The 134,688-nt window shown below is 52.8% G+C and overlaps 8 protein-coding genes and 1 long non-coding RNA gene across 15 annotated transcripts in view; 6 read left to right on the top strand and 3 right to left on the bottom strand.

Moving 5' to 3' along the window:
• Positions 1–497: 497 nt before the first annotated feature.
• Positions 498–38,626, top strand: LOC309529362 (uncharacterized protein). 4 transcript variants are annotated; one of them, XM_082217390.1, is made up of 6 exons: positions 498–595; positions 1,870–2,374; positions 2,570–2,651; positions 30,770–30,852; positions 31,590–31,716; positions 32,304–38,626. In XM_082217390.1, exons 2-6 carry the CDS (start codon positions 1,949–1,951, stop codon positions 34,637–34,639), a joined length of 3,054 nt encoding a protein of 1,017 aa, XP_082073516.1. In that variant the 5' UTR covers positions 498–595; positions 1,870–1,948; the 3' UTR covers positions 34,640–38,626. The 4 variants fall into 4 exon arrangements, with proteins under 4 accessions (XP_082073516.1, XP_082073517.1, XP_082073518.1 ...); XM_082217391.1 differs by lacking the exon at positions 498–595 and adding an exon at positions 664–1,344; XM_082217392.1 differs by lacking the exons at positions 498–595; positions 1,870–2,374; positions 2,570–2,651 and adding exons at positions 23,774–23,947; positions 30,424–30,499.
• Positions 19,189–21,274, top strand: LOC309529819. Its single transcript, XR_014218490.1, has 2 exons — positions 19,189–19,809; positions 20,372–21,274. It is a non-coding gene; the product is annotated as an uncharacterized lncRNA (long non-coding RNA).
• Positions 38,627–42,476: 3,850 nt separating the features above from the next.
• SLC5A6 (solute carrier family 5 member 6) lies at positions 42,477–71,096 on the top strand. 2 transcript variants are annotated; one of them, XM_082217611.1, is made up of 17 exons: positions 42,477–42,605; positions 46,671–46,779; positions 48,814–49,367; positions 50,317–50,382; positions 51,667–51,718; positions 51,961–52,028; positions 52,700–52,854; positions 54,197–54,337; positions 54,701–54,830; positions 56,496–56,584; positions 57,454–57,566; positions 57,689–57,756; positions 57,987–58,073; positions 58,942–59,114; positions 67,256–67,359; positions 68,459–68,580; positions 70,285–71,096. In XM_082217611.1, exons 3-17 carry the CDS (start codon positions 49,029–49,031, stop codon positions 70,462–70,464), a joined length of 1,887 nt encoding a protein of 628 aa, XP_082073737.1. In that variant the 5' UTR covers positions 42,477–42,605; positions 46,671–46,779; positions 48,814–49,028; the 3' UTR covers positions 70,465–71,096. The 2 variants fall into 2 exon arrangements, with proteins under 2 accessions (XP_082073737.1, XP_082073736.1); XM_082217610.1 differs by lacking the exon at positions 46,671–46,779.
• A 4,188-nt stretch (positions 71,097–75,284) lies between these two features.
• On the bottom strand, positions 75,285–78,327 carry TCF23 (transcription factor 23). The gene is made up of 3 exons (XM_082217989.1): positions 77,939–78,327; positions 76,489–76,719; positions 75,285–75,925 (listed from the first exon to the last, which is right to left on the bottom strand). The coding sequence occupies exons 1-3, from the start codon at positions 78,176–78,178 to the stop codon at positions 75,788–75,790; spliced, it is 609 nt and encodes a 202-aa protein (XP_082074115.1). The 5' UTR covers positions 78,179–78,327; the 3' UTR covers positions 75,285–75,787.
• A 2,293-nt stretch (positions 78,328–80,620) lies between these two features.
• PREB (prolactin regulatory element binding) lies at positions 80,621–87,070 on the top strand. The gene is made up of 9 exons (XM_082217789.1): positions 80,621–80,810; positions 81,855–82,071; positions 82,441–82,661; positions 82,761–82,841; positions 83,825–83,949; positions 84,031–84,204; positions 85,532–85,604; positions 86,387–86,537; positions 86,625–87,070. The coding sequence occupies exons 1-9, from the start codon at positions 80,676–80,678 to the stop codon at positions 86,717–86,719; spliced, it is 1,272 nt and encodes a 423-aa protein (XP_082073915.1). The 5' UTR covers positions 80,621–80,675; the 3' UTR covers positions 86,720–87,070.
• An 868-nt stretch (positions 87,071–87,938) lies between these two features.
• Positions 87,939–134,688, bottom strand: part of ABHD1 (abhydrolase domain containing 1) — a 128,826-nt gene continuing 82,076 nt past the window's right edge. The window contains exons 2-10 of the mRNA XM_082217805.1: positions 96,107–96,203; positions 94,223–94,383; positions 93,901–94,080; positions 92,971–93,016; positions 92,741–92,853; positions 89,428–89,601; positions 89,239–89,287; positions 88,964–89,129; positions 87,939–88,870 (exon numbers count right to left, since the gene is read on the bottom strand). Coding sequence (XP_082073931.1) covers positions 88,620–88,870; positions 88,964–89,129; positions 89,239–89,287; positions 89,428–89,601; positions 92,741–92,853; positions 92,971–93,016; positions 93,901–94,080; positions 94,223–94,383; positions 96,107–96,178 — 1,212 coding nt within the window. The 5' untranslated portion in view covers positions 96,179–96,203 and the 3' untranslated portion in view covers positions 87,939–88,619. The remainder of the gene's footprint in view (positions 88,871–88,963; positions 89,130–89,238; positions 89,288–89,427; positions 89,602–92,740; positions 92,854–92,970; positions 93,017–93,900; positions 94,081–94,222; positions 94,384–96,106; positions 96,204–134,688) is intronic.
• Positions 98,339–105,536, top strand: CGREF1 (cell growth regulator with EF-hand domain 1). Its single transcript, XM_082217958.1, has 5 exons — positions 98,339–98,995; positions 99,111–99,182; positions 100,449–100,519; positions 103,236–103,354; positions 105,045–105,536. Exons 1-5 carry the CDS (start codon positions 98,919–98,921, stop codon positions 105,420–105,422), a joined length of 717 nt encoding a protein of 238 aa, XP_082074084.1. The 5' UTR covers positions 98,339–98,918; the 3' UTR covers positions 105,423–105,536.
• On the bottom strand, positions 107,187–124,283 carry KHK (ketohexokinase). Of its 3 annotated transcripts, none has more exons than XM_082217895.1 (8): positions 124,122–124,283; positions 123,613–123,729; positions 119,479–119,613; positions 114,461–114,533; positions 112,969–113,115; positions 110,726–110,814; positions 109,350–109,507; positions 107,187–107,530 (listed from the first exon to the last, which is right to left on the bottom strand). In XM_082217895.1, the coding sequence occupies exons 1-8, from the start codon at positions 124,211–124,213 to the stop codon at positions 107,445–107,447; spliced, it is 897 nt and encodes a 298-aa protein (XP_082074021.1). In that variant the 5' UTR covers positions 124,214–124,283; the 3' UTR covers positions 107,187–107,444. The 3 variants fall into 3 exon arrangements, with proteins under 3 accessions (XP_082074021.1, XP_082074022.1, XP_082074023.1); XM_082217896.1 differs by lacking the exon at positions 119,479–119,613 and adding an exon at positions 119,690–119,824; XM_082217897.1 differs by lacking the exon at positions 119,479–119,613.
• LOC309529408 (cGMP-dependent protein kinase 1-like) overlaps positions 132,706–134,688 on the top strand; it is a 36,925-nt gene continuing 34,942 nt past the window's right edge. Inside the window, exon 1 of the mRNA XM_082217526.1 lies at positions 132,706–132,809. The gene's annotated coding sequence lies outside the window, so the exon portion shown is untranslated. The remainder of the gene's footprint in view (positions 132,810–134,688) is intronic.

Consider the following 134,688-nt stretch of genomic DNA (forward strand, 5'->3'; position numbering starts at 1 on the left):
GCCAGAGCCAGTCTACCTTAGAGTGGCAAAAGGCGCTCTCCTCCTGGGTGTCACTGTGGGCGCAGGATCCTGGGCCGGATGGGTCCCCTTTGGTGCAATGCACCTGCCTCGGGGCTCTTCCTGGTTTCTGAGGAGTCCTGCACGGACCCTCCATGGACAGAGCCAGTCTACCTTAGAGGGCAAAAGGCGCTCTCCTCCTGGGTGTCACTGTGGGCGCAGGATCCATAGCTGTCAACCTTCCCTTTTTTTTGGGGGGGGGGGGAATTCCCTTATTCCAGCGCCATGTCCCGCTGGTATCCCAGATTCTTAGACCTCCCCTAGACTGTCCCTGGGACCGGGGAGGCTGCTGCTCCCTTGTCCGCTCTGGCCCTCCTGACTGGAGCCCTGGCCCCCGAGGCCGGACACTGCACCCCCTCCAGGCCCCCCCGCCCTTTCTTCCGCCCCGCCCATCCCGGGGGGGGAAGGGGCTCCTCTTTCTCCTTCTCGCCAGGCCAGGCAAGGGTTAAGAGCAGCTGAGCCGCACGCCTAGAGAGGACAGGAAGTGACGGAGGCGGGTCTTCCGTATCCCCTCCCCGGCCCCCTCTTGTCTCCTCCGGTGAGTCTCCTCTCTGGTCTCGGGGTCCCGGGGTGCAGGGGGTCCTATGGGGGGGGGCTCCTGCAGGGAGGGGCAGGCAGGGCTTGGCAAAGGGGGGGGCGAGGGGGTTTCTCCAGCTGGGGGTCCCCAGACTACAACTCCCACCATCCCTGAGCCCTGGCCTGGCTAGCGGGGGGTGATGGGAGTTGTAGTCCAGCCACATCTGGGGCCCCAGCAGGAGAAAGGCAGGTCCAGAGGCTGGACTGAGGACCCCGCGGGGCCCTTCCAGCTCCGCCAGGAAACGGAAAACTGCAGCCCAGACCTCAAGGCTCAGATCTGCCTCCCCCAGACCGAGGAGGAAGCCTTGGGGACTCGGAGGGGACCCAGAGGACATCTAGTCCTGCTCTTGAGTCCTTTAGTCGTGCCCGCCTCTTGGTGACCCCCTGGACCAGAGCAGGCCAGGCCCTCCTGTCTTCCACTGCCTCCCTCATGCTGGTACCTTCGAGAACACTGTCCCACCATCTCGTCCTCTGTTGTCCCCTTCTCCTTGTGCCCTCCATCTTTCCCAACATCAGGGTCTCTTCCAGGGAGTCTTCTCTTCTCATGAGGTGGCCAAAGTCTTGGAGCCTCAGCTTCAGGATCTGTCCTTCCAGTGAGCACTCTGCAATGAAATGGAAAACTGCAGCCCAGACATAAATCGCAGGTCTTTCCCCAAATGCTCAGATCTGCATCCCCCAGACTGAAGAGGAAGCCTCTCACTTTTCTTTCCTGTTGGCACTGCCTGCATTTGGGCCTTCAATATTTCACCTTTGAGAAGCTCCCATTTCTTTCAGTATTTCAGAACATAGGATCTCACCCAGTATCTCCTTAAGCCTTCTTAAATTGCCCGCCTTAAAGTGAATTCCTGACTACACTCAGCTTGCCTTTCCCTCTGTCTCAGGGGAGGACATGATCACTTCCTCCCAGGTTTCCCAGTACTTCCACTTGGTTGATCAGTTCCCATCTGTTGTTGAGGACTAGGTCCAAGACAGATGATCCCCTTCTTGTTTCTTCCACCTTCTGGGTCATGAAATTGTCAGTGAGGCAATTCTCCATGGTCGCTTTCCTTAGACCAGGGCTAGACGCTTCCTTCTCTTTCCTCTTCCTTTTTTCCTGTTAATGAAGGTTCAGAGTCAGGGCAGTGGTGCAGTCCAGCCCTGGTTCCTAGCAAGACTCATCCACGCTTCCTCAGGAAACATTTCTCTTCTCCTGACCATGTATCAGTCTGATAACAGACCAATATGTTTGCTTTGTAGGATTTGCTAGCACCTCTAAATCGGACCATCAGAACTTGGCAGAAGACGAAAGGATTCCTTCCGATCTCTTGGAGGCTTCATGAGAGCCCAGATGGATGAGCAAGACTCAGCTGGCCCTGAAGCAGGAGGAGGCCCTGCCCTCCAAACTGGGAGCAGTGGGGGATTATGGGAAAACTCAGTGCAGAAGATCCCGGGTGAGGAGGACACCCTCTGCTCAGAGGTGGAGAGCCAGCAGTTGAGGCAGTCCGGCTCTCAGGAGGCCAAAGGACCCCGAGAGGCTTGCGGCCGACTCCACCACCTTGACTGTCGGTGGCTGAAGCCAGAAAGTCATACGAAAGCTCAGATGTTGGACCTGGTGATCTTGGAGCAGTTCCTGGCTGTCCTTCCGCTGGAGATGGAGAGCTGGGTGAGGGAATGTGGAGCAGAGACCAGTTCCCAGGCTGTAGCCCTGGCCGAAGGTTTCCTCCTGAGTCAGGCAGAGGAGAGGAAGCAGGCAGAGCAGCAGGTGAGAGAGACTTTCCTCTGGAAACTCCCAAGGGGCTCCAAGCAAGACAGGGAGCCTTCCAAGATGCTCTCCTAACGGCTCGCCCTCTTTGGAGAAGCAAGGCATGAGATCTGCTCCCCTAAAGTGTTTGCGCCGATCATTCCTTTTCTAACCCTTCTCCCCATTCTCTGTTTTGAACCCTTGTTACTCTTTCAGGGAAAGGATCTCTTTGCGGAAATGGGCCTGGATTCCTGTGAGGCAGAGAAGACTCCGTTGGACGCCAGAGGGAGGCCACTGGGTAAGGAGGAACTTGTCTTTCTTCTCCTTCTGTGGATCTTGAAACTAATCTTTGGGTTCTGTTCATCTTTAGGGGGGGAGGCACTTGGGGCCAAGAGCCCAAAGGAGGGCAGATGTATTTTGAAGAACACAAATTTGAAATGGGTACAATGTCAAAATGCACTCAACAAGCAAGACCTTTTCCATGACACATCTATGGCCCTTATCTCTAAGTGCTGGACCTCTAGTTACAGGTAGGTAGCCGTGTTGGTCAGCTGTAGTTGAAACAATATAAAAAAAATCATTCTAGTAGCACCTCATAGACTAATTAAGTTTGTTATTGGTATGAGCTTTCGTGTGCATGCAAACTACTTCAGATACACTGAAACAGAAGTCTCTTTCAGCCGCCTGTTTCAGTGTGTCTGAAGAAGTGAGAGACGCAGGAGCTGATGGCTTCCCTTTGACTTTTGTCTCTCGCAGGTGACCGAAGGATGCCCCCCAGACCTCCTCATCCATCTTTTCATGAGAACGGAGGAGAAGCAGCAGCTGTGGAAACAGATCTGGTATGGGGAAAGAGCTTTGTGGGGAAAGAGTCAGAGGAGTGGGGCAGCCAGGGAGCCTCTGGGCCGGAAAGAATTTCTCCTCCTCTTGGCTTCTGTCATAGCCTCTGTCCTGAACAAAGATGGACAATGCCATTCAGGAAGGTTTATGTGCTGACAGGAATGAACAGCCATCTCTCCTTAACTGGGCTTCGGAATGTCACTTTTATTACTATGATTTATCAGTAGCTGCAGTTATATTTCTATATTGAACTAATCAGGCTTCTAAGCAGCTGAGAAGCCATAGCAAACAGTGGCCGGGATTCACCTCAGCAGCCCCATCAGCTGAAGAAGGGGAATCCCCTCCTCCCCCACTCTGTGCCCCCATGAGCCCCTTGAAGTTGGCTGTAGGGCAGAGGGAGGGTCCCATCGCCCCCCCAAGCATCGCACAGCGGGAGTAGAGAAGGGAGCGTTCTGTCTGCCAAACAGGAATACTTCCACAGACAGAATAATTTGAAGAACAGCATGCGGAGTTCCACCCATTCACACAAAGATTGATACCCATCATTAGAATGCACAGTAAAATAAATCATTGAAATGCTAGAATAGGCATCCAGACCTAAAACGTGCAGCCAAATAATCCCATTGTAACAACACAACAATTAGCGCACAAAAAACAACTGAGCAATGTATAGTGGATAATCTTTGTGCTGTCTCAGAAGAGGACCTTTTTCCTTTTCCTTCAGGGTCCTCTGTGCTTTGAAGATGTCGCTGTGTATTTCACAGAGGAGGAGTGGGCGTTGCTGGATCCTGACCAGAGAGCTCTGCATAAGGAAGTCATGGAGGAGAATCGTAGGATTGTGGACTCTCTCAGTAAGGATTCCTGCTGGACTATATGTTTTGAAATACACCCACCCACCCAAACCCACCCACCCCTACCTCCACCTGTGAGAATCCCGCAATATTTTGAGGGCGCTTGACAGCATCTGGGATTCTCCTTCCCCCATCTCACCTTGAATCTACTGTTCTGTCTGCAAATATTCTTGCCCCACATATGCCTTTTTAAAGCATGACCAGGCTGCTCTGAGCTGTCCAGACCTTCTTGAATGTAACCTTCCATGTGTTGGCAGAAGAATTAGCAGCTTCTGTGAGGTTTTCTGTTTTTGCTTCGGTGGCTTTCTGGTTCACCAAAGAGACAACTGACCTTGCAGATGGGGCAGATTCCACGATTAGGTCAAACAAAATCCACCCTGGAAGATCCCAGGCTGTTTGAATCTCAGGTTCCCATCAATCTGTGCGTCAAGGAGAGTCAACAAAGGCAGTGAACCTTGTAGTAAGGCCTTAGATCTAACTCCCTTCCGTTCTTCATCTATCACAAACTTTAATTAGCAGTCTTCCATAATTTGGGGCTCTATTTCTTCCTGAGGCTCTAATCGGTTTCTCTCTTTGATGCAGGTGGTGATGGATTGGAAATTATGAACAAGGGGAACCGTGACAACATTCACACAGTGGGGAAGTTGTATAAATATTTGGAGTGTGGAGAGAGTTATAGTCTGAGCTCCCATTCTACTTCCCATAAAATATATCCTGTTGGGAAAAATCATCGGAACTTGGAAGATAGTAAGACATTTCGTCAGAAGACATTTCGCACTTTCCATAAACAAATTCATACAGGGGAGAAACTCCATCAATGTTTGGAATGTGGGAAGAGCTTCAGTTACAGGCATGTGCTCAAGGACCATCAAAGAATTCATACAGGGGAGAAACCCCATCAGTGCTTAGAATGTGGGAAGAGGTTCAGTTGCAAAAATAGTCTCACTTCCCATCAAAGAATTCATACAGGAGAGAAACCATATCAGTGCTTGGAATGTGGAAAGAATTTTAGTCGGAAGGATTACCTTACTTCACATGAAATAATTCACAAAGGGGAGAAACCCCACCAGTGTTTGGAATGTGGGAAGAGCTTCAAACTGAAGAGACATCTCACTTATCATCAAACAATTCACAGCCGGGAGAGACCATATCAGTGCTTGGAGTGTGGTAAGAGCTTCAGTTGGAAGGACCATCTCATATCCCATCAAAGTATTCATACAGGGGAGAAACCATATCAGTGCTTGGAATGTGGAAAGAGCTTCAGGCAGAAAGCTAAGCTCACAGATCATCAAAGAATTCATACAGGGGAGAAACCATACAAGTGCTTGGAATGTGGAAAGAGCTTCAGGCAGAAAGTTCAGCTCACAGATCATCAAAGAAATCATACAGGGGAGAAACCATATCAGTGCTTGGAATGTGGAAAGAATTTTAGTCGGAAGGGTACCCTTACTTCACATGAAAGAATTCACCGAGTGGAGAAACCATATAAATGCTTTGAATGTGGAAGGGGCTTCATTAAGGGCTGCCAGCTCACTTCCCATCAAAGAATTCATACAGGGGAGGAACTATATCAGTGCTTGGAATGTGAAAAGAGCTTCACTTGTAAGAATAGTCTCACTTCCCATCAAAGAATTCATACAGGGGGGAGACCATATCAGTGCTTGGAATGTGGAAAGAGCTTTAGGCACAAAAATAGTCTCACTTCCCATCAAAGAATTCATACAGGGGAGAAGCCATATCAATGCTTGGAATGTGGAAAGAGCTTCAGTCAGAAGGTTACCCTTACTTCCCATCAAACAATTCACTGTGAGAAGAGACCATATCAGTGCTTGGAATGTGGAAAGAGCTTCAAATGGAAGACAAGTCTCACTTACCATCAAGGAACTCACAGCAAGGAGAATCATGGTATTTGAAGATGGGTCTCCTATCCCCTCTCAATCTCCTCTTTTGCAGACTAAGCCTACCCAGCTCCTTCTATCGTTCCTTAAAAGGCTTGGTTTCCAAATGCTTGATTATATTGGTCACCCTTCTCTGCACAGATTCCAACTTCTCAATATCCTCCTTTGATTGTGACATCCAGAATTGAGCACAGGACTCCAGGTGTGGTCTGACCAAGGCAGAAGGGAACATAGTCTTACTTCCCATGACCTGGACATTAGACGCCTGTTGAGATAGCCTAAAATAGCATTAGCTTATTTTGCTACGGACTCACCTTGTTGACTCATGTTAAGCTTTTGGTGTCCTAAGACCCTTAGATCCTTTTCACATGTGCTGCCGGCAAGTGTGATGTTTCCCATAGAATCATATTTTATTTTATTTTTAAATAAATTTTATTAACCGGCCAATCACTTCAAATCAAACCACATCACATAAATTCCAAATTACAGAGCCGAATTTTTTAAATTTTGTTGGGGGGTCCCATACTTCCAGATCCGAGGAAGAATTCTGATCTAATCATTCCTTCTGCATTAATGTCCAAATCAGTCCAAATCAGTCCAAATAGATGTTCAAACAGTCCAAACATATATTCATATCTTGCTGTTTCCACATCACTCTTAATCAAATATTTTCTCTTTGTCCTTTATGGTCTCTTCTCATGGTCTCCTTAAGCCGATAAACACCAATAATACTCCTGCGTAGGTTTCCCGTCGTAAATCCTCAATTCCAGTTAGTTCCCATAAATCGTCACCTTCGGAGATAAGATCACTTTTTCCCTCGTAAATTTATAGCTCTGTCGTACCTAAAGCCTCTTTGAGGGGTCTCTCCCACGATGTAAACACACTCTCTTCCACCTCCCAGGCTGATTCCTCCGACAGAGCTTCCTAAGATGGCGTCGACGACATTTTTAACTGCATCAGAAGCAAAGCTCTTATACATTCCACAGTCTTCTAAAACATGCTTTGGTTCGAAAGTTTATCTCCACACAGCCTTAGATTCACAGCTTAAGTCCTTAAAACCTCATTTCTGGCTTTTGACTCCTGAAGGGAGGGGATTCTTGGGGTATCACTTAGTAAAAGAAAATGTTTTCCCCCCTCCCCCATCAGTCATTTGCCATACCGTATCTTGACGTATCTTCTCATAATTTAAAACTTGCTTTTCCAGAGACCTCTTCTGTTGCAGTCTTCACTCACTCCTCCTCATTTCATGAAGTATGTGCATTCCTTCGTGCCAAATTGTTTCCTTTGAAGTTCTTGCAGCTAGTGGCGCAGGTCAGAGACAGCGTCCAGGAGTGCCGAGATCCCACAGGAGGGTTTTTGTGCCTAATGCCCCCATCCCCCTTCCCCCTCAAATATTTGGGGGTGGTATCGGGCACAGCAGGCATATGGCCCCACTCACCGACCTGAGTGGGTAGGGAGGCTAATTACTCCCAACATAGCCTCCAAATTACCTCCTGTGGGTCGGAGAGATAATAATAATAATAATAATAATAATAATAATAATAATAATAATAATAATAATAATTTATTATTTGTACCCCGCCCATCTGGCTGGGTTTCCCCAGCCACTCTGGGCGGCTTCCATAGAAACCAAAAATACAGTAAAATATCACAGATTTAAAACTTCCCTGATCAGGGCTCCCTTAAGATGTCTTCTGAATGTCAGGTAGTTATTTATCGCTTTGACATCTGATGGGAGGGCTTTCCACAGGGCGGGCGCCACTACCGAGAAGGCCCTCTGCCTGGTTCCCTGTAGCTTTGCTTCTCGCAGTGAGGGAACCGCCAGAAGGCCCTCGGCGCTGGACCTCAATGTTATTGTCAGCCATCTTCCTATGCGCCCCCTAGTGGCCCCCCGTTTCCCATAGAATTGTAGAGGTCTAATGGCCTTAGTGGACCTCAAGCTGAACATGAGTCAACCGTCTGATGGCATCCAGCATGGAATGTGTGCCTCCGTTTTTCAGCATTTTTAGTAGTCTAGCAGTCTCTGCTCTTTTTGCCTTCCCTGGGAGGAAGGTGGAGTGGATGTCTGAAACTCAATGTCAAACTGAAACTCACTTCCGGTCAGCGCCGGTGATCTAATGGCGGATTCCCTCTGAGCTCCGGAGGGAATCGGCTTCGCGGAGCTGGGTCCTGCCGCTGCAGTGAACCGGAGATCCGAAGAAATCACAGGCGGTGAAGCCTGTGAACGTGGAGGCTCGGCGGGCTCCATTTGCGCCCCCCCCACTGCGAAGGAGCCTTTTTAAAGGCTTTGGAACGGAACGGGGGAGAGCGGCGTGGGGCTGAGAGCTGTTTACCAACTCCGCGGAGTGAAGCCGCACGACCAGGGTCGGAGAGCGCTGATTTCTTCTCTGGGCAATTGGACTTCAAAGTAACTACCCGTGAGTAGGTGTAAATGCACCATTTGGAAGAAAATTTATTGTCAATTTGGCCGAAACGGGAAAGGTAAAAACAGGAAGTCTGCCTTTCCGGACTGCAAATAGATCAAAGCAAAGAGACTGCAAAGCTGTAACTTTGAAAGAAGTCTTTTTAAAAGCTTCAAATCCAACACCAAAATGGAGATTCCCCCTCTGTTTGCAGGCACAGAGGGGGGAAATTTGAGAAATACTTGTTCTGCAAGAAAGGAGGGAAGGAAAGGTATTTCTGCTGCCTTTGAGACCTGGGAACGGACTGCTTATGTTAGGGAAGCCGAACAGTGGGATGAATTGTTACCACTTTAAGGGGCAAGAACTGTGATTCAATTCTGCAAAAGATACAGTGTTCCAAAACTGTTTTAAGAAAGAAGGTAACTTTTAACGACTTTGTTTGTGGCTTTTAAGGGATTCTGGGGGCATATTTAAGACTTTATCAGTTTTAAAAGTTGCAAAGCGAAGCTGGAACTGTGTCGCCCAAGAGGAGACTATGTTGCAATAACAACTAAGCCACCAAGCAATTGAACAGTGGAAAATTCCTCTTCAAAATAAATTCTTCCAGGCGTGAGAGTGACCTTGGGCTGCATGTGAGAGTGTTATGGCAGATGACAAAGGAAAGATAGAGCTGCCACAGGAAAAAACTACCAGGTCTGGTAGACAATACAAGATTGACACTGCACATCAGAGAAGGGCCTCAACATCCGGAACAGCAGGTACAGTAGGGGCTGCAGCTGCACAAGTAAAATCAAAGACTATGTCATCTGAAGAGCTATTGGCTCAAGCATTTGGCAAGATTGACGCATCTTTGGAAAAATTAGCTAAACAGGTTGCAGAGACAAATAAACAAGTAGCTGAAGCCTCAGCAAAAAATTGATTTGAATACCACAAGTATAAATGAATTGGGAAATAAGGTGAATTCTAATACACAGTCTATCGAGAAATTATTGGAGGAATCGGCCTCAACTCGAAAGTTAGCAGAGGAAGCTAAGGAAATTGCCACCGCTGTTCAAGAGAAGATACCACCGGTATATAAGAAATTAGAAGAGCATGACCTGACACTGTCTATGATAGAATTACAAAGAAAGGAGAGGAATTTAAGAATTAGGGGAGTCCCAGAAAGTGAGAAAGACAATCTGGTAGACTTCCTTACAAAGGAACTAACTGACTTTTGGCAACAGGACCTGGGGAATGAAGAACTTAAGATAGTGAGTGTATTTAGGCTTGGTAAAAGACAAGGAAAGAACAAAGCAAGAGATTGTTTGATCACTTTAAGAACAAAAGAAGAAAGAGATAAAATTTTAAATTTGCACTATCAAAGAACACTGGAAATTCAAGATTCATTTGTGGAGATTTTCAAGGATATACCCAAACATATCTTGGACATAAGGGCCTACTACAGAGATTTGGTTGTTCTACTGAGAATAAATAAAATACTCTTCAGGTGGGAATTTCCCCAAGGTCTGTCTTTCAAATATAGAGGAAAGAAAATAAGAATAAGGACAGTAACTGATGAAGACAAGTTTTTGAAGGACCACGAGGAGGATCTACAGAAGGAAGTGGAGTCTGGTGAGGAGCCATCAGCACCAGGAAAAGGAATCTTAGACATAGCAAACTTAACATTTGGACTCCTCGGCCCAGGGAAAGATAAACCACTGACAGAAGAACAACAACAACTTGGTGCAGTAGGAGGAAAAACTAAGTAATTCATTATGGCGTTGCAACTTTTAAGCTGGAATTGTAATGGACTGAATTCCTCTCGAAAGAGAAAAGGTGTTTTTCATATTTTAAGAAAAGAACAATTGGACTTGATATGTCTACAGGAAACACACGTAATGAGACTGCACAGGAAATTACTTATTAATAAGAGATTGGGACAAGAGTTTATTTCATCTGATAAGGTTAAAAAGAGAGGAGTGGTGATATATGCAAAGGAGAAACTTTTACCGAAATTAATTTTTAAAGATGAACAAGGAAGATATTTGGCAATTGAAATTCAACTTCAAGGAGAGAAATTTTTGATTGTAGGGGTGTATGCACCGAACGAGGGGAAATCTGAATTTTTTTAAGAAGCTGCACGAGACTCTTATGGACTTTAATATAATCCTGATGGGAGATTTGAATGGAGTTGTATCTACAAACATGGACAAGGCACAAAAACAGGTAGTCACCAAAGATGGTAGACTACCAAAAACGTTCTTTGAAATGACTGACAATATGGACTTGATTGACATCTGGAGAACTAAGAACCCCCTGGGGAGAGAGGGAACTTTTTTCTCTGAAGCCAAGATGACGTGGACTAGAATTGATCAAATTTGGATTACTAGAGGAATGGCACCAAAGAGAAAAAAAAGTGGAAATCTGCCCAAAAACTTGCTCTGACCATAATGCTGTTAAGATGGAGATGAAGCAAACAACAACCAGCACCTTTAGATGGAGGATGAATGACACCCTATTTAGAGATGAAGAAGTATACAAGAAGGCCCAAAAAACTTTGAGAGACTATTTTGAAATAAATATGCCAACAAATGTTGAAAAAAGAGTGATCTGGGACGCAAGTAAAGCTGTAATGAGAGGATTTCTGATACAACAGAATGCAATAAAGAAGAGAAGTCGAAATGAGAAAAGATAAAATTTTAGAGAAAATTAAAGAAGGTGAGAAAAAATTGAGAGTAAAGCCAAATTAGCAGGAGATTTTGAGAGAAATAAAACTTTGCCAAGTACAATATATGGAGCTGATGAATCAGGAAATAGAATGGAAAATAAAACAAATGAGGCAGAAGACATTTGAATCAGCGAACAAATGTGGGAAGTTATTGGCTTGGCAATTGAAAAAAAGACAGAAATTAAATACCATTACAAATTTGGAAGTAGAAGGAAAAGACATACATAATCCAAATGAAATAAGAAATTGCTTCCAGAAGTACTTTAGACAATTATACGCACAAGGGCCACAGAGTGAAACAGACATTGACTGTTTTTTGAAGACAAATGGATTACAAAAAATTTCACAAGAAAGTAAATTATTGTTGAACTGTAAAATTTCAGACCAGGAGATTGAAGGTGCCATTCAAAATATGCAATTAGGCAAGTCTCCAGGACCGGATGGACTGACCTCCAGATATTACAGATCTTTGAAGGACTGGTTAATACAACCCTTGAAGGAAGTCTGCAATGAAATTTTGGAGGGGAAAAGGGCACCTGAAACGTGGAAAGAGGCTTATATTACACTTATACCCAAAACAGAGACTGAAAAGACTCAACTTAAGAACTACCGTCCCATATCCTTATTAAATGTGGATTACAAAATCTTTGCTGATATTTTAGCTAAGAGGTTGAAAAAAGTACTGATTGAAGAGATTCATAAGGACCAAGCGGGCTTTCTACCGGGAAGACATCTGTCGGATAATCTGAGGAATGTAATTGACATTTTGGAAAAGCTAGAAGTGAATATAAACACTAAAGCAGTTTTGATATTTGTGGATGCGGAGAAAGCCTTTGACAATATTTCTTGGAGTTTTATGAAAAAGAACCTACAGGGGATGGGGGTAGGCCAAGGTTTTGAGAACGGTATAGATGCAATATATTCTGAACAAAAGGCTAAGTTAATTGTAAATAATGTGGTTACGGAACAATTTAAGATAGAAAAAGGGACACGACAGGGGTGCCCAATTTCCCCACTGCTTTTTATATCGGTTCTGGAGGTCCTGCTGAATATGATTAGAAGGGACCGGTTGGTTAAAGGTATACAGGTCGGAGCTAAACTGTACAAATTGAGAGCATTTGCAGATGACCTAGTTTTGACGCTACAAGAACCAGAATCTAGTACTAAAAGAGTATTAGAATTAATTCAAGAATTTGGTCAGGTGGCAGGATTTAAATTGAACAAATCAAAAACTAAGGTTCTAGAGAAAAACTTAACATTGACTGAAAGAGAGAAGTTTCAGAATGAAACAGGCTTAACTGTTGTGATGAAAGTGAAATACCTGGGGATTAACATGAGAGCCAAAAATGGGAATTTGTTTAAAGATAACTATGAAAAATGTTGGTTGGAAGTGAAAAAGGACTTAGAAATATGGTCAAATCTGAAGCTTTCCTTGTTGGGTCGAATTGCAGCTATAAAGATGAATGTATTGCCTAGAATGTTGTTTTTGTTTCAAACACTGCAAATTGTGGACAAGATGGACTGTTTCAGGAAGTGGCAGAAAGACATTTCTAAATTTGTCTGGCAGGGCAAGAAGCCCAGGATAAAATTTAAGATATTAACTGATGCAAAAGAAAGGGGTGGATTTGCCCTGCCAGATTTCAAACTTTATTATGAATCAGCAGCGTTTTGCTGGCTGAAAGATTGGCTGCTTCTTGAGAACACAGACATTTTGGATTTAGAAGGCTTTAATAATGTTTTTGGATGGCATGCATATTTGTGGTATGACAAGGTTAAAGCACACAAAGCATTTAAAAATCATATTGTCAGGAGAGCTTTGTTTAATGTTTGGATTAGATATAAGGATTTATTGGAAAATAAAACCCCAAGGTGGTTGTTGCCAATGGAAGCGAAAGCACAGAAAAAGCTTAATATGGAGGCCAAATGGCTGAAATATTGGGAGATTTTGGAACAAGAAGGAGATAGATTGAAACTGCAGAGTTTTGAGAAACTAAAAAATAAGGTGCAAGATTGGTTACACTATTTTCAGATAACGGAGGCTTATAATTTGGATAAGAAAATTGGCTTCCAGGTGGAAAATGTGCAATTTGTTTGATCTGGCGCGACCCCCGCTAATTGATTTACGATCCTCAATTAGCTCTTTACTGCCCGGCACACTTCTCCTGCGGCACGCTCTGCTCCGATCTCTCAGTCACGCCGTAGCAGAGATTACACAGCGGTGTAAAACTGTCATGTAGCTTGGCTTCCAGACAAACACACACAGTCCAGGTTTGTCTATTTACAGCTTTTATTCCAACATTTCTCAGGAATTTCCAGGACTATTTGCAGCCATGACAAAACTGCATCCTTTCCCCACAAAGTACCGAGTGGGACTGGCATACTCTTCCCAAGCTCCTCCCAAGCTTCCAAATTTGACGTCAGAATGGTGTGGCATCATGGGAAGAACTTAACCCGTTAAGTTCCAACCTCAACACCCCCCCTTGCTGCACCTTCTGACAAGACCCTTTTGAGTTCAACACCTTACCCTTTGCCTTGTGCTCCTTCCCAGCATCTTTCCCAGGCACCTGTTGAACCCTTTCAACACTCCCAGAATCACACTGTGCGAATCTCGCCCACGCACATGTTGCCTGGTATCTTTCAGGTGGAATGCCCTTTGTTGTGCGACTAGACCTTCTGGGCATAAACTCAGATGTTACCTCTGACTCACTGCCACCAGGAAATGTGTCCTCAGCATCACGGGATTCCCCCTCTGACTTAAAACGTTTTCGAATCCTCTCCATTACACTCACAGGGGAACTGGGCTCGCTTTTGGGTGTTCTCCTTACATCTTGTGGAGAAACTACCGATACCTCCTCCTGTTCCTGACTTTGGTCAGTTACCTGATCGTCATCATCAGACTCAGCCTCTCCTTCCTCCCCCTCATAATCTTCCTGTTCTGAATCAGAGAGACACTCTGAAAGAACATCACGCTTGACAGCAGCTTGTGTCTTTTTATCCTGCTCATAGAACTCAGCGTGTTTACTGATCAGCAACTTACTCTGATCACCTGATGGAAATGCAAACCTCCATGCACTCGCTGTTGGCTCATACCCACAGAAGATCATTTTTCGGAACTTGGATCCGTCTGGCCCCTGCAAAGCAGCAGGTACCGGCACAGACGCACGTGACCCGAACATACGCAAAAAATGAATCTGGGGTTTCCTGCCATGCAACAAACCAAACGGTGTGTCCCCTACCATGGAATTGTAGGTGCGATTCCAGGTGAAGCTTACATACTTGATTGCCTCCAGCCAAAACCTTGGAGGTAACCCAGAGTCTTCCAGCAACACCTGTGCAGTTTTAACCAGAGCCTGACACTTCCGTTCTGCCACCCCCCCCTGATTGGGTGAAGTCACTGTGTGACGTATCCCTTTCTTGCGAAAGTACTTCTGCAAAGCAGAACCTGTAAACTCAGCTCCTCTGTCACTTGTGACAGCTTGCACTTTGGTGGAAAACCTTTGTTCCACCCCCTCAATCCACCCTTTGATCAGCTGTGCTGCATCATCCTTGGATTTGAGGCCATGTATCCAGGAATTCTGAGTAAAATCCTCCTGCATCGAGAGCAGAAACCTTGACCCTCCCAGACTTGGTTCCTTTACAGGACCCCACAAATCTATGTGAATCAGTTCAAAAGGCCTTGTTGTTATCCTTTCAACCTTTGGATAACTGCATCCTTTTACCTTTGCCAGTCTGCAAGTTTCACAACTTACAGCATGTCCACATTCTGAGATATTACAACCATTGGAAACTTCTGGCAGCACCTGTAGTTCTTCAAGAGAACTATGAGCTGTACGTGTATGCCAAGCATGTACGCATGAATCATGATTGGGAATTGTAGCACGCAGTGCTTGTGCTTTCTCAACCTTCCCACCACCCTCCAGAGACGTTTTAAGAATGAAGAGATCATTCTGCCCCTTTTTAACCTTGGCAAGCATCCTCCCTCCTTTGGAGATTGTGCACACATCACCCTGAAAACAAACCGTAAATCCCTTTTTCAGTAAATACGGCACAGATAAAAGACAGTGTTGCATCCCAGGAACAGTACAACACTCCAACGTTTCCTGTAAAATACAAAAATGCAAATTTACAGCATTAGTCATATTTCTTTTCTGTCCATTTGCAAACAGTACAGTTTTCCCGGCAGGAATTGCCGTGCAGTCCCACCTCTCGACAGCAGGTGTCTCTGGAATCAAATTGCGATTAGCTGCAGAGTCAATAACAAAACTTAGCTCTTGGCTTGTCCCACGGCTGTCTTCAGCCAACGCCAGACTAGCCGTGATTTGATAAGTCTCCTGACGTTGTTTTCCTCGTCCTTCTCTTGCGTTCCCACGCTGACCTCCCCTTCCAGACTGGTTCCCATGGAAACCCGACTGATTTCCATGGAAGGTGTCCTTGAAGCCTTCCTGTGCAGCTGCTCTCTGTGGGCAGTCTCTTTTGAAATGACCGTGGGATCCACACACGTAGCACCGACGAACTCCAGTGGAAAAACACTGCCTGGGGTTCCTCCCAGCTGGCCTCCTTCTCCTTCTTCCGGAGAAGCACTCCTTGCCAGATCCGCCCCCCCTGAACTGCCGCTCCATTCCAGCAGATTCAGTGGAAAACTTTTCAAACTTGCCTTTGGAACTTTCCGCCCCCCCGACTTGCTCACTAGCACTCCTTGAGGCTAAATCATCAGGAACAGGGGCTCCAGCCATCTCTAGGCTTTCAGCTTCCATCTGCTCTTGGCCTCCTGCTGAGCCTTCACACAGACGTTTCAGCACACTCCAGGCCTCACACGCAGATTCAACGCCATCCAGGTGATGTTGCAAATTTGCATGAACACCTGCTCTCAACATGCAGACCTCAGCTCTCATAGCTTTCTCCCTCTGCATTTTCTCCTCCAGAGAAACAGACTTCAGCTTTCCTGCATCTCTGTCCACCAGTTGCACTGGTTCCCTCTGGGAAATGTCCCAAACTTCCGTGGCTATGAACCACGCTCTCACCCATCTTGCCCAGGTATTCCACGCTTGGGCGGTGAGTTCCTCAAGCTGTTCAAACGGAGCTTGAACCACCTCCTGGCCATCTGCCATGTTCTCCTGTTCTCCCCAGGGGCCCCAAGCTGTACTTACAAAAGCACCAGCTCTTCTGGCGAGGAGAAACGTTTCCTTGCTGCTCTCAGCTCACAGCTCCACAGCATTCAGCAACAGCGTCTTTCAGCTTGCTTGCTTGCTTACTTCCGTGCTCCTCTGCTAGACACCGCAGATTTCTCAGCTCCCGGCAGCTCTTCCGTGACAGTTTTACGATAGGTGATTTAGGGTATCCATAACCTGTGCAATTTGTTTGATCTGGCGCGACCCCCGCTAATTGATTTACGATCCTCAATTAGCTCTTTACTGCCCGGCACACTTCTCCTGCGGCACGCTCTGCTCCGATCTCTCAGTCACGCCGTAGCAGAGATTACACAGCGGTGTAAAACTGTCATGTAGCTTGGCTTCCAGACAAACACACACAGTCCAGGTTTGTCTATTTACAGCTTTTATTCCAACATTTCTCAGGAATTTCCAGGACTATTTGCAGCCATGACAAAACTGCATCCTTTCCCCACAAAGTACCGAGTGGGACTGGCATACTCTTCCCAAGCTCCTCCCAAGCTTCCAAATTTGACGTCAGAATGGTGTGGCATCATGGGAAGAACTTAACCCGTTAAGTTCCAACCTCAACAGAAAAATCTAAATTGGAAACAGAATTGCTTGAACCCAAAAATGTATAACTTGCTGTTGAAATGGAACACTCAGGATGAGACGGTTAAATCTGCTATGATTAAATGGGCTCAAGATGTTAGACATAACATTATGTTTGCTGACTGGGAACAGTTGTGGACCACAGGGATGAAATTTACGGCATGTAATGCCTTAAGAGAAAATATTATGAAAATGATATATAGGTGGTACATGGCCCCAGTCAAGCTTGCAAAAATCTACCATTTGCCCGATAATAAATGTTGGAAATGTAAAGAAAATGAAGGTACATTTTTTCACCTTTGGTGGACGTGCCCTAAGATTAAGGCTTTCTGGGAAATGATTTATAATGAATTGAAAAAGGTATTTAAATATACCTTTGAAAAGAAACCAGAGGCCTTTCTCTTGGGCATGGTCAGCCAATTGGTGTTAAAAAAAGATAGAACTTTTTTATGTACGCTACAACAGCAGCAAGAATACTCATTGCAAAGTATTGGAAGACGCAAGATTTACCCACTCTGGAAGAATGGCAGATGAAGCTGATTGACTGTATGGGATTGGCAGAATTGACCGGCAGAATCCGTGACCAGGGAGAAAAGTCGGCAGAAGAAGACTGGAAGAAATTTAAGGACTATTTACATAAATATTGCAATATTAAAAGTTAAAGGTACCCCTGCCCGAACGGGCCAGTCTTGCCAGACTCTGGGGTTTGTGCGCCCATCTCACATCTATTGGCCGGGGGCCAGCGCTGTCCGGGGACACTTCCGGGTCACGTGGCCAGCGTGACAACGCTGCTCTGGCGAGCCAGAGCCGCACACGGAACGCCGTTTACCTTCCCGCTGGTAAGCGGTCCCCCTATTTATCTACTTGCCCCCGAGGGTGCTTTTGAACTGCTAGGTGGGCAGGCGCTGGGACCGAGCAGCGGGAGCGCACCCCGCCGCGGGGATTCGAACCGCCGACCTTTCGATCGGCAAGCCCTAGGCGCTGAGGCTTTAGCCCACAGCGCCACCCGCGTCCCATTGCAATATTAAGGAAGGTTAAATGATGTTGGATTGAAATTAAGTGGTTCCTAGCTGTAATGGTATAAAATGTTATGGAAAAATGGTTATTTTAAGGCAAAAGTTTAAGTTTCAAGAAGTTGGATAGAAAACAAGGTGTTAATTAGTGGTAATCTTATGAGATAAGTATTTTCTGAACAAATAATTTGAACTAGAAAACAAGGAGGAGAGATATGAGGAGGTCAGGGAAACATGTTATTGAAAAATAAGTTGTGAACTGTATGTGTTTTTAATATTTTTTCTATTTTTGTTTTTGCATTTTTTTCTTTGCTTGTATAAAATTGAAAATCTTAATAAATATCTTATATAAAAAAAACAATGTCAAACTGAAACTCAGTCCAGATAAGACTGAGGCAGTTAGTGGGTGGTGCCCTAGACCAGATGGGTGGGAGATGGCCTGCTCTTAAAAAAAATTAAATTGGTTTTATATAAAGTTATACATAATAACTCTAACCTTTCCAAAACATACAAAATATCAAGGTTCTTTCACACCTTCAGACCTTCCCCCACATGGGTTCCAGTTCTAAAGATGTTATCTTTTCCCTTTTCCCTGCATCTTTTACCATTATCCATCTCTTATGTCACCATAGTAACCAAAGTTCAGTTCACATTGCAAGTGTCATTGCATCCCTGCCCGTGATTTTAACTGTCTACAGTGGTCTTTCAAGTGTACAGTAAAATTATTCCAGTCTTTTAAAAATACTTGTTCTTCCTGGTTTCTGATCTTTCCGCTTAGTCTCGCCATTTCTGCGCATTCCATCAGTTTGGTCTGCCGCTCTTCTTTAGTCGGTACTTCACCTTCTTTCCATCTCTGGGCCAAAAACATTCCTGCTGCCGTCATTCCGTACATAAACAGTCTCTTATTTCCTTTGGGAATTCATCACATATATGATATTATAAGAGAGAAGCCTCTGGTTTTCTGACAAAGGGTGAGGGGAGAGACTCCATCAGGCAAGGCCTCCTTCCACCTGCCTTGCCCACCCTCTGCTTCTCAATGTGCCTTGTATTGTTTTGTCTACTGTGGCTTGCCGTTGTTTTATTGATTATACTTTAGATATTATTGTAACTGTTAGGTGGATTTCTGTTTAACTTTTATATGTTATTATTATGTTATACTATTCTAATTAATGGTTGAATGTTGCTATTTTGATGTACGCTGCCCATTTTAAAGTTATGTTTTGTATTGCATTAGATTGTTAGAAGATGTACGTTTTCTGTTTCTTCAGCTTGTAAACCACCTTGAGTATTGTAAGATAGAAAGTCGGTATACAAATTAAAATTGATGATGTTGATGATGACAAAAGTTTTATTAAACGCTTTCTTTAATTCATAGAATCATAGAATCATAGAGTTGGAAGAGACCAGAAGGGCCATCGAGTCCAACCCCCTGCCAAGCAGGAAACACCATCAGAGCACTCCTGACATATGGTTGTCAAGCCTCTGCTTAAAGACCTCCAAAGTAGGAGACTCCACCACACTCCTTGGCAGCAAATTCCACTGTCAAACAGCTCTTACTGTCAGGAAGTTCTTCCTAATGTTTAGGTGGAATCTTCTTTCTTGTAGTTTGGATCCATTGCTCCGTGTCCGCTTCTCTGGAGCAGCAGAAAACAACCTTTCTCCCTCCTCTATGTGACATCCTTTAATATATTTGAACATGGCTATCATATCACCCCTTAACCTCCTCTTCTCCAGGCTAAACATGCCCAGCTCCCTTAGCCGTTCCTCATAAGGCATCGTTTCCAGGCCTTTGACCATTTTGGTTGCCCTCCTCTGGACACGTTCCAGTTTGTCAGTGTCCTTCTTGAATTGTGGTGCCCAGAACTGGACACAGTACTCCAGGTGAGGTCTGACCAGAGCAGAATACAGTGGCACTATTACTTCCCTTGATCTAGATGCTATACTCCTATTGATGCAGCCCAGAATTGCATTGGCTTTTTTAGCTGCCGCGTCACACTGTTGGCTCATGTCAAGTTTGTGGTCAACCAAGACTCCTAGATCCTTTTCACATGTACTGCTCTCAAGCCAGGTGTCACCCATCTTGTATTTGTGCCTCTCATTTTTTTTGCCCAAGTGCAATACTTTACATTTCTCCCTGTTAAAATTCATCTTGTTTGTTTTGGCCCAGTTCTCTAATCTGTCAAGGTCGTTTTGAAGTGTGATCCTGTCCTCTGGGGTGTTAGCCACCCCTCCCAGTTTGGTGTCATCTGCAAATTTGATCAGGATGCCCTTGAGTCCATCATTCAAGTCGTTGATAAAGATGTTGAATAAGACCGGGCCCAAGATTCAGTATATATCATTTCCCAGAACGCTTTTACAGGACCACCACATATGATAAAAGGTACCTTCTTTCCTTTTACATTTCCAGCACAAATTTGAGCTGGTTCTATACATTTTTGCAATTTTACTCAGTGTTAGGTACCAACAGTACATCATTTTCATATAGGTTTCTTTCAACGGAACAGCAAGCCGTAAACTTCAAATCCTCTTTCCATGACTTTTCCCATGATAGAAATTGTATATTATAACCAAAGTCTCTTGCCCATCACTGATTTAACTTCATCATTTTTAGTATACCATTCTAGGGAGATGGCCTGCTCTTGATGGGGTGACCCTTCCTCTGAAGGAGCAGCTTCATAGCTTGGGGTCCTCCTGGATCCTTTCCTGTCACTCCAGGCTCAGGTGGCCTCCGTGGCCCAGAGTGCCTTCCATCAGCTTCGGCTGGTGGCCCAACTACGCCCCAGTCTGGACAGGGATCACCCAACTACTGTTGTCTATGCTCTGGCAACCTCAAGGTTAGATTACTGCAATGCGTTCTACATAGGGCTGCCTCTGAAGACGGTTTGGAAACTTCAGCTGGTTCAGAATTCAGCGGCCAGGTTGCTCACCGGAGCAAGTCGGTTTGAACATATTATACCAATCCTGGTCCGACTGCACTGGGTGCCCATTCAGTGTGCTGGTTTGACCTATAAAGCCTTAAACAGCTCAGGACCGCAATTCCTCAAGGACCGCCTCTCTCCCTATGAACCTCCCCGGACCCTGAGATCATCTTCTGAGGCCCCTCTTCGTGTCCCTCCTCCTTGAGAGGCCCAGAGGGTGGCAGCACAGGAACGGGGCCTTCTCTGCAGTGGCTCCCCATGTGAAGAATGCTCTCCCCAGGGAAGTTCCCCCAAGCGCCTTCGATATACACGTTTAGGCACCGGGCAAAAATGTTCCTTTTTAACCAGGCCTTTGGTTGATTTGATTGACATCCTATGGCCTTTTAAAATGTGTTTGGGGGGGGAGGGTTTATCGGGTGGTTGTTGTTTTTATTTTGATTATTCTGCGGTTTTATATTCTGGTTTTATTTTGTGAATTGCCCTGAAAGCCTGCAGGCATAGGGCGGTATATAAATTTAATAAAGAAGTAAAATGTCTCCTCCCAGGCTTGTTTCCCCCTCTGGATAAACAGCCCCTGCTGAAGTTGCAGGGGGGCAGCGAGAGCGGCAGTCGCAGACCCAGCACCCCCCTCTTGCGCCCCAGAGGCGCTTGCTCTGAAGGGGAAGGGGAGGCCAAGGCAGCCCCCCTTTTCCTGCTCAGTCCAACAGGTGGACCTTCCCTTCCTCTGTTGGGTGAGGAAGGGCCGCTGGACGGTCAAGTCCCGCCAAAGGCGACTGGGGCGCAGAGCTCATCTCGCTTCAGGCTGAGGGAGCCCATGTTGGTCCACAGACAGGTTTCCGGGTCCTATGGGCAGCAGGACTGAACCGCTTCTGGTGCAACGGGACACTGTGAGAAGTGCCAGAGCGCACAGAAACACCACAGTGGTACCTATTTCTCTACTTGCGCTGGTGTGCTTTTGAACTGCTAGGTTGGCAGGAGTTGGGGCAGAGCAAGGGGAGCTCAGTCATGGGGACTGGAACCACAGACCTTCCGCTGGGCAGCCCAAGTCTCAGTGGCTTATAGACCACAGAAACCCCTGCCTGTGTGGTGTAGTGGTTAAGAGTGGTAGTCTCGTAATCTGGGGAACTGGGTTCGCGTCTCCGCTCCTCCACCTGCAGCTGCTGGGTGACCTTGGGCCAGTCACACTTCTGTGAAGTCTCTCAGCCCCACTCACCTCACAGAGTGTTTGTTGGGGGGGAGGAAGGGAAAGGAGAATGTTAGCCGCTTTGAGACTCCCTAGGGTAGTGATAAAGCGGAATATCAAATCCAAACTCTTCTTCTTCTCTTCTGCCTGGGTGCCACTGTGGGCGCAGGATCCATAGCTGTCAACGTTCACTTTTTTTTGGGGGGGGGGAATTCCCTTATTCCAGCGCCGTTTCCCGCTGCTATCCCAGATTGTTAGATCTCCCATAGACTGTCCCCGGGACAGGGGAGGCTGCTGATCCCTTATTTTCAAATCTGAAAGTGGACAGCTAGGGCAGGATCCTGGGCCGGATGGCTCCCCTTTGGCACGAGGCACCTGCCTCAGGGTCTTCCTACATGGAGCCTCCATGGACACACCCAGTCTACCTTAGAATGGGAGAGCACAAGGCAGGGAGGAAGATGCTCTCTTCCTGCTTGGGGGCGCAGGATCCTGGGCCGGATGGGTCCCCTTTGGCGCGATGCCCCTGCCTCAGGGCTCTTCCTGCTTTCTGAGGAGTCCTGCATGGAGCCTCCAGGGCCAGAGCCAGTCTACCTTAGAGGGCACAAGGCGCTCTCCTCCTGCTTGGGGCGCCTGGGTGCCACTATGGGCGCAGGATCCTGGGCCGGATGGGTCCCCTTTGGCGCGATGCCCCTGCCTCAGGGCTCTTCCTGCTTTCTGAGGAGTCCTGCATGGAGCCTCCAGGGCCAGAGCCAGTCTACCTTAGAGGGCACAAGGCGCTCTCCTCCTGCATGGAGCCTCCCACTGCTATCCCGGATTCTTAGCCCTCCCCTAGCCTGTCCCCGGGTCCGGGGAGGCTGCTGCTCCCTTGTCCGCTCTGGCCCTCCTGCCTTGAGCCCTGGCCCCCGAGGCCGGACACTGCATCCCCTCCAGGCCCCCCCCGCCCCTTCTTCCGCCCCGCCCATTCCGGGGGGGGGAGAAGGGGGCTCCTCTTTCTCCTTCTCGGCTCCTTTTCCCCCCAAAGGAGACCAGCTGGGCGCGCCAGGCTAGGCAAGGGTTAAGAGCAGCTGCGCCGCATGCCTAGAGAGGACAGGAAATGGTGGGGCGGGTCTTCCGGAGCCCCTCCCCGGCCCCCTCTTGTCTCCTCCGGTGAGTCTCCCCCTCTTTCCTGGCTCGGCCTTGGGGGTCCGGGGGGGCTGCAGGGGTTGGGGGTTGGGGTCCTGCGAGGGGCTGCTCAGTTGGGGGCCTCTGCCCCCCTTGGCCCAGGCGGGGAGGGGGCTGGGGGTCAGGGGGAGCCCGGGATGCAGGGGGGCGGGGAGGGGGCTGGGGGTCAGGGGGAGCCCGGGATGCAGGGGGGCGGGGAGGGGGCTGGGGGTCAGGGGGAGCCCGGGATGCAGGGGGGCGGGGAGGGGGCTGGGGGTCAGGGGGAGCCCGGGATGCAGGGGGGGCGGGGAGGGGGCTGGGGGTCAGGGGGAGCCCGGGATGCAGGGGGGCGGGGAGGGGGCTGGGGGTCAGGGGGAGCCCGGGATGCAGGGGGGCGGGGAGGGGGCTGGGGGTCACGGGGATCCCGGGATGCAGGGGGGCGGGGAGGGGGCTGGGGGTCACGGGGAACCCGGGATGCAGGGGGGCGGGGAGGGGGCTGGGGGTCACGGGGAGCCCGGGATTTGGGGGGGCGGGGAGGGGGCTGTGGGTCAGGGGGAGCCCGGGATGCAGGGGGGCGGGGAGGGGGCTGGGGGTCAGGGGGAGCCCGGGATGCAGGGGGGCGGGGAGGGGGCTGGGGGTCAGGGGGAGCCCAGCCCTGCCTTGGGGATCCCCTGGGATCCCTCCCTGAGACGGGGGGGGGCAGGAGGACCCCCAAGCATCCATGGCTCTGGGGATTATGCAATGGGACATCACCATTGCGGTTATTATTACTATTATTATTATTATTATTATTAACCTTCTCTTCCCCCAGAGTTCCCAGGGCAGATTACAACATTAAAACTATACTTGAAACAGATTTTTAAAAGCTTGCTGTCACAGACAGAAGGTGAGTCTTCCTTGCTTTTTAAGCAGTGTTCTTTTGCCCCATCCAATCATCATCATCATCATCATCATCGTAGATTTATATGCCCCCCCCCCGCCTGACCACATTTCCCAGGCATTCTGGGCGGCTTCCAACAAATTAAAACACCGAAAGGCTCCCTGAAGACGTACTTTGGAGGGGCCCAGTTGGCCCTTGGGGGGGTTGAGCAGAGAAGCACCCGGCCCTCAGAAAAAAGAGAAAGGACCCCTTGAGGACGTTGGGGATTCCAGGTGCTGGAAAAGAAGAGAGAAGCAGGAAGGAAATGGGCCCTGAAGCGGGGGTGGGAGAGGAAGAGGGTCCCTAGCTTAAGACCCCAACTGTGGGCCAGTGACCACTTCCCAGGCCCTGGCCCTGGCTGAAGGTTTCCTCGTGAGTCAGGCGGAGGAGAGAAGGCAGGCAGAGCCGCAGGTGAGAGAGACTTCCCTCTGGAAACTCCCAAGGGGCTCAGAACTGTCAGTGTTCGTAAAAAGCAAAAGCAAAAAGGGTTCTGACCTCCCTTTGTCTCCTCAGCCTGGTCCTCGGACCCTTGTCTGCATAAAAGAGTCCACAAGAATATCCTTGCAGAGTTTTATTCTTAAAAGTCCTTGTGCAAAACACGACTGAATAAGAATACACACCAGCACCAACCAACCCAAACACCAGCCTCAGCACCAAACTCACAATTCTCACTATATATATATATATCCTGCTGCAGGCCGCTGAGTCATGCTGACCCAGCTTTATTCGCATTGAAGAAACAGCGGCCATTTTAGCCGTGACACCCCTTCTGTTTTTTAAATGCGAAAAACCCCAACAGAAACGATACATACATGCATTATATACATAAACCCAGTTTTGTCATCAATTCATTATGGCATGTTGCTGGCAAAGGCTTGGTAAACAAATCAGCGATACAGTGGTGCCCCGCAAGACGAATGCCTCGCAAGACGAAAGGGTTTTGCGGTTTTTGAGCTGCTGCTTTGCAAGACGAATTTCCCTATGGGCTTGCTTTGCAAGACGGAAATGTCTTGCAAGTTTGTTTCCTTTTTTGTAAAACCGTTAAAACCCAAGGTGCATTGCTTGAAGAGGTGCAGGTGCGACTTGACTTTGCAATCTAGATCTTTTAGTATCTGTATAAACCACATGATTTCATTGCATGCTGGTGACAGGCTCCCGTATTCTGCCTCACAGGATGAGGTCGCAACAAATCCTTGTTTCGTTGACCTCCATCCAATTATGGAATTGGCAAACATCATAACCATTCCACTCATAGATTTTCTAGTAGCTACACAGCTTCCCCAGTCCGCATCAACAAATACTTCTAGTTTTTCATCTTGTGTACTAGATATCTTCAAACATACATTTAATGTCCCCTTTAGATATCTGAGAAGCCTTTTCAAAGCACACCAATCGGCAGTACTGGCTTTAGATACACGTTGACTCAGAACATTTGTAGCCCATGCAATGTCTGGCCTTGACCACTGGCTTAAATACAATAGTGATCCTATTTTTGAGTGATACAACTCAGGCTGATCAAATTCATCATCACACACTGTCTTTGGGAAATCTGGTGTCATGGGAGTCTGAACTGGCTTGCAGTTTTCAGTGCCAAACTGCTCTATTAAATGAAGAATTTTCTCGTTCTGGCTCAATAGGAAGCTTCCATCAGCTTCCTGCCTTACTTCTACTCCCAAGTAATTGCTTACCGGCCCCAAGGCTTTAAGCTTAAACCTCTTTTCCAGTGGACTTGTGAGCTTCTGGATCTCATCTGTGGAACTCCCTGCCACAAGCAAATCATCAACAAAGACTAAGAGCATTAGATATTTGTTGCCTGTCCCCTTGGTGTACAGGCATGGATCAGCCACACTCCTTTTAAACCCAAGTTTTACAAGGGCTTCATTTAAACACTGGTTCCAACACCTTCCACTTTGTTTGAGACCGTAAACAGCCTTTCTCAAACGCCAGACTGCACCATTCTCCTCTTCAAACCCAGGGGGTTGTCTCATTAACACTTCATGGTCTAAATTTGCATGCAGATATGCAGCATCAACATCAAAATGGTGCACTGCTAGTTGTCTTACAGCAGCAATGGAAAGCATTAAACGAAAAGTTTCACTCTTTACAGTGGGAGAAAACACTTCATCATAACTCTCCCCTTTAATCTGAGTGAACCCTCTGGCTACTAATCTGGCTCGAAAACGTGGTTCCCCAGATGCAAGGGTTTTCCTTTTGTAAACCCACTTGCATGACACCACTCTGCCACCCGGGGGCAGCATTATGACCTCAAACACTTTGTTACGTTTAAAAGAACCCTTTCCTCCTTTTTTCCGCTTTTTACAAACACTGACAGGTTATGGGCCCAGTGTTTCTGAGCATGTGCAGAGTGCAAAATGACTGACAGCATCTGAGCAGGGAGCTGGTGAGTCCTGGTGGTGTATGGAGCCAGTGGCTGTGGGTTGGAGCAGTTGGTGGCAAGCTGTAACTGTCTGCAGCGACGCTGGAGCAGCTAGGATCTGAGAATCAGGAAAGCACTCAGTGTGGCTATTGGAACAATTTGAACTGCTAGAGGACCACAGTAGGCGACTCACAGAGCGGCTACACCAGTTGCAGAGCCAGGCGGGACCTGAGGGTCAACAGAGGCAGCAGCTAGAAGCCAGTGAGTGCCAGCCAGGACCACCCAGTCGGACTCTAAAGAGAGAGTCAGGAGAGATTGCTGGAGGCCCCACAGAAGGGGCTCAGCAAGCACCAGCAGAGATGGCAGATTTCCAGTCTTCCCAAGTTGTAAATATTGGGGGAGGCATCCCTTTTGAACTTCTCTCAGAAAGCAACTGGCTGAGTTGGTCAATTAAAATGCAGCTGTTGTTAAGGAGAGATGGACTATGGGACTGTGTTGAAACTGAGGTTTTGAGACGGGACTCTGCTGAGAAAAAACGGCTGGATGAAAGGGCCCGTGCCCCAATTATGCTGTGTTTGAGCAACTCTCAGTTATTGCATGTAGCAAATGCCAGCACAGCGTTTGAGTGCTGGAATTTATTAAGGGCAATGCATGTCAGAGAAACTACCGATTGCTACTGTGGAGGGGCAAGGGAGGTATGGCGGTGGGGGCAGATGTAATAGGCGAAGGGGATCGAGATATGGATATGCTCGTACCCCTTCCAATCTGTGCCCCATCCCGAGGGACGAGGGTAGGGTGAGCAAGGATTACTCACCTCCGTCACTGGTGCTGTGCAATGCCAGGTCTATAGGCAACAAAACCGCCACCCTGCGAGATTTCTTTATCTCGCAGGGGGTCAACCTGGCTTGTGTGACGGAGACCTGGGTGCGCGAAGGGGCAACAGTTACCTTACGACAATAATGACAATAAAGATATTATTATTATTATTATTATTACGAGAGATGGCGTCCCCGGGCTTCTCCGTCCTCCACCAGTCGCGGACTGTGGGCCGGGGGGGAAGGGTGGCATTATTAATCCGGGAAGATTGTCCTTTCAGGGCTCTACCATCGCCATCGATCCCCGGCATTGAATGTGTTGGCCTAGTGTGGGGCTCCGAGGAGAGCTTGGCTGTCTGGCTGGTGTACCGGCCACCAAGCGCACCAGCAGCCACCCTGTCAGGCCTACTGGAGGCGGTGGCTGGCTGGGCCTTGGAGTTCCCTAACCTATTGGTATTGGGGGACTTCAACATCCATGCTGATGCCACTCCCTCCTCACAGGCTCTGGACCTGGTGTCTTCCATGTCGACACTAGGGCTCTCCCAGTTTGTTTCGGGCCCCACACATCAAGCAGGCCACATGCTGGATTTGATCTTTGGCGTCGGTATAGATGTGATCATGTCTCCTTCGATGAAGGTGCCATGGTCTGATCACTACGCTCTGAAAGCCAGGATTGACTTTCCACCCCCACCCTGCTTAGGTGGTAAGCCGATTTGGGCTCGCCCGCAGAGGCTGATGGACCCTGATAGATTCCGCCAAGCCTTGCGGGACCTTGCTCCCCCTGGCGACTCATTGACTGAGCATGTTGAGGGCTGGAATACCCAGCTCCTGGCAGCCATCGATGAGATTGCACCTAAGCGCCCTCTGTGACCCCGCAGAAACCGGGCTCCCTGGTTTACCGAGGAGCTTCGGAAAATGAAGCGGGACCTCAGACGGCTAGAGCGAGTATGGCGGGGTGCCCGTGACGGAGCCTCAAGAACATCTTAAAGGGCTTTTATGAAAACCTATGAGATGGCGGTGAAGGCTGCTAAGAAGTCTTACTTCTTGGCCTCCATTGCATCCGCTAGCTCTCGCCCGGCGCAATTATTTAGTATAATCAGGTCTTTAACGGCCCTTGAGGGACAGCCAAATTTAAATAACAATTTGGCACACAGCTGTGAGGCATTTGCGAGCTTTTTTGCGGAGAAGGTCTTGTTGCTCCGCCGTGACCTCCCTGCCAATTTGGATACAATAAAGGAACTGGAGGCCCCTCGACTGTCCTCGGGTCCAGTATTGGACCACTTTGACCGGATATCTCCAGCTGATGTGGACAGATTCCTCCAAGCTGGAAAGCCCACTACTTGTCCTCTTGACCCGTGCCCGTCATGGCTGATTAGAGCGTGTCCAGACGAGGTGCGGGGCCCCCTGGGGGATATCATCAATTTGTCCCTTGGCACCGGGATATTCCCAGGGGAACTGAAGGAGGCAGTGGTGCGCCCGCTCTTAAAGAAAACATCATTAGATCCTTTAGATCTATCCAATTACCGCCCAGTTTCGAATCTTCCATTCCTGGGCAAGGTGATTGAGAGAGCGGTTGCTGAACAGCTTGGTAGGTTTCTGGATGAAACATTGGCTCTGGATCCATTCCAGTCCGGCTTCCGCGCTGGTCATGGGACCGAGACGGCTCTGGTCGCCCTAACAGATGATCTTCGTAGACAGCTGGATCGAGGCGGGTCGGGGCTGCTGATTCTTCTAGACCTGTCAGCAGCCTTTGACATGGTCGATCAAGAACTCCTGGACCACCGCCTTGCCGACGTGGGGATCTAGGGCACAGTCCTTCAATGGCTGCACTCGTTTTTCTCTGTTCGGGGACAGAGGGTGGTGCTTGGGGGGGAATTGTCATCGTGCCACTCCTTGGTGTGTGGAGTACCTCAGGGTGCGATACTCTCCCCGATGCTTTTCAACATCTTTATGCGCCCCCTCACCCAGCTTGTCCGGAATTTTGGGCTGGGTTGCCATCAGTATGCCGATGACACCTAACTCTATCTGTTGATGGATGGCCATCCTTACTCGGCCCCAGACACACTGACCAGATGTTTGGAAGCTGTGGCTGGATGGTTATGTGGGAGCCGGTTGAAGCTAAATCCTTCGAAGACAGAGGTCCTGTGGCTGGGACGGGGTGATATGGGATTGGGGGGGGCAACTCCCATCTCTTGCGGGGGCGCAATTAGTGCCAGCACCGTCCGTTAAGAGTTTGTGTGTAATCTTCGACACCTCCTTTTCCATGGAGGCGCAGATTGCAGCTATAACAAAGGCGGCATTTTTCCATCTCCAGCAAGCTAAGCAGTTGGCTCCTTACCTCTCTCACCCTGACCTAGCCACTGTGATCCACGCGACGGTCACCTCCAGACTGGATTATTGTAACTCGTTCTACGTGGGGCTGCCCTTGAGACTGAGCCAGAAACTCCAGCAGGTGCAGAATGCTGCAGCAAGACTCCTTACAGGGTCTTCGCTGCGAGACCACTTTCACCCGGTGCTATACCAGCTGCACTGGCTCCCAGTGGAGTACAGGATCAGGTTTAAGGTAACCTTTAAAGCTCTATAAGGCCTAGGACCCTCGTACCTACAGGACTGCCTCTCCTGGTATGTCCCACAGAGGAACTTATGGTCTTCAAATAAAAACATCTTGAAGGTCCCAGGCCACAGGGAGGTTAGGCTGGCCTCAACTAGAGCCAGGGCTTTTTCGGCTGTGGCTCCGATCTGGTGGAACACTCTGTCACAAGAGACGAGGGCCCTGTGGGACTTGACATCTTTCCGCAGGGCCTGCAAGACAGAGCTGTTCCACCAAGCCTTTGGCCAGGGCACAGCCTGACTCCCTCGGCAATCTTCGCGGAGCTCTGGCCCAATGGTTGCCAGTGGCTTGATTTGAATTAATTTTATAATGAATGATTTTAGAGTGTTGTTTGGGCTGTACTTTTGTACTGTTTTATTCTTGTTAGCTGCCCTGAGCCCGGCTTCGGCTGGGGAGGGCGGGATATAAATAAAATTTATTATTATTATTATTATTATTATTATTATTATTATTATTATTATTATTAAACTGCTGGAACTATAATGAGAGATAATCTCCCAAACTGCTCTTCTAATGGCTCACCGTCTTTTGGGAAGCAAGGGATGAGATCTGCTCCCCTAAAGTGCTTTATTCGGTCATTCCTGTTCTAATCCTTCTCCCTATTCTCTGCTTTGAATCCTTGTTCCTCTTTCCGGGAAAGGATCTGTTTGCAGAAATGGACCCAGATTCCTCTGAAACACAGAGGTCTCCGTTGGACACCAGAGGGAGACCACTGGGTAAGGAGAAGCGAGTTTTTCTTCTCATTCTGTGGATCTTGAAACTATCTGTGGGTTCTGTTCATCTTTGGGGGGGAGCACTTGGGGCCAAGAGCCCAAAGGAGGGCAGATGTATTTTGTACCCAAAGTAAGTTTGAAATGAGTACAAATGTCTAAATGCACTTTGCAAGAAAGACTTTCTCTAAGGCCCATCTGTCACCTGAAATGCGCTGCTGAAGCTCTGAGAGACGCAGGAGCTGATGGCTTCCCTTTGACTTTGGTCTCTCGCAGGTGACCAAAGGATGCCCCCCAGACCTCCTCATCCATCTTTTCATGAGAACGGAGGAGAAGCAGCAGCTGTGGAAACAGATCTGGTATGGGGAAAGAGCTTTGTCGGGAAAGAGTCAGAGGAGTGGGGCAGCCAGGGAGCCTCTGGGCCAGAAAGAATTTCTCCTCCTCTTGGCTTCTGTCAAAGCCTCTGTCCTGAACAAAGATGGACAGTGCCATTCAGGAAGGTTTATGTGCTGACAGGAATAAACAGCCATCTCTCCTTAACTGGGCTTCAGAATGTCACTTTTATTATTATGATTTATCAGTAGCTGCAGTTATATTTCTATATTGATCGTTAGATGCCAAAATCTAATCAGGCTTTTAAGCAGTTGAGAAGCCATAGCAAACAGTGGCCGGGATTCACCTCAGCAGCCCCATCAGCTGTACAAGGGGAATCCCCTCCTCCCCCTCTTTGTGCCCCCATGAGCCCCTTGAAGTTGGCTGTAGGGCAGAGGGAGGGTCCCATCGCCCCCCAAGCATCGCACAGCAGGAGTAGAGAAGGGATCTTTCTGTCTGGCAGACAGGAATACTTCAAGAGACAGAATGATTTGAAGAACATCATGCGGAGTTCCACCCATTCACACAAAGATTAATACCCATCATTAGAATGCACAGTAAAATAAATCATTGAAATGCTAAAACAGGCATCCAGACCTAAAACGTGCAGCCAAATAATCGCATGAAAAGAACACAACAAGGAATGGGCAGAAAACAACTGAGCAATGTATAGTGGATAATCTTTGTGCTGTCTCAGAAGAGGACCTTTTTCCTTTTCCTTCAGGGTCCTCTGTGCTTTGAAGATGTCGCTGTGTATTTCACAGAGGAGGAGTGGGCGTTGCTGGATCCTGACCAGAGAGCTCTGCATAAGGAAGTCATGGAGGAGAATCGTAGGATTGTGGACTCTCTCAGTAAGGATTCCTGCTGGACTATAATATATGTTTTGAAATACACACACACACCCATACCCACACACCCCTACCTCCACCTGTGAGAATCCTGCAATATTTTGATGGTGCTTGACAGCATCTGGGATTCTCCTTCCCCCATCTCACCTTGAATCTACTGTTCTGTCTGCAAATATTCTTGCCCCACATATGCCTTTTTAAACCATGACCAGGCTGCTCTGAGCTGCCCAGACCTTCTGGAATGTAACTTTCTGTGTGTTGGCAGAAGAAGTAGCAGCTTCTGTGAGGTTTTGTGTTTCTGCTTCGGTCACTTTCTGGTTGACCAAAGAGACAACTGGCCTTGCAGATGGAGGAGATTCCATGATTAGGCCAAACAAGATCCTTCCCGGAAGATGCCAATCTGTTTGAATCTCAGGTTCCCATCAATCTGTGCGTCAAGGAGAGTCAACAAAGGCAGTGAACCCTGTAGTAAGACATCGGATCTAACTCCCTTCCGTTCTTCATCGATCACAAACATTCATTAGCAGTCTTCCATAATTTGGGGCTCTATTTCTTCCTGAGGCTCTAATCTGTTTCTCTCTTTGATGCAGGTGGAGATGGATTGGAAATTATGAACAAGGGGAACCGTGACAACATTCACACAGTGGGGAAGTTGTATAAATATTTGGAGTGTGGAGAGAGTTATAGTCTGAGCTCCCAGTCTACTTCCCATAAAATATATCCTACTGGGAAAAATCGTTATCGGTACTTGAAAGATGGTAAGACGGTTCGTCAGAAGACATTTCTCACTTTCCCTAAAAGAAGTCACAGCAGGGAGAAACCCCATCAGTGTTTGGAATGTGGGAAGAGGTTCAGTCACAGGGCTGTGCTCAAGGCCCATCAAAGAATTCATACAGGAGAGAAACCATATCAGTGCTTGGAATGTGGGAAGAGCTTCAGGTGGAAAGCTAAGCTCACAGATCATCAAAGAATTCATACAGGGGAGAAACCATATCAGTGTTTGGAGTGTGGGAAGAGCTTCAGGCAGAAAGCTAATCTCATAGCTCATCAAAGCATTCATACAGGGGAGAAACCATATCAGTGCTTGGAGTGTGGGAAGAGCTTCAGGAAGAAAGCTAATCTCATAGCTCATCAAAGCATTCATACAGGGGAGAAACCATATCAGTGCTTGGAGTGTGGGAAGAGCTTCAGGAAGAAAGCTAAGCTCACAGCTCATCAAAGAATTCATACAGGGGAGAAACCATATCAGTGCTTGGAGTGTGGGAAGAGCTTCAGTCAGAGGGGTCATCTCACTTCCCATCAAAGTATTCATACAGGGGAGAAACCATATCAGTGCTTGGAATGTGGAAAGAATTTTAGTAGGAAGGATACCCTTACTTCACATGAAAGAATTCACAGAGAGAGACCATATAAATGCTTTGAATGTGGAAGGGGCTTCGTTAGGGGTTGCCAGCTCACTTCCCATCAAACAATTCACACTGGGGAGAAACCCCATCAGTGGTTAGAATGTGGGAAGACCTTCACTCGCAAGTATAGTCTCACTTTCCATCAAAGAATTCATACAGGGGAGAAACCATACCAGTGCTTGGCGTGTGGGAAGAGCTTCAGGCAGAAAGCTAAGCTCACAGATCATCAAAGAATTCATACAGGGGAGAAACCATATCAGTGCTTGGAGTGTGGGAAGAGCTTCAGGAAGAAAGCTAAGCTCACAGCTCATCAAAGAATTCATACAGGGGAGAAACCATATCAGTGCTTGGAGTGTGGGAAGAGCTTCAGTCAGAGGGGTCATCTCACTTCCCATCAAAGTATTCATACAGGGGAGAAACCATATCAGTGCTTGGAATGTGGAAAGAATTTTAGTAGGAAGGATACCCTTACTTCACATGAAAGAATTCACAGAGGAGAGAGACCATATAAATGCTTTGAATGTGGAAGGGGCTTCGTTAGGGGCTGCCAGCTCACTTCCCATCAAACAATTCACACTGGGGAGAAACCCCATCAGTGGTTAGAATGTGGGAAGACCTTCACTCGCAAGTATAGTCTCACTTTCCATCAAAGAATTCATACAGGGGAGAAACCATACCAGTGCTTGGCGTGTGGGAAGAGCTTCAGGCAGAAAGCTAAGCTCACAGATCATCAAAGAATTCATACAGGGGAGAAACCATATCAGTGCTTGGAGTGTGGGAAGAGCTTCAGTCAGAGGGCTGCGCTCAAAGCCCATCAAAGAATTCATACAGGGAAGAAACCATATCAGTGCTTGGAATGTGGAAAGAGCTTCAGGCAGAAAGCTAATCTCACAGATCATCAAAGAATTCATACAGGGGAGAAACCATATCAGTGTTTGGAATGTGGAAAGAGCTTCAGTCACAGGGCTGCGCTCAAGGCCCATCAAAGAATTCATACAGGGAAGAAACCATATCAGTGCTTGCAATGTGGAAAGAGCTTCAGGCAGAAAGCTAATCTCACAGCTCATCAAAGAATTCATACAGGGGAGAAACCATATCAGTGTGTGGAATGTGGAAAGAGCTTCAGTCGGAAGGACCATCTCACTTCCCATCAAAGAATTCATACAGGGGAGAAACCATATCAGTGCTTGGAGTGTGGGAAGAGCTTCAGGCAGAAAGCTAAGCTCACAGATCATCAAAGAATTCATACAGGCGAGAAACCATATCAGTGCTTGGAATGTGGAAAGAATTTTAGTCAGAAGTATATCCTTACTTCACATGAAAGAATTCACAGAGGAGAGAAACCATATAAATGCTTTGAATGTGGACGGAGCTTCATTACGGGCTGCCATCTCACTTCCCATCAAAGAATTCACACTGGGGAGAAACCATATCAGTGCTTGGAATGTGGAAAGAGCTTCAGTCAAAAGAATAGTCTCACTTTCCATCAAAGAATTCATACAGGGGAGAAACCACATTAGTGCTTGGAATGTGGAAAGAGTTTTAATCGCAAGAATAGTCTCATTTCCTATCAAAGAATTCATACAGGGGAGAAACCATATCAGTGCTTGGAATGTGGAAAGAGCTTCAGGAAGAAGAAAAGTCTAACTTTCCATCAAGGAACTCACAGCAGGGAGAATCATGTTATTTGAAGATGGGTCTCATATGTCCTCTCAATCTCCTCTTTGGCAGGCTAAGCCTACCCAGCTCCTTCTATCGTTCCTTAAAAGGCTAGGTTTCCAAATGTTTGATTATATTGGTCACCCTTCTCTGCACAGATTCCAACTCCTCAATATCCTCCTTTGATTGTGACATCCAGAATAAAATTTAAAATACTAACTGATGCAAAGGAAAGAGGGGGATTTGCCCTGCCGGACGTAAGGTTATATTATGAAGCTGTAGCTTTCTGCTGGATGAAAGATTGGCTACTTTTAGAGAACACTGATGTCCTAGATCTGGAAGGGTTTAATAATGCTTTTGGATGGCATGCTTATCTGTGGTACGACAAGGTAAAGGTTCATAAAGTGTTCATGAACCATATTGTCAGGAGAGCAATATTTAATGTCTGGATAAAGTACAAAGACTTATTAGAAAATAAGACCCCAAGGTGGCTATCACCAATGGAAGCTAAGGCCCGGAAAAGACTCAATATGGAGGCCAAATGGCCGAAATATTGGGAATAGAAAAAATTGGAGACACTTGGAGGTTGCAGAGTTTAGAAAAACTAAAGGATAAGGTGCAAGATTGGTTACATTACGCTCAAATTAAGGAGATTTTCAATTTGGACAAAAGGATAGGATTCCAGGTGGAAAAATCGAAACTAGAAACAGAATTGTTAGAACCAAAGATTAAGGTACTTTCAAGAATGTATAACTTGTTGCTAAAATGAAACACTCAGGATGAAACGGTTAAATCAGCCATGATAAAATGGGCTCAGGATATTGGGTACAACATTATGTTTGATGACTGGGAACGGTTATGGACCACCGGGGTGAAGTTCACGGCATGTAATGCCTTGAAGGAGAACATTATGAAAATGATATATAGGTGGTACATGACCCCAGTCAAGCTTGCAAAAATATACCATCTGTCTGATAACAAATGTTGGAAATGTAAGGAGGCTGAAGGGACATTCTTTCACCTCTGGTGGACTTGTCCAAGAGTGAAGGCCTTCTGGGAAATGATTTACAATGAGTTAAAAAAGGTATTTAAGTATACCTTCCCCAAGAAACCAGAGGCCTTCCTCTTGGGCATTGTTCGCCAGAAAGTGTTAAAGAAGGATAGAACTTTTTTCATGTACGCAACAACAGCAGCAAGAATTCTTATCGCAAAATATTGGAAGACTCAAGATTTGCCCACTTTGGAAGAATGGCAGATGCAACTGACAGACTATATGGAATTGGCAGAAATGACTGGCAGAATCCGAGATTTGGGAGAGGAGACATTGGAAGAGGACTGGAAAAAATTTAAGGACTATTTACCAAAACAGTACAAACTGTATGAATGCTAAGAAATTGCACGATTGAAAACAATATGGTACCAGCAAAATAGTTGAAAGATATAGGGGACTAAGTGATGTTTAAGAAAAGGTTGAAATTTGAGGTAATATTATGTTTATACTAAGATGATAAGTATTTGATAAAAATTATTTTAAGCTTAGAGACATAATATTTGAGAAGTACATAATAGGAACTGAAATAAGGTAACAACTTGCTGTTTTCAACTTTATTATAGAGAACGCAGAGAAGGGAGATGTGAGGAAGTCCAGCTAGTTATTAAAAAATATGTTATAAATAGTCACGTTTTTCATATTTTATGTTTGTGCTGATGTATGTTTTTTTCTTTTCTTTTGTTTGTTACCTGTTTGGTGAAGGGACTGTATATGTTTGGTGATTTCTTTATATGTGAAAACTGAATAAAAATATTTGGGGGGGGGGAAACAACAGAATTGAGCACAGGACTCCAGGTGTGGTCTGACCAAGGCAGGAAGGAACATAGTATTACTTCCCATGACCTGGACAAGATGATCATGGCCACTGGTCCCATCACCTCCTGGCAAACAGAAGGGGAAGAAATGGAGGCAGTGAGAGATTTTACCTTCTTGGGCTCCATGATCACTGCAGATGGTGACAGCAGCCACGGAATTAAAAGACCCCTGCTTCTTGGGAGAAAAGCAATGGCAAGCCTAGACAGCATCTTAAAAAGCAGAGACATCACCTTGACAACAAAGTTCAAGCTATGGTTTCCCAGTAGTGATGTATGGAAGTGAGAGCTGGACCATAAAGAAGGCTGATCGCCAAAGAATGGATGCTTTTGAATTAGAAGAAGAAGAAGAGTTTGAATTTGCCTTTCACTCCCTTTAAGGAGTCTCAAAGCGGCTCACATTCTCCTTTCCCTTCCTCCCCCACAACAAACACTCCATGAGGTGAGTGGGGCTGAGAGACTTCAAAGAAGTGTGACTAGCGCAAGGTCACCCAGCAGCTGCATGTGGAGGAGCGGAGACGCGAACCCAGTTCCCCAGATTACGAGACTACCGCTTTTAACCACTACACCACACTGGCTCTCCAACACTGGAATTACGGTGTTAGAGGAGACTCTTGAGAGTCCCATGGACTGCAAGAAGATCCAACCTCTCCATTCTGAAGGAAATCAGCGCTCACTGGAAGGACAGATCCTGAAGCTGAGGCTCCAAGACTTTGGCCACCTCATGAGAAGACTCCCTGGAAAAGACCCTGATGTTGGGAAAGATGGAGGGCACAAGAAGAAGGGGACGAGAGAGGACGAGATGGTGGGACAGTGTTCTCGAAGCCACCAGCATGAGTTTGACCAAACTGCGGGAGGCAGTGGAAGACAGGAGGGCCTGGCGTGCTCTGGTCCAGGGGGTCACGAAGAGGCGGACACGACTCAACGACTAAACAACAAGCAGTCTCTGCTCTTTTTGCCTTCCCTGGGAGGAAGGTGGAGTGGATATCTGAAACTCAGTGTCAAACTGAAACTCAATCCAGATAAGCCTGAGGCAGTTAGTGGGTGGTGCCCTAGACCAGATGGGTGGGAGATGGCCTGCTCTTAAAAGAAATTAAATTGGTTTTAAATGAAGTTATACACAGTAACTCTAAGCTTTCCAAAACATACAAAATATCAAGGTTCTTTCACACCTTCAGACCTTCCCCCACATGGGTTCCAGTTCTAAAGATGTTATCTTTTCCCTTTTCCCTGCATCTTTTAGCATTATCCATCTCTTATGTAACCATAGTAACCAAAGTTCAGTTCACATTGCAGGTGTCCTTGTATCCCTGCCCGTGATTTTAACTGTCTACAGTGGTCTTTCAAGTGTACAGTAAAATTATTCCAGTCTTTTAAAAATACTTGTTCTTCCTGGTTTCTGATCTTTCCGCTTAGTCTCGCCATTTCTGCGCATTCCATCAGTTTGGTCGGCCGCTCTTCTTTAGTCGGTACTTCACCTTCTTTCCATCTCTGGGCCAAAAACATTCCCGCTGCCGTCATTGTGTACGTAAACAGTCTCTTATTTCCTTTGGGAATTCATCACATATATGATATTATAAGAGAGAAGCCTCTGGTTTTCTGACAAAGGGTGAGGGGAGAGACTCCATCAGGCAAGGCCTCCTTCCACCTGCCTTGCCCACCCTCTGCTTCTCAATGTGCCTTGTATTGTTTTGTCTACTGTGGCTTGCCATTATAGTTTAGATATTATTGTAACTGTTGAGTGGATTTCTGTTTAACTTTTATATGTTATTATTATGTTATACTACTCTAATTAATGGTTGAATGTTGCTATTTTGATGTAGGATGCCAATTTTAAAGTTATGTTTTATTATCACATTTTTGTATTGCATTAGATTGTTAGAAGATGTACATTTTCTGTTTCTTCAGCTTGTAAACCGCCTTGAGTATTGTAAGATAGAAAGTCGGTATACAAATTAAAATTGATGATGTTGATGATGACAAAATTTTTCTTAAACACTTTCTTTAATTCAGTATATATCGTTTCCCAGAATGCTTTTACCACTCCACAGGACCACCACATATGATATAAGGGACCTTCTTTCCTTTTACATTTCCAGCACAAATTTGAGCTGGTTCTATGCATTTGTGCAATTTTACTCAGTGTTAGGTACCAACAGTACATCATTGTCATATAGTTTTCTTTCAACAGAACAGCAAGCCATAAACTTCAAATCCTCATTCCATAACTTTTCCCATGATAGAAATTGTGTATTATAACCATCACTGCCCAACACTGATTTAACTTCATCATTTTTAGTATACCATTCTAGGGAGATGGCCTGCTCTTGATGGGGTGACCCTTCCTCTGAAGGAGCAGCTTCATAGCTTGGGGTCCTCCTGGATCCTTTCCTGTCGCTCCAGGCTCAGGTGGCCTCCGTGGCCCAGAGTGCCTTCCATCAGCTTCGGCTGGTGGCCCAACTACGCCCCAGTCTGGACAGGGATCACCCAACTACTGTTGTCTATGCTCTGGCAACCTCAAGGTTAGATTACTGCAATGCATTCTACATAGGGCTGCCTCTGAAGACGGTCCGGAAACTTCAGCTGGTTCAGAATTCAGCGGCCAGGTTGCTCACCGGAGCAAGACGGTTTGAACATATTATACCAATCCTGGTCCGACTGCACTGGGTGCCCATTCAGTGTGCTGGTTTGACCTATAAAGCCTTAAACAGCTCAGGACCGCAATTCCTCAAGGACCGCCTCTCTCCCTATGAACCTCCCCGGACCCTGAGATCATCTTCCGAGGCCCCTCTTCGTGTCCCTCCTCCTTGAGAGGCCCAGAGGGTGGCAGCACAGGAACGGGGCCTTCTCTGCAGTGGCTCCCCATGTGAAGAATGCTCTCCCCAGGGAAGTTCCCCCAAGCGCCTGGGCAAAAATGTACTGGGCAAAAATGTTCCTTTTTAACCTTTGGTTGATTTGATTGACATCCTATGGCCTTTTAAATTCTGCTTTTATTCTATTAAATTCTGCTTTTATATTCTGCTTTTATTTTGTGAATTGCCCTGAAAGCCTTTGTGCATAAAGAAATGAAACGCCTCCTCCCAGGATTGTATCCCCCTGTGGATAAATAGCTCCTGCTGAAGTTGGAGAGGGGCAGCGATAGCGGCAGTCGCAGACCCAGCAGCCCAAGTCTCAGTGGCTTATAGACCACAGAACCCCCTGCGCCCCACAACCTTCCCTTTTATTGCGGGAAATTCCCTTATTCCAGCGCCGTTTCCCGCTGCTATCCCAGATTGTTAGATCTCCCATAGACTGTCCCTGGGACAGGGGAGGCTGCTGATCCCTCATTTTCAAATCTGAAAGTGGACAGCTATGGCAGGATCCTGGGCCGGATGGGTCCCCTTTGGCGCGATGCACCTGCCCCAGGGCTCTTCCTGGTTTCTGAAGAGTCCTGCATGGAGCCTCCAGGACCAGAGCCAGTCTACCTTAGCGGGCTCTCCTCCTGCTTGGGGTGCCTGGGTGCCACTGTGGGCGCAGGATCCTGGGCCGGATGGGTCCCCTTTGGCGCGATGCTCCTGCTCCTGGGCTCTTCCCGGGGCGGGAGAGTGCTAGAGTCCTGTCTAGTCAAGTTGAGTGGGATCAATTCCAACCTGTTACCCCCGAGGATGTGGACAGGCTGCTTGGACGAGTGAAACCAACCACCTGTCTCCTGGATCCTTGCCCATCCTGGCTTATAAAAGCTAGCCGGGAAGGACTGGGCGATGGGCTTCATGGGGTGATGAATGCTTCCCTCCGTGAGGGAGCCTTCCCAGACCCGCTGAAAGAGGCAGTTATTAAACCGCTTCTTAAAAAACCATCTTTAGATGCGGCCACGATGGCCAATTATCGCCCAGTCTCAAATCTTCCATTCCTGGGCAAGGTGATTGAGCGAGCGGTTGCCGAACAACTCCAGGCACGCCTGGAAGAAGCGGACCATTTGGATCCCTTCCAGTCGGGATTCAGGCCTCATCATGGGACTGAAACGTCCTTGGTCGCACTGGTTGATGATCTCCGGTGGGCTAGGGACAAAGGTGAGAGCTGTTTCCTAGTTCTGCTGGAACTCTCAGCGGCGTTTGATACCATCGACCATAGCATCCTTCTGGACCGTCTTGAGGGGCTGGGAGCTGGGGGCACTGTCATACAGTGGTTCCGCTCCTTCCTCCTGGGCCGTGTCCAGAAAGTGGTGGTGGGGGGTGAGTGTTCAGACCCCTGGGCTCTCACTTGAGGGGTTCCTCAGGGTTCCGTCCTCTCCCCCATGCTTTTCAACATCTACATGAAGCCGCTGGGAGAGATCATCAGGGGGTTTGGGCTGGGTGTCCATCAATATGCGGATGATACCCAGCTCTACCTCTCTTTTAAATCAGAACCAGTGGAGGCGGTGACGGTCCTGTGTGAGTGTCTGGAGGCGGTTGGAGGATGGATGGCGGCTAACAGATTGAGGTTGAATCCTGACAAGACAGAAGTACTGTTTTTGGGGGACTGGAGGCGGGCAGGTGTGGAGGATTCCCTGGTCCTGAATGGGGTAACTGTGCCCCTGAAGGACCAGGTGCGCAGCCTGGGAGTCATTCTGGACTCACAGCTGTCCATGGAGGCACAGGTTAATTCTGTGTCCAGGGCAGCTGTCTACCAGCTCCATCTGGCACGCAGGATGAGACCCTACCTCTCGCCAGAGTGGTGCATGCTCTGGTTATCTCCCGCTTGGACTACTGCAATGCGCTCTACGTGGGGCTACCTTTGAAGGTGACCCAGAAACTACAACTAACCCAGAATGCGGCAGCTAGACTGGGGACTGGGGGCGGCCACCGAGACCACATAACACCGGTCTTGAAAGACCTACATTGGCTCCCAGGACGTTTCCGAGCACAATTCAAAGTGCTGGTGTTGACCTTTAAAGCCCTAAACGGCCTCGGCCCAGTATACCTGAAGGAGCGTCTCCACCCCCATCGTTCTGCCCAGACACTGAGGTCCAGCGCCGAGGGCCTTCTGGTGGTTCCCTCACTGAGAGAAGCAAAGCTACAGGGAACCAGGCAGAGGGCCTTCTCAGTAGTGGCACCCGCCTTGTGGAACACCCTCCCATCAGATGTCAAAGCGATAAACAACTACCTGACATTCAGAAGACATCTTCAGGGAAGTTTTTAATACGTATGTGACATTTTAGTTTATTTTTCATCTTTGTTGGAAGCCGCCCAGAGTGGCTGGGGAAACCCAGCCAGATGGGCGGGGTACAAATAATAAATAATTATTATTATTATTATTATTATTATTATTATTATTATTATTATTATTATTATTATTATTATTTCTGAGGAGTCCTGCATGGAGCCTCCAGGGCCAGAGCCAGTCTACCTTAGAGGGCACAAGGCGCTCTCCTCCTGGGTGCCAGTGTGGGCGCAGGATCCTGGGCCGGATGGGTCCCCTTTGGCGCGATGCCCCTGCCTTGGGGCTCTTCCTGCATGGAGCCTCCCTGGCCAGAGCCAGTCTACCTTGGCGCGGCAGCTGCTCCGGCCTCCCTCTCCCTCGCCCGCCGGGGGGCTTCCCCTTGGGGCTCTCCCTCCCTCCCTCCCTCCCTGGGGGTCTCCCGGCTCCTCCCGCCCGGCGGCGGGGCTCCCTCTTCCGGGCGTCATCCCCGCGCGCCGGGCGGAGGAGGCGGCGCCTGTCCTTGGCAATGTCAGCTCCGCCGCCGAGCAGCGCCGCTCAGCAGCGCGCACCTCGCGAGGAGGCGGCGGAGGAGGGACCCGGCGGCGGCGGCGGCGGCGGCACGTGGTGGGCCCGAGCAAAGGTCTCTCTCTGTCGCGGGGCTGCCGGGCGGGCGGAGGAGAGCGCGATCCCGGCGGAGGCCCGGCTGGTGGGTGCGCGCTCGCCCGCCCCGCACGTGGGAAGCGGGCCGGCGGCGGCGGCGCGACGCGTGTTCTCTCTCCCTGCCCCTCTCGGCGGACCCCCCAGCAGGTACAGCAGCAGCCGCGCGCCCCGCGGTGGGGGCTCCGGGAAGGGGGGTCGCCAGGGACCCCCCGGACCCCCCCTCCCAGCCAGCAGATCCAGCCCGACAGCCCGGCCAGGTGGGATCGCCTGAGAGAGGAGGGGAGCCGCCACCCCCCCCCCGCCCCCCGCGGGCTCTGGGGCTGCCGGCCCCGCAAGGAGGGAGGCGCCCCCCCCATTGCCACCCGCTGGTCTCTGGGCACAGGCTGGGGAGAACTGTAATAATAATAATAATAATAATAATAATAATAATAATAATAATAATAATAATAATTTATTATTTATTCCCCAGCCACTCTGGGCGGCTCCCAACAGAGATTTCCCTGATGCCGCCTCTTCCAGTGCAAGTTGTTCCAAGACTTTCTCTTGCTCACCTGGGGGGGGGGTCTCCCCTGTCTCCTTTGGGGTCTAAGTCTCTCCTATTTTTATCCAGAAATTATCTCGCCTGAAATTCTGATGTCAGCTGATATCTCCTCTTCATGTATGTAAAAGAAAGACCCTCAGGGAATTCCCGTTTATCTCTACTGTCGGTTCTCCTTAGAACTGTTGCCAAAACCCGGTATTTTGTTCTTGAGATTGAGAATAAAATGGAAGGGGCCCCAAGGGGCCTGTGGGGCAGCAGGAGTCCCAGCCTTGCTTCGACCCATTCTGGCTCCGTTCCATTCCCCTTCAGAGGGGTGGAGGCTGGGCCAGATTTACCCATAAGATAAGCAAGCTATAGCTTAAGGCCCCACACTCTGGGCCCCCCCAAAATCACTATTAATAGACTTCTTAATTGTATTTCACTTCAACAATTACTTTGATAAAATACATATTTTGTTATGTGCAAATGGCTTGAGATACCTATTAGGTCCATAAATGACCATATAGGTTATAAAGGTGAAGGGACCCCTGACCATTAGGGCCAGTCGTGGCCGACTCTGGGGTTGCAGCGCTCATCTCGCTTTATTGGCCGAGGGAGCTGGCGTACAGCTTCCGGGTCATGTGGCCAGCATGACTAAGCCGCTTCTGGCGAACCAGAGCAGCGCACGGAAACATCATTGACCTTCCCGCCGGAGTGGTACCTATTTATCTACTTGCACTTTGACGTGATTTTGAACTGCTAGGTTGGCAGGAGCAGGGACCGAGCAACGGGAGCTCACCCCGTCATTGCGGGGATTTGAACCGCCAACCTTCTGATCGGCAAGTCCTAGGCTCTGTGGTTTAACCCACAGCGCCACTGACGTCCCTATATAGTCAATATATTCAACACCAAAAGCAGGGACAATTTGTTGTAGAAAGGGCCCCCTTACCTTCAGGAGCTGAGGGCCACATCAAACCTCAATCTGGCCCTGGATGGAGGAGAAGACAGGCCTTCTGGCTCCAGGCCCCCCGTCCCCCTTGAGCCCCCCCCCACTCCAGGGGCCTGGGGGGCCGCGTGACACAGCGTGGTCATCCTGCACATGAGGTGCCACGTGATGCCGACAGTGTGAAGGGACCCCCCTTGCCTGCCTGCCCCAAAGAGTCAGGCTGGGGGGGGGGGAGTGCACCTCTAGCCGCTGGATGCGTGACCCGATCCTGGAATCCTAGAGCTGTAGAGTTGGGCAGGGACCCCCAGAGGTCATCTAGTCCAGCCCGCCTGGAAGGCAGGAATCGCAGCTCCAGAATCCCTGGCTCCGCTGAAAATTCTCCAGGGAAGGAGAGTCAAAGGGGGCTCTTCTTTCCCCATGAAGACCCCAACACCCCTTGGGCATGATTCAGACGCAAGATATCAGGAGCGTCCTCTGAACAGTACGATCTGTTTGGCAGTGGGGCTGGCTGTGGGGTGGGGAGGGGGTCACTTTTGCTGGAGGGGGTGAGGCAGTGGGAAATGCCCCCCCCCCCGCGTGCGAGGCTGTAGCTGGTTTCCACTGAGTGGCGGGGTGGGCTGGATGTCCTCTGGGTGCCCTTGCCGCTTTAACATCCTTTATTTGCGACAGCCGAGCTCTGGGTGACTCATTGGAGCCTTTGGGAAGAAGCCAGCCTGTTCCTAGCGGACCCCCGGTGGGCAGGAGGCTGGATTGGCAGAGGACCCTGGAGCTCTGCAAGTTGCAGAGGGGATTGGGGCCACTGGCCTGGGCGGTGGAAAATCCCCACTCAGCCACGTTGCTCCCTGTGAGGTCACGAGTCTCCCTCTCCCCCAATTTGGAGGCTTCAGCGCAGTTCCTTGGATGCTGTCCTTGGGTGAAGGTCAGGAAAACCTAGAGGGGGCCCACGGAGGGCAGGGGGCAGAATGGGGAGCCCACCTTCCCTCCCCCAGACCTCCACCCCTCTGACTCATCTCTGGGGTGCAGGAGAATTCGGCTGGGCTGCCAGTCACGTCTCTGGGCAGAAGCAGTTCTTCAGCTCTGGAAAATCAGCTGAATGGGGGGGGGGTATTTTGGGAGTGGGTGGGCTTCTGGGAGTGAGGGCAGGGAATGCCGCTGGGGCATGTGAAAGACAAGGGAGTCCTGAGGTGGGGGGGGGGGCAGCTGGCCACACATACCACCCTCCTTATTCCTGCCCCCCCTGTCAGCCATGGAGACCCCTGAACTCAAGAGGGCCTTGAGCAGCTTGGTGCAGCTGCAGAGAGTGCCTGTGTTGCGTTTGCAAGCCCCCCCCCCCCAATTGGAGCATTTACGTGGCTGCTGTGAGGGCAGGATGCTGGTCGGGGGGGGCACTTTGGCCTGATCCAGCTGCAGCCAGACGCTTCTTTGCTTCTTCTTCTGCTGCAAGGCCTCAAATGCCGATACTCTTGGTTTCAGGGAGCGTGGAGAATGTGTAGGGTGAAGAGAGGGGTGGAAAAAACCATTGACCAAGTAGAAGTTCTTGAGCAGGGCATATTGCTCAACAAAACTTATAAAAATATGACATTAAGAATACCCTAAGTCACAACCAAGCTCCTCACTTGTGCAGTTGAGTGAATCTTGATGGATTTAGGAATTCTGCAACATTCACTCCAACTGCACATTCCACTTTGAAGATTCTTGTTTTGCAATCTTGCAAACGAAAAAGGAAGCAGACATGGCAGCAGCAGCAGCCCCCCTTCTGCACTTTAGAGAAAGCCCCCTCCTCGCTTCTCCGGGTCCCCTATCCGGACCCTCAGACCGGCAGTTCGGCTTTTCTCCTGCTAGGATCAGGCAAGCCTTAACAAGCCACCGTGGGCCGTAATCCCAGGAACTATGCATTCTGTGGCTCAGTGCCCTGCAGGATCAGTGCCCTCCCGGCTGCGTTGCTCAGCGGCTTCTCCCCCCCCCCAGAAGTCATTTTCCTCCATGGTATTGTCTCCCCCCCAAACTATCCTTTGAACTGGCAGCCTGGAGGCCGGCTGACTCCTCAAAGTTTGCCAGTTGTAGAGGCTAATCTCCCTCTCTCCCTCTTCTTTAAATGCTTAATCTGTCACCGAGTTTCCCAGGCGCTGTGGCTGATGATTAAGGAGCACTTTCCAAGACCTGAGCTTGCTAGATGGAAGCAAAGCCCTTTGCAAGAGAACTCTGCCCCTGCTGCCTGCTTTGCTAAACCTGAGCTGCTCGATTGCTGCGCCTCAGGTCTTGCAATGCACTCGGTGCCTCGGTTTACCCAGAATTTGTTTCTTTGCTAGCCGACTAAGCAGAATTTACTAGGGAACTCGGGTGGCGCTGTGCGTTAAGCCACAGAGCCTAGGACTTGCCGATCAGAAGGTTGGCGGTTTAAATCCGCACAACAGGGTGAGCTCCCGTTGCTCGGTCCCTGATCCTGCCAACCTAGCAGTTCAAAAGCATGAAGTGCAAGTAGATAAATAGGTACAGCTCCAGCGGGAAGGGAAACGGTGTTTCCGTGCGCTGCTCTGGTTCGCCAGAAGCGGCTTAGTCCTGCTGGCCACATGACCCAGAAGGTGTACGCCGGCTCCCTCGACCAGTAAAGCGAGATGAACGGCGCAACCCCAGAGTTGGTCACGACTGGACCTAATGGTCAGGGGTCCCTTTACCTTTACTAAGCAGAATGTCTCCTTCCTCACTCTTTCTCTTCACATGACTCTTTTTTATTGCAAAATCACAGGCTTGGCGTTGCCGTGTGGGACAGCTCTTTGCCTTCTTAAAATACTTTACAAATATTGGTCATGCCTAGATGAGAATGTGCAAATTGGGAGAATAACAAAGGCTGAAATGCGAGTCTTTCTTATTCCTTTCTGCTCTGCCCTGGGGAAGGCTTCCAAGCCAAACAGAGGAGCCTCGCCTCTCTTCTGGGGGGGGTCCAAAGAGGGCAGCCTGGCAGTGCCCCCCTCCTGTCCACACTGACCCTCGTTCCCCCCAGGCTGCCCTTGCAGATCCAGCTTTGGGGGCCTGAGCTCAGATTTCCAGCTGTGCATCCTGCATATGGAACCCCCACGAATGATCCTTCCCCCCCCCTTGCAAGGGGCCTGTGCTGCTCTCCCCCCCCCATTGGACGGAGGTCTGCTGGGCTCCCCATTTCTGCTCAGGCTACCAGGAGCTATTTGGGGCTGCAATTTCACAGCTGGCTCCATCCTGCTGAGTCCCCACATTCTGGGATCTCAGCCGGGCCAGACCGCCTTCCTCCTCCAGGCTTTTGTGGGGGCTTCACTCTGTGGAGCTTTGCAAACAGAGGCTGGGGGGCCATCAGGCAGGGATTCCTGCATTGCAAGAGGTCAGACTGGATGAGCCCTGAGGGTCCCTTGCGACTCTGCCGTGCTGTGATTCCATGAACTCTTCCCAGGCCCCCTGAACAAGGACACCCCCTTTCTCCTTCAATGGCCTTCCTGTCCCCCCCAGCCTGGGCATGGATGGCTCCCTTCCACAGTCTCTGTTGGGAGGCCTAGCAGCCCCCTCTGCAAGCGGAGAACAAGCAGGGCTGGATCAGGCCCCTTTTCTGTCCCGTCCCTTTGCAGAGCCCTTGCAAGATCTCTTGGCCTTCCGTGTGGCTGAGAGGACATTCTGTGCAGCTGACCTCAGGAGCAGAACGTAAGAGAAGCCCGAGGAACAGGCCAATGTCGCAGTGGCCAACCAGGTGTCCATTTTGGGAACCCCACGAGCAGGATTCGAACACAGGAGCCCACTCCCCCTCCTGCAATTCCCAGCAGCTGAGATTCAGAAGCATCCCTGCATCTGAATATGGAGACAGAGCAGAGCTATCCTGGATAATAATAATAATAATAATAATAATAATAATAAATTTATTATTTATACCCCACCCATCTGGCTGGGCTTCCCAAGCCGCTCTGAGCCAACAATATAAAAACATGATAAAAGATCAAACATGAAAAACTTCCCTAAACAGGGCTGCCTTCAGATGCCTTCTAAAAGTCAGATAGTAGTTTGTCTCCTTGAAGTCTGCTGGGAGGGCGTTCCACAGGGCGGGCGCCACCACCGAGAAGCCCCTCTGCCTGGTTCCCTGTAACCTCACTTCTTGCAGTGAGGGAACCGCCAGAAGGCCCTCGGAGCTGGACCTCAGTGTCCAGGCAGAACGAAGGGGGTGGAGATGCTCCTTCAGGGCTCCTGGGCTATCCATGGCCCTCTGCTCCTCCATGAATTTGTCCAACCCTCTTTTAAAGCCATTCAAGTTGGTGGCCACCCCAGTCTCCTGTGGGAAGGAGTTCCACTGTCTAACTCTGTGCTGGGAGAATAACGCCTTTCGTTTCCTGTTCTACAAGTTCTTGTGTAGGAGAAAGGAAGAAGAGCTTTTCTCCACCCCTCCCTCCAGACGTCATGTTATAAACTCCCATCGCATCTGCTCCTACTTGCCTCTTCTCTTGACTAAACCCCCCCCCCCCAAAATTCTGCTTCTCCTGGGCTGGGCAGATGGCGCCAGCAGATTCTTCTCCTGGCGACACCCCCCACTGCGCCCTGGACACTCGGAGCCTGCTTTTGGGCAGCTCAGGCTGTGTGCTTTGGCCCCGGGCGCTGCTCCTGGGGCGCTTCTCCGAGTCCTCCCTGCCCCCTCGCTGGGAAGGCCTGGCTCCCCGGTGCCAAAAACACTCCGGGCCGTGAAGATTGGCAGCCGGCGCTTGGCTCACTTGGGGTCCTGCCAGCAGACTTTGCTCGCTCCCTCTCCGCCTCGCAGCCTTGAGACGGGGAGATTAGCAGCGGCGAAGGTCTGCTGCCTCTCCCAGAGCTGGGGTGCCTGGAGGAGGGGGTCACGCGCTCCCGGGTCCTCAGGCTCATTCCTCCCTCCCTCTCTCTTCCAGATCGCCTCGCCTGGGTCATGGCAGCCACAACGGATCTCCGGCAGCGAGGCCGGGACTTGGGAGGCTGGTGACGAGCCGGCGCCCGGTTTTGTCAAGGCAGCCTGAGTGGCTGGAGCCGGGTTTCAGCGCAGGGGCCCCTCCCGCGATGGCCAGGGGACAGTAGGAGCCCCTCGCCCTCCCAGAGGCTCCAGAGAGCCAGCGCCGTGGGGACAGCCATGCCGGTGCTGACGTTTGGCGTGGCCGACTACACCATTTTCGTCCTTCTGCTGGTCTTCTCGGCCGGGATCGGGCTCTTCTACGCCCTGAGTGGCGGGAAGCAGAGGACCACGCAGGAGTTCCTGCTGGCCAACCGCAGCATGGGCTTCTTCCCCGTGGCGCTCTCCCTCCTGGCCACCTTCCAGTCGGCCGTGGCCATCCTGGGCGTCCCCTCCGAGATCTACCGCTTCGGCACCGAGTACTGGTTCCTGGGGTGCTCCTACTTCCTGGGGCTCCTCATCCCGGCTCACGTCTTCATCCCCGTCTTCTACCGCTTGCGCCTGACCAGCACCTACGAGGTGAGTGGCAGCGGGGGGGGGGGATGTTGAGGGTCTCCTGGAGATGGGGTCAGAATTGGACCCGCGGCCCTCTTCCCTTGGGGTCTCCCGCTGCAGCCAGCACCTAGGCACAAAGTGTGGTGCTCTTTTGGTGTGGTGGCATCTACACTGCGGAACTCCCTGCCTCTTGAAAATCAGGCTTCATTGCACTCTTTTTGGCAACTACTAAATACACTCTCTTTGTTATATAAAACTTTATTTATTTGTTTTTTTAAATTAAAATTTTACAGAGATGTATCAGACATAAAAACAAGATTCCAAAGAATCTCCTGGACTTCCCTCCTCCCCTTTGTGGGTCCTATTATTTATCATTTCCTCCTGCGTCTTTTATGATAGTCCAAATCTTTTACATCTCCATTGTATTCGGAATTCCCCCTCAAACTACAAGTGATGTTCCAATCCTACTAACAAAATATTCTCACTTAGACAAGCCTGTTCAGGCGTCTGGAAAGTTGGTCTGTTTTTATTTTGTTGTCGTTTTAACTTTTTGAAAGTCTTACACTGTTGCTGGTATTAATTCTTCTTGCTGACACTTTTATCACATTGTCTGCTTGGCAAAACTGCCCTCAGATGTTTTCCTGGGGGGCGCTGCTGAGTCGAGTCCTGCAAGGAGGCCGGCCGGCTTAGAGCCCCACTGAGAGGCCGGCACTTGGAGGTCTCTGGCTGATTCTGGGGTCCTCCCCTCCTCCCAAGTGGTGCCTACAGCACATGGGGATGTGGGGGGTGGGTGGGGGTCAAGAATGCTGCCCCAGATGCCCCCGGAGAGCAGGGGGCTGTGCAGGGGTCCCTGGGCACCATCTTGTGGGGCTCCTGCCCTCCCACCGACAGGGCAAAGGCTGTGCCTGGAAGCCAAGTCATATTTGCTCTCTGCCCTAATGACACCCCCAATTGTCTTTGTCGCCCCACCCAGTACCTGGAGCTGCGGTTCAACAAGGTGGTGAGGGTGTGTGGAACAGCCACTTTCATCTTCCAGATGGTGAGTGCAGAATACCAGCCTGGTCTCTCTGCCCCGTCAGTTGTGGGGAAAAGGAGGCCTCTTCTTTTTAAGCTTCTGCCTCGAGCTCCCAGTCCTCCTGCTTAAAACGTGCCATGTCTCCCTCCCTCCCTTCTGTCTTTTCCTCCTTCCTTCCTTCCTGTTGCAGGGATTTATGTATAGGTTATATAGGTTGGGGGGGGGTTGCCCCTCCAGCAGATATCATGCACTACCAAAACCAGCACAATCACTTTTGTGACTTCTGTGACTTGTCCCTGCAAAACACTTCATCACAGTTTCTTCCTATCTATTCAAAGGGCCTTTGCTGCATGATGCCAAATGTAAGAATTCACTGATCAATGTATCCCAATGGCTCACTGGGAAAACTTCAGAAATTCCTAGAGACATGTGAGCTCAGCTACTCAGCAGCCCCTCTGCCTGAGGGATAATCCCTGGCATCCTGAGACCTGAGTGCCAGACAGGTAGCCATTCCAGAAAGAACAAACCCAGATGGAGACAAAAGGGTGGGATGAACTTGGCTGGAAACAGGGAAATGTAAAGATCTCTTTTGTTCCACTTGATGGGTGTTTGGTGGAGGGCAAGGGGAACCATGGGGCAGGGTCCAGGATGCTCACAGTACTGCCACCAGACCTCCCCTTTCATGATGTAACCGTGATGTATGAGTGATGTAGTTTGGGGGGGGTGTAACATGGGGATGAGCAGCTAATAAAAGTTGGGGTTCTCTTTTGTTCGGGGCTTCCATCTTGTTCCACCTGGTGGCAGGTGGGAGTCCTGTGGCGACAGTCTTCAATAAAGACCAAGCCTCCTGGCTGCTCTTTTGCTCTGGTCTTCCTGGCTGGGGTCCTTGTTTTTTGTCCAAGGGAGCCCTCAGATTTCTCCGTTAACAGTTCCTTCCTTCCTTCCTTCTTGCCTTTCTCTTCTTCCCTTTCTTCTTCCGCTTCCTTCTCCCCCCCCCCATGCTGTCGCCCCCGTCCTTCCCTCTCCTTCTTCCTGCCTCGGCTGTGGCGCAGAGCAGCTCCTTCTTTCTCAGACTCACCTCCCTCGCAGGGTTCTTGTTGGGCAGGTGGGGGAGGGAGGGAGACCCAGAGACCCTGGGGGGGGGGGAAATCAAGGTCACGATTCTCCTCTGGAGTCGGCTCCCCCTCCCTCTGGCATGTGGGGTTGCCAGTTGTACACTGCCTCCCATCCTCCGATCTCGGGGCACCTCTCAACCCAAAAAGGCCCTGTGGGGTCCAGTTCACAGTGGGGCTGCCTTTCTCCCCACAGGTGGTGTACATGGGGGTCGTCCTCTACACCCCAGCGCTGGCTCTCAATGCAGGTGAGGAAGTGGACCTGATCCTGGGGGGGCAAGGCTTTTCCGCACTGCAGGCAGCTGGAGCATTTTGGGTGGTCTGGGGGCAGGGAAAGTGGGCAATCTGGAGCCAGCCCCCCACTTGGCTGGCCCAGGGGGGTGGGAGCCAGGCCTCCGGGGAAGGGGGGGGTCCGATGCCGGGCTGCTGCTCTTGAGGGGCCGGCGCTCGGCCACTGGGCCCCTCCCTGAGGACTCTTGCTTGCTTGCAGTGACCAACTTTGACCTCTGGGCCTCTGTGCTGACCATTGGGCTGGTCTGTACCCTTTACACCGCCCTGGTGAGTAGGGGCAAGGGGGCAGCCTGAGGGGGCTGCAGGAGGTTGTGGGCTCCACAGGGCCCCCAAAGAGGGCAAACTCTTGACCCCCGGCCAGGAACAGGGTGGCCCCTGATTGGAGGTTGGCTAGATGTCCTTTGGGAGACCCAGCTCCACAAGTCTATGGTTCTGGGGTGGGGCTGGAGGTGTGAGTGGCCCCTTCTCCTGTCTGGAGCCCCTGGGAAAGTCTAGATTGGTGGCTTCTGACCCCCTTGTTCCCATAAGACCATCCCTAGTGCCCCTCACCCTATAAAATGCATTGCAGTGTTCAAATGGGCAGGTTATAAATTATTATTATTTCTACCCCGCCCATCTGGCTGAGTTTCCCCAGCCACTCTGGGGAATATTTATTGCAGTTTGCACTCCCCACTAAGGAAGAGAATGACACGAGGAAATCCAAAACAGCGACAACTACTTCCGTGCTTAATCAAAATCCCATTTCAACCACAGAATGTATGGACTTGATCCAGGGAAGCCTGATATTCAGGGACCCCTTCAGTGTGCCTCTCAGACCCCCCCACAAAATCCCATTGCCCACCTGCCAGGGGGCAGGACCACACACTGTGGAAACCGTGGGGCAGTGCGATCGCCCCGAATGTTGCCCCCCCTTAACCGCCCCCTCCTTCCCTTTGCAGGGCGGCCTCAAAGCCGTGATCTGGACGGACGTTTTCCAGACCTTTGTCATGTTTGCCGGCCAGGTGGCTGTGATCGTGGTGGGCACCGTCAAAGTGGGCGGCATGGGGCGCGTCTGGCAGCTGGCGGCAGAGAAGGGCAAGGTGTCCGGCATCGAGTAAGTCGGGAGGGGCGGAGGGGGGGCTGGTCCTTCCCATAGTTGTCAACTTTTCCCTTTTTTTGCGAGGAATCCTATTCGGAATAAGGGAATTTCCCTTTAAAAAAGGGAAACTTTGACATTAAGGTCCTCCCGTCTGCTGCCCCGCGGGATGGGCCCAGCAGAACCCAGACTCGGGGCCCCGGAGCCCCTGGCCTTAGAGCCACGGGTGCAGATCCTTCCCTTTGCGCTACACCTCTGCACAAGGAAAGCCCACGGGGAAAGGATCGAGGGGTCTTGGTGGATCCCAAGCTGAACCCGAGCCCAGAGGGTGATGCAGCAGCAAAAAAGACCAATGCTGTTCCAGGCTGCATCTGCAGAAGTCGAGGGTCCAGATCAGGGGAAATCAGAGTCCCACTCGATTCTGCTATATTGTGTCCAGTTCTGGGCACCACAATTTAGGAAGGATGTGGACAAGCTGGGAGGTGGGCAGAGGAGGGAGACCAAGATGATGCAAGGTCTGGAAACAAAGCCTTATGAGGAATGGTGGAAGGAACTGGGGTTGTTCAGCCTGGAAAAGAGGAGACTGAGAAGAGATAGGGTAAAGGTAAAGGGACCCCTGACCATTAGGTCAGTCGTGGCCGACTCTGGGGTTGCGGCACTCATCTCACTTTATTGGCCGAGGGAGCTGGCGTACAGCTTCCGGGTCATGTGGCCAGCACGACTAAGCCGCTTCTGGCGAACCAGAGCAGCGCACGGAAACGCCGTTTACCTTCCCACTGGAGGGGTACCTATTTATCTACTTGCACTTGACGTGCTTTCGAACTGCTAGGTTGGCAGGAGCAGGGACTTAGCAACGGGAGCTCACCCCGTCGCGGGGATTCGAACCACCAACCTTCTGATTGGCAAGTCCTAACCAACACACCTGCTATCCCAGCTATTCCAGCCTGGTTAGCCCCCTAAAAACTCTGATACCCCATTGTTAAAATACAAGATACTCCCATAGAGACTCCTTACACTGCGTTTAAAACCAAAATTGCATTTGGATAGAAACTGTTTCTCAGGCGGCTGGTCCTAGTCTTTATAACCCTGGACCTTCTCAAGGGCTGTCCCATGGAAGATGGAGCACGGAGGGCAGGACTCGAACCCATGGCTTCAAGTTACAAGAAGGGAGATGCTGACTAACATCAGGAATAGCTTTCTGGGGGAATGGACTCCCCTTCCTGGGAGGTTTTAAACAGAGGTTGGATGGCCAGCAGTCAGGGATTCTTGAGCTGTGATTCCTGCATTGTGGGGGGTTGGTCTAGATGACCCCTGGGGTTCCCTCCCCCTCGACCGTTCTCTGCTCCCCTTCCCTCCCCAGCCTGAACCCCGACCCGTACGAGCGCCACACCTTCTGGACCCTGGCCTTTGGGGGCGTCTTCATGATGCTGTCTCTCTACGGGGTCAACCAGTCCCAGGTCCAGCGATACCTCAGCTCTCGCTCGGAGCGGCAGGCCGTGCTGTGAGTGGGGCGCCGTGGGGCAGGGTGGGGGTGCTTGGGAGACGTGGGGCTGAGGGGCCCAGGGTGACCCCGCCTGGAAGCAGGAAGGGGGCAGCTGGCAGGAGGCTGGGGGGCAGCCTAAGGATGTCCTGGGGGAGAGAGGGAGCTATGGGGGGCTTCTATCTGGGGGGGGGCTGACCTCTTTCCCTGTGGAGCATCTGCCTGCCTGCTGGCCCAGATCTTCCTCCTTTGGCCAGATCCACCAGGATGCCTTTGTGGAGCCTCCAGCTCCAGTGGCAGTCTATCTGGATTCTGTGGGGCTTTGGGGGGAGAACAGGATGCGGGGCCTGATCCTCCCTCCCTCTTCTTGTCCCCCCCCTCCAGGTCTTGCTACGCCGTCTTCCCCTGCCAGCAGCTGGTCCTCTGCCTCAGTTGCCTCACCGGCCTGGTGATGTTCGCGTACTACCAGGAGCGTGAGCTGAGTCCGGAGCAGAGCAGCGCCTCCTCCGATCAGGTGGGTCCGGCGATGCTTCTGCCGGGAGAAAGACACCCCCCCAAAAAAAAAAAATCCCGGAGAGGCATTGCGGCTGCCGGTCAGTGCAGGCAATACTGTTACACAAAAAATTGGAGTGGGCTTTTGCCGCCCAGCTCCCCATCCAGGGACCCTGGACCCCCTAAGTGTGTTATCGATCAGAGGAGAATGGGGGGGGGTCTCTGTCCCAGGAGCTGCCCCAGATGATCTTCACAGGCCGGCTTCCATGGGGGGGGGGCAACTGCCCTCCCTGAGTTGCCCCCTGATTTGCATCCCCCCTCCACTTTGCAAACCTCTACTTCAGTTTATTATTATTATTATTATTATTGAAATTTCCCAACAAAATTTACCATAATACTAAAAAAACAAAAAAGTATTTATTATTATTATTATTATTATTATTATTATTATTATTATTATTATTATTATTATTATTTATACCCCGCCCATCTGGCTGGGTTTCCCCAGTCACTTATACATTTCTATTCCCGCCCTCCTCGGATTCCCCCAACTTCCGTTTCTGGTTTATCACTTATTCATTTCTTCTGCGTGTGATTTTCTACACCTTATGTATTGAAATTGAAATCATACTTTATTGAAACATTCTTAGCATTTTAGCCTCATATTTATAATTTCTGTTTATATTTGTCCATTGTAAATGTATTACTTGAGTCCTGCAAGTGAGTTCATTTCAGTATGTGTCAGAGCTGCTACCAGGTCCCAGCTCACATAGGACCACGCCACACAGCGTCCACTTTAAAAGAGTCTTTATTGAGTTACAGGTTTCATTTCCGAACTGCAGCGTGCAGCTCTACACCTTCTGCCCTAGGTCGGCGAAGACCCATCTGAGTCCCCGCCTCTTGCACACCAGCTTAATACCCTAGCCTTGCTCCACCTCCTTCGCCTCTCCCTACGTCTCTGGGTCCTTCTGCCCCCCTGGGACTCCTCCCTTCTACTCTCCTCTGACGCTGACCCCCCTGATCCTTCCGCTTCCTTTCGGCGGGCTTTGGGACCTGGCTCACTCTCCGGGCTGCTTACTGCTCCAGCTTCCGCTGCATTTGAACTTGGCGCGCGCGCCCAACTCTCTACTTTCCTCTTGACCGTTGCCTCGCTCTCTGAGGAGGGCGTGACCACCCCTGACTCGTGCCCTCCCTCCTGCTGACGGCCTCCGGAACCCGATGCCTGGCTGCCTTCCTCCCTGCTGCTCTCAGTCTTGAGCGTGGGTCCCGACTTCCAGCTGCTGCTCTCTGAATCTCCTCTGTTCCCTTCCTCCTGGGGTGTCCCCCCGGATCCTCCCCTTGCTCTGCTCACTGGGGCTCCCTTTTGGGAGTCCTCTGACTCACTGCTTAGGCTTGGAGATCTCGGGTCGTCATCATCACTCATTCTCCCTTCGGCTTCCTCCCCCTCGCTCTCTGTTTCCACCCTTCTCTGCGTCTCTGCTTCTGAACCCCTGACAGTATGTTATTTCTGTATATACATCCCAATCTTTCTTGAAGTCCTTATTGGCCTTATCTTAAGCTTTGCCATTTCTGTGTATTCCATCCACTTTTCCTGCCATTCTTCTTTCATCACTTTTCCATCTTTGAACTAATAAAATATTGTGACGTACCTCAATAAATTCTTCTTGTCTTGTGGTCACTCTGGCAGATGGTTCTCTACTTCGTGATGGACGTCCTTCAGGGAGTGCCCGGCCTCCCCGGCCTCTTTGTGGCTTGCCTCTTCAGCGGCTCCCTCAGGTGAGCTCAGCAGGCAGCCAGCCCTTCCTTCCTTCCTTCCTTGGGGCTCATGAGGACTAGAACCCTTCATTCTTCCCACGGAGGGAGCAGAGCGCAGGGCTTGGCCCGCAGGCTCTGCCAGGTTCGGTCCCCGCCGGCAGCATCTCCAGGGAGGGCTGGGGGGGAAAGCCCCGGAGGGCTGCTGCTGCCGGCCAGTGTCGACATTACGTGCGGCCTAGGACCCTCGTACCTACAGGACTGTCTCTCCTGGTCTGCCCCGCGGAGGACCTTACGGTCCACAAATAGCAACACTTTTGGTGGCCTCAAGGAGGTTAGTTTGGTCTCAACTAGGGCCAGGGCCTTTTCAGCACTGGCCCCGACTTGGAGGAATGCTCTGTCCCAAGAGACCAGGGCCCTGCGGGACTTGACATCTTTCCGCAGGGCCTGCAAGACAGAACTGTTCCGCCTGGCCTTTGGTTTGGACTCGGTCTGACCCTTATGTTTCCCTCCCCTTATGGTCTTGATTTATCGGCTAGTTTTAAAATGAGGCTGCATTTTAAATTGCATCTTAACCTGTATTTTAAATTGATTTCCCCCCCCCTTCTCTTTTTCCCCTATTATGTTTTTACTGTGATTTTATTGGTGTTAGCCACCCTGAGCCCGGTTCTGGCCTGGGAGGGCGGGGTATAAATAAAATTATATATATATATACATATAATTATTACGGAGCCTGTGTTCCTGCTTAGATCTTCCTTTGGAAACATGAGGACTAGAGCCTTGTGTTTATTTCCAGGGAAGGGCATTGCGTCTCCTGGGAGGGCTCTGCCCAAGGGGCTTTTTCTGCCCCCTTCCCTTCGTCTGACCCCCCCCCCCGCCTCTTCTCTCGGCAGCACCATCTCCTCCGCCTTCAACTCCCTGGCCACCGTGACCATGGAGGACCTGATCCGCCCTTACGTGGCCAGCATCCCCGAAGGACGCGCCACACTCTACTCCAAGCTGCTGGGTGAGCTGCCCCGGGGGGAGAGGGGTTGGGGGGCAGGCAGCAGCGTCCCAGTGCCCCCAGCTCCGGCCCAGGGGTGCCCCTGCCTCTCCCCTCCCTCTGACTGGACCCCCTTCTCCCCCCAGCTCTGGCCTACGGACTCCTCTGCCTGGGCATGGCGTACATCTCCTCCATGATGGGTTCGGTGCTGCAGGTAAGGGGTCAGTGGAGGGGGCGGCTGGGGGGGGGAGGATACGATACGATACGATACCTTTATTGTCATTGTCCCTTGCGGAACAATGAAATTGTAAAACTACATAAAACTACCACAAAACTGGGTTTGGAGGCGGTGCACATTGATTTCTTAAAATAATAATTGGGGGTTGGTCTGGATGACCTTTGGGGGTCCCAACTCTACCGTTCTCTGATTCTCTCCCCCCTTAGGCTGCCATCAGCATCTTTGGCATGATGGGGGGCCCTCTGCTGGGGGTCTTCTGCCTGGGCATGTTCTTTCCTTGTGCCAATTCCATGGTGAGTATTGCTGTTTATTTTTTTTGGGGGGGGTGTTAGGAGCTGTTGTTCCCTCCCCCCTCTTTCTCTGGGGTCAGGAGCCTTCCCTTCCTCTCCCCACGCTCCAAAGGGGGCGGCCAGCGTTGAAACTGGCAGAATAGCTGGTGGGGGTTTTTCGTGGGGGTGGCTTGGCCTAGCTTGCAATGGGGGGGGGGGTCGGGATCCCCTTAACGCTCTCTTCCTCGCAATGGGATATTGGCTGTGCCCAAGGCAGGATGGAGAGCAGCAGCAGCAGCTGGGAATACGCAGACATAACATTTTACAAGGACAGAATAGGCGTCACACACAGGAGGAATAAGGATATAGTTTGAATGCTTCACCTCTGGGTTTATAAACCATTTAATGTGTCTAGATGAATGGATGTTGTTAATACTGCAGTTGTTGTGTAAGGGATTGTTATTTTGACTGGAATGCAATTGAGATGAACAAGATTTTTGGACTCAGAAACAAAGCAAGGTCATCAAACCATGCGGGGGGGGGGCACCTAAATTATATAATTTGGCATCTGAACGATTGGGATTTGTCATTGTATTATAATTTGGCACTGTTATACTGAGGCTGCCATTGGATTATTGTCAAAAAAAAAACACCTTCAATTATTATTATTCCCAGGAGATGTCAAGGCAATAAACAACTATTTTACTTTTAAAAGACACCTGAAAGCGGCCCTCTTTAGGGAAGTTTTTAATGTCTGACATTGTATTATATTCGCTTGGAAGCCACCCAGAGTGGCTGGGGAGACCCAGCCAGATGGGCGGGGTATAAATAATAAATTATTATAAATTATTATTACTCTCTTCCTCCTCCTCCTCCTCCTGCTCTTCCTCAGGGGGCCGTCACTGGCTTGGCTGCCGGGCTGGCCATGGCGTTCTGGGTGGGCATCGGGAGCTGGGTGGCCAACCAGGTGTTTGTGCCCCCCGGGACGGGCGCCCCCCAACTGGACGGAAACCTCACAACGGCCGTCATGACGACGCTGCAGACCTTGACAGCGACCCCACAGAGGTAATGGGGAAGGGGGCCGGGAGACCCCAGGATGTGTGTGTGTTTAGGTAGAGCTTACTATTATTTATGGCCTTCCTATCCCCCCCTTTTCTCCAAGGAGGCATCCATGACTCTCCACGCTCCTCATTTAATCCCCACAATGACCCTGCGAGGTAGACCAGGCAGAGAGAGGCAGGGAAGGAGCCTTGTGGCTGGGGGGGGGGAATGTGAGCCCATTTAACCCCTGCATCTCCCCTGCCCAGAGAGGAGGCGTCTGGGGTTGGGCTCCGGTTCCCAGGATGCCTTCCCCATGTTGGCTTCACCTGACCATTGCTGGAAAGAGAGGTTTGGTTGCCCTGAGCGAAGGGGCCGTGGGTCACAAGGGATTCTGGGATGGTACTCTGGGCTCTGGGCTCCCTGTGCTGCAGATCTGAGCCCCCAAAGCCCCCTGCCCAGATCCCAGCGTGGCTTCAGGGCAATTTGTGGTTACAGTGGTACCTCTGGATGCAAACGGGATCCGTTCCAGAGCTCCATTCACATCCAGAAGTGAACGCAAACTGCGCATGCGCGGGTCATGATTTGCTGCTTCTGCGCATGCGCGTGACGTCATATTGAGCATCTGTGCATGCACGAGTGGCGAAACCCGCCGCAGCGCGCAACCTGAAAATCCTTATCCCGAAGTTACTTCAACCCAAAGTATGACTGTATTTTGCTGGGGGTGGGGGAATGCCTGCTCCGTCTGCCCCAGGATTTCCTCCTCCTCCTCCTCCTTTTCCTCTCTTACCTCCAAGCTCTCATCCTGCCATTTCCTTCCAGAACTGTAGAATTGGAAGGGGCCCCTGAGGGTCATCCAGCCCAGCCCCCTGCAATGCACGGTTCAGGCATCCCTGGCAGGCAGCCCCCCCCCCCAGGAAGGAGAGCCCACCGTCTTCCAAGGGAGCTGGTCCCACTGCCCAACGGCTCTGGCGCTCGGAAATTCCTTCTGAGTGTTGAGTCAGAATCTCCTTTCTTGCCCCGTGAAGCCGTTGGGTCGGATCCTTCCCTTTGGAGCGGCAGGAGACAGGCAGGCTCATCAAGGGGCGAGGGAGCCTCTGGGGGGGCAAGCCACAGTCACAATATGGGGGTGCAGCCCTGGCCAGCCCTAGAGGGATGTAAGGACGGCTCCGCTGGGTCTGGACTGGCGGTTGGCTTCCCCAGCGGCCCACTGGGAGACCCCCAAGACCCCCTGCGGCTGGTGGTTGTATAAAAGCCCCCCTCCCATGCGCTCTGGGGGCATTTTCCCAGTCTCAGCTGCCCCCTTTGTGGAAGCCCCTCGTTCCCCACCCTGAGCCCATCCTTAGGACTGGGGCAGGCGGCTGCATCCAGGAGCCGGCATCTCTTTCTTTCTGTGATAGATTTTATTAAAGTTTGGAAGAAGATTTATGAAGGTTAATTTCCAATATCCAAAGTGTCAGAGCTGCTACCAGGTCCCAGCTCACATAGGACCACGCCACACAGCGTCCACTTTAAAAGAGTCTTTATTGAGTTACAGGTTTCATTTCCGAACTGCAGCGTGCAGCTCTACACCTTCTGCCCTAGGTCGGCGAAGACCCATCTGAGTCCCCGCCTCTTGCACACCAGCTTAATACCCTAGCCTTGCTCCACCTCCTTCGCCTCTCCCTACGTCTCTGGGTCCTTCTGCCCCCCTGGGACTCCTCCCTTCTACTCTCCTCTGACGCTGACCCCCCTGATCCTTCCGCTTCCTTTCGGCGGGCTTTGGGACCTGGCTCACTCTCCGGGCTGCTTACTGCTCCAGCTTCCGCTGCATTTGAACTTGGCGCGCGCGCCCAACTCTCTACTTTCCTCTTGACCGTTGCCTCGCTCTCTGAGGAGGGCGTGACCACCCCTGACTCGTGCCCTCCCTCCTGCTGACGGCCTCCGGAACCCGATGCCTGGCTGCCTTCCTCCCTGCTGCTCTCAGTCTTGAGCGTGGGTCCCGACTTCCAGCTGCTGCTCTCTGAATCTCCTCTGTTCCCTTCCTCCTGGGGTGTCCCCCCGGATCCCCCCCTTGCTCTGCTCACTGGGGCTCCCTTTTGGGAGTCCTCTGACTCACTGCTTAGGCTTGGAGATCTCGGGTCGTCATCATCACTCATTCTCCCTTCGGCTTCCTCCCCCTCGCTCTCTGTTTCCACCCTTCTCTGCGTCTCTGCTTCTGAACCCCTGACATCCATCCCCCCCTCGAAGCCCCCCCTTCCCCCCTCCCCGCTGTCAGGTGTGGGTGCTGGGTGCTCCCTCATCATGGGAGGGAATGCTGGATACAGGTCGCTCCCCGTGGGTGGCCGCCAACTGAAAACCTCCGAGTCTTCCCCCTCGCGGTCGTCGACGTTGACTTGTTGCTCTTCCATCTCTGTACCGCCGTGCTCGAACCCGAGGTCCTCCCCGAACACGTCCATGTCAGTCTCTGCGTCGGTCGCTCGACCTGGCATCTCCAGCCACTTCCTGCGCCATTGCTCCTCTGGTCGATCGTCCCACCAATACGAGTTGCCTGATGCCGAACCTGCCGGTGAACCTTCTGGGGAACGGGTGCTCCGTGCGGGTTCCCCTTCTGAGTCGAATCCATGGAACGTGCTGGAAGAAAGTGTGGGTGTGAACAACCAGTCGTCGAAGAAGCTCGCTGGCATGGGTTTGTGTGGGAAGAGGGCATGAAACTCGTCCTTGAGCAGGGGTTCCTCCAAAGCGTAGTCTGGTACCCAGCTATTGGCGCTGGCCCGGGTGCCCTCTCTGGCTAAGAGGTATTCGACTCCCTCCTCCCCCCATCTGGAGTCCAAAATCTCCGTGACCTCGTTGATGTGGTCCTGGTGCTTCACCCCCCGCGTCTCCGTCCGTTCCCGGAGCGGACTTGGCGCCGTCCCTGGCTCCTGGAACCTGTGAGGTGCCTTGTAGGGAGTGAGCACCGACCTGTGGAACACCGGATGCATTCTGGAACCCTCCGGCAGCGCCAGTCGGAAGGCTACCGGGTTGATCTGCGCTTCGACTTGGTACGGACCGATCTGCTTGTGCCCCAACTTCTTCTTGGCAAGTGACCTGGTCGGCACTGCGTGGGCTGCCAACCAGACCCAGTCTCCCACTTGGATCACTTCGCCAACCCGCCTGTGCTTGTCAGCTTGCACCTTGTAGGCGTGCTTAGCTAGCTCCAGCTGCCGTCTGAGTTGATCGTGGACCGCCTGCAGCTCTGACGCGAACGCGTCCGCCGTCTGTGGTTCTCCTTCCCCCACTCTCTCCAGTCCCGGGAAGGTTCTGGGATGCCTCCCATTGTTGGCAAAGAACGGCGTCACTCCTGTGGACACGTGCTTCGTGTTGTTGTAAGCGAACTCGGCTAGCGGCAGGTAATCCACCCACGTCGCAGGCTGTTGATTGGCATAGCATCTCAGGTACTGCTGCATGATGGCATTGACCCTCTCTGCTTGCCCGTTGGTCTGCGGGTGTCTTGCTGATGCCAGATTGACCTTGACATTTAGAAAACCCATCAGCTTCTGCCAGAAAGACGAGATGAACTGGCGTCCGCGGTCGGACAGGATAGACCGTGGCAGGCCATGCACTTTGAACACGTGATCTATGAACAGTTTGGCGGTTTGTTCCGCCGTGGCCACCTTCGCACACGGAATGAAATGTGCCATCTTGGTGAACAAGTCCACCACCACTAGCACAGCTGTCTTGCCTCTCGAGCTGGGTAAATCCGTCACAAAGTCCAGGGCCACCCTCTCCCACGGTTCAAACGGCGTTTGCAGCGGTTCTAACAGTCCCGCCGGTGGTCTGTGTACCGGCTTGGCCCTCTGGCAGGTGTCGCACCTCGCGACGTAGTCCGCGACCTCCCCTCTCAGCCTGGGCCACCAGAAGTCTCTCGCGACTAATTCCATCGTTTTCTCTGTGCCAAAGTGACCGGCCGTGGGTGCGTCGTGCAACTGTTGCAGTACCTTGGCGCGAAGGTCGTCTCCTGGTACATAGACAGCCCCTTTGCGTAGGAGCAAGCCGTCCCGCACCTGGAACTCGTCCGTGGTAGCCGTGCCTCTGAGCAGTTCCGCCATCTTGTCTTGTGCGAATGAGTCGTCCCGCAATGCACGTCGCACCGCATCCAGGTCTACTGTAGCTGAGGCACACGCCCACGCCGTCGGTGCGAAGATGTGCATGGCCGCCGCTGGCGTCACCTCTTCTAGGTATTGCGGTTTTCGGGACAGTGCATCCGCCATGATGTTGGTGTCGCCTGGGACGTACTCTATTCGGAAATTGAAGTCAGCAAAGAACTCCGCCCAACGTATCTGCCTCTGGTTCAGGAACTGAGCCGTGCGCCAGTGCTCCAGATTCTTGTGGTCCGTGCAGACCTGCACCGTGTGCTTGGCGCCGATTAGGAAGTGCCTCCACGCCTTGAAAGCTGCATGAATGGCTAGCAACTCCCTGTCCCAGATGGTGTAGTTCTGCTCCGACTTGCTGAGCTTTCTGGAGTAGAACGCTCCCGGCCGCCACACCCCCTGCGGGTCTCGCTGCAGCAGAACAGCTCCCACGGCTCTGTCTGACGCGTCTGTCTCTACCCTCAACGGTTTACTGGGGTCGATATGCAGCAGTTGCTTCTCCGATGCGAAGAGACGCTTGAGCGCTTGAAAGGACTGCTCCGCCTGCTCCGTCCAGATGAATTTCTTTTTTTTGGAGCTGAGCGTGTCCGTAATTGCTGCCGTCTGCATCGCGAACCCCTTGATAAACTTGCGATAGAAGTTGGCGAAGCCGACAAACCGCTGGACCTCCTTCCGGTTGCGCGGGCTCTTCCAATCCAATACCGCACGAACCTTGGTGCTGTCCATGGCTATCCCCTTGTCCGACAACTTGTATCCCAGGAAATCCACCTCCTTCGTGTCGAACTGGCACTTCTCCAGCTTGGCGTACAGTCTATGTTGTTGCAACCTGCTGAGCACCTCCCTCACGTCTCGGTCGTGAGCTTGCTGCGAGTCCGAGAAAATCAGGATGTCATCCAGGAAGCAGACGCATGTCTTGTAGAGGAGTCCCTCCAACACGTGATGCATAAAAGCTTGAAAACAGTGAGAGCCATTTTGTAATCCAAAGGGCATAACCCTGTACTCGTAGGTGCCCAGCGGTGTGAACATGGCCGTCTTCCACTCATCGCCCTCCCGCATGCGGATGAGATTGTACGCCCCTCGTAGGTCCAACTTGGTGAACACGCGTCCCTTGCGCACCGTCGCGAGGAGGTCGTCAATCCTGGGCATGGGGTAATCAGACGGTTTGGTCATCTGGTTCAAAAGGCGGTAGTCCACAACGAGTCTTTTTTGGGGCGTGTCTTTCTTTTTCACGAAGAAAACGGGACTGCCCCCCACTGCCTTGGACTCTCTGATGAAGCCACGCTCCAGGTTATGCTTGATGAACTGTTTGAGTTCCTGCATTTCATCTTCAGACATGGAGTATAGCCGCCCCTTCGGCAGCGTCGCCCCCGGTAGGAGGTCAATCTTGCAGTCATATGGCCGGTGAGGGGGTAGCTTGTCCGCCTCCTTCTCGCAGAAGACCTCCAAAAAGTTCGCGTATTTGTGGGGGACCGCTTGCAACGTTCCCAACTGCAGTTGTGATTCCTCCTCCTCTCCCTCCCGTCGGGGCAGGATGCAGTGTTCTGCGCAATAAGAGGAGCCGAAGATCAGTTGTCTCTGGTACCAAGCCAGTGTCGGACTGTGCCTGTCCAGCCAACTCATACCCAACACAATGGGCGTGTCCGACAGTTGGGTGACATTAAAACTGATGACTTCCCTGTGGTTGCCAAGGCGCATCACCATTGGTGGCGTCTGCTTCACCACCTGCCCCCCTAGCAACTCTCTGCCATCCACTGTGACGACTTGCAGGGGCAGAGTGGCAGGCAATAGCTGTATAGCGTGCTGCTCCACAAAGCTCTGCGCTATAAAGTCTGCGTTGCTTCCAGAATCCACAGAAAGCGGCACTTCGATAGTGACGCCGTTGGGTAGCTGGAGAGACGCTGTGAGCTGCACCACTGGTTTGGGTGGGAGGGGATCCGTGGGTTGCAATATCGCTGGGGGCTGCTTCACAGATGCGTCTGGCTGGGCCCCAGTGCCTCCGTCTCCAGCCAGACATCGTCGTTTCCCTGTTGTGGTTCTCCTTGCTGCGTTGCTGCAGTCACCATTGCTGAGGCTGCAGTGTGCTTGTGGAGCCTCCGGGGACACTCCTTCGCCAAATGGCCTGGATCCTCGCAGATGTAACACTTCCTGTTCCCTCTAGGAGGCTTCGCTTTCACTGCTGCCGGTGCTAGGGCTCTGGCTGCTGACTGAGCCCTTGCACCTCCAACCTCCATCGGTTCCCCTCCCCCTCCTGGCGGAGGTGTGGATTGCGCCCGCGCTGCTTCCCTCGGAACGAAAGAGAAACTTCTCGCTGCTTCGCGCCCTCCACGTCCTTCATCTCTGCACCATGGACGTTCTTCCAGCCTCACCCCCACAGTCAGCGCCCTTTGGACCACCTCCTGCGTGCTTCGGGGCCTCTCCCCCCTTGCAATTTCATCCTTAACCGCAGAACTTAGACCCTCCCAGAAGAGGTCTCTGACAGGGGGCGAATCCCGATCCCATTCTAAAGCACTGACCAGCGCAAAAAATCGGGCGTGATACTGCCGGACGCTCGCCCTCCCTTGTTTTAGTCCATGAATCTCCCGTCTGGCAAGATCCACATCAATAGTAGACAAAAAACACGCATCCATCGCTTTGATGAAGGCATCTGCATTCTGAAGCGCCGGATCTTTATCCCTCCACAAATTGCGCAGCCAGGCTTTGGCATCCCCATGCAAATGGGACAATATGAACCCCACCTTCTCTTCCTCATCTCTAAAGTCTTTTGCCAGCAGTTGCAGTGCGCACATTACGTCTGCTCTAAAATTAGGGTACTGTTGCAAAGTCCCATCGAAGTGAGCCACAAGCCCTCCTGCTCTCCGTGCCAATCCCACGCCCTCCGGTCTGGGTCCCGGTTGCCCTTGCTTAACAAGCATTTCAAACCTGGCGTGTAGGTCTCTGTAGGCGGCTGTAGTCTCCTCCTCCCGTTTCTTGGAAGCCAATACCTCTGAGGACAACTGGGTCACTGCCTCTTGCAGCGCGGAGATCCTCTGTTCTTCCGTCATCTTGCTAACCTTTGTGAGCTTGCTTACAGACACCCCTCTTCCTCCCCTAGCGGCTTCTGCTCCCGCTGCGAGGTTTCAGGTTTCTGAAGCTTTGATGAGATGGGTCTTACTGTCAGAGCTGCTACCAGGTCCCAGCTCACATAGGACCACGCCACACAGCGTCCACTTTAAAAGAGTCTTTATTGAGTTACAGGTTTCATTTCCGAACTGCAGCGTGCAGCTCTACACCTTCTGCCCTAGGTCGGCGAAGACCCATCTGAGTCCCCGCCTCTTGCACACCAGCTTAATACCCTAGCCTTGCTCCACCTCCTTCGCCTCTCCCTACGTCTCTGGGTCCTTCTGCCCCCCTGGGACTCCTCCCTTCTACTCTCCTCTGACGCTGACCCCCCTGATCCTTCCGCTTCCTTTCGGCGGGCTTTGGGACCTGGCTCACTCTCCGGGCTGCTTACTGCTCCAGCTTCCGCTGCATTTGAACTTGGCGCGCGCGCCCAACTCTCTACTTTCCTCTTGACCGTTGCCTCGCTCTCTGAGGAGGGCGTGACCACCCCTGACTCGTGCCCTCCCTCCTGCTGACGGCCTCCGGAACCCGATGCCTGGCTGCCTTCCTCCCTGCTGCTCTCAGTCTTGAGCGTGGGTCCCGACTTCCAGCTGCTGCTCTCTGAATCTCCTCTGTTCCCTTCCTCCTGGGGTGTCCCCCCGGATCCCCCCCTTGCTCTGCTCACTGGGGCTCCCTTTTGGGAGTCCTCTGACTCACTGCTTAGGCTTGGAGATCTCGGGTCGTCATCATCACTCATTCTCCCTTCGGCTTCCTCCCCCTCGCTCTCTGTTTCCACCCTTCTCTGCGTCTCTGCTTCTGAACCCCTGACACAAAGGTTAAAGATACTGATGTAAATAAAAACTCAAAGCAGAAGAAGGGCAAAGGGAGAGTAGAAAAGAAAAAAGGAGAACTCTCTGTAGAAAATTATTCAAAACACTCCCTTCAAGATAAACACCCCCTTTCTGCCTCTTGCTGCAGGGTCACGGGGCTGCGCAAGTTCTACAACCTGTCGTACCTGTGGTACAGCGCACACAACTCAACCACCGTCATTGTCGTGGGACTGCTGGTCAGTCTCCTCACAGGTAGGCCGGGAGCACGGGTGGCGCTTGATTTCGTAGTCGCCCCAAGATTCGGGACGGAGGAAATTTGAAAGGACTTCTTCTTGCAGTTTGCAGTTTGTCGTTAACCTGCGGAACTCCCTCCCTCAGGAGGCAATGATGGCCGCCAAGTTGGATGCTTTTAAAACAGGATCAGATAAATTCACGGAGGGAAAGAGGGCTGTTGATGTCTCCCAGCCAAAGTCAGAGACAGGAGTGCTTCTGAAGTTGCTGGAAGCCACAGGAGGGGAGAGTTGCTCTTGTGTTCGAATCCTGCTGGCGGGTTTCCCATAATGGGCACCTGGTTGGCCACTGTGAGAACAGGAGGCTGGGCTGATGGGCCCTTCAGAGGTTCTTGCGACTGGAGGAGCAGAGCTGGCCCAAGTCAGAAGAGGCAAAGGGGGCAGGGGCTGGGGTCTGTGTGCGTATTCTGCACCCGGCGAGCCAGGGGGTGAGGCCTCTGCCCCCCCCTGCCATTGCAGACTAGTGGCCTTCAGCAGAAGGGGGGTGGGATCCTTATTTCATTCCTCTTAGAAGCCTCCACCAGCATTTCATAGTAGGGGGGGGTGTTCAATAATAATAATAATTTATTATTTGTACCCTGCCCATCTGGCTGGGTTTCCCCAGCTACTCTGGGCAGTTTCCAACAAAGAAAAAAATACATTAAAATGTCATACATTAAAAACTTCCCTGAACTGGGCTGCCTTCAGGTGTCTTCTAAATGTCAGGTAGTTGTTTATCTCTTTGACATCTGGTGGGAGGGCGTTCCACAGGGCGGGTGCCACCACCGAAAAGGCCCTCTAATAAATGTATAAAATCAAGCCTCACTAATGAATGTATAAAATCAGCCTGGAGTTGGGGGCATGGAAGGCAGAAGGGTGAAGTGGGGGGGGGTTCCGGGGGGGCCCTTCCAACCAGCACCCTTTGTGCGCCTTCGCTGTGCCTTGGCATTCTGCCTGGCAGCTGGGCTCATGCCACACTGCGGGTGCCTAGGAGGCCGAACAGGGCTGCCTCTCCCGGCCCCACCAGGAGGAGGCGTGACGCTGCTGGAGCCCAGTAACGCTGCCTTCTTCCCCCCCCCCAGGCCCCACGCGGGGGGAGGACGTGGACCCCCGGACCATCTTCCCCGTGTTGCCCCGCCTGTTCTGCTGCTTGCCGGCGAGGTACCGAGAGAAGCTGCGCTGCGGGGTCTGCAGCCCCCAAGAGGTGAGGACTTCTGCGTGCGCCTGGGGGGGGGGAGTTCTGGGAGGGGGCAGGCTGGGCAAGGCGACCTCCCATGCACTTTGGAGCCCTGAGGAAGCGTGCTGAGGGGGGTTGGAGCAAAAAAAGAGGGGTTGTGAGGAGCTCCAGAAAGAGCCCCCCAAACTGCGAAAGGGGCGCTAAAGCAGCAAATGCAAAGAAGGGTAAGCGAGGGGGAAGTTTGGTGTCCTCAGAAAAGGGAGCAAGTGGAGGCTGCAGGCTCCTGTCCTGGGACCGTCGTTGTTCAGCGTCTTTCTAAATGACTTGGGTGGCGCTGTGGGTTAAGCCACTGAGCCTAGGACTTGCCGATCAGAAGGTCAGCAGTTCGAATCCCCGCAATGACGGGGTGAGCTCCCGTTGCTCGGTCCCTGCTCCTGCCAAGCTAGCAGTTCGAAAGCACCTCAAAGTGCAAGTAGATAAGTAGGTACCGCTCCGGCGGGAAGGTAAACGGCGTTTCCGTGCGTTGCTCTGGTTCACCAGAAGCGGCTTAGTCCTGCTGGCCACATGACCCAGAAGCTGTGCGCCGGCTCCCTCGGCCAATAAAGCGAGATGAGCGCCGCAGCCCCAGAGTCGGCCACGACTGGACCTAACGGTCAGGGGTCCCTTTACCTTTTAAATGATTTGGATGAAGGAATTGAGGGGATCCTCGCCCACAATTTGCAGATGGGGTAGCTGATGCCACAGAAGTCAGAATCAGAATTCAAAAGGACCGTAACAGAGTGGAGAACTGGGCGCAATTCACAGAAATGAATTTCCATAGGGACAAAGGTCACGTTCTGTATTTAGACAGGAAGAACCAGGTGCACAAATAGAAGGTTATTATGATTATTAGATTTATCTATCGCCCCCCGTGACAAAATCTCAGGGCAGTTCACAAGGTGAGGGACACCTAGCTTGTGAACAGGATCTTGGGGTCTTAGTAGACCACAAGCAGAACAGGAGTCAACCGTGTGATGCAGCAGCAAAAATGGCTAATGCTATTCTAGGCTGCATCCACAGAAGTCTAGTGTCCAGATCAAGGAAAGGAATAGTCCCACTCGATTCTGCCTTGGTCAGACCCCCACCTAGGATCCCGTGTCCAGATCTGGGCACCACAATTTGAGAAGGATGTTGATAAGCTGGAAGGTGGGCAGAGGAGGGAGACCCAGAGGATCACGGGTCTGGGAACTAAGCGTTTTGAGGAACAGTTGAAGGAGCTGGGTATGTCTAGCCTGGAAAAGAGGAGACTGAGAAGAGATTGCAGAGCCATCTTCAAATATCTCAAGGGCTGTTGCATGGAAGAGGGAACAATCTTGTTTTCTCCTGCTCTGGAGGGCAGGACTCGAACCCATGGCTTCTAGTGACAAAAAGGGAGATTCTGACTCAACATCAGGAAGAGCTTTCTGACCATAAGAGCTGGGACTCCGTTTCATTGGAGCTTTTGAAGCAGAGGTCGGATGGCCGTCAGTCAGGGATTCTTGAGCTGAGATCCCCATGTTCCAAGGGGCTGGACTAGATGGCGCTGGAGGTCCCTTCGAACTTTAAAATTCTGTGGTTCTAAGCAATGCAGATGGTTCTGCTGGTGCAGAAAAACCGCATCCCTGCAGAGCCGGAGTTTGACTTGTGCCCTTTCTCTCTCTCTCTTTCTCTCTCTCTCTCTCTCTCTCTCTCTCTCTCTCTCTCTCTGCCCAGGACGTAAACTGCCCAGAGCCGGTTCCCCTGGCTGTGGAGAAGACCAGCAATGGGCTGCTGAACGGTCTGCCGGAGGGGCTGCCCCTTGGGGGGGGCGATGAGGGAGAGGAGCCCCCCGGGGAGGGGGCGGCCCGGCCAGGCGGGAGCCACAGCTATATCCTGCGGGAGACAGCCCTCTGAGCGGGACGGCGGGAGCGTCTGTGGGGCTTGCCTCTGTTCCGAGAGAGGACCCCCCCCCGGGAGAAGGGGGTCCCGGACCCTCCTTGGGGCCGCTCTGCACTGGATCCTGGATGAGCACTGGAGGGGGGTCAGGCCGGACCCCACGCCTGGGTGATGGAGCAGCCCTTTCCGGGGTCCCTCCTGCCATACTGTGAATGTGCCAATCTCTTAAGTGTGGGTGGGGGGCTTCGGCCCCCCGTAACTCAAGCACACTGGGCGAGGCAGGAGTGTCTGGGTCCTCCTGCCACCCAAACGCCCTCTGAGCCCTCCAGCCCACCCACCTGAGGCCTCACCAAAGACGCCCCCCTGGACCTTCAGTGGGGTGGGGGGCGACCCTCTCATTCCATTCCCCCCCCAGCAGCCCTTCCACCAAGTGTGGGGGGGGGGAGCACAGACATTCCTCCATCTCAGCGGCTTCCTTGACGGTAGGCCCCCCCCCCGTCCGCTCATGGGCCTCGTCATCCCCTCTCCTTTCCTGTTTTCTGTACCCCGTGTTGCGCTTCCTCTGAGCGGTTCTGTTTCCCCGGTTCTTTGCCTTTCTGACGATGCTCAGAGGAGGATTTTGGCTGCTGTTAATAAAAATGGTTCTTGTTGCTGCTGGCTGCTTCGTGGGTGGAAGCTGGGGGCTGGGGGAGCCGGGTTCAAAGCTGGGCTGCTCTCGGAAGACGTCTGGGGCTCTGCTCAAGGGGCCCAATGTGTATGTGGGGCCCATTGTTGTGTCATTACCTTTATAATACTTAGTTAATACAGGACCACCTCTCCTGGTCTGCCCTGAAGGTCCACAAATGACAACACTTTGGAGGTCGCAAGGTGGTTAGACTGGTCTCAACTAGGGCCAGGGCCTTTTCAGTACTGGCCCCAACATGGTGGAACGCTCTGTCACAAGAGACCAGGGCCCTGCGGGACATGACATCTTTCCGCAGGGTCTGCAAGACGGAGCTTTTTCCGTCTGGCCTTTGCTTTGGACTCAGTCTGACCCTTATGTTTCCCTCCCCATATGGTTTTGACTTTTAAAATGAGGCTGCATTTTAAATTGCATTTTAACCTGTATTTTAATTCCCCCCCCTTTTTTTTCCTTATGTTTTTCTGAAGTTTTTATTGGTGTTAGCTGCCCTGAGCCTGGCTCTGGGAGGGCGAGGTATAAATATTAATACATTTTATTAATATTACTATTACTATTATAACGCACCTTTGCTCCCCAGGAGCTCAGCAGCCATGTGAGGTCGACCAGGCTTAGGAAAAGACAGAATGGTCAGCCAAGGAGCTTCATGGCCAAGTGGTGATTTGAACCCTTTTCTCTCCGGTCCCAGTCCAGCACTCTTACCACTACTCCATACTGCCTCATGCAAGCCACAGTCAGGGATGCAGGCGGAGGGGGGGGGCTGGAAATCACAGGCTGGATAGACCCTGGAAAACAGGAGGAAGTGGCGGCCAACCCCTTGGGAAGAAGACGAGATAGATGTATGGAGGAGAATCATAGAATCCTAGAGTTGGAAGAGACCACAAGGGCCATCGAGTCCAACCCCCTGCCAAGCAGGAAACACCATCAGAGCACTCCTGACATATGGTTGTCAAGCCTCTGCTTAAAGACCTCCAAAGTAGGAGACTCCACCACACTCCTTGGCAGCAAATTCCACTGTTGAACAGCTCTTACTGTCAGGAAGTTCTTCCTAATGTTTAGGTGGAATCTTCCTTCTTGTAGTTTGGATCCATTGCTCCGTGTCCGCTTCTCTGGAGCAGCAGAAAACAACCTTTCTCCCTCCTCTATATGACATCCTTTTATATATTTGAACATGGCTATCATATCACCCCTTAACCTCCTCTTCTCCAGGCTAAACATGCCCAGCTCCCTTAGCCGTTCCTCATAAGGCATCGTTTCCAGGCCTTGGACCATTTTGGTTGCCCTCCTCTGGACACGTTCCAGTTTGTCAGTGTCCTTCTTGAACTGTGGTGCCCAGAACTGGACACAGTACTCCAGGTGAGGTCTGACCAGAGAAGAATACAGTGGCACTATTACTTCCCTTGATCTAGATGCTATACTCCTATTGATGCAGCCCGGAATTGCATTGGCTTTTTTAGCTGCCGCGTCACACTGTTGGCTCATGTCAAGTTTGTGGTCAACCAAGACTCCTAGAAGGCTCTGGGTGGGAAAGTCGCCAGGGAGCTTGAACCCTTCTTGCCCACCTCCCACAGCCCCCTCGTTGGCCTCTGCGAGAACAGGATCCCTGCGTTGCAGGGGGTTGGACTAGATGACCGCAGGCTCCCTTCCACTCTGCCATTCTAGGATTCTGTGTCTAGATGGGTCCCCTTGGGCCGGATCCAGCAGCCAGGCCCTTCTGTGCCAGGAGACAAGCTGCCGCTCTTTCCCCTGGGTTTGGGGGTCCCTGGCGGGGCTTCCAGCTTCGGGGAACTTGGGTTGGTGGGTCCCTGGTGTCCTTCCCCACAAAAGAGGTCAACCGTGGGGGGAATTGGGGAGGCAGCGCAGAAGCAATGGTGTCTTTGCAGCTCCCTGTGACCCTCTGGCTTTTCCTGCAGCCATGGTTGCCCTCCTTTAACACCTTTGGGGGTTTCGGCTTCCAAATTGGGTCCGTCTCCTGCTTGGCCCGTCGCCTTTAAAGGAGGGCAGCCAGAATGAGAACGAAGCCAAGCCTGATGAGGAGCGGTTGAAGGAGCTGGAGAAGAGGAGACATGAGAGCCACCTTCCAATATCTCATGGGTTGTCCCATGGAAGAGGGAACAAGCTTGTTTTCTCCTGCTGTAGAGGGTAAGGCTCGAACCCGTGGCTTCCAAGTGACAAGGAAGAAGATTCCGACGAAACCTCAGGAAGAAGTTTCTGATGGAAAGAGCTGTTCAACCGTGGAACGGTTTCCCTTGGGAGGTGGTGCGTTCTCCTTCCTTGGAGGTTTTTAAGCAGACTGAATGGCCATCTGACTTAGTTGAGATTGCCGCATTGCCGGGGGTTGGACTAGATGACCCCTGGGGTCCCTTCAGCTCTATGATTCTTTGAAACTGTGGAACTTCCTCCCCGATGCCCATTCTGGGAAACCCAAAAGCAGGATTGGAACCCCAGAGCCCTCTCCTCTCCTGCCCTTTCCAGCAACTGCACAAAACAAATGAAATGCCTGAAACGGGAAGTAATCGACTAGAAATAAACAAAATAATAAAAATCAAAAAGTTTAAGGAAAAATTGTACAAAGCCTTAACGGGATGCCGGCCACAAACCTCATTAAGGCTTTGTACAATTCTAGGTTTTTCTGATTCTTTCCTTAAACTTTCATTTGTTGTGTAATTTCTCCGTTCCATGACTGTGTCCCCGTCCCCCCCGCTTTCCAGCAACTGGCATTCAAGAGCCTTGCTGCCTCCTGTGGCAATGAGTTCCGTAGGTTAACTGCACGAAGAAGTCCTAGCAGCTCTGGAGGCCTCGCCTCGGTGCCCCACATGCCACCCCTTCCCCCATGCTCCTCTGCCCCATAAGCCGCTCTCCCTGGCTCCTGCTGTGGGCCCTTAAGCCGTGGGGAGGGAGGGGGGGTGGCCCATCTGCTGAGTGGCTGAGTCAACTTTTCCTGGGAACGTCAACGCCAATTCACCCCCTAAAAATATCTCTTGTCTGGGAGCAGCTGGACTTTTGCAGGGCTGGGTGACCCCTCTTTCCACGGACCTTTGAGGGTCCTGCCTGGAGGAGGAGCAGAAAAGCTCGTTAGCTGGCTCGTTAGGGCAGCTTTGGTCTGGGGCCAGGGTGGATTTATGAGCTCGGCCTTGGCCCCAGCCCCCTTTCCCAGAGAAGAACACACAAGGCTGCTTTCCTTCTCCCCCCCATCGCCCCACAAGCAGGAACTGGAAGCCTGAGCAGCCCCTGCCAAAGGTAGGTTTTTCTCCCCCCCCCCACGTCTCCCATGGGGTTCTTCTAGAAAAAGAGGTGGCCCCAGGCTGCCCAGACCCCCTCCTCAGGGACCCAGGGGATCCACCCCAATCTTCTTCCAGCCGTAGAAATGCACTCTGAACATGCTCAGACCCACTCTGTGCAAAGGATGCAGTTTTGTTAATAGCGGCCACAGATTTGGTGTGTTTTGGGAGCTGGCAAAATTCAGTGCAATGAAAGCATGGTGCAACATCAAGATTTAAGCACTAGGTCAGCGGCTCCCTAAGTAGGTGGTGGGGTTGCCCAGGGGGAGGGAGGGGGAGAGGACGGTCAGCTGGTCTCACCAGATCAAATTCAACTGGTTTGAACTGGGATCTGAATAAACTGTGCAAGATCGTGACTGGTTTGGATTTGAGGGAGTTCTCTTCCTCGTAGCGAGACATGCAAGCCGCCATTCTGAAGAGGGTTTTCTGTAGGGTTGGGGGCACTGGGGGTGCATGGAGGGAACCTAGGGGGCAGGCCCCTCCCAAAAAGTCTGGGACCCACTGCACAAGATTGAAGACTCAAGGAAGAACAGCTGTCCAGAGCTGCGGCGAGTTTCAAAGGCCTGAGAAGATAAGAGGGTTTTGTCTGTGCCAAACCCCCCAAAATTCAGGAAGGGCTTTCTGGGGGAGGGTCTCTGGCAAGGAAAGGCCCGTCCTCTGGGCTCCAGGCCGAGAGGAAGCCGAGCCCCACAGCCTTCTGGCCCCAAACCCCGAAGGGCTTTAGCAGTCAAAGCCAGCCCTCTCCATTAGCCCTGGAAACAGTCGGGGGGGGTGTGGCATAGCAGGGGGCCATAAGCTCAGCGCCAGGGGTGGACTAGAGGGCCTTTGGAGTCCCTTCCACCTCGAGGGTTCCAGCAGGCACACATTGCAGGAGGCAAGCTGCTTATATAGAGCAGTTAGAAAAGATGTTTCTGAACAAATTCCTGTGTTGCAGGGGGTTGGACTAGATGACCCCAGGTGTCCCTTCCAACTCGAGGATTCTGCGAAAGGCTGGAAGTGGTCTTGCACCAGGTCGCCTCCCTCTGACCCACCTAAGACCTCCTGCATTAGAGGGTATGGACTCCAGTCCCCACTACAAACGGCTTTCAAGGGGTCCAGAGGGGTCCTGTAACCCAGGAAGAGAGCAGCCTGGGTCTCGACTGTCCCTCCCAATGCAGCCCCAGAGGGCAGAGGAGGGTTTGGGGGGGCCCCAGGCTTCTCCACGAGGCAGGAAGCACCCCATGGCACCCTCACCCCTGGGAGAAGCAGAGAACTGTCAAGTTGGAGGGATCCCCAAAGGTCATCCAGCCCAACCCGCTGCAGCACGGGAATCTCAGCTAGAGCATCGTCTCCCTTCCGAGGGAGTCTAGTCCACTGTCAGGTCTTGCTTCACGGAGACGGGTCATGGCTGTGCCCCCCTGGCGTCAGGACCCATCTGAGCCCAGCCGCCGGGGGCAGGCAAGGGTGCGACTGCTGCTTGTGCGGAAGGGCGGCCTCCAGGCCAGGAGCCCACGTAGAGGGCGCAGCGCAGGGGCCACTTCTGCAAGACAGGAAGGTGAGATGGGGGGTGAGGGGGAGAAGGAGAGAGAGGAGCCCTGCCGCTCTGTCGGGTCCCTCCTGCCTCTGGTCTGGGCCAGCCAATCATCATAATCATAATCAACAAGTGTTTCGAAATCGGTGCCTGAGTTTTGAGTTTTCCTCTTCCCTCCCTGTTGCTTTTACCTTGCATGCCGTGAGGCTTTTTGGTGGGGGGAGTGTTAGCCTGCTGGCAGGGCCTGTCTCATTTCAAATGTATATAGGTCGCTCTGGAAGTCATTTTGGTGGAAGAGCAGGGTGCAAAGCAAACAAACTTGGGGGAGGCCCAGGGACCCCCACTACCCCCCCAGGGCTTCCCCAAAGGACTCTGGCACTCTGGCTGCTGAACAGATATTCCCGCCCGCCTTGCAGGTCTCCTTGTGAGGAAACCACCAGTGCTTCAACGTGCGACTTGGGCTTGCCAGTTCCCTGGCAGATGCTGCCAAAGCGAGCTCCCTCCATTGCCCGTTCGCAACTGCCAATGCCAGACCCCAGGAGGTGGAGACCAGCCCTCTCCCCCCCCCTTACCTTCAGGGGGTGCAAGAAGGCTGCTGGGGGCATCCTGGGCGCGAGGGGCCCCTGCTGGAGGGTCTGGCTCAGGTGGGTGATGTAGCTGGTGGCCAGGAGGAGGATGTCCAGCTTGGAGAGCTTGGTGCCAGGGGGCACAGCGGGCAGCGCCGCCTGCAGGGCGAGGAAAGCCTGGCGGAGGGTCTGCACGCGGCTTCGCTCCCGGGCGGCAACGGGGGCCCTCCTGCGGCCCTGAGGACGAGGAGACGCAGCGGCGTCAGCCCAAGGTGGGGCTACCAATGGGCCCCTGCCTGGCCGCCTGGCCAGGCCCAAGCCGCACATTCCTCTGGCCCCAGAGCAAGGACATCGCATGACCCACCCCCCACAGAACTGGGGGCTTGACTGAGCGTGCCCTTGTGCTCCTTTGTTCCAGCTGTTTAGCTGCAATTCATGCACTGCAATGGGGTGGACTAGATGAGCCTTGGGAGGCCCTTCCAAACCTACGACTCCCTACATTTCCAGCCACATAAGAGCCAATGTGCCAGAGGTAAAGGTAAAGGGGCCCCTGACCATTAGGTCCAGTCGTGGCCGACTCTGGGGTTGCGGCGCTCATCTCGCTTTATTGGCCGAGGGAGGCAGCGTACAACTTCCGGGTCATGTGGCCAGCAGGACTAAGCCGCTTCTGGCGAACCAGAGCAGCGCACAGAAACGCCGTTTACCTTCTCGCCAGAGTGGTACCTATTTATCTACTTGCACTTTGATGTGCTTTTGAACTGCTAGGTTGGCAGGAGCAGGGACCGAGCAACGGGAGCTCACCCCGTCTGCCGACCTTCTGATCAGCAAGTCCTAGGCTCTGTGGTTTAACCCCCAGCGCCACCCCAGCTGCATAAGCGCGCCAGTGTGCCACAGAAGTGTCCAAATGGGGCCTGGCAGAGACAAGGGTTCGAATCCCCACTCGGCCAGGAAGCGGACTGGGTGTGGCCGTGGGTCAGTCAGTCAGTCGCTCTCGGCCTGACCTCCCTGGCAGGGTTGGTGTGAGGCCAAAATGGGGAGGGAGAGAACCATGTACACAACCTGGAGCGCCTTGGAGGGTCGTAGCTTAGTGGCAGAGCGGCAGACCTTCCCTGCAAAAGGTCCCGGTCTGGGAGAGACTCCGCGCCTGAAACCCTAGAGAGCAGTTGCTGCCGGTCAGAGTAGGCCATACTGAGCTAGATGGAACATAGGCAGCTTCCTAGGTTCCTTATGCTCTCTAGTGGGATAGAAGTGCAATCAATCAATCAATCAATCAATCAATGTTTTGTTGGGCCTTTGTTGGGTTGTTCTATCACACCAGCCCAGCTGCTGGTCAGTGGGGATTCCACCTAGTCTAGCCTCCTATGCCCATTGCGGAAAACCCACGCGCAGGACCCGAGCGTGAGAGCAACCCTCTCCCCTGAGCCATCGGCTGCCCCCTGGCTGCTGCCCTCCTTACCCTCCTTGCAGCTGTGACTGGCACTTCATCCCCGGGCAGCCGGCCGGCTCCTTTGGCTCTGCTGCCCCTTCTCTGGCTCCTGCTCAGCCCCACTGGCCCCCTCCGTCTGCGGCCCAAGGATGAGGGCGGCTGGGACTCCCTCTGGCTGCTGCTCCCACGGCACAGGAGGCAGGCAGCTTGGGGGGCGCAGGGGCCAAGCGCCTTCTCCCCGGTCCCAGCCACAGACTCCGGCTCGGCCATCCCTCCTGCTGCTGGCTCTAATCCTCCTCCTCTGGGGCCAGATGTGCTTTGCGGCCGCCAGGAGGACTCCCAGCGCCCCTATCCCAGCTGGGAGGATCCGGCCCCAGCCCAGCCTCCTGCTGGGACAGCTCAGGCAGCTCCACCCAGCTGGCTCCAGAAAGAGACCCTCCGTCCCACCCACAGGACCTCGGGGAACGCAGGCCCCCTGCCTCTGTGCCAGCCCTGAGCATGGCAGGGGCACCTGCAGCCCTCCAGGCGAGCCTGGCCAGAGAATCATAGAAATACAGAATTGGGAGGGACCCCTGAGGGTCATCTAGTCCAACCCGCTGCAATGCCTGGCCTTGCTTTGGGGCAGGCAGGCAGGGGCTCGGCAACACACAGAGCACATAAGAAGAGCTTGCTGGATCAGGCCAGGGGCCCGTCTAGTCCAGCCTCCTGTTCTCACCGTGGACAACCCTTAAGGGAAACCTTGTTATTAAATATACCAAGAAAAATGCACACCCAGAACTCTGGCCAATATACGTTTCAATAGTGGGAGTGGTCCCTCCTCGCAAATCAATAGTCAATCGTAACAAAAACTAACCCATTCAAAGTATGCATTCTGACAAGGATTACAAACTCAGAGATTACAAACTCAAACTCATAAGGAGTCAAATCTGAGTATGGACTAACATGAATTTATCTCTACTCATAAACTCTTATCTTTAATACTGTCACAAATTATTGTGTTATACATATCCTTATGAGTTTGAGTTTGTCAGAATACGTACATGTGTTCGAATCCTGATTGCTGGTTTCCTCCTCAGCCGCTGTGAGACCAGGATGTCAGACGAGATGGCCTGATCCTTGGGCCTGATCCAGCAGCCTCGCCTTCTGTTCTTCTGGAACCTCCAGGTCCAGAGGCAGTCTATCTTGGTTCCTAGGTTCTTTGGGGTCTTTGCCGGATCAGATGGGCTACTTCTCTTCCTAAGTCTCTGCTCCCCAGGAGCTTTTGATCAAAAAGTGGCGGTGCAGCTGTGCTCCCCCCGGGGAGGGAAGAAAGGGGCGAGCGAGGCAGGAGGGCAGCTGCTGCTGCTGCGGCTGCTTCACTCCTGGCCAGAGCTGGGACCAGTGCTGGATTTACATACAGTGGTACCTCAGGTTACAGACGCTTCAGGTTACAGACTCCACTAACCCAGAAATAGTACCTCGGGTTAAGAACTTTGCTTCAGGATGAGAACAGAAATTGTGCTCCGGCGGCGTGGCAGCAGCAGGAGGCCCCATTAGGTAAAGTGGTACTTCCGGTTAAGAACAGTTTCAGGTTAAGAACGGACCTCCAGAACAAATTACTTAACCTGAGGTACCACTGTATAGGCTAAACAAACTATAGCTTAGGGCTCCATTCTTTTGCCCCCCCCAAAAAAAAATTAAAGGAAAAAAACTGGATATACATTTCCAAAATGTAAGATAAAAAACAAATGAAATAAAACCTACATACAGCAACCGTGTTTTGTGCTGTGCAGGCTCCCATGATGTACCGTATTTTTCGCCCTATAGGACGCACTTTTTCCCCTCCAAAAATGAAGGGGAAATCTGGGTGCGTCCTATGGGGCGAATGCAGGCTTTTGCTGAAGCTTGGAGCGCACTGACCCCTCTCGCTCTCCAGGCTTCAGGAAGACATCCGCAGCCTAGGCAGCCCTGTGGGAGGTCCCGCAGGGATGTCTAGGCTGCGGATAGCAGCCTGCCGCCCAGCGCGAGGGGCGCCCTGAAGCAGAGCGCCCCTCGCGCCGGGCAGACATCGGCCAGCCCCACAAGCTCGGGGGACAGCAGGGAGGCGCAGCGCCGCCATCCCACTGTTCCTCGACCTGGTTCGGTTTCCCCGACCTGCTTTTGGGGGGGAAATAAAGGGGGAAAATTTTCCTTTATTCCCCCCCAAAAAAACTAGGTGTGTCCTATGGGACGGAGCGTCCTATGGGGCGAAAAATACGGTAAGTCATGGTCCCCGCCTGCTCGCCTGTTCCCTAAAATATCCCTGGTTTGCTCCTTTCTTTGCATAGGCTGCCGACATTTGCATGGCCTGGTTGCATAGAAAGATGTGCACATGGCTGGAGATGCCTATGAGGTCCATCAATGACCATCTTGCATACATTCAACACCAAGGGCAGCTGGACCGAGAAAGGGCCCCATCAGACCTCAATCGGGCCCTGGCTGGGACCCAGGAGAAGCAGCAGCCGCGAGTCGGCCCCAGGCAAGACTTTTGAACCTGCCACTAACTCAGGATCGCAGCATCTCGGAGGCGGCTGTCTCTTTAAGACTCCGGGCTTCCGCCCTTCCCAAAGATGGCGCGCCGCGCGACGGGGATGACGCGTTGACGCGCGACGCCTCTCTCGCCGGCCGGGCTGGGCGCTGACGTGGGCCGGGAGTCCGCGCATGCCCACTCGGGACCTGAGCGAGCGGGGCTGCGGAGGAGGAAGAGGAGGAGGAGGGGGGGCATGAGCTGACCTTTGACCCGCCCGCCATGGCCCCCCGGCGGCCCCCGGAGCTCTACCGGGCGCCCTTCCCGCTCTACGCCCTGCGCGTGCACCGAGGGGCCCGCCTGGCCCTCATCGCGGGCGGCGGAGGCGCGGCCAAGACGGGCATCAAGAACGGGCTGGTGAGGGCACCGGGGGGGGGCGGGGGGAGAGGGCCTGGAAGACCCCCCCCCCAGGGCCATGGGGAAAGAGGGGGAGCCCTGTCCCCGGGGAGGGGGGGAGGAAGGCGTGAAGGGGTTAATCATCTGAGCAATGGCTGGCCTGCCCCCCCCTTGGCACCCTTGGGTTCCCCCTTGGCACCGTGGGCGAGGGGGAGGAGGGCCTGGAAGACCCCCCCCCAGGGCAAGGGGAAGAGGCGAGCCCTGTCCTGGGGGGAGGCGCGAAGGGGTTAATCTTCTGAGCAATGGCTGACCCCCCTCTCCTCCCCCCCGGCACCCTTGACTTCCCCCTTGGCACCGTGGGCGAGGGGGAGGAGGGCCTGGAAGACCCCCCCAGGGGCAAGGGGAAGAGGCGAGCCCTGCACCGGGGTGGGGAGGAAGGCCTGAAGGGGTTAATCTTCTGAGCAATGGCTGGCCTGCCCCCCCTCTTCATCCCCCTTGGCACACTTGGGTGCCCCTTGGCACGGGGGGGGGTGGCGAGGGGGAAGAGGGGAGCCCTGTCCTGGGGGGGAGGCGCAAAGGGGTTAATCTTCTGAGCAATGGCTGGCCTGCCCCCCCTCTTCATCCCCCTTGGCACACTTGGGTGCCCCTTGGCACGGGGGGGGGTGGCGAGGGGGAAGAGGGGAGCCCTGTCCTGGGGGGGAGGCGCAAAGGGGTTAATCTTCTGAGCAATGCCTGACCTGCCCCCCCCAGCACCCTCAGGTGCCCCTTGGCAGGGTGGGCAAGGGGGAGGAGGGTCTGGGGAAGAGGGGGAGCCCTGTCCCCGGGGGGGGGGATGCACAAAGGGATTAATCTTCTTAGCAATGGCTGACCTGCCCCCTCTCCTTCCCCCCCCCTTGGCACCCTTGGGTGCTCCCCTTGGCCCAAGGGGGAGGAGGGACTGGAAGCGCCCCCAGGGCAAGGGGAAAGAGGGGGAGCCCTGTCCCCGGGGGGGGGGAATGCACGAAGGGGTTAATCTTCTTAGCAATGGCTGACCTGCCCCCCTCTTTTCTCTCTCCCCCCCCCCAGCATTTCCTGCAGCTGGACTGGCGAGGGGGGGAGCTGTGCGCCTCGCTGCTCCATGCCCACGACACGGAGACCCGTGCCACCATGACCATGGCGCTGGCCGGGGACCTCATCGCGGCCGGACAGGACGCCTCCTGCCACATCCTCAGCTTCCGCCTGCAGAAGCCCAGCGGGAAGAAAGCGGAAGAGGCGGGGGCCGAAGGGGCTCCCGACAAAGCAGGTGGGATCCAGCCCCCTGGAGAGGGGGCAGAGGGGGATCCGCTGGTGGGGCTGATGGTAGAGTTGGAAGGGATCCCCAAGGGACATCTAGCCCATCCGCCTGCCACGCAGGAATCGCAGCTCAAAGATCCCGTTTGGTCTCTGTTTATAAACCTCCAAGGAAGCAAAATCGATTCCAGGGGAGAAAGTTCTTTCTGATATTTCACTGGCATCTCCTTTCTTGGTTTGGGTCCCTTCCGGAGCAGTGGAATGCCAGCTTGCAGCCTCCTCCATTGCAGCCTTGCTCCGTCTCCCCTGAGGGAAGGGGCATGGTGGGCGGCGAGTGGGCAGCGTTGGCCACAGCCCTCAGTCTCTTCCGTTGCGCCCCCAGGTGCTGGCGACAAGGGCCCCCGCAGGCGCAAGGCCCCCACCCCCAGCGGGTCGGGCAGCAACGGCGGCCTGCGCAGCGAGACGAGCGAGGTGGCCGTGGAGACGCTGCACTGCGTCCAGACGGACACCAGCCCGGACGCCCTGCAGAAGGCCGTCTGCTTCAACCACGACCACACTCTCCTGGCCACGGGGGGCGTGGACGGCTTCTTGCGCGTCTGGGAGGTAAGGGGAGGGGGGCACTGAACGGGAGTTGTGATGGTGGGGAGGGCAAGAGGGGGTGCTCTGGTGCCAGGGGGGTCAAATATCTCCTTTTCTCTGCAGTTCCCCAGCATGAAGAAATCCCTGGATTTCCAGGCCCACAACGGGGAGATTGAGGACATAGCGCTGAGCCCAGACAACAAGGTGAGGGGGTGCTGGTCTGGTCCCTGGGGGTCTGTTGGGGGCACCGCAGAAGCACCCGAGACCCCCGTCCTGGTGGTCCCTGGAAGAGTCGCTCACTTGCAAAGGGAAGAGGCGCCTTCGCTGTCTGGGTTCAGAGACCCAGAGAGAGCAGGAGGAGGGAGATGGGCGATGCCAAGGCAGGTGCCCTTGGGGTGTCCATGGGGCTAGAGGATTGTTCCTCTTGTGACTGTGCAGAGGGGTCTCCAGCATATTCCTTCCTGGAGCAAGGGAGGGGGGCTACAGAGACCCCCAGAAAGGCAGGTTGAGCAGTGGATTTGACCAGTTCATGGAGAAAAGGCTTGTGGGGGGCTCCTGGCTGTGCTGTGCTGTGCCCTCCCCCCCCCCCCCCCGTCGCAGCCAGGGATGCTTCTGAACGTCAGTTGCTGGGAACCCCAGGAGGGTGGAGATCTCATGCACTCTGATCCTGCTCGCTGGGTTCCCAGGGGGACTTCCGATCGGCCCCTATGAGACCAGGACCAAATGTAGCAGCCGGGCTCTTTGTATGTCAAGGAAATGCGTTTTTAATTTTGGTCGGGGAGAGCTTTGCATCCTTGTCTCTCCTCGTCTCTCAGCCCAGGGGCTCAAAGCAAACGGCCCCTTTTGAAAAGTGGGGCAGGCAGTGGGTCTGCGCTGCACAGCCGGGCCCAGGGAGCAAAATGAACGCGTAGTTCTGAGCCCACGGGGTCCCCTCCGCCCTTGGGTCGCTAGGCCTTTTCCAGCCCTTCCTTGAGGCCATTGGGCTTCTTGCAAAATGCTCCCCCTGGGGCAAAGTCCCGGCTTGTGGAAATGAAGCTCTGAGTTCCAATCCAGACCTTTCAAGTCTCCCAAGGCTGGGTGCAGAAGGGAGGAAAGGCAGGAAGCAGCCGTCGCTTTGCCTTCCGTCTTCCTCCAGCCAGGAAAGCTCCCTCGCCCTCCCTGAGCCCCGCCCTCTCGCCCCTCCGCAGGTGGTGACGGTGGGCCGGGACTTCCAGTGCTGCGTCTGGCAGCGGGACCAGATGGTGACGGGGCTCCACTGGAACGAGAACCTCCCGGGCATCCCGGAAAAGGCCTACCGCTACCAGGCCTGCAGGTAACGGGCTGGGCAGGGGGGCAGGCGGGGCCCCTGCGTGGGCTGTCCGTCCCCTGACGCCTCCTCCCCCTTCTGGCGCAGGTTCGGGGCGGTGGAGGACCAGGCACAGGCGCTGCGTCTCTACACGGTGCAGATCCCCTACAAGCGGGAGCGGCGCCCACCCCCCTGCTACATCACCAAGTGGGACGGGCACAGCTTCCTGCCGCTGCTCACCAGGCCCTGCGGCAACGAGGTCGTCTCCTGCCTCTCCGTCAGGTAGGGCCACGCCTCTCTCACTTTCCTCCTTTCGGGGTCCTCCCGGCACCGAGGGGCTCCACTCCCCCCGTCCCTGACCACTGGCCTTGCTGGCCGTTGGGGCTTGGAATCTGGTGGCATCGGAAGAGGGCCGGTCCCCTTGGCCGGCTGCTGGGGCAAGACTGATACTGAAGCTCCCCACTGCCTGCAGCCTGCACCCCTTGGGTTGAGCCCTTTCTCCTTTAATCCCAGGTGGATGCTGTAGTTGAGATTCCTGCCTTGCTGGGTTGTAATAATAATATATTATACCCCGCTCATCTGGCTGGGTTTCCCCAGCCACTCTGGGCGGCTTCCAACAAAACACTAAGATACAATAACCTATTAAACATTAAAAGCTTCCCTCAACAGGGCTGCCTTCTGATGCCTTCTAAAAGTCAGATAGTTTTTTATTTCCTTGACATCTGCTGGGAGGAGGTGCCACCACTGAGAAGGCCCTCTGCCTGGTCCCCTGTAACTTGGCTTCTCGCAGGGAGGGAACTGCCAGAAGGCCCTCGGAGCTGGACCTCAGTGTCCGGGCTGAGCAATGGGGGTGGAGACGCTCCTTCAGGTATACCGGACCGAGGACTCTCGGGGTCCCTTCCAACTCCACAATTCCATGAGAGGCCCCTTGGAAGTCCTCAGGGAGGGAGGCTGCCTTTCTTAGGAACTGTACAATCACAGAACTGTAGGACTGGAAGGGCCCTCATGGGCCATCTAGTCCAACCCCCTGCAAGGCAGGAACCACAACTAAAGGGTCCCTGGTGGCTGGTCCTCCGACCTCTGCGTAAACACCTCCAAAGAGGGGTTCTTCATGCGCTCTGGGGGTGAGATGTGTCTGGCCTTGAAAGGGCTCTCCGTATATACGCTAAAGAACTTTTGACATACTTGCCGATTGCTGTAAGGCAAACACAGAAGCGCAGCCCAAGAAGCCGTTGCGCAATGTAGCCTGGCGGGCCTGGCGTCAGAGCCCTTGCGACACTGCAAGCACCCACAGCCCACGTTTGCTGTAGGTTAAAGGGAGATTATTTTATCTGCCTCCGGATCACGCAAAGAGCACCTGTCTGAAAACGCCAGAACAATTTGCCTTGCTCAATCTTCTCCCCATTGAGGTCCAGCTTGTTTTTGCATTTGCAGTGACTTTGCCTCCCCCTGACGTAAGATTTCTGAAGATGTGCCAATGCTCCCGCTCTCCTGTTTTTGTTATGTGTTTTATGCCGCCTTTATATTTCCCGTGCAATTTTGGGGTGGGGTCCCCCACAAACCTGCCTGCCTTGTTCTGAAGCTGACGGCTGTCTGTCTGTGCTTGCAGTGACACGGGCACATTCCTGGGGCTGGGCACCGTCACGGGCTCCGTGGCCATCTTCGTGGCCTTCTCCTTGCAGGTAGGCAACTTCCCGCTCCTTCCCAGGCGGCTCCTGGCCTTGTGGGCAGCCTGACAGTGCTAGCCCAAGGGCAGGAGAGAGCCAGCAAAGGCCCTGGGCAGGTCCTGGAGCACAGAGAGGGCTGGAGTCCAGCTGGGAGGGATCCACTGTGCGGTGCTGGTGACAGAAAAGAAAAGCCCCCCCCCCTCAGCCGGCTGGGCAGGGGTGGGGCTGAGCCTGAGGGCAGGCACGCTGCAGGCATGGCCAGCCGCCTCCCTCCAAGGGCTGGGGGCCTAAATGGCATCGGGGAACAAGTGCGGATCCTGAGAGCCCCATCGCTGTTCCTCCACCCCCCACTCCCTCTCTGGAAGACCTTCACGTGGGGCCTAGGACCCTCATACCTAGGGGTTCGCCTCTCCCAATATGCCCCACGGAGGACCTTAAGGTCCATAAATAGCAACACCCTAGTGGTCCCGGGCCCTAAGGAAGTTAGATTAGCCTCAACCAGAGCCAGGGCCTTTTCAGCACTGGCTCCGACCTGGTGGAACGCTCTGTCTCATGAGACCAGGGCCCTGCGGGGTCTGATATCTTTCCACAGGGCCTGTAAGACAGAGTTGTTCCAGCTGGCCTTTGGCTTGGAATCAATTTGATTCCAGTTTCTGGAAACTACTGGAAAGTAGCTCTCGCACTCGGATCCTCTCATGTGTTTCCCACTGGGGAATATGGTTGGCGACAGTGAGAACAGGATGTGGGGCGTGAGGGACCCCTGGCCTGACCCGGCCGGCTCTTCTTCTCTCCCGCAGAGGCTGTACTACGTGCGAGAGGCGCACGGCATTGTGGTGACGGCGTTGGCTTTCCTGCCGGACACCCCTGACCTGCTCCAGGACAACGAGGCAGCCCTGCTCAGCGTGGCCGTGGACAGCCGCTGCCGCCTGCACCAGATCCCTTGCCGACGTAGGTTGGGGGCGGGGCCCCTGCCACAGGGGGGCTTGGGGGGGCCCTTCCCTGCTTTGCTCAGTCGTCTCCCCTCTCTCCCCGCAGGGAGCTTCCCCGTGTGGCTGATGCTGCTCTTGTGCGCTGGACTCGTTGTGGCCTCGGTCCTGCTGCTCCAGCTGGCCTTCCCCGGCTTCCTCTAGGCCTCGGCTCTGCCCTTCCTGCGCTGGGGGGGCGCCCACCCCTTCCTCACCCCACAGACTGCAGAAGGCCCCGGGGCGAAGGCTGCCCCCTCAGAGCCTGCGGACAGGTGTGCTTGGCTGAGCCAGGGGGGCAGAACCCCCACAGATGAAGTCTTGGGGTGGGGCATGAACTCTCCTCGTCCCCCGTCCCCCCCCCCGCTGGTGACTACGGGGTGGGGCAGCCCCACTCCTCCGTTTTTGGACTGCCACGTTGAAACATTCCTGCCTCGGCTGCGCTGGGCAAGCGAGGCCCCTCCCAGCCCCACGACGGGGGTCTTGCAAGTTGCCATTAAACGAGATGATGGAGCCAGAGCTCTGCTCCCTGCCTGCCTCGTCTGTCCCCTCCTGGCTGGGGCAGGGCTGGAGCACCCCGCAGGTGCGCGAGGGGCTGTTCTGCGCCAGGACTTGGAGCAGTGGAGGTGGTCTGCCGCATGGGACCCCTTCCCCACTCTAGTAAATTGGGCTTGTGCCTTTTGTGGGCACATGCGCTTTTTAGGGTTTGCATGTGCCATCAGGCTGCGGAAATGCAGATCAGAGCTCAGATTCTCTCCTTGCAGTGGGTTGGACTTAGATGACCCACGACTTATGCGATGACCCAACTAAACCGCTAAAAATTCCCCTAAGCTGTAATCTGATCTCCTTCCTCTTACTCAACTCCAGTATCTGTTTTCCCTCCGTGTAACACTAAACCTCTCCCTTCCTGCAGCTGAGACGATCCTTTGCGCCGCCATGTGCAAAGCCTGTCAGGAATCTCTCAGCTGCTGCTGGGTTCCTCCAGCTTCCCAGGAAGCTCACATTTCCGCAGATCAGCTGTGAGGATCCTGCTACCGATGCCATTGGCTCCCAGTTGCCGTGTCCTGAAATGACGCCAGCCCTTTATTTCTCCAGCAATGAAGTTGTCTTACGAACAGCCTTTGCATGCCACCCTCTGCCCTCATTGAGGTGCAAGCAAGTCTTACCTGGCTCAGCGGCTGCCCAGGTGTGCTCTGAGCCGGCTGCCCATCACCCCCTGAGGGAGTGAACTAGGAAATCAGAGGCTGGAGTGGGGCGACAAGGCCCAGAGCAGTTGTGGAAAGGACAAGGAATGGTCTTCTGTGGGTCGGTCTCCCCACAAGCCCACCCCTCCTGCCCAACGTGCAGCCTGGCTCTGAGTGGTACGGAGAGATTTTTGTGCGGTAGGTGGGAGTAGAATGTGCACATTTGTGTGTGTTTATTTTACAGGAAATCAACCCAAATCAATCAAAGATCTCAGCCCTTTCTCTCCTTTCACCAGTTTGGCCTCCTGTGGTTGCTGCTGGCTGGGAGTGGCTCTCTTGGGTCTTTATTATTATTATTGATTATTGATTAAACTTGTTAGTCACTTAGGGCAGCCCAAAGCGGCTTGCGGCCATTTTAGATGGGTGTCCTTTGCCAGCTGTTCTATAGTTCTTTAACTGGCAGCCGCTCTCCAGGGCTTCAGACAGAGTCTTTTTCCCCAGCCCTCCCTGGAGACGCTGCCAAAGGGGTTTGAACCCAAGGCCTTATGCAGGCAGAGCAGCCGCTCTGCCCCCGAGCTCTTGCTGCCCCCCCCCCAAAGAAAGAGGGGAAAGGGCTCCTCACTGGGGTGGAAGCAAGTTTCTGTGCGAGAGAAGTGCAGCTTTCTTTGTGCCCGGAACGGAAGCAGCCTCACGCCAAGGTACTGGAAAAGCCATCTTGTATTTCTGCACGGTCCTGGTCCCAGCAGCGCCAGGCTCTTGGAGGGGCTGCTGGCCTCTGGTTTCCCCTCTTGGAAGGAGCAGGGCAACAAGCTCAGGCCCTCCACCTGTGGGGCTCACAGGGCCTGCGCTGGGGGTCACAGGGCCCTCCTCCTCCCTGGTTCTGCTTAGGAGGTTGCCACCTGGGCGCCCGGCCCCTGTTCGTGGCACTGCTGCAGCTGCTGCTCCTGCTCGGCTGCCACGGCCGCCGCCAGCTCTTCCTGGTGCTCAAAGACAGCCCCCGCAAACTGGGCGAAGACGCGGTCCATGTAGCTCTGGTGGCGCGGCAGGAGCCCCTCCAGGAAGCCAATGTGCCCTCCTCGCGCCGTCACCAGCAGCGCCAGGGTGGAGACGCTCTGGGCTTCCTTCATGGGGATGGCTGCAAGGAAGGCGGATATGGGGGTCAGTCGAGAGCGGGAGCCCCGGGGGGGGGGAGAGGGGCGCCCGCCTGGGAGGAGGCCGGGGGACTCACCGTGAAGTGGGGAAAAGGGGTCGTCGGAGGCGTTGAGGCACAGCACCGGGACCCGGAAGCTGTGCACCTTCTGGCAGGGGCTGGCGGCCTGGTAGTATTCCTCGCAGGAGCTGTAGCCAAAGGCCACGGCCGTGTAGCGCTCGTCAAACTCCCGGATGCTGCGCGCCTGCAAAGAGAGAGCACAAGCGCCAAAGCGTTTGTTGCGGTGTTGCAGGGGGGTTGGGCTGGATGACCCTCGGGGGTCCCTTCCAACTCTTCCAGGGAGGGGGCAGTACCTTCAGCACGTGGTCCACGTCAATTCGCTCAGCAATGACCTTCCTGTGCCTGGAAATAGGGTTGAGGTGTGAGCAGGGAATGGAAAAGGAGGGGAGAGGGGGTTCTGGGAGGGGGGTCTTGGGGCCCCTCCCTCCCGGAAGGGGGCCAGAATGCCAGAGCTGCCTCTGCCCCCCCCAACAGCAACGCACCGCTGGATGAGCTTCCGCAGGTTGGCCGTCAGGTGCTGGTTGAAGAGCACCTGGTTGAGGGGGCTCTCGAGGGAGTGGGTGGTCTCGAAGGAGTCCCAGGTGACGGAGCACGTCATGGCGGCCACCAGTCCGGCCTCCGGGCCCTTGCGCCCCAGGTAGTTCAGCACCAGGATCCTAGGGGCAGGAAGAGGAGTTTGGATTTGATATCCCGCTTTATCACTCCCCTTCAGGAGTCTCCTTTTCCCTTCATCCCCCACATCAAACACTCAGTGGGGTGAGTGGGGCTGAGAGACTTCAGAGAAGTGTGACTGGCCCAAAGCAGCTGCAGGTGGAGGAGCGGAGACGCAAACCCGGTTCCCCAGATTACGAGTCCACCGCTCTGAACCACTACATCACGCTGGCTCTCCAGAGGGATGCTTCAAATGGATGGAGGGGTGGCTTTGCCCCAGGTACGTTCTGGGCACAGCTGGACCACCAGTCCCTGTCCTGCCCCCCCCAGCCCCTCTCTATTGCAGGCGGCCCCTGTGATAGGCCAGCAGCTCTCTGGGAAGCCCTCTCAGTTTGGAGAAAAGGCAGCACGATAGAAGTTTATAAAATGGGGGGAAAGTCCTTTATGTAGCACATGGTTAAAGTGTGGAACATTGCAAGATTAAGGATGGATTTTAAAAAAGGACTTCTTCACACGCCACAAAGTTGAACTGTGGAACTCCCTGCCACAGGAGGCAGTGCTGGCCACCAGCTGGGGTGGCTTTAAAAGAGAAGACAAATTCATGGAGGAGGAGAGGGCTGTCAGCGGCTACTAAGCACGATGGCTCTGCTCTGCCCCAACATTGAGAGGCAGCAGTGCTTTTGGATTCATAGAGCGGAAAGGGAGCCACGGGTCATCTAGTCCAACCCCCTGCAATGCAGGAATTCCAGTCACCGGAGGGGAGAGGACGCTTGCGCTTGAATCCTGCCCTTGGGGCCACTCTGGGAACAGGACGCTGTGGGGTCCAGCAGCTTGATCCTGCAGGCTGTTCTTGCACGTCCGTGCAGCGAACTGTGAGCGACACCCGCACCCTCCTCCTTGGGGCCAAGACTCAGGGCAGCTTCCAGGCTGCTCAGAACATTTCTTCAGGTCCAGGCAGCTTCAGGCCAAATGCTGGCATCCCTCGAGCTGCTCCAGTAAAAGCCCACCCACCCCCATTCCGGAGCATCACCCTTGATCCACTTCTGCTTTGCACTTCCGAGTCCTGGTTTCGAATTCTCCACACTGGCAGAAGAACGGGGGCAAGTTCTGGAGGAGCAGGCCTGCCAGTCCAGAGGGGCAAACGGGGCAGACCTGGAACATCTGGCGCAATCAGGTCTCCCCCACCACGGCTTATAGGAAACGAACACCAATGGCTGCCACAGGCCACTTCCGGTGTCACACCGGAGCATTCCTCTGGCATTTCTAGTAGTCCTGGGGGTCCCTTTCTCAAGCAGACTGGATCTGGTGGTGGAAGGGGGGGTACAGCCCCCTGGCAGCTCAGAGCTGGACTGAGCCCCTTGCTCTTTTGGGACAAGGTTATCAGCTGAATTAAAAGACGCCTGCTTCTTGGGAGAAAAGCAATGACAAACCTAAACAGCATCTTAAAAAGCAGAGACATCACCTTGCCAACAAAGGTCCGTATAGTTCAAGCCATGGTTTTCCCAGTAGTGATGTATGGAAGTGAGAGCTGGACCATAAAGAAGGCTGATCGCTAAAGAATGGATGCTTTTGAATTCTGGTGCTGGAGGAGACTCTTGAGAGTCCCATGTACTGCAAGGAGATCAAACCTCTCCATTCGGAAGGAAATCAGCCCTGAGTGCGCACTGGAAGGACAGATCCTGAAGCTGAGACTCCAAGATTTTGGCCACTTCACGAGAAGAGAAGACTGCCTTGGAAAAGACCCTGATGCTGGGAAAGATGGAGGGCACAAGGAGAAGGGGACGACAGAGGGCAAGATGGATGGACAGTGTTCTCGAAGCTACCAACTTGAGTTTGACCAAACTGTGGGAGGCAGTGGAAGACAGGAGGGCCTGGCGTGCTCTGGTCCAGGGGGTCACAAAGAGGCGGACACGGCTAAACAACAAATCATCTGAACCTCTGGGAGGTTGCCCAGGGGCTTCCCTGCGCCCCAGCTGGCAAACGTGCTCTTGCCAGTAAGGGAAACCTTTCTGTAGCATCAAGCGGAGTCTGACGCTGCTGGGAGCAAACGCCTGAGTCATAGGAGCAGGAAGGCTGACTCACCGGCTCCCGTAAACACCACAACCGGGCAAGCTGCGCTCTGCCTTCCCTTTCACCCAGATGATCAACCGCAGCAGAGTCCCGGCTGTGTGGGCGCAAAAGCCGGCATTTCAGTTCCTTTTCCCTCCCCTCCCACCATGGCTGGATTCGGAGACACAGGAGGTCCAGGCCTGTGGGTCCCTTGAGCGAGGGGAGCCTTGCGCCTTCCAAAGGGTCTCCCCAAGGACACCCTCGCCCCTAACCGGCTTAAGAGAAGCAGCAGGGGCAGGAGGAGCCTTTGGGAAAGAGACCCACTGGCAGGAGAATCCGCTCCAGAGTGCCCTCGCCCAGGACTTAGGCGCTGCCAGGAGCTGTTTCTGTGCCCTTTGCCCCGCCACCCTGGAAATTTGTTTTAGGGGAGAGGCCGCTTGGCTCATAAAAAGAGTCCTAGCAGGAGGCAGAGGTCATTCTCCAGCTCCTGCCTTGTGGGTGGGCCCTGGAGGGAGGCTGGCAAGAGAAGAGCAGGATCTGACCAAAGGGGCCCTTTGAGTCCAGCCCCCGGCTCTCACAGGGGGCACCCGGATGCCCAGAAGCAAGCGGGAGCTGAGCCCCACAGCCGCCACAGACCCCTGTCTCCTTCCTGAAGTGCCCAGCAGCCAGGATTCAGGGGGGGCACCTTGGCATTGCCTGGGGGGGCAGAAGGAAACCTGGCCTCAGGCCGGGGGGGATTCCAGGGGGGGGGGAGGCCCAGGCTTCTTTCAGCAGGTACCTCCTAGCTAGGCTCAGCAATACTTCTGAATCTCAGTTCCTGGAAACCGCAGGAAGGGAGAGTGACTCTTGGGCTCAACTCCTGATTTTGGGTTTCCCACAATGGGCACCTGGTCGGCCTCTGTGAGGACAGGATCCTGGGCTAGAGAGTTCACGGGCCTGATCCTGCAGGCACTCCTGGTGCTCTTTCCTTCCTATGAGAAGGAGGCCCAAGATGGGAGGCAATGGGACTCCCCATCGTGGGGCAACGGAGCTGCTTCCCTGCAGCACAACTCCCGTTTCCCACCCGCCTCCCCCCTTGCCCTGCCGGAGCCTCACCCGCCCAGCGAAACGCCCACCGCCATCAGGGGGGCCCGGGGGAAGCGGCTCTTGATGTGCCCCACCACCAGCTCCAGGTCTTCGGTGTCGTTGGCGCAGAAAGCCCTGTGGGTCTGGAGGGAGAAGGAGAGACAGGGAGTTGGGGTGCCCATCCTGCCCTCGCCTTGCAGTCCCAGAGCACCCTCCCCCAGCACCCAAGGGTGCACCACCCCAGCTGTGGCCCCACTCACCAGCAGCTCCTCTCCTTTGCAGCCTCGGTTGTTGAACACAACAGCCCTGCGAGGGAGACGGGAAGAGAGTGAGAACCCAGGAGAAGGGCAGTTGTGGCTGCAAGTCGCGATGGCTACATGCTATGCCTGTTGCTGCGAAACAGCAGCTGGGGGGAGAGGGCCAAGACCCTCCTGCCCTGGCGCTCCTGAGGGTCCTGGGCGGGGGGGGGCACCTGGCTGGCCACTGTGGGAACCTGGACCCGATGGCCCCCCTGTGACCAGACCCAGCAGCTGGGCTCTTCTCATTTTTTTATGATTGCTAAATGGAACCTCCATAGACAGAATCAGTTTACCTTAGAGTAGTAAACAAGAATGGGAAAAGGCAGCAGTGCGTAATGGTTAGAATGTTGTACTAGGACCTGGGGGTAAAGGGAAAGGGACCCCTAACCATTAGGTCCAGTCGTGGCCGACTGGGGTTGCGGCGCTCATCTCGCTTTACTGGCCGAGGGAGCCGGCGTTTGTCCACAGACAGCTTCCGGGTCATGTGGCCAGCATGACTAAGCCGCTTCTGGCGAACCAGAGCAGCGCATGGAAACGCCGTTTACCTTCCCGCCGGAGCGGTACCTATTTATCTACTTGCACTTTGATGTGCTTTCAAACTGCTAGGTGGGCAGGAGCAGGGACCGAGCAATGGGAGCTCACCCCGTCGCGGGGATTCAAACCGCCGACCTTCTGATCGGGAAGCCCTAGGCTCAGTGGTTTAACCCACAGCGCCACCCGCGTCCCATGACCTAGGGGAGCAGGGTTCAAATCCCCCCCTAGGCCATGAAACTCTCCTCTCAGCCTACCCTGTGTGCCACCTGGAGCTCATTGGAGAGAAAGGTGGGGTGTAACACAACAAGTAATAGCACCGCCAATGCCAGGACCCCCCCCCGGGGCGCCCTTTCCCACCTGTAGCCCCGTTGCTGGACGCCAAGGACCATGTGCAGAATGTAGGTCTCCTGGCTGTTGCCCGTCAGGCCTGGCAGGAACAGGACAATGGGGCAGCTCTCTGGGTCTGGATGCTGCCCGCTCTCGCCATCAGCCCAATCCAGGAGCAGCTGGCCTCCGTCTGCGGTCCTCAGCACTTCACTGGATGGGAAAGGGCAAGGAGGAGGAGGCGGCGGGTGAGACGGGCTCCCTGGCATCACAGCCCCATGCCCACCATCTCCCAAGCAGACTGGCACCCGCCCCCACCCCGGGCCTGGCTCCCTCCCCCCCTCGTCCGGCTGACCTGCGGTAGGAGACGGGCGGGCTGGACTTGAGGAAGACGCGGACGATGGTCTGGAGCCGTCCTTCGAAGCACCAGGGCGTGGGGTAGAAGGTCTCGTTCACAATGGGGCAATATTTCTCCAGGAAGGAGCGGAAGGGCTGGCAAGCCACCAGCAGCGGGGGCTGCGGGGGGGGGGAGAGAGGAGGGTCACAGGGAGCTCAAGCTCAGCGCTGCCCCAGAGCTCTCCTTCCTTGGAGTTCAATAGCGGGGTTGGACTAGATGACTTCTAGGGGTCCCTTCTAACCATTCTAAGCTGCCCCTGCTGCTGCTGCCCACACAGAGGTTGCTTTCCCGCCTCTTGCCAAAGGGCCTCCGGCTGGCATTTGTTATGCCCATAGGCAGTGTCCCCTCCTGGCTCCACAGGGAGACTTGGCTCGCCCTTTCCTGCAAAAACGCCACTCACAGTCAAACACCTCTGGCTGCCCAAAAACCCTTCCTAATGTTTAGTTGGGATCTCCTTCCTTGTCGTTGGAATCCATTCATTTGGGTCCTACTCTCCAGAGCAGGAGGAAACACGTGACAGCCCTTGAGATATTGGAAGATGGCTATCATCATCATAATAATATAATTTATTCTTTATACTCCACCCTTCTGTCTGGGTTTCCCCAGCCACTCTGGGCGGCTTCCAACTGAATATTAAAATACAGTCATACCTCGGGTTGAATGTGCTTCAGGTTGAGCGCTTTTGGGTTGTGCTCCGCGGCAACCCAGAAGTAACGGAGCGTGTTACTTCCAGGTTTCGCTGCTTGCGCATGCGCAGATGCTCAAAATGACGTCACAGGCATGCATGGAAGCGGCAAAACACAACCTGCCCACACGGAGACACACCGTCGCGTCTAATGTTCTGTTCAGGATGCAAACAGGGCTCCGGAATGGATCCTGTTCGCATCCCAAGGTACCACTGTACAGTAATGCGTCAAACATTAAAAGCTTCCCTATGCAGGGCTGCCTTCAGATATCTTCTAAAAGTCAGATAGTTGTTTATTTCCTTGACATCTGATGGGAGGAGGCGCCACCACCGAGAAGGCCCTCTGCCTGGCTCCCTGTCACTTGGCTTCTTGCAATGAGGGAACCGCCATATCAGTGGCAGATTTGGGGGTCTCCAGTTTCTGGAGTACCATGTGTGCAACACCAATATTTGAGCCAGTTGCGCTTCCTTAAATCTGCCTTTGATCACATTGTCTCTCGGTCCCTCTTTTCCAGCCTAAAGACCCCAACTTCCTCCACCGTTCCTCACAAGGCTGTTTCCCAGACCCTTCCCCGTCTTCCGCCCACCTTCCAGCTTGTCCATATCCTCCTGAAACTGAGCTGCCCAGAACCTCAGAAGGTGCTTCTCTGCCCGGGAGAGCCAAAACCAGGCGTGGCCACCGGGCGGGGAGGAATCTAGTTTCTGTCCCTGGTTATTGTTATGGCAGACACCTAATGAATACTTCCGAGCCTGTTTTCCAAAGCGGGGGTTTGCCGCACGTGTGTCAGCCTCACACGCCAGCCCCAGGCAGGCAGCCCACCCCGCCGTCGGGGGCAAATGTCAGGCTTGGCCCCGAGACCCCCGAGGGAAGGAGCGCGGCACGAGCAGCCTCTGGAGCAGAGATCCCCATCTCCCCGTGACTCTCCCGGTGTCTCTTGCCTCCACCTGGGAACCTGGCCAGGGGTCCCGTCGGGCTGCCGTCGGGGGAGCTGGGCTGGTGGGGGTGGGAGGAGAAGGGTCCCCCCAGCCTAGTCCCTCGCCCGCAAGAGGGGTGCCAAGGATGCCCGGGGCGCCCTCTCCCCCTGGCCAAGGGGCTCCGCCTCCGCCCGCCCGCCCCGTCGAGGCTGCCCGGAGCAGCGCCCGCTTCCCCGCCTGACCTTGGGGACGCGCGCCCAGTAATAGGCCAGCCAGCCGGTGCTGAAGCCCAGCAGCAGCGACAGTCCCAGCATCTCTCCGCCGTCCGCGCCGTCGGGCAGCTGAAGTGGCCGGGACGGGAAGGCGCTCGCGCAGGCGCACACACTCGCCCGGCCTCACCGGGGAGGCCATCTTTGGGACGGGCATGAAGCCGCGCCCCGCCCACCCGCGGCCATCTTTGGGGCGGGCGCTCCAGTCCAGCCTGAAGGAGCCCAAAGGGAGGGAGGCGCCTTAGCCCAGTTTGGGAAGGAGGAGAAAGCGGCACAAGGGTCTCCCCTCTGAGAGCTCTGTGCATGCTCAGAGGCACTCTTCTCTCCCTCCCTCCCAGGCTGAGCAGGGGAGAGCGGGAAAGATGATGATGATGATGATGATGATGATAATAATAATAATAATAATAATAATAATAATAATAATAATTTATTTATATCCCGCCCATGTGGCTGAGTTTCCCCAGCCACTCTGGGCGGATTCCAACCAAATATTAAAATACAGTAATACACCAAATATTAAAAGCTTCCCTAAACAGGGCTGCCTTCAGATGTCTTTTAAAGAGAAGATAGCTGCTTATTTCCTTGACATCTTGTGGGAGGGCGTTCCACTAGGGCGGGTGCCACCACTGAGAAGACCCTCTGCCTGGTTCCCTGTAACTTGGCTTCTCGCAGTGAGGGAACCGCCAGAAGGCCCTCGGCGCTGGACCTCAGTGTCCGGGCAGAATGATGGGGGTGGAGACGCTCCTTCAGGTATACTGGACTGAGGCCGTTTAGGGCTTTCAAGGTCAGCACCAACACTTTGAATTGTGCTCGGAAACGTACTGGGAGCCAATGCAGATCTCTCAGAACCGGTGTTATGTGGTCTCGGCGGCTGCTCCCAGTCACCAGTCTAGCTGCCGCATTCTGGATTAGTTGTCGTTTCCGGGTCACCCTCAAAGGTAGTCCCACAGAGAGCGCATTGCAGTAGTCCAAGCGGGAGATAACTAGAGCATGCACCACTCTGGCGAGACAGTCTGTGGGCAGTAAGGGTCTCATCCTGCGTACCAGGTGGAGCTGGTAAACTGCTGCCCTGGACACAGAACTGACCTTCGCCTCCATGGACAGCTGTGAGTCCAGAATGACTCCCAGGCTGCACACCTGGTCCTTCAGGGGCACAGTTACCCCATTCAGGACCAGGGAATCCCCCACACCTGCCCGCTCCCTGTCCCCCCGAAACAGTACTTCTGCTGATTCAACCTCAATCTGTTAGCCGCCATCCATCCTCCAACCGCCTCCAGACACTCACACAGGACCTTCACTGCCTTCACTGGTTCCGATTTGAAAGAGAGGTAGAGCTGGGTATCATCCGCATATTGATGGACACCCAGCCCAAACCCCCTGATGATCTCTCCCAGCGGCTGTCTTTTCCTTCACAAATCCTATCTTAAGGGTATGTCTGTCTGTGTATGAACAGGGTGAGGCTGTGACCTGGTTCAGGAACTAAGTATTTATCATTACAAAAGACTGGCCAGGCTCCCCAGGGTATCCAATCAAGTGAGCATTAAGAGGTAACCTGCCAGACAGGAGGTAAACAACACACTCAGATATCTGTGATTTCTTCTGTGATGTAGGTATGATGTTTCTGGGGGTGGTCTTGGACTCCAGGGCGGGCAAGTAAAAATGTCTATATAAGGGGGGCCATGCCTGGGTTCTGGGTCCTCCTCCTTTCCTGCGTGTGAGGGGAGCACCTTGTTGCAACAGATGAATAAAGATCAGGCTTATGAGCTGCTTTGCTTCTCAATATTCTCTGGCTGGCCTCTGTTCTTTTCTCCGACCGATGGAGAACCTACAAAGGACTCTATGAGGGCTCTTGTGTCCCCCATAAGGGAATAAGGACAGATTTTTGTTTATTACAGGTGTCCTCCTGGCAGGAATTCGTCCTGGTGGCAGGGGGTTGGACTAGATGACCCCTGGGGTGCCTTCCAAGTTCCACGATCCCCGGTTCCCATAAAAGCTACTGCACGGGAAACAACTCGGTCTCTCTCTCTGCCTGCGTGTCTGGTGCCTTCGCATCGTCTCCCGAGGCTTCCTTGGCGCAGGGAAGTCCCCTCCCTCGGAGAGCGCCACGTCGGAGCCGCCTGCCGCCCAGACCGGCTGCGAGGCCCAATGGTCGGAGCGCCTGGCAGGCAGCTCCCGAGGGAGGACCCGAGGGAGGACCCCGCCACGTGGACCCAGGACGGCCGCCAGCAGCCGGGGATCAGCGGCGGTCGCTCGTGGGTCCCTCGGTCTGCCCGTCACCCCCACGATCCACGCGTGGAGAGGAAGATTCCTCGTGTTGCGCGTGGCCGGGGCTGGGCAGCAGCCGGCAGGGCGAGGAGGAAGGCGGCGGCGGGCGGGCGGTGGCATCTCCTGGGAAGCTCCAGTTGCCCCTCTCCCCGGACCCGGGTCCTCCTTTCCCACGTGCAGAATATTAGGCAGGCAAGGTGATCTCTCCCCCTCCCACGCTGCAGTGGTACAGTCCATTCTGCCGCCGCGGCCGCGCGCATCCTCTCATCTTGGGGCGTCCCCGGGGGAGGCGCGTGCCTGCGTGTGAACGGGGTCTGTCTATCCGCTGTCGGAATCCGTGTTCTGGGCTGCTCCCCGGCTTCCCTGCCCGTGGGAACGCTTCCCCGTGGGCCCTCGCCACCTCCGGCAGCTGCTTGGCAAAGCCCCGGTGCCCACCGAAGCGACGAAGCGGGCAGCCCGCCGCGTTGGCAGGGCATGAGCGGACGGCGGGTTCCTGTGCCAACCCCTGAACGGTGCCAGGATGAAGGAAATGCTTCTGGCCGCGCTGCTCCTCGCGGTGCCAGCCAGCTGGGCGGCCCCAAAGGAGGGCGCTAACAGGTACCAGGGGGGAACCTGGGGGTGGGGAAGGAGGAAGGAGAAAGGCTGGGGTTTGGAGCTGGGGAGGGGGTCCTTGGTGCCCCCTCCAACAACACCTTCTCTTTGTGCCCTTTAGGTCGGAGCCCCTCCCCAGTGCCAGGGAGCCCCCCATCCCGAACCCCCTCGACCCAGGGCAGGAGTCTGCCAGGTGAGTTCCTTGCCCATCGCACCCCTTGCCCCCACCCCTTTGCCCCTGGGGAGGACACATTTGGGGGGGGGAGACTGGCAGAGAGGGAGGCAAGGTCTCTCTGCCTCTGACCCACTCAAATAAGGGCCCCCCAGGCTTGAAGCTGAGGAACACCCCCAAAAAAACCCCACAGAAATGGAAGGGACCCCAAGGGTCTTCTAGTCCACGCCTCGCAATACAAGTGGGCAGCTCAGTCCTTGCCCCTCGCCAGGCAGAGAATGGGCCCCCTCCCCTCTACTTCTGCCTCCCCCCCAGCAGTCAGCTTTCTTTTTTTAAAAAACATGATTTTTATTGAGTTTTCCATATTTCATTTCATTTCATTACACATATCACAGCTTCTATTATTTGCTCAGACAGAGCATCAACCTCTTTTCTGACTTCCCTATAGCCTTAACGCATCTATCGCATTTCCATAATCACTTCTTTATCTTATATCAACATTCAAGAATCACTCTCTCATAGCACCTTAATTTCACAAAGCTACAAACGTTTTCAAATATTTCAAATATTTACAAATTTCTTTCAAATAATAAATGAATTTGCTTCAGTCCTTCTGAAACCTTTCATCTGGTGGATTCCTGATTCCCCCCCCCCCGTCAACTTTGCCAACTCCACAAATTCTACCATCTTTATCTCCAGTCTGGGGAGTTCTTGCTGTTTCCATCTTTGGGCCAGGAGGATTCTTGCTGCCGTTGTGGCGTACATGAACAAATTTACATCTTTTTTATGAATTTCTTCGCTAATTAACCTCGATAAGAATGCCTCTGGTTTTTTGCTGAAATTATATTTTAATATCTTTTTTAGTTCGTTTAGCAGTCAGTTTTCAATTAGGCCTGGTGCTCATTCAAGCCCCCAAACCAGGCATCTAGTAAGGCAGCTTCTGAACATATACAGGTAGTTCATCCCTAGCATATAGTAAGAGGGCCTCTGAGCATGTGCAGAATATGCACCCTCCCCAATGAGGAACTGGAGGTGTCCCTCCCCACCCCTTCAAGGCGCAGTTTCCCCATCAGGCATTTTGATCCTGAGCAAACAGGAGCTGCCCCAAATTCTTTGTCTGCAAATGCCTCAGTCTGCCGGTCCCTGGAATGGGCAGATCTTGGCTCCTTCCTGACCGTTGAGCCCATTGCCCAGGCCCAGGGGCTCCCTGCTGCCCCCTGCCCTTGCCAAGCCCCACAACCCTCCGCTGCCTCCTGGTTTGCTGACCTGTGGCTTGGCCTGGCGTAGGTTGATACAGGAGTACCTGAAGAACGTCGGGCAAGAGGATGGCAAGGCCAGCGCCATGAGCAGGAAGCAGGGTAAGTTGCAATGGGGTCCCAGGGCCAGGGTGGCCTTAGATGGCACTGAGTGCCAGGGCCTGGCAGGGCAGGGAGCGTGAGCTGGGGGCGAGGGTAGAAGGCTGGCCCTGTGCGCCCTGGGGGTGGGTGGGTGTCTTTCTTCCAAGAGGGGCCTCAGGGAATCCCCTGGGGCAGGTGACACTGTCCCGCTCACTTTATTTGGGTTGGGAAGAAATGCTTTGGGGAAGAAATGGGTAAAAAAAGAACAAATCCTGCTGGGGGAGCTGAGCGAACCTCAGAACAAGCACAGGTGTGTGTAGCAAAAAGCGGGGTGGAGGGGACGGGACAGCTGGAGCAGCAGCTGATTTTGGCAAGAGGAAAAAAGAAGAATAGAACTGTAGAGTTGGAAGGGACCCTGTGGGGTCATCTAGTCCAACCCCCTGCAATGGAGGAGTCACAGCTCATTACACACACACACACCCCTGACAGATTACAATCCAGGCTCTGCTTGAAAACTTCTGACCCAGGAGTGTCTCCACCCTCTTCCACTTGCAGCCAGAAAGTCCTTGCTAAGGTTTAGTTAGAATCTCCTTCCCTGTAATTCGAATTCGGGTGCCGCCCTCCGGAGCAGGATGTAAACAGAGCGAGGGGAGGGGAGGCAGGGAGCCTATCTGTGTATGGCAGGAGAGGGGAAGTCAAACAGGGAAACTAATGGGAAATAGGTGCTTTGGGTCTTGAAGAGAGAAGAGGGGGGCCCTGATCAGTTTGCTGGGGGGGGGGGGAGCCTCTCTCTGAGCAAAACCAGCAACCTCCATACCCCTTTTGAAGTTGTTAATGGAGAAATCTGAGGGCTCCCTTGGACAAAAAACAAGGACACCAGCCAGGAATACCAGAGCAAAAGAGCAGCCAGGAGGCCTGGTCTTGATTGAAGACTGTGGCCACAGGATTCCCACCTGCCACCAGGTGGAACAAGATGGAAGCCCTGAACAAAAGAGCCCCCCAATTTTTATTAGCTGCTCATCCCCATGTTACACCCCCCAACTACATCACTCATACATCACGGTTACATCATGAAAGGGGAGGTCTGGTGGCAGGAATCTGAGCATCCTGGACCCTGCCCCATGGTTCCCCTTGCCCTCCACCAAACACCCATCAAGGGGAACAAAAGAGATATTTCCCTGTTTCCCAGCCAAGTTCATCACACCCTTTTGTCTTCATCTGGGTTTGTTATTTCTGGAATCGCTACCTGTCTGGCACTCAGGTATCAGGATGCCAGGGATTATCCCTCAGGCAGAGGGGCTGCTGAGGAGCTGAGCTCACCTGTCTAGATGAATTTCTGAAGTTTTCCCAGTGAGCCAGTACAGAGATACATTGATCAGTGAATTCTTACATTTTGTATTGTGCAGCAGAGGCCCTTTGAATAGATAGGAAGAAACTGTGATGAAGTGTTTTGTGGGGACAAGTCACAAAAGTCACAAACGTGATTGCGCTGGTTTTGGTAGTGGGCTGCATGTGCATGATATCTGCTGGAGGGGCAACCCCCCCCCACCTGTACCTAAATTCCTGCAACAAAGTTAAACCACTCAATAAACAGAAAAAGACCTTCAGGTAACAAGGTGTCACTATTAAAAGCACCTTTTTTAAGCCATAGCAAGGATGCTGGGAAAGGGGCCTCCTTGCTCCAGAGTCGTGGCCCTGCAGATGGCCAGCATCTTCCCACTGAAGCGCAGCCTGTGATTATGCAGAGCCTAAAATAAGTCCCTGGCTGCCCACACAGCCCAGCTGGCTTTGCTGTCTTTTCCCAAGGGAGCGGAAGGAAGGAAGGGAGGGTTTCCTTCGGACATCCAGAGGAGGGCAGCCAAGATGGTCCCAGCCGGATGAGGAATGGTTGAGACAGGTGGGGTGTTTGGCCGGGGAAAGAGGAGACTCAGGGGAGACAGGAGAGCCACCTTCAAAGATATCAAGGGCTGAACCATGGAAGATGGAGAAAGCTTGGGTTTTTTGCTGCTCCAGAGGTGAGAACCCAAAAGAATAGATTGAAATGCTAGAATAACGGCAGATCAAGTTGATGGATTATGCGGAAATGGCTAAAATGACCGGAAGAATCAGAAATCAGGAAGATCGAAATTTTAATAAGGAATGGGGGAAATTTATAACTTATCTTAAAGACCATTGTAAACAGTTAGTTAGTTAGTTAGTTAGTTAGTTAGTTAGTTAGTTAGTTAGTAGGACTGGAATATCACTTGTAGCTTAATGGTGAATTTTGGATACAGTTGAGGTAAAATATGTGGATTATTATAAAAGATGCAGGAGGAAATGATTAACAATAGGACCCACAAAGGGGAGGATGGAAGTCCAGGTGATTCCTTGGAATCTTGTTTTTGTGTTGCATGTTGAATATGTGACTGTGAAATTTTAATCTGAAAAACCAAATAAATTTAATTATTATTATTTTTTAAAAAATGCAAGAAAGGAGATTCCCAGTGAAGCAGCTGCAACATCTGCCCAGCAACTCTGGTCTGAGTGCTGGGGACATCAGGGAAAATAGGTGGGGAGGGCTCTGTGGGTCAGGAAGGAGAGGTGAGAGGGTGGGTGGGTGGGAGTCCCAGGCCGCAGGAAAACCTCCACCCCACAGCTGGAGTCACTCCACTGGCTCTTGCTCTGGGCAGGATTTGGGCTCCTGTGCTCTCTGGCTCAGCCCCCCCCCCCCAATATCTCACCCCTCTGGTGTTTGCAGCTCTGTTGCTCCTCTTCGCCCTCCACGACTATGACAAGAGCGGGCGGCTGGACGGTCTGGAGTTCATGAGGCTGCTGAGCGAGATGCCCTCCCAGAGAGACAGTTCTGTGCCGGACTCGGTAGGTGCCGCTTTCACTCCTTGGCCTTTGTGTGCCAGGCAGAGGGCGCATCTCTGCCCAGGCTGCAGGAGCTGTGAATCTGAGTGCCTTCCCTGCTATGGCTGCCTCCGCCTGCCTGCCATTTCAAAGCTCATCTGCTTTGTTGTTGTTGACTCGTTTAGTTGTGTCCGCCTCTTCGTGACCCCCTGGACCAGAGCACGCCAGGCCCTCCTGTCTTCCACTGCCTCCCCCAGTTTGGTCAAACTCATACTGGTAACTTCCAGAACACTGTCCCACCATCTCGTCCTCTGTCGTTCCCTTCTCCTTGTGCCCTCCATCTTTCCCAACATCAGGGTCTTTTCCAGGGAGTCTTCTCTTCTCATGAGGTGGCCAAAGTCTTGGAGCCTCAGCTTCAGGATCTGTCCATGGAGTTTTCTTGGCAGGGATACTGGAGTGGCTTGCTGGTTCCTGCTCCAGGTGGATCACGTTTGGTCAAAACTCTCCACTATGGCCTGTCCATCTTGGGTGCTCCTGCACGGCACGGCTCATAGCTTCTCTGAGTTATTCAAGCCCCTTCGCCACGGCAAGGCAGTAGTCCATGAAGGGGCTCATCTGCTTAGACATAGGCAAACTCGGCCCTCCAGGTGTTTTGGGACTGGAACTCCCATCATCCCTAGCTAACAGGACCAGTGATCAGGGATGATGGGAATTGTAGTCTCAAAACATCTGGAGGGCCGAGTTTGCCTAGGCCTGGCTTAGAATCATAGAATTGTAGAGTTGGAAGGGGACCCCTAGAGTCATCTAGTCCAGCCCCCGCCAGTGCAGGAACCTCAGCCAAAGCATCCGGGGCAGAGGGCCATCCAACCTCTGCTTTGAGACCTCCAAGGAGGGAGGCTCTCCAGCCCTGGACAAGCAGGAAAGTGTCTGGAGTCCACGGTCAGAGGCAGCTGGGCTTCTGAAGGGCCATCGCTGGAGACCGCAGAGGGGAAGAGTTCCTCTTGCGCTCAAATCTTGCTTGCTGGTTTCCCCTTGGGGATCGGGTCGGCCATGGGGGGGGCACGATGCTAGACTAGATGGGCCATTGGCCTGATCCAGCAGCCCTCTCCTCCTAGCCCTCTCCATGAATTTGTCTAACCCTCTTCTAAAGCTATCACTGCTCCTTGTGGCAGTGAGTTCCAAAGTTTAATTATAAGCTGCATGAAAAGGTTCCTTTTTTAATCTGTCCTGATGCTTCCAACATTCAGCTTCAATGGACATTCATGAGCTCCAGGGTGATGAGAGGGAGGAAAACTTTTATCCAGCCATAATTTTATGAACCTCTGTCCTGTCGCCTCTTCCTTGCCTTCTCTCTGAATTTCAGTCCCAAATGCTGCATCCTTTCCTCACAAGGCTGTGGTTGCATTGCCTCAATCTTTTGGGTGGCCCTTTCCTGAAACTTCTCCAACTCTTTAAGAGAGACGTGCAAATTCCCTGCATGCCAACCGTGATGGGCACCTGCCACCTGCAGAACCAGAGGCGCCTTGCCTGTGCAAGACCTTTTCCTGGGGTCTCAGCAGGGCAGAGGCCTTGCAGGGACCCTCCGGTCCTCTTAGGGGGCTTCTGTTCTTACTTATAATTTTATGGTCTTATTCTCCTTGAGGTTTTATTTTTCCAATCAAGGGGTGTATAAAAGTTATGAAATAAATGGAAATGCCCCCCTTGACCCCTGCAGGTAGTCCTGATGGTGGACAACATCCTGGCCACTCAGGACCTGAACCGCGATGGGCTGCTGGAGCCCTCAGAGCTGCTTCAGGGGCCCTGGCACAGCCAGACCCCCACCCTCCTCGCTGCCCCCAATAGAGAAGAGGGTGGCGTGCTGCGGGCACCCCATGGACCTGATGGACAAGGCGTCGGCCACCCGGATCCTCTTGGCCAGCAAGGCACTGCTGAGTCCCCGGCTGCGTCAGAGGCGGCTCAGAACCAGGGCGTGATGGAGGCCCCTTCGCTGAGCCCCCCGGCACAGAATCAGGAGGGGGCACCGGGGCAAGGAGAAGCAGCTGAGGCACCTCAGCCGCAGGAACCTGGGGAGCCTCTCATGCCAGGAGACTGAAACACCCCCCCCCCCGAGAGAAAGGGGGCCCAGCGGAGGAGGACTGAAAAGCAGAGGCTGCGCAGGGTGGCAAAGTTGACTCCCAGCCCCTAAAACCACAGTTGGAAGGGGCACCCAGGAATCACAACTAAAGACTCCTTGGCCGATGGACATCCACCTGCTGCTTAAAAATCTCCTCCAAGGAAGGAGAGTCCATCGCCTTCGCAGGGAGTCTCTTCCACTGTTGAGCAGTTTTTACTGACATAAAGTTCTTCCTATTGTTTTTGTCAGAGATGCATTTATTGCCATTTGAATCTATGGGTTTGAGTCCTCCCCTCCAGAGCAGGAGAAAGCAAGCTTGTTCTCGCTCCCACTTGACAGCTGTTAAAATATTTCATGGACGCGGGTGGCGCTGTGGGTTAAACCACAGAGCCTAGGACTTGCCAATCAGAAGGTTGGCGGTTCGAATCCCCGCAACGAGGTGAGCTCCCGTTGCTCGGTCCCTGCTCCTGCCCACCTAGCAGTTCGAAAGCATACCAGTGCAAGTAGATCAATAGGTACCACTCCAGCGGTAAAGTAAACGGCGTTTCTGTGCACTGCTCTGGTTCGCCAGAAGCGGCTTAGTCCTGCTGGCCACATGACCCGGAAGCTGTACGCCGGCTCCCTCGGCCAATAAAGCGAGATGAGCGCCGCAACCCCAGAGTCGTCCGCGACTGAACCTAATGGTCAGGGGTCCCTTTACCTTTCAGATGGTTGAAGATGGCTCTCTTATCTCCTCTCAGTCTCCTCTTCTCCAGGTTAAACATAACCCAGTTCCATCAACTGCTCCTCATCAGGCTCAGTTTCCAGACCCTTGATCATTTTCGTTGCCCTCCTCTGCACACCTCCCAGCTTGTCAATATCCTGCTCAAATTGTGGTGCCCAGAATTGGACACAGGATCCTAGCTGGGGGCCTGACCAAGGCAGAATCGAGTGGGACTATTCCTTCATTTGACCTGCGTACTAGACTTCTGTGGATGCAGCCTAGAATAGCATTAGCCTTTTTTGCTGCTGCATCACACTGTGGACTCATGGCACACGTACTTTTCTCATGTTCTACTCGTAAGCCAGGCGTCCCCCATCCTATATTTGTGCATCTGGTTCTTCCTGCCTAAGAGCAGAACCTGACCTTTGTTCTTGTTGTAATTCATTTCACAATTTTGGGCCCAGTTCTCCAATCTGTTAAGGTCATTTTGAATTGGGATTCTGGCATTAGCTACCTGGTGCCCCCTTGCCATGCAATGCCCCACAAGATCAAATGACCCACCAGCAGTTCTTTGCAGGACCTGGTGCCCCCCTCCTCAGCTCTCTCGATTTATGCAATCTCTTCTCCAGTCTGGCAGGACAGAGCTCCTTCCCTCCCCCCTTGCTGTGGGTCACCCTTGGGGGAAACATTCCTGAGTGCTGCTGCAGCTGCAGAAGAGACCCCCCCATTGCTCCATCCTTGCTCCCTTGGCCTCCTTCTTCTGCAACCCCCACAGCCTGTGCTTCTCCCTCCAGTGGGATACTGTGATTGGAGTGTCAGATTATGACCCGGGTTCAAATCCCCCCTCAGCCACGAAGCCGACTGGCCCCGACTCTTAGCCTAATTTACTTTACAGGGATTAATTGAGGGGGAGACCCACGCATGCCACCCAGAGCTCAGAATATAAATGCAAGAGGTAAATAAAATATCTGGGGCAGGCCAGCCCTTTCCATCCTGCCCCCCACCCTAGCCCACACAGGTGGGGCTTCCACACAGAGGCCACTGGTCCAAGCGTTTTATTGATCGGCCTTTGCAAAGAGGCAACGCGGGCAAGTCTCTCTCTCTCTCTCTTGCCCAGCCAGGACTCACAGGGCGCCCGGGCAGAGCAGAGAACCGGCTTTGGCTGCCCAGCCCCTCAGGACCTTTCAGAGAAGCAGCACGCTTGTTCCTCGCTGAGTCGGGGGGGTTGTGTGATTTTGGTCCACGGCTTGACGAAGGTCCCCAGAAAAGATGGGCAGACATGGCTTGCCGCTTGCAGCTCACACGATCCCATCGTAGCCGTGCACACCGCACTTCCGGCCAGCCACCTGGCACCCGTAGGTGATTGCCTCGGCCAGGGGTCTCCCTGGAGGGGGGGGGGAGACGGGGGTCAGTTGAGCTCTGAGGCAGAGAGGTGCCCTGGGGTTCAGGCGGCAAGAACTCTCCCCACCAAGACCCCTCACCCCAGGCTCCATTTAGGGGCGGGCAGAATTCAGGGCTTGCGAGATTTACTTCTTTTTCTGCTAAGAAGCCAAAGATCCAGCAAGCGCAAAATTGTGGTCAGAGGAGGGAGGGGGAACAGCAAAGAACGAAGGGACATGCTCTGTCCATGCTCAGCCGCCCCAGGAATTTGGGCTACCAGAACTGAACTCACAGTCCCAGAATCATAGAATTAAAGAGGGGTTCTCTAGGCCAACATGCTGCAATGCAGGAACCATGGGGCAGCCCTTCAGATAGTGGAAGAGGGCTCTCCGATCTCTTCTCAGTCTCCTCTTTTCCAGACTAAACATACCCAGCTCCTTCAACCATTCTTAATAAGGCTTGGTTTCCAGACCTTGCATCATCTTGGTCTCCCTCCTCTGCCCACCTCCCAGCTTGTCCACATCCTTCCTAAATTGTGGTGCCCAGAACTGGACACAATATTCCAGAATCGAGTGGGACTCTGATTTCCCCTGATCTGGACCCTCGACGTCTGCAGATGCAGCCTGGAACGGCACTGGTCTTTTTTGCTGCTGCATCACCCTCTGGGCTCAGGTTCAGTTTGGGGTCCACCAAGACCCCTCGATCCTTTCCCCGTGGGCTTTCCTTGTGCAGAGGTGTAGCGCAAAGGGAAGGATCTGCACCCGTGGCTCTAAGGCCAGGGGCTCCGGGGCCCCGAGTCTGGGTTCTGCTGGGCCCATCCGGCAGGGCAGCAGACGGAAGAATCAGCCCCCACCTCCGCCCCTCCCACCCCACCTGACTTACTCCTTTCTTGTCACTGAAGCCGTGGGTTCGAATCCTACCCTCCAGAGCAGGAGAAAACAAGCTTGTTCCCTCTTCCATGTGACAGCCCTTGAGATATTTGAAGATGGCTCTCCTATCTCCTCTCAGTCTCCTCTTTTCCAGGCTAAACATACCCAGCTCCTTCAACTGTTCCTCATCAGGCTTGGCTTCCACACCTCTGCCCACCTTCCAGCTTGCCAACATCCTTCTTAAATTGTGGCACCCAGAATGGGGCACAGGACTCTGACCAAGGCAGAACAGTGGGACTATCGCTGGTGCCAACTCCAGGGGGCCCTGGGCACCTGCAAGTTTCTTGTGGGTGCTCAGCGCCCGCATGGCAGGGCCTCCATGACGTCTGGGGCCTCGCAAGGAACTGGAAGTTATCTCTGAGGCCTCGCAGGGCCTTGGAAGTCTTCTGGGGCTCCCAAGCGCTGCCTCATGACATCACGATGTCATGTTATGTTGCGCATGTCGCTGGGCACCCATAATCCGGGGTCCAAGTTGGTGCCACCGGGTACTATGAATTCCCTTGATCTGGGCACTAGATCTGCTGAGATTAGCATTTGATTTTCTTGCTGCTGCATCACACGGTTCATAGAATCATGGAATCGTAAGTGGGGACCCTGAACGCCATCTAGTCCCACCCCCTGCAATGCAAGAGACCCCTTTCCTCCCCCAACTCCAGTCCTGGTCTCCCCCCACCCAAAAAACCCCCTTCCTTCTTTGCAGAGCCTAATTTAGAAGCAATCTTCTTTGCTGCTCCTACAGTTAAAACTGACAGAAAATCCGAAGCGATGGTGATCTACTGCAGACCCCCAGAGATCTCTCCATAGATCCCATGTCTGATGAGCTTGTTGCAGAACAAATCACAAAGGGGAGACATACAGGGGACAGGGAGGAAGAGAGAAGCCCCCGCGACTCACCCCTGCTGAGGGCCAGGATCACGGCCGCGTTGAAGGTGTCTCCGGCACCCAGGGTGTCCACCACCACCTCGGGGGAGAAGGCGTCCGAGTGAACCAGCACCCCGTCCGGCCCCATGGCGTCGGCCCCCTCCTCAGCCCAGGCACAGACCAGGGTGGCTCTGGGGGGGGGGGAGAAAGAGGAAGGAGCCTTTAGCCTTGGGACAGAGACCCCGCAGGTGCCTGGGTGGGGAGGCCCAGGGGACAGCCAGAAAATGGGGGCACCCCAAAACACCCTCCCCACCTCCAAAAGGCCTGGTTCTTTCTCCCAAGGGAGCTGGGCTCAACAGGGCCTGTTTGGTTCAACCCAGGGAGGGGGAACTTTGGGGAGGGGGGGGTCCGCCAAGTCCCAGCAGCCAGGATGATGAAGTCCCATCCTGCAGACCAGCTTCACAGGTCATTTCGGCAAGAAGAATGGCATAATAATAATAATAATAATAATAATAATAATAATAATATCCACCCTTCACCCTAAGGTTCCAGGGCAGGTTGCAGCATTGGAAAACATATTAAGCACTACGTAAAACAACTTACAACCACTTTAAACAAGGTGGCTCTGAAATAACAGGAACTCCAAGTGTCAGAAGTTGCTTTGTAATTTTTTTAAAAAATGTAACTCATTTTTAATGTTTGCTCTAATAATAGTAGTAGTAATAATAATAATAATAATAATAATAATAATAATAATAATAATAAATTTATACCCCTCCCATCTGGCTGGGTTTCCCCAGCCACTCTGGGTGGCCTCCAACAAAATATTAAAATGCAATAGTCTGTCAAACATTAAAAGCTTCCCTGAACAGGGCTGCCTTCAGGCGTCTCCTAAAAGTCTGGTAGTTGTTTTTTCCTTTGGCATCTGGTGGGAGGGCGGGTGCCACCACTGAGAAGGCCCTTGCCTGGTTCCCTGTGACTTACGGATATTTTATGGATATGGATATTTTAAATGAACATTTTAAGACCATCTTTTTGCAAACCACTTGGGAGCCTTCAAGGTTTAGGGCAAGCGGCGTAGATACATTTTCTTAAATAAAAACACTCTGTAAAGAAAAGATGGAGGGAAGAATAAGGAGCAGTTCTGGAGCGTTGCGTAGAACTGCAGAGTTGGGAGGGACTGTAAGGGTCATCTAGTCTGACCCCCTTTTGCCCAACATGGGGTTTGACCCCACGACCCTGTGGCATTTCCCACAGAGCACCGAAGGGCCAGTGGCCAGCTGCGCATTACATCTAGATGCTGGAGTTGGCACGGGTTCCCCTCCCATGCCAGAGGGTGGGCAGGGGGGCTGAGGGGCACCCAGAGGCAATCCAGCCTGTCCCCTTCTCCTTGGGGGGTCTCCACCTACCCCGGCTTCAGATATTTGCGGAGCCCCTTGACAGCTTCGGCGGCCGAGTAGAAGCCCCTCGCCTTGGCCACGTCCTTGCTGACAAAGACCTGGAGGGGGGGGGGAGAGAAGCCAGAGTCACCTTCTCCTCTTGGTCTCTCTCTCATAACACTAGAATTCCCAGGCACCCAAGGAAGATGAATGTTGGAAGATGCAGAAAGGACTCGTTCCTGCAGCACAGTGTTAGACTGTGGAACTCCCTCCCACAAGATGGCCACCTACCGGGACGGCTTTAAAAGAGGCTCCAGTTCCAGAGGCCCTCTAGACTCCTGGGGTCTTAGGGGTATTTGGCCCCTGTGAGGCGAACAGGATGCTGGCCAGCAGAGCTCATTTCATGTTCTGAGGTCAGTCCTCCACCCCCAGGGCGGCACTGCCTTCCTGCTGCTCAGCCCAGGCCGTGCTTCACAAGCAGAACTTAGAACGGGAGAGTTGGAAGGGACCCCCAGGGGTCATCCAGCCCTGTTGTGGTTCTGGGCAGTTGAGAGTTAACACTCCCAGGAGGCCTTCTTATTAACTGGACGCATTGCCCATATAATCCGGGCATTTTCCTGTGGGCTGAGCTCTCTCTGAGTGCAGAGTGTCTGAGAATGTGAGCAAGATAGTTTCAGTTCTGTTAGAGACAGAAAGGTTTTCTTTTCTGTAGGTTTTCTTTTCTGTTTTGTATGCTTCAAAATAGTGATAGATTAGAAGCACTGGTGTCAAGCTGAGTTATTGAAGACACCACACAGACACGGACAAAGCCACAGTTCCTGCATGACCCACTGGCATAGCTGTCAACTTACAGATTTGAAAATAAGGGACCAGCAGCCTCGAAAATAAGGGATCAGCAGCCCAAATAAGGGATTTTCCAAGGGGCACAGGTATGTTCAACTTCTGAGCCCCTCCGAGCCAAAGGCATAAAGCCCAGCCAGCAGCCAAACGAAGCCTCAAGTGGTGGTTCCCACAGTGCAGCAACCCAGCAAAGGGGATGCAGCAAGGGAAACCACCATCACCTCTCTGCTGGGAAGCGCTGAGCAAAGGCGAGTCCCCAGGCAAGGCGGCCGATTTGATTGGCACAAAGCATGCAAGCTCCACCCCCCCAGTCGTTCTCAGACTCCTTATTGGGTGAGCAACGCAGCCAAGCAACCCAGTTGGAGCCTCCCTCCTCCCTGGCCGGCAGGGAGGGAGGGAGAGGAGCCGCTTCCTTTGAAACCCGGGAAATTGAAGGGACATCATCAGTAAGGGACAGCAGCGGGACACGGCGCTGGGATAAGGGACTGTCCCGCCAAATACGGGACGGTTGACAGCTGTGCCCACTGGGTCAAAGGATTTATGACCCACAAACTTTAACAAGCCCAACCCCCGGCCACGCAGGAACCACAACTGAAGAATCCCTGCCAGATGTCCACCCATCTTTAAAATCTCCAAGGGAGTCCGTTCCATGTAAGGAGGACGTCCTGAGTATGGAGGAGCCTGCCCCCCAGGACGAGGAGGTTTGCCTGGTCCAGCCTGTGGCTCTTTGGAGCCGCGCAAAGGCCTCTTCCTCAGCCAAAGGCCTCTTCCGTGCAAGAGTCAGAAGCAGCAGCTGCTGTGCTCAGATGCTTTTCCCCTTGCGCAGAGGAGGCCGTGGGGCAAAGGACCCGGGCAACGCTGGGCAGCGCCAGGGAGGTGACCCTGAATGGGGGCTCCTGCTCCGAAGTCAGGGGGCTGTTTGTGGTCTGTGTGTGTGGTTTGGGAGCTGCACAGCCAGGGAAAAAACAAGGCTGTCCAGGGTTGTAAAGACTGCAGAGAGAATAACTGGGTGCACTCTTCCCACCTTGGCTCAAATCTACACTTCCAGGTGCCATAAGAAAGCTGCAGAGATAGCGCAGGATCGTGCGCACCCCGGAAATGATCTCTTTCAGCTTCTGCCTTCTGGAAGAAGGTCCAGGGTTATAAAGACTAGGACCAGCCGCCTGAGAAACGGTTTCTACCAAATGCGATTTTGGTTTTAAACGCAGTGTAAGCTAGTCTCTATGGGAGTATATTGTATTTAATTATGGGGTATCAGAGTTTTTAGGGGGCTAACCAGGCTGGGATAGCTGGGATAGCAGGCTTGTTGGGTTTTGAATGTCTGATGTAGATTTTTCAATTTTCTTGTTCTGTATGGGACAATGACAATGAAGATTAGCGTCTCGTTTCTGCCCCATCATCCTGGCTTCTCCCCCAGATAGAGGCTTTCCTACCACGTCTCCGTAGCCGAAGAGCTCGTATATCTCTGGCCGCGTCTTCTCCACCTCCACGGACGTGGTCACTCGGTCGGACGGCGGGCAGGTCCTGTTATACGCCTCCACGCGCTGGATCATCTTCACCTGCTCAGAGGCATTCCTGCCCTGGGGGTGGGAGAAGGTGGGTCTCAGAGGGAGGCAGGAACTCACCCTGGCATCCCAGGGAGCTTCCGTGGCCAGGACAGCTGCACCCACAGCCAGAAGGTTGTGGCCACGGCAGTCCTGGCAGTCATGCTCTGCTGAGCTCTAGATTACTGCAATGCCCTCCCCGTGGGGCTGCCCATGAAGACTGCCTGGAAATGCCACCCCTCCGGGCACCAGAGGGTTAATGGCCAACAGCTGGCATCCTCAAGGGCAGGGACTTATAGGCAGTGGCTCCCAAATTTTCCTGGGCCCCTGCCCCCTTGGTTCCATAAAGTCCCTCCCAACGACCTCTACCCTATAAAAAGCATTATTCAGCGTGCACACAGAGGAGGAAAACCCAATAAAATTCAAAACTGGAATGATTGCACATTTATTCAAAATCCAGTTAAAAACTAGTTAGTTTAATTAACTCGACAAAAGTGATAAACTTGATCCAGTGATGCCAATGAAGTCTGATAGGTCATGAATAGCTCCAGCGCCATGGAGCCCCTCCTTGACTCTTAGTGCCCCCCTCCCAGTAACCCCACGACTCTAAGATCCAGTAACAACAGACTTTAAAGGGGGCCATCTCTGAATCAAGGCCCTGCAAACGCGACACGAAGCCCCCTTCGCAAAGAGGTCTGGCCTGTCGCCTGCGGAGTGAGCGGCCTTGTTTTCAAAACCATTGCATGTGTTGACTGCCTCACAGGAAGTCTTGTTCCCAACAGCTGTTTCTGTGTGCGAATGGCCAGTGTTGAAAACTTATCAATGGCCACCTATAATAATCATAATCATAATAATTTAGTATTTATACCCTGCCCATCTGGCTGGGCTTCCCCAGCCACTCTGGGCGGCTTCCCACACAGTATTAAAATACAATGGTCTGTTAAACATTAAAAGCTTCCCTAAAGAGGCCTGCCATCAGATGTCTTCTAAAAGTCTGGTAGTTGTTGTTCTCTTTGACATCTGATGGGAGGGCGTTCCACAGGGCGGGTGCCACTACCAAGAAGGCCCTATGTCTGGTTCCCTGTAACCTCACTTCTCTCAGGGAGGGAACTGCCAGAAGGCCCTTGGAGCTGGACCCAGGTGTCCGAGACGCTCCTTCAGGTCTACTGGACCGAGGCCATTTAGGGCTTTAAAGGTCAGCACCAACACTTTGAATTGTGCTCGGAAACGTCCTGGGAGCCAGTGTAGGTCTTTCATCCATACTTTTCCGTCTTCATTTCCTGCTGATGGCAACCCCTTGTGGCACCTGCAACTCAGGAAGACCCTTCCTCCCTCTCGCTCCCCCCCCCCAATCTCCCCAGCAAGGGCTTCCTTCACTCACCTCCCAGTGGATCCACTTGTATTGAGACAGGTTGACCTGCTCAAAGTCAGCAGCCGTCACGTCCGGCAGGTTGCTGGTTGGGGGTGGCGGGGAGAAGGCGGAAGGGTGGGATTGGGGGGGGTACAAAGGTCTATGAGATGCAATGCCTTCACAGCCTCCTCTCCCACCCGAGATTATTCATTTGAACAACTTGAAGACCCCGATCTGGTCATTGATTACAAAGCACAAAGCAGAGTGTTGCTGTTTTGGCCTCCCACTGTGGCACAAGCCAGACCCAACTGGTGGGGTCCATGCAGCCAGACACCCTCTCCCTATGGGCCCCCAGGTGCCCCACAAAGTATGTGAGGAGGGGGCATCAAGGCAAGAGTCAGCCCCTCTTCTCTCCTCCCCCCCAGGGTCCTATCAAGAAGCCCACTGCCTCAAAAACACGGAGGGTCCATCTATGTCTTGGGTGCAAGTCTGATCTTGCAAAGAGGTATGTCCACTTTGATCTCGTTCTATGTACAGTAGTGCCTTGGTTCCCAAACACCGAAAACCCAGAAGCAAGCGTTCTGGCTTTCAAATGTTTTTTGGAAGCCGAATGTCTGATACAGCTGTCGGCTATTGTTTCCGGGGCGCCTGCACCAATCAGAAGTTGCACCTTGCTTTTCGAACATTTCGGAAGTCAAACAGACTTCGGATTAAGTTTGGCGCTTTTGTTTTTGCTATTTATTTTGTGTTTTTGCTTTTGAGGTTTTTCCGGTTAATTTGTTTTTGTGACTGTATGGAACCCAGCTCAGCTACTGATTGATTAATTGTGTGACTGCGGAAATGGATAAAAGCAAGCAATGACTATCATCAGTGCAGGTGAGGGGAAAAAATAATTTAAATTTTTATCATCTACAATACTGTCTTATTTATTTTATAGTACAATACACCGATTATTGCTTTCATTTTATGGATCAGTGGTCTTGTTAGATAGCAAAATTCATGTTAAAATTGCTGTTTCAGGGGTTGTTTTCCAAAGTCTGAAACAGATTAATCCGTTTTGCATTATGTTCTATGGGAAAGTACACCCTGGTTTTGGAACTCTTTGGTTTTGGAACGGACTTCTGGAACGGATTAAGTTTGAGAACCAAGGTACCACTGTATGCTGGGACCCTTCCAAGGTGCTGGCTTCGATCTGCACAGCCCCAAAGAGCCGGACTCAACATTATTCAGGGGCTGCCTCTGAGCTTGCAGAGGTGAGTCGGATGGCCCTTGGAACACGACAGTTCTGGGATTGTGGCCGAAACCCTCACATTTGGATAACCAGAAGGAGCATCATCATAAGAACCTAATAAAAGCCTGCAGGATCAGGCCAGGGGCCCATCTAGTCCGGGATCCTGTTCTGAGAGTGGCTGACCGGACCCTTGTGGGAAACCGGCAAGCAGGATCAAGACTCTCCCTGCCTACAGTTCCCAGCACCTGGTCTTCAGAAGCACCCCTGCCTCCTCCGTGAATTTGAGGTGAGCAAGGGGGGCGATGGGACACCACAGAGGTTGACCAAAGAGCAGGGAGGAGATGGGAGGGAGAGAGACGTTCTTCTTCCTCTCCTGTAGAGGCAGTGATGGCCACCAACTTCAAAAGGGCAGCAGGCCAACAACGTGAAGGTCAAGAGCTACAAGTGACTGCAGAGTCTCAGAACTGCCCAGTTGGAAGGGACCTCCAGGGGCCGTCTAGTCCAGCCCCCTGCAATGCAGGAATCACAGCTCAAGGATCCCCCGACAGATGGCTGCCAGAGCACCTTGGGAGGGAGTCTGTTCCGCTGTCATACGACTCTTGCCATTAGAATATTCTTCCTGCCACAAGATCCCAGCAGGAAAGGACTGTGTCCCCCACCCAGCAGCCCCCCTCCCTCCCAGTAGGCTTCCTGCTGGGGGATCCGGGAGGTCCCTGGAGGAGCACTTTCCTTGGGCCTGATCCGTCTGGCTGCTGCAGCCGGATGCTTCCCACATTCTAAACTCTTCTAAACTCTTTGCTCCATTAGTCCCTTGCACTGAAAACTGGGGGGGCGGGGCGCTGTGGGTGGAGAGGCACCTACTGCAAAGGGTTAACGCTTGGCTCCAAGCCTCAAAGAGGAACCTTCTCAATGATTAACTGGCAGAGTAGGAGCAGCGGATCCTGCCCCCTGAGCAAAGGCCGGCCAGAACCCCATCTGGGGCTCAGCTGCCATTTCTACCCCTGGCTGAGAGGGGCCAAGGATCAAGTCCAGCAGATGTCTCCATCTGGGGAGGGGGTGCCAGGGGGAAGAAGGAGGGACCCCTCCCCAGCCCTCTTCTCTCCCCAACACAGCCCCTGCCGCCTCCCAACACCATACCCCGCTTTCCAAAAAGCAAGGGGAGGGAACACCCCCCCCACCTTCCTCTATCCCCACCTGCCCCTAAGAGCCCCCATTTGCTCCCTCCTCCAGACCAGGCAATGACCAGGAAGGCAGATCAGGGACGGATTGAGGGAGATGATTGGCTGCTGCATCTGGGCTGAATTATCAGGTGAATCGGAGGAGAATTACTGGGCATGCATGGCTGTGCTTTCCACTCTTCTCCCACTGGGTGGCGCCACTCAGGGAATGCGGGGGGGGGCATTCCAACTCCAATTCAGGCCATAAAGGTAAAGGGACCCCTGACCATTAGGTCCAGTCGTGGCCGACTCTGGGGTTGCGGCGCTCATCTCGCTTTACTGGCCGAGGGAGCCGGCGTACAGCTTCCGGGTCATGTGGCCAGCATGACTGAGCCGCTTCTGGCGAACCAGAGCAGCGCATGGAAACGCCGTTTACCTTCCCGCCAGAGTGGTACCTATTTATCTACTTGCACTTAGACGTGCTTTCCAACTACTAGGTTGGCAGGAGCAGGGACCGAGCAATGGGAGCTCACCCTGTTCCAGGGATTTGAACCGCCGACCTTCTGATCGGCAAGTCCTAGGCTCAATGGTTTAACCCACAGCGCCACCTGCGTCCCTATATTTCAGGCCATAGCTGTCAACTTTTCCCTTTTCTTGCGAGGAATCCTATTCAGAATAAGGGAATTTCCCTTAAAAGAAGGGAAACGTTGACAGCTATGGTTCAGGCTTCTGAAGCAAACCGTAAGCCAGAGGGTGCAGACAAGCCTCAGGCCGCTTGGCCACAGGTGTGGCTCAAGGGATCGGAATTAAATGAAGTTCCATTTAGGAACACTTTGATGTGTATTTTTTTTGGGGGGGTAAAGGGGGACAGGGGAGGGTTTTAGACCATTTTATTTACTTTTCCTATGTCCAGTTTTCCTGTTGTTATTCTGTCTCTCACAGCTACAATAAACCTACTGTTAAAATTATGTACTGGTCATTTCCTCGTCAGATGGCAAACGAGCAAATTTAGCAGGGGGTCAAATACTCCCCCCCTCACTGTAATTGGTTCATTTTTTAAAAAGTAGTTTTAAAATAAATAAAGTCAGTGAGAGGGAAGCTGGAGGCCTTGGCAGCTCAGCCGCCAAATTCCTCAGAGGCCTCTCTGCCTCAGTGCTTCCAGTCTGTAAAATGGGAAGAGAGGATTTGAGCAAGGGGGCGGGGGCAGGGGGGGGGAGCTGGGCAGCTTGGCTTTGGGAACTGTGGGGCAAGCAGAAATTCAGCCACTGCAGCTTTGCACCTGAGCAGATCAGCTTGCAAAACTGAGCTTCTTTTGCTTGTGGTGTAACTGTTAAAAGCTCAAGAAAAAGGCTTGCTAGGGGGGAAAGTGGAGGGAAGTAACCTTAGTACTATTAATGATCAAATGCACTTTGCACTTTAATAGTCCAAGATTAATGATTAATATTAGGAATAAGAAGGGGAGGGGGCAGAAAGAGAGAAGGTGACATTGAGCTGCCCCTTTGCTCTCACGCACCTTGCTCACGCACTCTTGACAATTTATTTCTCATTGACTGTATTTTTCCGTCTATAAGATGCCCCCTATTTGGGGGACTCAGGTTTAGGAAAATGGGGGGAGATGCATCCATGTATAAAACGCCCTCTAATTTTTGACATTATTTTTTAGGGAAAAAATCTAGTCTTATACATGGAAAAATACGGTACAGTCATACCTCGGGTTACAGATGCTTCAGGCTGCGTTTTTTTGGGTTAGGTAAAGGTAAAGGGACCCCTGACCATTAGGTCCAGTCGTGGCCGACTCTAGGGTTGCGGCGCTCATCTCGCTTTACTGGCCGAAGGAGCCGGCGTACGGCTTCCGGGTCATGTGGCCAGCAGGACTAAGCCACTTCTGGCGAACCAGAGCAGCGCATGGAAATGCCGTTTACCTTCCCGCCGGAGCGGTACCTATTTACCTGCTTGCACTTTGATGTGCTTTCGAACTGCTAGGTTGGCAGGAGCAGGGACCGAGCAACAGGAGCTCACCCCGTTGCGGGGAATCGAACCGCTGACCTTCTGATCGGCAAGTCCTAGGCTCTGTGTTTAACCCACAGCGCCACCCGCCTGGAAGTACCAGAACGGGTTACTTCCAGGTTTGGCCGGTCGCGCATGCACAGAAGCGCTAAATCATGCTTTGCACATGCACAGAAACACTGAATCGCAAACCCGCGCATGCACAGATGCGCTGCTGCGGATTGCGATCGCTGCAGGTTGCGAACGTGCATCCCGCACGGATCACGTTCACAACCCGAATGTCCACTGCTGGATTATAAAAATGGCAGCCTCAAAGCGGTTTACAAAACTAAGCACCATACAAATCTTATCGAATTGATAAAAGGGTTGGGACGGTTTCTAGAAAAAGCTGGGTCAATGCCCACCCCCTGGGATGAGTGACAGCTTGCCTGCCCTGTGGCAGCCGGCAAGGTTATTGTTTTGCTTATGTATTTCGTACCCCCCCATCTTGTATCTTTATGCCCCGAACTGCCCTGAGGTCTTTGGGCAAAGGGTGCGATGCAAATTCAATAAATATTAGTCGGCAATAATAAATAGAGGGAGCCCTGTGGCGCCACCCAGTGGCAGGGTCGGGAGTTGGTGGGCGGGGGCAGCAGCTGCCCGCCTGGCCTTACATGTCATAGAGAGTGACCGTCCGAGAGCCATTGTGGCAGTTGACGAGGCAGATGGCGCAGGGCATCTCCCCCCGGCTTTGCCTCACCAGGTGAGAGACATCCACGTTGTAGCGGCGGAAGTCGGAGAGGATGAATCTTGGGGGCAGCGGAGGGGAGAGAAAGAGGAGGTTAGAGGCTGTGGCCCGGGGGGGGGACCCCTCACTCTAAGCACCTTGCAGCGTGCAGGATGGTCCGGGTGCCCGTCGTGGAATTGCTGATCACCATGGAGGTGGGCAGGGGGCACGCCGGGCGCGGCACCACGTGGGCGAGATCCACCTCGTAGCGCTGGAAATCCTCACGGACGAAGCTGGGTGGGCAGAGAAGAGGAGCCCCCTTAGGGGTGGGGAGGGCGAGAGAGGATGGAGACCCCCTTCCTCGCCCTGACCTGTCCACAGTGATCCACGCGAAGGGCACCTCCAGGCTTGACTACTGTAACTCGCTCTATGTGGGGCTGCCCTTGAAGCTGACCCAGAAACTCCAGCAGGTGCAGAATGCCGTGGCAAGACTCCTTACGGGGTCCTTGCCGTGGGATCGCATTCATCCAGTGCTTTACCAACTGCACTGGCTCCCCGTGGAGTACAGGGTCAGGTTTAAGGTGCCGGTTTTAACCTTTAAAGCCCTTCACGGCCTAGGACCCTCGTACCTACGGGACCCCCTCTCCCGGTACGCCCCACAGAGGACCTTAAATGACAATACCTTGGAGGTCCCAGGTCGCAAGGTGGTTAGATTGGTCTCAACTATGGCCAGGGCCTTTTCAGCACTGGCCCCGACTTGGTGGAACACTCTGTCCCAAGAGACCAGGGACCTGCGGGACTTGACATCTTTCTGCAGGGCCTGCAAGACAGAGCTCTTCCACCTGGCCTTTGGTTTGGACCCAGTCTGACCCTTATGTTTCCCTCCCCTTATGGTCTTGATTTATAGGCTACTATTAAAATGAGGCTGCATTTTAAATTGCATTTTAACCTGTATTTTAAATTGGTCCCCCCTCTCTTTCCCCCCTATTATGTTTTTACTGTGATTTTATTGGTGTTAGCCGCCCTGAGCCTGGCTCTGGCCGGGGAGGGCGGGGTATAAATAAAATTTATTATTATTATTTATTATTATTAAGGATGCTCCTCTCCCACTGCTTGGGAACAGGAGTTGGTGCCTAGACTCGCAGGGGTCAGTAAACGTTTTCAGCAGGGGGCCGGTCCACTGTCCCTCAGACCTTTTGGAGGGCCGGAGTATATATTTTTTTTGGGGGGGAAATGAATGAATTCCTATGCCCCACAAATAACTCAGAGATGCATTTTAAATAAAAGGACACATTCTACTCATGTAAAAACACGCTGATTCCCGGACTATCTGTGGGCTGGATTTAGAAGGCGATTGGGCCGGATCCGGCCCCCAGGCCTTAGTTTGCCTACCCATGGCCTAGAGAGTGCTAGAAGCTGAAGGCGCCATTGGACCATGAAGGTATAGGTAAAGAGACCCCTGACCACTAGGTCCAGTCGTGGCTGACTCTGGGGTTGTGCGCTCATCTCGCTTTCCTGGCCGAGGTAGCCGGCGTACAGCTTCTGGGTCACATGGCCAGCATGACTAAGCCGCTTCTGGCGAACCAGAGCAGCGCACGGAAATGCCGTTTACCTTCCCGCCAGAGTGGTATCTACTTATCTACTTGCACTTTGACGTGCTTTTGAACTGCTAGGTTGGCAGGAGCAGGGACCGAGCAATGGGAGCTCACCCCGTTGCGGGGATTCGAACAGCCGACCTCCTGATTGGCAAGTCATAGGCTCTGTGGTTTAACTCACAGTGCCCCCCACATCCATGATAGAGGGCCCCAAATCCACCCTGAGCTCTGAGTACAAAATCTCTGCTGGAGAGCAGAAGGTGTCTCACAGAGAAGGTGGGCATTGGGTGAGGATTCCTGCAGGTACATGGGAGCAAAGCCTTTGTCTTGAGGGGAGCATGAGCTTCACCTTCCCATAAAACTCGGGGTCCAAGCAGGCAGCGACAGAGGGATTTCTCAAGATCTGCAAGACCCAAATACTTACATTCAGCTTCTCAACGCAAGAGGTGTCTGGGCTTCTGATTCTTGGGTGATGTTCCACCCCTGGTAAGCAGCTGCCCTTTGCTCTTTAATCCAGCTGTGTGGTGGCTAAAGGAACTCTGCACATGCTCAGAAGGACCAGGGAAGGTGTGTGGGCCTTTATATTTCACATACCCAGTGCAAAGTCCCAGGACTCTTAATGGATCCTTTCTTAAACAAGACTGCCCTGACACATCTCACAGAATCACAAAATTGTAGAGCTGGAAGGGACCCAAGGGGACATCTAGTCAAACCCCCTGGAATAGGACGAGGCCTCCTTCTCCCAGGCTGACTCTCTCCCCATTTTGCAGACTGGAGTCCTACCATTCAAACTGGTTCTCAGAGCTGAATTCAGCCGACTAACTTCTTGGGGAAATCCAGCCACTGCCTGGAAGGAAACTGCAGGCCCCGGAGTCCTCTGGGGGTCTGTGCCTCTCCCTCACCCGCCCAGCCCAGAACCAGGATCTGACCCTGCTCCTCAAAACCAGCAATGGATGGTGGGGTCAGAAATCAGCAATGGGGTTTTTTTCTGGCATGTTTTGATTTGAGAAACTTTCTGTCCCCCTGAATCTGCAGAGATCTGATTCCAGCATGTACAGCTGACACATATTTCGTAAAGAAAACTCACAAGTATGTAGTGTTAACTTCACATGCTGTAAAAATCTCAGTACTATATAAGTATCTTAAAAGTACTTCTAATTGTCGAAAGTAGCTGAAATCGAAGGGGGTTTGGATGACCGCTGGGGGTCCCTTCCATTCTACAATTCTTTGGTTCTATGAAATGAAATTTGAGGCCAGGCAAGTGAAGAAAACAACCGAGGAAGCAGATAGAAGCGCAGGCTGCCTTTTACTTGGGAGTAACCCTAATAAAATACAATTTGACTTACTTCCAAATAAACGTGCAGGGGGATAAACTATGCCGTTGGAAATTTTTTATTGTGGATAAAGCTTTTGTGGGCAAGAGCCCACTGTCTGAGGCAGGTGTGTTCACGCCCAGGTGTGGAAAAAATGGCAAGGTGTGAGGTCCGATTTGCATACATCAGGGATGTCCAACAGGTAGATAATAATAATAATAAATTATTTATACCCTGCCCATCTAGCTGGGCTTACCCAGCCACTCTGGGCGGCTTCCAACAAAATATTAAAATACAGTGATGTATCTACTGGCAGGTATCTGTGGTAGATCGTGGGATCCCCCCCCCAAAAAAAAAGCTCTAGAATTTTGACTTCCCAAAAAAAGCTCAAAGAAGTTTGGCAGATCACTGCCAGTTTTTAGTAGATCTCAGTCTGTTGAAAGTTGGACATGCCTGGGACACCTGAATGGAGTGGCCACATTTGACCTCAGGTAAACAGAGTGACCATTTACACAGAAGCAGTTGCTGCTAAGCGCTGCTCTAACCACTACCCAACACTTGTCAGTCCTAGAGATTGATACAGAATGGTCACAGACTGCCCTTCTTGAATTTCATTGCCATTTGACTCAGCGCCTTATATTCTCCACTGTCATGGATGCTGAAATTCCTGCCTTGCAGGGGGTTGGACTAGATGACCCCGGGGTCCCTTCTTTGACTCTGCCCTTCTGCCCCAACACCTGCCAGCTGCTGAGCCTTAAATGGCTTCCCTTACTCATTAAAGTAAGACTTGGCTATTCATTTGTCATGCTACTTATTAATGTTAGAAGATAATGTATTACTAAAAGCAGGGAAAGGGCTCTGGGGGAAAATCTAGGAGTGGAAATTCCCCAGCCCTCCCCTCCCCTCTCGGAAAAGGCATCAGGGGTCAGGATGGGACCAGCACCCAAGTCCTGCCCATGCCAGACTGGCCCCTGATATCCCTGGAGGAGGAAGAGAAAGGACGGATCCTGCAAGACAAGGAGCCCATCACAGATTTGCGGAGCTGAAAGGGACCCCAGCGGGCCATCTAGTCTGACCCCAGTCCAAAGGACACCTGGCTGCCTCCTTTGCCAGGTGGCCTCGCCCACCCTCCCCCGAAGGAGACCCGCAAGGCTCCCCCCCCCAGTCACTTACTCTGCGGCGTGGCCGGGCGCCAGGGAGCCCATGAAGGCGCAGGGGGCGCCCAGCAGCGCCAGGACGGTGCAGGTGTTGGAAGCGTTGCCCCCGCGCTGCCATCGCTGCGACAGGCACCTGCCAGCCAGGGAGGAAGGAAGGAAGGGAGGGAGGCCGTCTGTCCCGGGGGCAGGGCAGCGGGCGGGACTAGATGACCCCCGGGGGCCCCTTCCAGCTGGGCTCGAAGGAAGGGAGCCAAGCCGGCAGCCGCGAGCCCACCGCCCGCCCCTGGCACCCGGCGCGTCTCCAGATCCCGGGTGCCAAGGCAGAGCCAGCCGCCCGCCCGCCCGCGGGGAGCCGGGCATCTTTCCCCAGTGCCAGCTCGGCCCCGAGACCAGGAGTGCCCAGGGCAGTGGTTCCATGCGGCGTGCATGGCCCTGGCACCCAAAGTGGGGGGTGCCCTGCCCCTTCGTGGGGCATTTGGTGGGTGCCCGGGCACCCCGGGAGCTGGCACCTCTGCCAGGGGGTACCTGGTGTCCGAGTCCTCGGCCGGGTATCTCTCCACCACGCTGATGATGTCGAGGCACACCAGCCCCACGCACAGCACCCGCTTCTCGCCCATGGGCGCCGCTGCTGCTGCCACCCCTCCCTCGGCTCCCAGGCTCCGCTCTCCCAGCGCAGGCAGGCAGCGCACTCGGCAGCCATTGGCCGGCCCGCGCCCCGCCCGCCTCCCGGGGCTCATGCAAATCGCCGCCTCCCTATTGGCCGGGCGGGGCAACGCCCCCTCTCTCGCCAGCCCCGCCCCGGGATGTGGGGCCGCCAATCAGGAGGATGGGGGAGCAAAGATGTACATTGGGAACAAAGGAGGGGATTCCTGCGTCTGCAAAACCGAGTTAGAGATGAGCTCGCAGTATCTCCACATCTGGGAGAGTTGTGCACAGCTTTGCACCAAATAGTTTGAAGCTCAACATCAAAAAAAGGAAGATCATGGCCACTGGTCCCATCACCTCCTGGCAAATAGGAGGGGAAGAAATGGAGGCAGTGAGAGATTTTACCTTCTTGGGCTCCATGATCACTGCAGATGGTGACAGCAGCCACGAAATTAAAAGACGCCTGCTTCTTGGGAGAAAAGCAATGACAAACCTAGACAGCATCTTATAAAGCAGATACATCACATTGCGAACAAAGGTCCGTATAGTTCAAGCTCTGGTTTTCCCAGTAGTGATGTATGGAAGTGAGAGCTGGACCATAAAGAAGGCTGATCGCCAAAGAATGGATGCTTTTGAATTCTGGTGCTGGAGGAGACTCTTGAGAGTCCCATGGACTGCAAGAAGATCCAACCTCTCCATTCTGAAGGAAATCAGCCCTGAGCGCTCACTGGAAGGACAGATCCTGAAGCTGAGGCTCCAAGACTTTGGCCACCTCATGAGAAGAGAAGACTCCCTGGAAAAGACCCTGATGTTGGAGAAGGGGACGGCAGAGGACGAGATGGTGGGACAGTGTTCTCGAAGCTATAAACATGAGTTTGACCCAACTGCGGGAGGCAGTGGAAGACAGGAGGGCCTGGTGTGCTTTGGTCCAGGGGGTCACAAAGAGGCGGACATGACTAAATGACTAAACAACAACATTCATCAAATGAAAAGCAACAAAGCCAGCAGACCTGATGGGATACCTGCTGAAGTCTTCAAAGTGGGCGGGATTGAATTTACAGAACAACTTCACATGCTCATCAAAAAAATTTGGGAGAGGAGATCCCAGCAGACTTTAAGGATGCCAAAATTATCAATATCTTTGAGAAAGGTGCTGCAGGAATTTATGTATAGGTTGGGGGGGCTGCCCCTCCAGCAGATATCATGCACTACCAAAATCAGCACAATTAAAGGTAAGGTAAAGGTACCCCTGCCCGAACGGGCCAGTCTTGACAGACTCTGGGGTTTGTGCGCCCATCTCACTCAAGAGGCCGGGGGCCAGCGCTGTCCGGAGACACTTCCGGGTCACGTGGCCAGCGTGACAAAGCTGCATCTGGCGAGCCAGTGCAGCACATGGAACGCCGTTTACCTTCCCGCTGGTAAGCGGTACCTATTTATCTACTTGCACCTGGGGGTGCTTTCGAACTGCTAGGTTGGCAGGCGCTGGGACCGAGCAGTGGGAGCGCACCCCGCCGCGGGGATTCGAACCGCCGACCTTTCGATCGGCAAGTTAATTTTGTGATTTGTCCCCACAAAACACTTCATCACAATTTCTTCCTATCTATTCAAAGGGCCTTTGCTGCACGATACCAAATGGAAGAATTCATTGATAAATGTATCTCTGTACTGGCTCACTGGGAAAACTTCAGAAATTCATCTAGACCTGTGAGCTCAGCTCCTCAGCAGCCCCTCTGCCTGAGGGATAATCCCTGGCCTCCGGATACCTGAGTGCCAGACAGGTAGCCATTCCAGGAATAACAAACCCAGATGAAGACAAAAGGGTGGGATGAACTTGGGGGCTCTTTTGTACGGGCTTCCACCTTGTTCCACCTGGTGGCAGGTGGGAGTCCTGTTGCCCCAGTCTTCAATCAAGACCAAGCCTCCTGGCTGCTCTTTTGCTCTGGTATTCCTGGCTGGGGTCCTTGGTTTTTGTCCAAGGGAGTCCTCAGATTTCTCCATTAACAAAGGTGACAGAACTGATTGCGGAAACTGTCAAGGCATCTCTCTATTCTTCTCTGGCTGTGGCCGGCAGAATTCTTGGAAGGATCTAAGTGGTTTTTAGCTGCAATGCTATAAGGGAATATGAAAAATGGATTACGAATAGGTAAAGATTTAATGGTACAATATTTTAAGATTAAAGATTAGGATAAACAAAGAGGGGAAGGATTTGCTGAACCAACAAACTGAATTGGAATACAAAAAAGGGAGGCGTGAGGAGGTCCGGGAAACAAGCTAATGAAAAATAAGTAATGGAAAGGCTGAGTTGTTTTTAATTATTTTTATTTTGTATTTTTCTTTTTTCTATTTTTCTTTTGTAATATTTTTAAAACTTTAATAAACATCTTATAAAAAAAACAAAATTCTTGGAAGGATCTTAGCAAACCGTCTCTTAACCATATCCGAGGTGCCCCTTCCTGAATCCCAAAATGGTTTTCGGCCTTCTAGGGGGACAGTGGACATGATTTTCACCCCTTGACAGCTTCAAGAAAAACGCAGAGAGCAAAACCAACCCCTGTGTATGGCATTTATTGACCTGACTAAGGCTTTTGACACTGTAAATCATAATGCCCTGTGGGCTGTCCTTCTGAAAATTGGCTGCCAAGATAAATTTGTGAACATTCTTCGGCTCCTCCATAATAATATGACAGCAACAATCGCAGATAACAATGGCTCTCAAAGTGAACCATTCGTAGTGGGATCAGGGGTTAAACAGGGTTGTGTTATTGCCCCAACTCTATTCATTACTTTCATTGCCATGATCCTACACTTTGTCAAAGGGAAACTCCCCACCGGAGTAGAAATCATATACCGAACAGATGGAAAGCTCTTTAATCTGAGCAGGCAGAAAGCAAAGAGTAAGGTTACTGTAACTTCCGTCATAGACCTTCAGTATGCTGATGACAATGTAGTGTGTACACACTCAGAGGATGACCTCCAAACCATTCTAAATATCTTCACAGAAGCTTACAAAAAGCTTGGCCGGTCGCTCAAGATCCCAAAAACCAAAGTGCTGCACTGACAAGTACAAAATACCCCTCTGCAGCGCCACAAATCCAACTCAATTGTGTAATGTCGGAAAATGTTGATCACTTCTCCCACCTGGGCAGTTATCTTTCCACAAAGGACAACATTGATGCCAAAATCCAGCATCGCCTGAGCTCTGCAAGTGCGGCTTTCTCCTGATTGAAGGGCAGAGTATTTGAGGACCTGGACATTTGCAAGGAAACCAAAATGCTTGTTTACAAAGCTCTTGTACTACCAACCTTACTGTATGCTTGTGAAACATGGACCACTTATAAAGGCCATCTCCAACTCCTCGAAAGATCCCACCAACGGTGTTTCCCCAAAAATTACAATCACTTAGGAAGACAGGTGAACTAATACCATTGTATGGGAAGAAGCAAAGATCACCAGTGATTCTTCAACATCAGCTTCCTTGGACTGGTCATGTTGTGCGGATGCCTGATGATCGTCTTCCAAAGCAACTACTTACTCCAAACTTAAAAATGGAAAGCATAATGCTGGTGGTCAACAAAAGAGGTTTAAACCAAAAGAGATTTAAAATTTGTCTCAAGGCAATTTTTAAAAAAATGCAGCATAAACACCAATAATTGGGAAACACTGGCCTGCGAGCGCTCCAGTTGGAGAACAGCCTTGACCAAAGGTGTCCTGGGCTTTGAAGACACTCAAACTCAGGATGCAAGGGAGAAATGTGCTAAGAGGAAGGCACATTTGGCAAATCCACACCGTGATCAACTCCCGCCCGGAAACCAATGTCCCCACTGTGGAAGGAGGTGTGGATCCAGAATTGGCCTCCACAGTCACTTACGGACTCATCGTTAAAACCACGTTTACTTGGCTACGAGGGATCGCCAAAGGAAACACAAAACTGCATTTCCTGCTGCAGCGGATCTTCTGCAAATGCAATGGCCAGAAGCTGATCTCTCTGCTGCTTCTCTTTCCTCCCTAGAGGGAGCTCTCGACTTTCCCGCGTCTCGGCACAGAGGGGACCTTGCTCCTATCCAAAGGGCGCAGGGAAGGCTCTCTCCCTTGCCAGCCTGTCGCAGGGCCAGCAGCTCAGGCCAGTCACAAGCCAACTGCCTGCCTCTGCTTTCTATCTCTCTAGAGGAGGCGGAGAAAAAAACAAGAGAAGGGGCTCCAAGGGTCATCTAGCCCAACCCGCTGCAATGAAGGAATAATGATGCAAAATATTGATTTATACTGAACAGGTGTTCTGCAGCGCACCCTGTGGGGGGCCTCCCTTGCACTGGGTCCAGGAGCTGTGGCCAGCGCAGAAAGCTGCAGCAGGATCGCTGGCGGGTGTGAGAGCCAATCAGCACGCAGCTCAGTGCTTGGAGATCCACACTGGCTCCCCATTTGCAACTGAGTCAAGTTCAAGGTCGGTTTATATAGCCCTTGGGAGGTCGCCTGACTCCCCATGAGCCCCCGCAAGTGCTTTGAGCTGGCCCTGGTAACAGGTGCAACATCAGATCCACTTTGCACTTGCAAGAAATGGATCTTCTGATAGCAGAGCAACTGCGCTTGGGAACTCCCAGCCTGTGGACCTCAAGCAGGCACCTTCACTGTGTCAGCACCCGCTAAAAACTTTTCTGTTTAGAAAAGTCTATCGGTAGTGGCACCCACTCTGTGCAATGCCCTCCCATCAGACGTTAAGGAGATGAGTAAGGATTCAGGTAGGTAGCCATGTTGGTCTGACGCAGTTGAAATAAATAAAAAAATTGTCCAGTAGCACCTTAGAGACCAACTAAGTTTGTTATGGGTATAATATTTTTATAACATTTAGGAAACATCTGAAGGCAGCCCTGTATAGGGAAGCTTTTTAAGGTTTAATGTTTTACTGTGTTTTTATATATGCTGGAAGTTGCCCAGAGTGGCAACCCAGTCAGATGGGCAGGGAACAAATAATAAACTACTACTACTACTACTACTACTACTACTACTATTATTATTATTATTACTATTATTTGATTTTAATAATATTTTGAATGGCTTTAAACACCTCTTTATGCTAATGCTTTATGCTTTTGTAAACCTCTTAAAGGTTTTAAGTGGTGTAGAAATTTAAATAAAATAAAAATAAATAAGGAATAAGTGTAATTTTTTTGGTCTTCTGGATCCATCAAATTGTGCTTGAGGGCAAAAAGGAGCTTAGCTCTGCTCCCAAAGTTGCATGCAAACAAGCAACTAGCAACTAGCAACTAGCAATTATTATTATTATTATTATTATTATTATTATTATTATTATTATTATTTCAACTTATTCAAACAACTAGCTATGCAGACAGACCCTGGCAATAAAAAGGGGTTGTTAACGTACAGGAATGAGATCCCATTTCTTGGAATCGGCAACTCGGAAAGGGTCAGGGCTGATGCTAAATCCCAAGACTTTATGATGCTCAGGAGGTCTCAGTGGAGAATGAGGGTGGCTGCCTACTTGACTTTGGCTCCCTGGCACCAGAAATTATGGCAAGGAGCAATTGCTGAAAAATTGACCTGCAAGATCCTCTCTGGCTAATTTAGATTTCTGCTCTGTGCGGCACGGCTGCATAACTTGCAGAAATGAAATGGATGGCGATCAACACCTTTTAAAACTCTCTTCAACCGTGGAAGAAAAAGCTCCTCTTCTGCATCTTCCTGTCTATGGACACAGTGACTGTGCCAGCCTCTAGGCATGCATTTGCTGCTCTCTGTTTTGATTTAATGTTCATTTTTGTATAGGGTTTGTTTAGTTGTTTAGTTGTTTAGTCATGTCCACAATTCGTGGACCCCTGGACCAGAACACGCCAGGCCCTCCTGTCTCCCACTGCCTCCCTCATGCTGGTAGCTTCCAGAACACTGTCCAACCATCTTGTCCTCTGTCGTCCCCTTCTCCTTGTGCCCTCCATCTTTCCCAACATCAGGGTCTTTTCCAGGGAGTCTTCTCTTCTCACGAGGTGGCCAAAGTCTTGGAGCCTCAGCTTCAGGATCTGTCCTTCCAGTGAGCACTCAGGGCTGATTTCCTTCAGAATGGAGAGGTTTGATCTTCTTGCTGTCCATGGGACTCTCAAGAGTCTCCTCCAGCACCAGAATTCAAAAGCATCCATTCTTCGGCCATCAGCCTTCTTGATGGTCCAGCTCTCACTTCCATACGTCACTACCGGGAAAACCAGAGCTTGAACTATACAGAATTCAGCAATAAAAATGTAAGCACCCCCCCATCATTCCAGAACTCCCCCCCAAGATGCCTGAGATCCGAGGGGGAGAAGCAAGTCCCATGGAAATGAACTGGATCTGCAGGAGAGCCTAGAGTTTTGTTGAGGTAAGAAAGCTCACCAGACATTGCTTTTTATTTATTTATTTAACTTTTACACTTTTATTGGTTTTCACTTCGCTTGTGAGCTTCTCTAAAGTAAAGATAAAATGAAGTACCCAATACAATTCTCATTTTTAGAAAGTATTAGAAATACTAGTTAAATTTCAACTATAAAACTTTATTACATACAAAACGCTCAACCATTATTATATTGAAAGTTTGTTTTCACAAAGTCCAGCTCATGTACAAAACCAAAACAAAAAGGAGCAAAACATTTTTGCACCATCAAATCAGCCGTGAGCTGTTAATTAAGTCTTTGTTCCTTGAGCATCCTTGGTCAAAAGCTCAAGTCCGGTTATCTGAAACTGGAAACACTTTGCATATTCAAGTAACCCTGAGCATCTAGTGCAATTGCACAAAAGTCATACATAATAGTCCCTTGGCTACTTCTTAAAGGGGGGAAATTGGCATTAAACTCACCAGACATTGCTGTGTGCCGTCTCTGCGTGTGCTGAGAGACAGGCCCATGGGCATCTCGGTCGGCCATAGACATCTCTGTGCCTGATCCAGAAAACTCAGGTGCCTTCCTCCCTTTGAGGAAGGGAGCAGAGAAACAGAGAATCCTAAATCTGAAGGGTCCTGTAGTCCGACCCACTGACGCTGAGCCCTCTGGGTGTCTTGTGGCAAGCCTGGCAAAGCTAACAGAGCGATTTCCCCTACAAGAAAGAAGAGGGAGGTTGGAAAAGGGACGGTTGCCTGAGAGATCCGTGCACCGTTTGGGGATTTCTAGGAAGCGGCAGTGGCACCCATCCTTTCCCTGTTCTTTCTCCCCGCTGAAATGAGTAGCGGAAGCAATTTGGGCTTTTGAATGTCAGAACATTAGAAATCACACATGGAGACAGATGAACTCGTTTAATAACAGAACGCAGAAGAACGGCATGCATAATATATCATGGTGGTGAGAATATGGTTGCTGGCAGCTGTCTGTCCCGAGAGAGAAGGGAGAAATGGCAGCACCCAAGGGACCTGGGCTGCGTGTCTGGAGGTCCTGGGCTGCCCAGGCGACAAAACCCCCCTCTCGGCCTGGCTGATGGGGTCCAAAGGAAAGCAGAGCGAGATATTTGGCACCAGTTTGGCTGCATGAATTGCCGGAAGGAGGTGCGCAAGGCACCACCCAACCGCCTTAGGGACTCCACTCTGGATTTGCGTAGGGTTTACTTCTCAGCCTTTTCGTCTTCTGGAGACGTCCTGCAAGGCCGTGGGGCAAATAAAAATATATTGTATTACCAAAAATGCTCATAACTGAGAGCCAGCACCTTTTTTAGGATGCTTTTCGTTTATATTGGACACTTGACTGTGTGTATCTGTGTGTTTTAGGCTGCCTGCGCTTTTTATTTGTTTGTTTAGTTATTTTATATCCCCCTTGGCCCAAGCCTCAGGCTTACAACAGGCAAGCAAATAAAAAATACGTAGAATCCATGAAATCCTTAACAGCCAGGGGCAATTCACTGAAGAGCAATTGCAAACAGCAGCCGTTGCAGCAGCAATCAGGCCTCCCTTCCTGCCGGCACCTGCGGAAAAAGATGTGACTTAAGTAGCAGAGAGATTTGGGCCAGACGCACCTCAGTCGGAAGGGAGTTCCCCATTTGAGGAGCCACCACAGAAAAGACCCTTTCCCAAGCCTGTAAAGAGCATTGGAACATTCAGGACAGGTAACGGGAAGGACTTTTTCATGCAGTGCATAGTTCCACTTGCTGGAATTCCACTTGCTGGAAACCGCAGGACGGGAGAGTTGGTCTTGTGTTCGAATTTCCCGCAATGGGCATTTGGTTGTCCACGGTGGGAGCAGACTGCTGGACTAGACAGACCAGGTTCTCCACTGGAGCGCAAGGCGGGCTGGACAATGGCAGTGGAGCTGTGGGGCTGGACCCCCGCCTTGCCACAGTCGCAAGGGAGCTGGGACCCCTTCCCCGCCTGAGCCGCCCCCTCTGGGCTGGACCATGGCAACCCTTCCTGGTTCTGCCATTTGTGGGGGGTCCCGCCGTGCTCCTGACACCCACCCCCTTTCCTTGCCGCCCGTGGGGAGCAGAGAAGGCAGTTCTTCCTGGAGAGTCCGTCCACCTCCTGAGTTAATGCCTAACTTGCAGGCAGGGTGTGTCTGGCCAGGAGCTCAGGGACGCTTGGAAGATTCCAGCGCTGACATGGCACCCCCCCAGGTTTGCTCAGGGCAGGGAATGGGGCTGGGGGGCTGGAGGAAGAGGGAGGGGGGAGAGAGGGCACCCCACTTCCTTCCCAGGGCAGACTCTCGCCCTCCAGTGTCAGAGGCGGGAGACTGGGGGTGACTAGGCGAGCAGGGGAGGCCTGTTGCTTTGCACCCCGTTCCTGGGCTTCCGAAGGGGCGTCTGGCGGGCTGGGAGGCTGGACTAGAGGGGCCCCTTTGGGCCTGATCCAGCCCCTGCTGCAGAGGCGCATGTCGCTCAGGCTTTGGAGCTGAAATCCCCAGAAGTGGCTGGTGGTCTCTTGGGTGGGGGGCAGGTGTCCCCTCCCCAATGGGTCCAGGGGTCTTGGGGTCTCCCCTGTGTGTCTCTGAGACATTCTCCTTAGATGTGCAAGAGAGCCCTTATGGGGGGGGATGCCCCCACAGCTTGGTTTTTTCAGGGGGTGGGAGTCTCAGCCAAGAGCCTGCCTTTAAAAGGTCTCTGCCCTGGTCCAGGCAACAGAAGGCAAGCAGCTGGGAGCCTGGGGAGGGGGCAGAGGGGCATCTCTCTCTCTCTCTCTAAATAATGTTTATTTATTTTCCATTTAATTATATACATTCACATCATCATGATCCACTTTACCACCCTGGCTCTATCAACTTCCTTCCCTCCCGCCTCGTGGCTTTCAAAATTAAATTTATATCATTGCATTTTGTACGTTTTCCAATTCTAATTGCACTCATTACAGAATGACTCAAAATTTAAACAGATGTAGAAAGGTAGAAAATTTCTCATTACAAGTCTTCAGACAAACCCTGCTAGCGATGTTAATTGCTTACAATAATCTTTCAAATATTGTATAAATTTACTCCAGTCCTTTTGGAATACTTGATCACGCCGGTTTCGGATTTTTCCCGTCAGCTTCGCCAGTTCCGCAAAGTCCATCATCTTCCTCTGCCCCTCTTCTTTCGTTGGTACTTCTTGTAGTTTCCATTTTGGGGCTAAAAGAATTCTTGCTGCGGTTGTTGCACACATAAACAGTCTTTTAGCTTCCCTTGGTATCTCTTCACCCAATAAAAAGGCTTCTGGTTTTTAACAAAACTATTTTAAAACATTTTCTTTAACTCATTATATACCATTTCCCAGAAAGCCTTTAGGGGCATTGAGGTATCTCAGTCCTCCTGGCGGAGAACTAGAACTCGGAGCCTGCTTAGCAAGCTCACGCCCAGAGGAGGAGACCCAGCGCTGCTCTCTCAGGGCACAAGGCACACCGGCAGCTTCCAGCCCCCTGCCCAGCTGGGCATCCTCAAAACCAAGCTCCAGCCATCCTGAATTTTGACAAGCTCTCAGAAAAAGGTGACATGTTAGAAGTCTCTAAGATTACAAAAGGCGTGGACAGAGGAAAGTTGTTCTCACTCTCTCCTAACGCTGAAACTTACAGACATCCAATGAAGCTGAAGACGGAGGAAGATGAAAGAAATTGCTTCTTTATGCAGTGCAGTGTTAACCTATGGAACTCGCCGCCTCAGGAGACAGTGATAACCAACAAGCTAGATGGCTTTAAAAGAGACAGCAGTGTTTCTGAATGCCAGTTGCTGGAAACCACAAGAGAGGACAGGACTCTGGTGCTCATTTCCTTGGCATCTGATGGGAAGGCGTTACACAGGGTGGGCACCACTACCGAGAAAGCCCTCTGCCTGGTTCCCTGTAGCTTTGCTTCTCACAATGAGGGAACAGCCAGAAGGCCCTCGGAGCTGGACCTCAGTGTCCAGGCTGGACGGTGGGGGTGGAGATGCTCCTTCAGGTATACTGGGCTGAGGCCATTTAAGGCTTTCAAGGTCAGCACCAACATTTTGAATTGTGTTCGGAAACGTACTGGGAGCCAATGTAGGTCTTT

Source organism: Podarcis vaucheri (genome assembly GCF_965113315.1).
Source record: "Podarcis vaucheri genome assembly, chromosome: 3".
Lineage (NCBI taxonomy): Eukaryota > Metazoa > Chordata > Lepidosauria > Squamata > Lacertidae > Podarcis > Podarcis vaucheri.

Bases quoted from the DNA above. Each gene is read 5' to 3' on its own strand.
- LOC309529362 (XM_082217390.1), top strand. From the start codon at position 1,949: ATGAGAGCCCAGATGGATGAGCAAGACTCAGCTGGCCCTGAAGCAGGA. The intron at 2,652-30,769 runs GTAAGGAGGAAC...GGTCTCTCGCAG, and splicing joins CGCCAGAGGGAGGCCACTGG to GTGACCAAAGGATGCCCCCC. The intron at 30,853-31,589 runs GTATGGGGAAAG...CTTTTCCTTCAG, and splicing joins CAGCTGTGGAAACAGATCTG to GGTCCTCTGTGCTTTGAAGA.
- SLC5A6 (XM_082217611.1), top strand. From the start codon at position 49,029: ATGCCGGTGCTGACGTTTGGCGTGGCCGACTACACCATTTTCGTCCTT. The intron at 51,719-51,960 runs GTGAGGAAGTGG...GCTTGCTTGCAG, and splicing joins AGCGCTGGCTCTCAATGCAG to TGACCAACTTTGACCTCTGG. The intron at 54,831-56,495 runs GTGGGTCCGGCG...TCACTCTGGCAG, and splicing joins GCAGCGCCTCCTCCGATCAG to ATGGTTCTCTACTTCGTGAT.
- TCF23 (XM_082217989.1), bottom strand. From the start codon at position 78,178: ATGGCCGAGCCGGAGTCTGTGGCTGGGACCGGGGAGAAGGCGCTTGGC. The intron at 76,720-77,938 runs GTAAGGAGGGCA...CCTCGTCCTCAG, and splicing joins CAGTCACAGCTGCAAGGAGG to GGCCGCAGGAGGGCCCCCGT. The intron at 75,926-76,488 runs GTAAGGGGGGGG...CCTGTCTTGCAG, and splicing joins CCTTCTTGCACCCCCTGAAG to AAGTGGCCCCTGCGCTGCGC.
- PREB (XM_082217789.1), top strand. From the start codon at position 80,676: ATGGCCCCCCGGCGGCCCCCGGAGCTCTACCGGGCGCCCTTCCCGCTC. The intron at 82,662-82,760 runs GTAAGGGGAGGG...TTTTCTCTGCAG, and splicing joins GCTTCTTGCGCGTCTGGGAG to TTCCCCAGCATGAAGAAATC. The intron at 85,605-86,386 runs GTAGGCAACTTC...TCTCTCCCGCAG, and splicing joins TCGTGGCCTTCTCCTTGCAG to AGGCTGTACTACGTGCGAGA.
- CGREF1 (XM_082217958.1), top strand. From the start codon at position 98,919: ATGAAGGAAATGCTTCTGGCCGCGCTGCTCCTCGCGGTGCCAGCCAGC. The intron at 98,996-99,110 runs GTACCAGGGGGG...TGTGCCCTTTAG, and splicing joins CCAAAGGAGGGCGCTAACAG to GTCGGAGCCCCTCCCCAGTG. The intron at 103,355-105,044 runs GTAGGTGCCGCT...TGACCCCTGCAG, and splicing joins ACAGTTCTGTGCCGGACTCG to GTAGTCCTGATGGTGGACAA.
- KHK (XM_082217895.1), bottom strand. From the start codon at position 124,213: ATGGGCGAGAAGCGGGTGCTGTGCGTGGGGCTGGTGTGCCTCGACATC. The intron at 110,815-112,968 runs GTAGGAAAGCCT...CCCCCCCTCCAG, and splicing joins TCTTCGGCTACGGAGACGTG to GTCTTTGTCAGCAAGGACGT. The intron at 107,531-109,349 runs GTGAGTCGCGGG...CCCCCCCTCCAG, and splicing joins GATCCTGGCCCTCAGCAGGG to GGAGACCCCTGGCCGAGGCA.